Below are 144,179 nucleotides of genomic sequence, written 5' to 3' on the forward strand. Positions count from 1 at the left end.
AGTGATATATCTCCTTTCTTTATAAGCACATCTTCCATTCTGAGGCCATTATCTAAGATTTTGTTGAATGAAGGGTACACTTGCATTTGGATATTGTATTTCAATTTAAGGATCTAGTTATTGACAAAGATGTCCATCATCTCAGAATCTAGGATAGGTCGTGAATATATAGAGAACATCTTTCTCCAATGTTGAAGGAAAGTGAGAGAAGGTTCTCCTATTTTCTGTTTGGTATTGCAAAGTTTGATCATGGTGATTGGATGATGAATGTTATAGGAGTATTGTTGGAGAAACAATTCTACTAATTCCTCAAAAGACTTAATTCCCATAGGTAGGCTCAAAAACCATTCCATAGCTTGTCCTCCTAGACTCCTTGGTAAAAGGCGCATGAGCTACGTCTGTTTATGCATGAACTCCATACATAAAGCACAAAATTCTCTGACATGGTCTTGAGGATTGCGGTACCATCATATTTGTCGAACTTAGGAATTTCCACTCTTGAAGGAAATGGAGGCATGTAAAGGTTTTTGTCAAATGGGAACGAACATATCGTGTCCAAAGAATATTGCTTGGATGATTTATCCTTATTTTTCATTTCTTTGATTTCAATTTCTAATGCTTGCAATTGTTTTTTTACCAATTCTAGTGGTGTCTTTTCCTCTTTAGTGATGAGAGTTTCAATGTTATAATCAATTGGAAGTTTAGCACCTTGCTTAGATAGCTCTAAAAAATGCTCTTCTTTTTCTCTAGCCATGATGATTTTCATCATTTTTCTGAAATCTTTTTCATTTTGACAACTATTTATAACAACTTCTATAGGTTCAAAAGCTTCAGACTCGCTAGATGAGGAATGACTACCATTAGCATGGGTGTTGATATTGTCATGGGTATCATATTTAGCAGCTTCTCTTTCTTGCCTTTTTCCAAACATGGTGGGAGATAAGGGTTGATAAAAAATTGGTATGCTTGACAACGAAGGTTTGTTAGAGACGGGGTCTTCTACAACGAATGGATTATTGTGTAATGAAAAGGATGATCCTTTACCTTTGGTAGCTTTCTTGTGAGAACTTATGGTTTGAATAGGCATTTATGAGCAATGTGACTGAGAGCTAGAAGTGATGTAGATATCAAGATCAAATTTAAGGTAGTTTTTCATTTGACATAGTGATTTGAGAGAAGTGACGAAGACTCAGTCTGGTTTCAGGAATGATTTATATCCTGTATAAGACGTGATCTAAGTAACTTAGTCTGATTTGAGACAAGTGACTAAGACTCAGTCTGGTTTTAGGAATGATCTATCCTATATAAGACATGATCTAAGTAACTTAATTTGATTTGAGAGAAGTGATTAAGACTTAGTTTGGTTTCAGGAACAATCTATCCTTTATAAGATGTGATCTAAGTAACTTAAGTTGATTAAGTAGCTAATTGAACTAGCTAAAAGATGATCGAAAAATTGTACAACATAACAACCTAGATACACAATCAAGATTGTTTATGCTCAGAATTATTATGAACAAATATATGCTCATTGTAGACTAATTAGGCAAGTATAACAGTTCTGGAAAAGTGTGCAAACAGACAAGTTTCTGGACTGACAAAATCAAGAAGTCGTACGACAGAGTATTCAAACCCAGATGATAATTTAGCAGGTCCCAGACGACACAGGCAGTTTCTCATACGAGTTGCTTCCTATACTTGCATGACAATTTAAGGTTCTCTAGATGATAATCTATGAGGATAATGATTACTTGTATGACAGTGTTTCACAGGTCAGACGATAATTTTGAGGACTAGGACGATAATTCTGACAGAACCGAATGACAAACTGACATGATGAATTTAGACTCATATGACAACAGGTCTATAGCTGAATGATAAAATAAAAGACTCGTACGATAACATTAACATATATATATATATATATATATATATATATATATATATATAACCAAATGATAATTCAGTAGACTTGCATGATAGAGGACTGGAAAAAGACTAGTTTCTGATATATATATATATATATATAACCAAATGATAATTCAGTAGACTTGCATGATAGAGGACTGGAAAAAGACTAGTTTCTGACATGGACAAAGTTTTGATCGTTGAGTTTTTGATGTTGTTGATTGTTTTCTCTAGTTTTAGTATTTTAGTTTCAGTTTCAAGGATGAAAACATAGTAAACACTCAAGATGTATAATGAATTCAAGCACAACACGCTAACCATACATAAGTTGGCTTAGAGAAGATGACCTTTGCTTGTAGACTCAGGTACACACCCAATAGCTAATCAGAATACGATTGCTAAGTCTCATGCAATGGATTCTCAATGCCGTATTAGCCGACTCCAAATGCTAATGAGGGCATGAAATGGCAAGTATCTCACGAGAGTTACTATCTCTCTTGCACAAAGATTATCCCCCTTTTGGAGGTGAATCGAGTAGCCTCTATCTTATAGTTCTTAGTAAGGAATTCTGTTCGAAATTACCCCTTGAAGTCAAGCAAGCATGATTGAGGTCTATAGATTGACAAGGTACCAAAACAAGCTATAGTCATGTAAATGTGATTGAGACCAGGAGGCCCTACAAAATGCTTGATATGAGAGATCTCAAAGAAAACTCAATTAATCCCATCCTCGGAGACTTTAATCACTAGAGGCCTATTTATTATAGTGAGTTAGAATGCTCAGGTCTAGTTTTACTCACTTGGGTCATTTTCACAGGGTGATTACATTTTCCCACTGTGATAGGCCCGCTAAAGGTACACAAATCTAAAACTTAGAAAAAGCTTCGAGGGTTTGGATTTTTGATTGTTTGTGCAGTCAAGAGCATACTTTCCTACCTCTTAAATTTTTCTTAAAACATAAAAGACAGATTTGTTCATTAACCAAATAGCAATTTAAGTGCCAAAAAATGAATTTAAAGAATACATGATATTTACTTGAATCTCCTCAGGCAACCTGCAAAAACAACGAATCAGTAGTCATATTGTTTTTGTGCAATAGGTGTGTTCTTTGACAAACGTTCTGCAAAAATGGGTTAGGCTATAAAAAAATCTCTTAAGAAAACAGAAAACAAGCCAGGGTTAGCATTAGTAACATCAAAATTCAATCAGAAAAACCCTAAAAATGCAATATGTTTTAATACCCAAAACCAAAAAATCGTATGATAATTCTCACCCAACCATATGATAATTCGAAACAGACCGTACGAGAACTGTAGATTGTCGTTCGGGCCTCTATTAAAACTTGTATGAGTTTTTGCAGTAATTGTACGGAAAAAAAATCTGATAAATAAATATGAGCTGATCTGTAAGGTTGAAAGATGAAGTCTTCTGCCCCACAGAGGGTGCCAAAAATGTGTGTGTGAAAATTGGAATAAAGTCTATAAGCTATAAGACACAACACTTCAATTAAGTCATTGCATGTATGGCTAAATAGATATAGTCATGAATATAAAAACCATAACAAATCAACCTATTGCCTTCTAAAAGATGCGAGTATAGACTTGATCTCAAATTTGTCTAAGCAACACGAGTGACTAGACTACACCAAGATGAAGGATCTAATCTATATGTGCACAAGATTAAGCTAAATGGATGTAAGATTAAGCTATATGAATGAATATTAAGCTAGACGAATGAATATTAAGCTAAATGAATGAATATTAAACTAAATGAATTCAAGCAGTCATGATTAAACTAAAATGCAATAATATCAAAACATAATATGTTCAATGACTCCAGAGAAAAAACTGCACAATAATATAAATCTCCAGGGTGTTTTGAATGAGAGATGAAGACTGAATTTATAGAGACTCAAAAGAGAGAGCAACGATCAAGATTGATTAACAATGAGTGGTTGAGATTTCACAAGAAAAAACATAATTGAAATAATTGAGAGATCAGATTAAGTTAATGTTGAGATAGATTCCAATTATAGCTTGATTGAATGCATTTAGATTATAAGTCGAAGTTTGCATTGGAGATAAATTTAGTTGATTCCATGCACTTGAGATAAAAATAGGTGATTCCATGCACATTTATTTAATTTTCTCAAGATTTTTACTTAGAAAAAGCCTTTTCAATGCAACCAAACCTCTTTCCTCAAGAAAATCTTTCAGTTTTAATTTTAGAGAAAATGATTATTTCAATTTAATTGCTTTTCTGATTTCTCAAGTTATCTCAATTTTAGAAAAATAAATATCTTAAGTTTGACTTCTTCTATTTCCTTTTGTAGATTAATTCCTCTTTTTGTGATAAATCTCCTTTCTTAATTAATTCCTCTTTTTCTTTAAATTAATTCATTTTTTTGTGATTTAAATGTCAATTGATTTATTAATTAAATATGCTAGGATATTTAATTAAATAAATAGGATAATTGATCAAAATGATTTACTTGGAATGATTAATTAATTAAATAGATATTTAATTAATATAAAGTGATTTATTTTCCATGTAACATTAATGATTGAAGAATTAATTAATTAGGTGCTCAAGGTTGATTTAATTACCTTTGGTTAGGACCTTGGTGATGTTGTTGAGATTAGGGGCCCATGGTTTAGGTGACCATTTATAGGGTATTACAGTTACGAGATCCTTATTTGCAAGATCATGTTGCGAGTGGTGGAAGAAAGGGAGGCCAACTTTTGGCACTGCTATGTACACTTTTGCCAAGCAGCTGCAATTTGTTAAGTCTCAACTTAAATTGTGGAATCATTATTGTTTCAGTAATATTTTTCATGTTAAGACAACTGCTCAATTAGAGTTGAATGACATTTCTAGAGAAATAAGAGATCATGGATATTCAGAAGCCTTGCTTAGGGAGGAAGATAGGGTAGCCAAGGATTTAGAGGAGTGGGAGATTAGGGAGGAAATATACTGGAAACAAAGAGTTCGTATTGATTGGCTTCAAGTAGGGGATAAGAATACTGCATTCTTTTTCAATTCAATGAAAGAAAGAAGACATGGCAATTCCATCACTGTTATGGTTAATGATAGAGGTGAGCAGTGTTTATCCTTACAGGAGATTTCTAGAGAGTCTATGCACTATTTCCGATCCCTTTTTAGTGAGGATTCTCAGTGGGAATCGGAAGAGGAAAATTAGGTTCTTGCTTGTATTCCTTCTCTAGTTACTAGGGAGATGAATGAGTAGCTTATGGGTCCTATTTTGTTGGACAAGCTTGAGAGGATTGTTTTCCACATGAAGAAGGGGAAAACTCCTAGACCGGATGGATTTCTGATTTAGTTCTATCAAGAATTTTGGGATATTATCAAATTGGACTTATTGGAGGTGGTCCAAGAGTCCCAAAGGAATAAGTTGATGCTTCAGGATTTGAATACAACTTTCATTGCGCTCATCCTCGAGTGTGATGGGGCTGATTGGTTAGGCCAGTTCCATCCTATTTCTCTCTATAATGTGATTTATAAGATTATTTCTAGGTTGATAGTAGCGGAAAGGTTGAAGAATTGGCTTGGGGGTGTCATTTCTGAAGAGCAGAGTGGGTTTGTGGAGGTTTGTGAAATCTTGGATGGAGTGGTCATTGCTATTGAGAACATTCATTCTATAGCTGCTTCCAAGGAAAAAGCTATGTTTATCAAGCTAGACATGGCAAAGGCTTATGATAGAGCCCGTTGGTCCTTTTTCCAGAAGATTCTTAGGGCCTTTGGTTTTGCTGATGAATGGATCAAATGGGAAATGAGTTGTGTTTTGTCTACCTCATTCTCTATGCTAATTAATGGAGATCATACTAAGTTGCTTGGTGCATCCAGGGGTCTTCATCAAGGGGACCCTCTTTCCCCGTACTTATTTATTCTTCTGGCTGAGGGTCTGGGGAGATTGATTAAGTATAATATGGGACTGGGTATTATTCATGGTTGAAGTTGGGGTAATGACATACCTCTTTAGTCATATTTGAAGTTTGTGGATGATACGACCCTTATGGGATTAGCTAGGATCAGAGAAGCTATAAATCTGCGTAAAGACTTGGATGTCTATCTTGCTACTTCTGGACAGATGATTAATGCAGATAAATCATCCATTATCTTCTTCAACACACCTAAAAATATTTAGTTGAGGATTACTCATATCTTGATATTCCAGGTTGGTTGTCTTCCCTTGACTTACTTGGGTATTCCTATCTCTGCTAGTAATCCTCCTAGGGACTCTTGGTAGGGTATCCTAGACAAATTTTGCATGAAGGTTGAACATTGAAATTATAGATGGTTATCCTTTGCTGGGTGGGTTCAACTGATCTAGTCGGTGGTTCATGCTCTTCTGATTTATAGGTGTATGCTCCAAGTGGCCTCAAAGTGGTTTGTGAAGGAATTGGATTCTTTGGCAAGGCAATTCTTATGGGCAGGCAACCTGTCCTCCTATAAATGTAGTCTTGTCAAATGGGACTTGGTGTGCCACCTAAAATAGTTGGGTCCCTATTGGCTTAAGGTAGTCTACTTTACTTGGGGAGGCTTTGTTGGAAAAATTGTACTGGAGGTGGTGTGTTGAATAGGATCAAGGCTGGGCTAGGATTCTATCTTATAAGTATATGTAGAGGATCCCAAAGGAGGAAATCCCAAGATATCTGCTTGCGAGAAAAGGCTCTACGATTTGGAGTACTCTTAAGAAAGGGGCTGCACTGATAAAAGAAGGACTTTTTTGGATCTGTAAGAGAGGGGAAGAGGTTCTTTTTTGGTTTGATTCTTGGGATGGATACCCCCTAATTATCGATCAAGTTCCTAATTTAGTGAATCTTTACCAAAGGTCCCTGGAGGTAGGGTGGTCTAGAGTGAGTGACTTTAAGTTTGTTTATAGGTGTGGGCAATAGGAGATGGTGTGATGGAAGGTTCCTAATCAATGGTTGGTTATTGGTATGGAAGAAGACTACGCTGAGCTTTATGGCATTTTGGCTAATAGACACTGTAGTTTCCTTAAGGATAGGGATAAACTTGCTTGGTCCTAGAATCTTAAGGGTGTTTTTACTGTTGCCAGTGGGTACCAAGAGTTGTTATCCCATAGATTAGAGGGGAGGGAGGTGCACTAGTGGAAATATGTTTGGAAAAATTTCTCTTGGCCGAAGTGTAACTGTTTTGCTTGGACTTTAGCTTTGAATAGATGTCTAACTTGGGACAATATTCACAAGCGTGGATTCCATAGGCCTTCCATCTGAGTTTTGTGTGCTAATGGGGGGGAGGATTCTTCACAACTATTCTTTAGATGCCTTTTCTTTTTGCTAATCTAGCATTACTGGTGGGGGGTGTGGAAGACCCCTTATGTTCACATGGATTCTTTGGTGGAGTTTTGGAGCAGTTTGGGCAAGCCTCCTATTTTGTCCTTGTTACCAAAATTTTGCACATGCCAAATTTGGTGCCCTAATGAAGCCTTGCATTCATTTTGAAAAGGTCCAAATCATGAGCAAGAAATTAGAAATACACTTTTTTCTCTAACTTGTTTGCTTCATGTGCAGATACATGAAAGTAAGACAACATGTGGGTTAAAATGTGGCTCCCACGAGGGTTGAGCTCGAGATGCTGTAGATCACAAAGACATCTATGCTCTATTGTAGATGAAATGGCATGGCTGATGTAAGGCCAAAAGAAACTCAAAGAAAATGCAATCGACCTGTGTAAAGTTTTTTACTTGGGTGCCAAAGAGGGTTTTAAAAGGCCCTAGAGTTTCCAAGCGGTTTCAGTCACTAGGTAAGAGGACCTTTTATCCCACATTGGCCGTGCGGAGGGAGTTTATCACATTTAAATTTAAAGTCACATATAAATATCATGTCAAAGCTTATGGGCTTCTGGCAAGAAGAGGCAGCTTGTGGCCTAGTGGACCCTGCGTGCGCGCACATCTCAAGGCAACCCAAATTATGCATCAGACTGAAAAGACCAAGAGTAAAGATCGAGAAGATTGATCACATCCAACGGTCAGGCAAAAGATTAGATGGTGGTCACTAAGGCGCTATGGAAAGATGAAAACCCAGGTATCGTCATGACTTGGCGACAAAGAACATGCGGAAAAGGTGAGTCCCCAGGTGAGATAAGGATCATGCAAGTTTGGAAGATCCAATGGTTGTTGCTATGTCATGATGCAGATCAAGGGAGATTGGACGATGGAGTGACATTTCAGGGCTATCCATGACTATCGCTATACCATGGTTGTGAAGTGCCTAGAATGAATACCCTCGCGATAGGTGGTGCCAAGGTGGGCTCTGAGAAAATCACAAGGTGACACGTCTTGACATGCGACAAGATAGGTGGTGGTCTAGTGGCTGGTGACATGGCATGGATGGGTGACATCAAGCAGACCTTGGCCATGATGAGTCCCGAATAGGTTTCATTGAAGGTTCAGTTTCATTGACATAATAATATCAATGAAACAATAGGTTCGATGAGACTGATAAATGGCTTGCCGACGGAGTAGTTTGGCGGAAAGAAGGACATCTGATAGAGCAAGACGTGTGGCAAGCCCGACAAGAAGGTGGTGCCTAGATGAATTTCCAGAGCCAATCAAGGGGTGACACATGTTGACATGCGGCATAAGAGAGATGATCAGCCAGGGTTAAAGGTGGATCAAATTAAGAGAAGATCAACGGTAGTCCAAAAGATCTAAGGGCTATCGCTATACCGCTATAGAAAGAATCTTGTCGGTTATCTCCGCGACTTGGAGACAAAGAACATGTGGAAAAGGTGAATGGATAAGAAGTTAAAGATCGAGCAGTTTGAGGATAGATCAATGGTCATCGCTATACCACATGATGAAGATGCTCATTGGTTATCTCACGCGACATGGTGACTAATGACCTGGCAGTTAAGATGGCAGTCTAGATGGCAAACAAGGTGGACCTACGAACAAATCAGAGGTTGACACATGGCAAAAGTCTATAGACGAGCGGATGTTTATATCTTTTAAGTCAACTTTGAACTTGAACTTTGAACCAGTTCAAAGTGGTTCAATGCTTCAAAGTTCATTATCATCGCTCCTTCCCATGGGCCTAGGTTGAAGAAAGCAAACAAGCAGAGATAAAAGCAAATGGTGGGTCCCACTAGAAAGTAAATGAAAAGTTAATGCAAGAAGCCATGGTTCATGTACGTGATCCAGTGGCTGGCAATAAAAAATTGTGTGGTAGACTCAGAACTGGTTGTTTGAACAGTGAAAAGCCCGCCAAGCAAGGAGATGAATTTCTGCATGAAAGATTAATGGAGATGCTTATTGATTGTCTGAACATACAAGTGTTACATACCATTGGAAAGCTCGTGAAACAAAGAGATGCATTTTTCAACCATTTTTAACAGAAGGTTCAACACAGAGAGCAGTTTCCAGGGAGTGCATAAGATTTTTTTTAGTGGGATTTCTTTTCTATACAATTACAGTTCAGTTCATCATGCAACTTTCACATGGGGATAGCTATTTTTTGCATTTAGATATGCAGATTTTTAAACAGGAGGTTCTTTTTTTTCAATGGAGCTATTCAAGGTGAGATTGACAATTCCATATTCAGTAATGAGGGTTTCTCTTCATGCAAGATCAGTGGCAGTCCTTTTGAGCAGTAAAGATTATTATTTTACAATATTATGCATGAGTTTTTATGCCATTTTGGGGCAGATTCACCCAAGGCTTTTCTCATGCAGTCTTTTTAGGGTTTGGAAGGGGATTCATCATGAATTCTATATATTTCTTCTATCCTTCTTTTTTCCCTTTGGTTCTTTCCTTTTGCATACACATTTTTGCAAAAAAGCATTGTAGCTCAACAGTACTTGAGTTTTTGTAACAACAACACTCCTTAATTGTCAATAATATAACAACAGATTTCCTTCTTGGTACTTCTTGTATTATCTAGTGAATGAATGATTTGATAATTTACTGTGATTTTTATCCTCTAATTTATCTCATTCAGTCAATTTGTGGTGCAAGGAGATACGTGTTACTTGCAGGTTCTAGTTTGTGTTAGTTTATTTTAATTGCTTGAAGCTATGAAAACTTGTTGTTTTCCTTCATGCATGCATTAAATTCATCCCTTTCTAGGAAATGTTTATGCACCTACATGTTCAGTTGAGTTGTGAAACAATCAAGGTTATTTGTTGAAGGTTTTGTGAGTTAGGCAAGTTGCAGATCTCAGATAAGATATTTGGTGCATCACCTTCATTAGAATAGATTTTTACTACATACAAGCTTTCTATCCCTTTTCTTATCAATAATATTTACAAGAGATTCATCAAACAGGAACCCGACTTGATCTCCGGAGATTCACCTTCACTTTGAGAAACCCACAGGCTCGAAGGTGTTTCCATGTTTCACAGGATTGCTTGTTTTCAAACTTAGCATCATGGGTGCAATCCTCAGTGACAACAATCCTCTTTTCTCCAGACTGTCTGGCACATTGGGCCCATTTTCATTCTTTGGAAGATCTATCTAGAGAGGAATAGGAGGATCTTTAGGGAAGTCAGACTGTTAGTTCAACAAGTGTGGAATAAAATCACTGGAATGATCTAGGAGATGGTGGAAGCTAAATGTGAGGTGAATTTTCCTCTGGATAGAGGAGAGGTTGATATTGTGAGTAGGTTGGGTTTGCAGGAGATGTCTCTTGTCTTAGCTTGTGTTAGGAGAGGTAGACATGCTATGAAGAAGGTTCATATGGTTGGAAGATGGTTGGTCCCTCATGATGAATCCATTAATATTAACACCGATGGCTCCTCTCGGGGTAATCTGGGTCCTACTTAGATTGGTGGTTTTGGTAGGGATCATATGGGGATGTGGTTTTCTTCTTTTCAGTGCGTAAAGGGCATCAACCTAATAATTTTATGGAGGGATTAACAATTTTCTATTCTCTGGAGTGTGTATATGAGTTGGGGTGGCGTAAGGTTATCTGTGAATCAGATTCACAGATTATTGTTAATCTGCTGATTGAGCAGAAGGTGAGTGGGATTAATTGGCAGCTGACAAGGATTATTCACTAGATTTTTCAAATTAGTGCTATGATGGAGAAGGTGTCTTTTGTAATGCCCCACCAGGAAACCCTGAAGGGATAAAGCTAAAACATACAAATGGAGTGCAATAATTTTTTTTTAAAGATAAACACAACATTAAGATACAACAAGATATCAAAATTTAGATTACATAGCAGAAGCCATCAACTAACACCTACAGGGTTTTCCAATGAGATTACTTAATTCCACATTTCACTTAACTCACACTAATAAATCCAATAAGCTGATTATCTTATAATGAGATAATTCTTAAACAAGGATAATTTCTTTCAAAAGATGAAAATATAATTCACAAAATAAAGTTCATCCATTAAGATTTATCTATACCCTTCGTTCAAACTTTTCATTAAAATATAAGCCATGCATCTAATATTCTAACAAACAAGAATTTCATCATAAACTTATGAGATTTTTCCATGCATACTTAATTTCATTAACCATAACTAAATGCATTCCATTATACTAAGCTACATTCATTCATGATCCAATTTACTACATCTAAGAGAGGACTGCATACATGCATTTAATTAATTTTATTTGTATCCACTTATACATTCTATCAAAATGTCATTCATACATGCTAACACTAAACATGAAACATAAGAATAAAAGCATCACATAACACCAAGATGATCTTGGAGTTCATCCCTAAAGGGCTACATCTCTGGGTTTGCTCAACTGCAAGACCCCTTTGATAATTAATAAAGTTAAGAATACAAGAGGTTCTCATTATTTACAATTCTGTCATCAAGGCAAAACATAACCAATATACAAACGACCACATCGGTCAATAAATACATAAACAATCCCTGAAACGGAAAGGATCCAGTTGAACATAATCGAAGCTCATACAAAGGTCCATTAGAGAATCCACAAAACTGAGTCATCGTAACCCTAGGTCTAGCATGAAATTAGGTTCTCACAAGGGCATAAGCAATAGGATGACTCCACAAAAGTGCTCCTATCAAGACAATACAACAACACACTAGCGAACGTAGGGGACAAGTGTCATCACACAATCTAGTATGGTTACCATGGCAGGTCTTCATAGGTTCCGTCCCCATTGGGTTACCCTGACAACCTAATCTGAACCTCTGGCCTATCCAAGCCTCATGTGAACCCACACATACTCTCGTGAAGACAAGGATGATGGTTTGCCATTTCAGGCCTTCTCTCAGCTTGTCGAGTCTATGTTAGCACTCGTCCCATGTGTGAGGCACAATTATCTTACTTAGAGATTAACATTCTAATCTACTATTAGGTTATCACTTTATTAGACTCACTTTCAATGGGTTACCCAGTAGCCACTTTGGGCTCGACCCCCAATCGAAAGCCAATTTCCCATACGCCACTAGACTATACTCAGACGAACTCAAAAATCAAGGAATACTCATGGTCAAGCAAACAGAGTTCAAAATGGAGAAAACAACCATTTGGTCAAACATGACTCATATGAGGTGCACTAACAAATGGTACTCTAACTAGAGACTTGACCAAGTATGGTCAACCACAAATCATCATTCGACACCCACATAAAGGATATGACCAATAAAACAACACAATAAAATAATAGTCAACTTGAGACCGAGGACAAGAAAAAGTACCCAAATCAACCGTACGATAGGGTCCAATCAAACAAAGCAAGGCTTGCCATTACTCAAGTAAAAGCGAATACAGAAATTAAATTCGCATAGGCAATAACCAACAGATACAATCTTTTCTGAATTGATTTAAACATTAAATGTTGATCAAGTTTTCTAAATGATCTAAGTTAGATTGTAGTTATCTACCTCATCTAGGTACAAATTGTTCTTGGTTTTCTAATTCTCTAAGGTTCAATTGCATCGAACATACAAAAATGCATCATTATGAGTCTTAAACCCAATTCACATAAATAAGATAAATAAACCTTAACCAACTAAATATGATGTTTATTCTTCAAATAAAACATCATTCCCATACTAGCTCAAAAACAATCTCTCCGATTTCATCTTTTCCAAGCCCAGTCACACTATACGGATCGGGTAAACATAAACACAAGGAATCCAATTAAAGATAGTCCATTCCTAACTTAACAATTATTTCCTTACGCATATAGAAAAATGCCAGAATTAACTATTAATTAATATACACATTTATTAATCCATGATTAATAAAATATAACAAATTAATAATTAATAACATTATTAACAAATCAAGTAATTAATTAGAAAAAAAAATGCATTAATAATAAAATAGGATTTGAACATTAATTAATGTATATTTAACATTATACAATTAATTAATAACAAATTAACCATTAATTATTAATTAATGCCAAATTTAATCATAATTAAAACTTTATTAAAAATACATTTATTATAATATTAAATTAACATATATATATATATTTTTTGATAAATAAAAAAAATATTAAAAAAACAATTTTAAAACATACAAAAAAAGAAGGGGGGCGGCGAGGGTGGCTGGGGCCACCTCCCTTATGCAGGGGTTGGCGGCCGTGCCCTAGTCGCAGCGGCGCCACCGCGGTGGATGCAGGTCTCGCAGCGCCCACACGGCCACCGCAGGGGTCGCAGCTAGCTGTGGTCACCGCTGGTTGCAGACCCGCGTAGGGGGAGGAGGCGGCAGGTTGAGCCTCTGCTCCCCGCTCCTCCAAACCCCAATAAATATAATTTTTTTTTTAAAAGACATTTTGATTTAACATTTAAAATTCGATTGTTGATAATATATTTGTTTTATATTTTTCTTTTTCAAAAACACAAACCCCCATTTTGTTTAAAACAGTTTCATAAAGAGACTTAAAATAAAAATTTCCAGCATGATAGAGGTTTTCAAAATTGTAGAATTTGTTGGAATAACCATCCAAATAAATAATCTTTTTGGGCATAAGGAAGCTCATTTTTCATACAAGATACAAGCAATCAACCAATCTTAACTAATTTCCACAATAGTTCTTAATCTTGGGGCAATCAATGGAGAATTTGAAACCAAAATTGCATGAAGAACATTCAAGCCCATTTAAAAAAAAATTTAAACAATAACTAAATTGATAAACAAAATTTCTACCTCAATAAGCATTCCTAGAAAGGATCTGATGGAGAGCCTCAACCTGCAGCTCAAGAAATCCTTCTCCTTCCAAAATCCCCAAATTTTCCATCCAAAATATTTTCCAAAAATATTTTCCAACAAAAAAAATAAATCCCTCATATTTTCCAAAAGTCTAGGTTAAATGGGAGAAGTTTGACCAAATTTTTTATTTTTGGAATTAAAATATTTTATTTAAAATAATTCCTCAAAAATCATTGTTTTCCAGCTATATCAATAAATTAAGTTGCTTTTCAATTTAAAATTGATTTTTTTTTCCAAATAACTGAATTTAACCTTTCTATTTCCAAAATGCCAAGAAGATAAAATTAATTCTATTTCAATTAAATTTAAATCTTTCTTTTCCAACAACATAAACATAATAAATTTAATCATTAAAATTAACCATTTAATTGAACTTGCTCCCAATTTAAATTGAGCAATTCAAATTAACGATAATCGCATAAAGAAACCCTGTTTAATTTAGTCCCTTAATCTTTAATGCACAAACACATATTTAATCAAATTAAATAATAAGGACTAATTACTCAATTTAACCATACACACAAAACATGCAACCCAAGAAGCCAAACGGACAAACGACCCACAAACCCAACTAAAGGGAATACCGATGACAACTGACGACACTCACTTGAGCACGACTATGGTCAAACGAGGGTCTTACGATCACCTAATCCAACTCTAAGGATTAAAGAGGTACACTCAAACCTGCGAATTTAGGTGATGATGAACCTCGCACCCATGTGGCATTGTAGTTGAAATCTCCTGCAACCAAGAGTCATACATGCATACATATATAAATTTAATGAAAGCGTTAGCCTGAGATAATAACACGAAATATGAAAACTAATTAGCTTGCATACAAACTGGTGCAAAAACCACAATAACAGGTATGCACTAAAATCAAAACATCTGACTATAACACTATAATATGTTAAACTAACTCAGGTCAAACTGAGATTAGAAATTGATTAGGGTAGGGGTACTACATCTTTCATCCACATTCATCATGAATATAATAGAGAAGTGGATTGTTTGGCTAAGTGGGCTTCAAAACATGGTGATGATTGGAAAGTTGAGGGTTGGGAGCATCTTTCCCTGGATTACTTTTAGAACTTGCATAAGATCTTTGCTGAGGATATGGATAGTTATGAAGCTCGATGATAACTGGATGGGTTTGTTGTTCTCTTCTGAAGCTTTGAGGCTCTGGTTTTCTAATGTAATTCTTGTTTGTGATTATTAATAAAGTTTTTACCCCTTTATTTAAAAAAAAAAATCTAGTGTTGATTTTTTTTTTGGTTGCCATGTCATCTGATATGAGGATATTCAATATTCTCTATTTATATTCTTCTTGGGGCTTTATATTTCTCCCACCTCCCCGATTCTCTATTATTTGTTTTTCTACCTTGTGCTGGGAGGAGAGCTCTACCCATGCGGTAAGAGGCCTCTACCCACGTGTGGGGAGGTTCTCTCCCACTAGCGTGGGGAAGCCTCAACCCACGTATGGAAGGGATCTCTCCCAGCAATGTGGGGAAGCCTCTACACACGTTGAGGGGAGCTTTCCACCCATGCGGTGGGGGTGGCACCCACACAATCCACATTCCCTTCTGTTAGGAAGTGATTCAAAATTTTGTTACCAACCAATAAAAAATTGGTAATTAGGAGTCATTTTTGGGATATTATAATGTTTGTTTATTATGTTTGAGTATGAAATTAACATTTAGGGTTTTTGGCCATGTACATTATTTGATTTGTTAAACCTTGGGTTACAGTGTAGCTTTTTATAATTCATAGTTTAAGGCTTCAGATATTAAGTTTTTAGAGTTCTATCAAGTACAACTATCAAGTACAATTGTAAAAGGGATCCTTTGAGGAGAAGAGATATTTTCTCAAAATACATCTACCTCCAAGAGGAGCTATCTTGAGAAAAACATAACATCCTCTATCCAAAAGAAAGTAAGGAGAACAAGAATTCATACTTTCCTCCTATTGATATGTGAAAGGGATTCTTGATGAAGGATGATATACTTTTGACCCAATGTGGGGTAAGTGTATGATAGATATACATTTGTAGATAGGAATCTGGAAATCATCAAAGCAAATAGATATTAAACTAGTTCAATCACAAAACCAGATTGCAATGATAACAAAACCTACAAACATTCAATAAAGATATGGAAATAAAACATTCAAATCAAATGCAAACCATCGCAAACATGAATGTCTCCTCCATAATTCTCCATTGTCCTTCTTTCTCCTTCAAATGGCTTTGTTTTGTGGATCTCACCTACAAGTGCATAAGCATAATATGAAAGCAAGATTGACAAGACAAGATGACAGCGTAAGGATACTAGAAGCGTGATTGATTCGGCCTTTTGATTGAAGAAATTCATCCAATTTATAGAATTTGGAGAGAGATGAGATAAGAATCCGACGAATGAGATCGATTCAATCTGACGGTCGACATCGCATGCAAAGGGGAGTCTCTTGGGAAATTGCCATTTTGATGGCAAGTGGAAGATGAGTTAGAAGGACAATTCCATTTTCGACACTTGGTTGAAAATGGAAACTTTGCCTTTGAGAGAGGAGACAAGTGATTCACTTTTTAGAAAGTGAATCACTTAAGTGAAGACATTTGAGTGAGGTGGAAATTAATAATTAATAATTAATAATTATTAATTATTAATTATTAATTTCACTCATAAAATCAAATTAGCGAATTAATATTAAAAAAATATTAATTGTGACATGGACAAAAATATGGTGAATAAATAAATATATATTTATTTATTCAAAAAGGGACATGTTAGTAAGAAAGGGGATTAATCAATTATTTAATTAATTAACCTAGGGGAAATGATTTGAATAAATTAAGATAGCAACCCTAATGATGAATTAAGTCCTAATAGTGATGATTGATTGGCTAATAATTGATGAAAATTTAATGACAATTGACTGAATTTGACTACAAAATAGGACAAAGGATCGAAAAAGACCCAAAATTGATAATGATTTTGATAAGAGACTGATAAGATTGATTGATAATGACTTGATAATATTAATTGATATTGAGGTTGATAATTAATGACTGATTAATTATCAACAAAGAGGGAATTAAGTCTAATTGTCAAGATGATACCAATTCGAATGATTTAAGACCAAATGTGATTGAACGAGATTGATGAGGGTTGGATTTGAAATGAATTGACACCAAAGGAATGACACAATGCCAACATATGATGAAAATCAAATGTGACATAAAAGACATGCTAAGAATTAGGTTAGCAATGTAAGAGTGATGACCAATTTTGAGTGACTACAACATTTCCAAGTTAAGAAGAGGTTGTATCCAAGGACTTACACCTCTTGTATAAGATATAATCCTTGAGAAAACAATAACTTCACACAAGGAATGACAGCAAATCATGAAACAAACACCACTCCACAAAGGTAAAGTAGATCCATTGAGAGAAGAGAGGAGGAGAAATAAATAATTGCCCTACAAGTGTAAGGACAATGAGAATAATTACACAATCTTCGAAGGAGAGATTAAGCATAAGGAAATGCACAATATATTCACATGAATGAATATCCAATGCAAGAAAAGACATTAGTAACATTCCAAACATTTTATTTTTATTTTTGTGTAAAGTGGAAAATTGGAGGCTTAGCAAATTCGCCACATGGAAGGGGGAAATCACTAATCCTATTTTCACATTGGGAAACTTTATATTCAAAAGAGGGGGATGAATGTACTAGATCCAATCCTAAATGATACAAGGACTGAATACTAAGAAGATTGGTTGTATTTGAAATGTGTTTAACCCTATTTTGTAAGTTGAATAAGTAAAGTGCTGAAATTGAAGACAAAGTAAGCGAAAACAATGAGATACAGATTCGGGATTTCGTCATGCACTTGGATCTAATAAGTTTGAGATGATTTGAATCTTCTTTGCAAAATCTACCAAAAGTAGTAGGGATCGTGTGTCCGGACAAAGGCGCCCTCCAATCAGTCCTCTGAACTTTCTGCACATCGAAAAGGGTTTTTCCGTCTTTGCAAATAAAGGTTAATTCCTGAAGAACAGTTGCACAATTGCTTCATGCACATAGAAAGAAGAAGAAATGGGTTATGAATAGGCTTTTTCCTAAGTCAAACCCTGGTTTAGAATCAACCATGAAATGACATACTGCAAATGCTTTGAATAAATGATGGAAAGGTATACCTTCATATCTGCAATAGATGATGATGATGCTTTTCTTTTGAGATGTAATCACATATGTTGTATGAAATGGCATGAACATGAAAAAAAACTAACACACACACATGCTTACAAATGAATGATGCAATGTTGCTGCAATGGATAGACGAAGACTATGTAACCTTGAGGAATGCTAGATGATGAATGCTTGAATTTTCGATGGTTGAACGCTTGAGATCCAATTCGGCCTTCATGAATGTATGATGATATATATCAAAATGAGAGGGGATGACCTCCTTATATAAATTCTTGTTGCAAACATTCAGTTTTCCAACATAGGCTGACATGGGGGATTTATTTCCTTCTCAAATTTGAGATAGGGCCTAGGGGCCAAAATAGGTCCTAATTAGGGAAGACCAGGGCATGGCACGCTGGTCCTACCCTAATTTAGGCTAGGATCAAGAGCTATGCAAGTTATAATATGCAAATATGAGGTTTTGCTTGCATAAGGGAGGCATAAACGGGTCTCGATCAATCATGAGGATGTGACCGATAAGGTGAGGGCCCAAAATACAATCAAAATTACAAGGGCTGCAATTTTAGGACGCTACATTTTGAAAATTTGACATTAAGTAAAATATAGCAAATTATATGTCAACACTCATCTCTCAGCCCTCTCAATCACATTCATGAGGTTATTTTCACCATTTGAGGCTATTAGTAAAAGTTGACCTTCAAAACCCCTTTTAACCTACAATTTTAGACACACAAAAACTCAAAAGTAACATACATTATAAAGATTGATCACCTCGGGTTCAACAAAATGAATGCATGAAAATTTTATAAACGAAATATGCATATAAGATAATCTTATTCAAACAAGAACATGCAAACCTCAAAATGAAAGTAGCTTGATATATTAATGATTTGTTGGAGATGTGGTTTCTCATTGATTGAGCAACATGATGGAATGACAAGGATGATTGAGTGATGAAATGGATAACATAATGATAGCACATGAAGGGGTGGTTAAAATGAGAGAAGAGGCATCAATTTATAAATTTTCAAATTTGGAATGGATGGTGGAGATCAAAAAATGATGAAGGGCTAGGATTAAATGTGAGAGGAGAGGACAAGTGGGAGAGCTAAGGGATTTATCCATAAAGGTAATTTCTTGTCTCCACACTCCTCAAGAACATGGGGAAGAGGAACAAAGGACTTTGGGAAGAGGAATAAGGCATTAAAAATTCCTTGGGAAGGACAAAGGGAATTAAAAATTCCTTGAAAATAGGAAGTCTTGGAAGAATAAAGGATAAAACGAATTAAAAATTCCTTGGGAAGAGGGGGCATGGGGAGATTCAAAGAATTCAAAACTCCTTGTATAGACAAAAGTGGGTGGCATTTAAGACTGGGAGGTGAGATGAGAAAGTTGTTTATGACATGTTGTTGAATCATTCCTAATCTTGGATATTAGGAATGTGCAAATGATTAGTGAGGGGATTCGGTGAGGTAATGAGGGATTATGGTGCAAGTGGGAAAGTTAGGAGGATGTGACATGAGGAGAGAAAATAATTGAAGGGATTTAATAATAGGGAAAATTGTAAGAGGGCTCATTAGGTTAAATCAATTATTTAAGTAGGTATTAACTAATTGATCTAGTAGGAGGATTTGTAGGACAAGGTTATACATAATTAAATAAATATAAATTTATTTAATTAATGTTGAAGGTTAAACTTAATTAAATAAATATAAATTTATTTAATTAAGGGTGAAGGATAAAGTTAATTAAATAAATACAAATTTATCTAATTAAGGGTTAAGGCTAAATTAAATAAATATAAATTTATTTAATTAAAGGTGGCAGTTTAAGATAAAGGATTAATTAAATAAATAATAAATATTTATTTAATTGGCTAGAATGAGATAAATTCAAGTGTGTTTGGGTGTGGAAAAATTTAATTGTCTACATTTTGCCCCTCTTTTATATAGCATCATGAAGTGATGTTATATCAAAGAAGAATAAAACATAGTGGATAGAAAAGGATAAGGACTAGTAGTGTGATGCCCCAACCATAGGTGGGTTAGGAAGGATGACGAGGAGATAGTGGTATGCCCGCTCGAGAGGACAAGTGGGGTCCAAGAACATAGGTGTTCTCTTGAAATGGACAAGATTACAGGATTAAAGGTGGAAGGGGAAAGGGGATATCATAAGGATGATGAAGGGAAGGATAAAAAGGAAAATGGAGGGGATTCATGCTATAGTGGTATGAGAAACCTAGATTTGATATTGTACTTGACGTTATGCACCAAGGTATGAGGAACTAGGATGACAATGTGCCAAGTATATGATTAGAAAGGTCAAATGCAAACATATGCCTTATGACACCATGATATGGAATACCATGATGTCTTTGTGGCAATGGGATGAAAAGACAATGATAAATAAAAACAATGATAACACAAACAAGCAACAAGCAAGTATGCACAACAAACCAAAAGAAAACCAAAATTTTGCCCCTAGTCAAGCTGAAAACCAATTGATTGATGATTGATTGATTGATTAAGAGGATAGCAATATTAATGATAAGTACAGTCTACCCAAAGGATTGGGAAGGATACATCCCATTACGATGATTAGATTAAAGATTTATTAATGGATTATTAGTTTATTTGGATCAAGATGATGGATTGATTAAGGATGATGGAATAGATTGCAATATTGGATTGCACGGATTAGGATTGAATGCAATTGATTGGACTTATTTGGGATTTTTCGACTATAGGGATAAAAGAAAATAAATGGATTGGATAGGATGGGAAGAAGATAAATGGATGGGATATGATGGGATTGAATGGTGGATAAATTTATTAGATAGGAAAATGAATGGAAACCAATGGCAAGGGAGAGCAAATACTTGGTAAAAGGATGGAATGGATGCAGAGATTGCTTGGATAGGAGATGGGGTGATTAAGTGGATTGATAGTGACAAGAAATTGAAAACTAAAGGAGGAAGGATAGGTGGATGAGGCTCCAAGGACTATGTTGCAAATGAGTGAAATGCCCCACACTAGAGGTAGTGGAATTAAGGATGGAAGGATGGTTGATAAAGATGTATTAGATGGAAGGCTAATGTGTAATGGATATGGATGGAGGGGGAATTAAGGCTTGTATTTTCAAGAGAATGCATGGATATTATTTAGTCTCTTTCGTGATCAAGATCAAAGGTATGAATGAAGGATAGATTTGGATATGGAGAGGGATAGGAGATGGAGAATATGGATAGGAAAGGAGGATGAATTTAGATAGGATGTGGATAGAGGATAAGGGATATGGATGATGTTAATGGTAGGATGGCTTGGATGAATATTTCCCCCAAGTGTAGAGTGTGAAAGAGGATGGGTATTACACATGATGCTTGTTGACCAAGTTTTCATCATGGTACTTATCCAAGGTGCCACAAGAATTGGTTTTCACCATTGGATGGATTTTTTCTCTTTAATTTTTTTTTTCCTTTTTTTTCATTGTTTGGGAATAGTTTGGATGGGTAAGGATGAGGATAAGTGGATGAGAACAAGTAGATTTATGAAAGGGAGATGGAGGGAGTACTCAAGCATCTAGTTCCATGGATAGTATCCCTTAAAGATGTGCTATATTGAACCAACTTAACTGGAGGTATGCTCATAGATGTTTGTAGAAATAGATGGGGAGATGGAATGCATGGAAGATGGAAGGGGATAAGTATTTATGCAAAAGCTTGAATTATATCCATAAAACAAAAAGTTTCAAAAATAAAAAAATCGTACATGGTCTAAAATGACTGTACTAGTGACCTGATGGGGAGAATTTTTCTCAGCACTGGGCCAACTGCTTAGATTTTGGTGAATGAATTGGTGATCTATACAAATTTGGCCCTTATAATCATGATGGTAGGGTCAGAATTTGCTAAAAGTGGATGAAAACTATAGGAGCATTCCAGATCTTGCCATGAAATAACAAACTTCAAATGGCGATAAATTTGGCCTCCGAAGTTCAACTTGAGTGAAGAAAAACATGATTTTTAATGAAAGCAACCTTCTAGATGCAATGGTGGCCTTAGATTTTGCCTAGAAAGCTCCTTTTTTTTTCTCTTTTGTACACCATGAATCCAAGAAAACACCAACCTCAAATTGCACCAAAATCTTTCAAATGGAAAACCAAGGACACTCTAATAGCCATGATACCATGTAAGAATTGGCTATAAGGTAGCCACCCAAGATCTAGAGACCAAATGGAAAACACAACCAATAAGAGATAATAAATTTAAGAAGAAAAAAATGTATTCCTATCAGTGATGCAACATAATAGAATCAACTAGAATCCATACAATAGATTGATATGCAATGAATTAACATTACATAGGAGATCCTTTATTTATATAGCTAAGGTGAGAACATAGGAGTGCATATGATTATGATAAGTGTCATAAACCTATGACATGAGACAAAAAATGACAACCTATCATCCCACTTAAAGTGGAAAAGTGATCACATGATAACACCACTAAAGGTGGATCACGCACCAAAGGTGGAAAAGTGCAACCACAAAAGGCAAATATGATAGTGTGATAAAGACACTAAAGGTGGAGACACCAAATAAAGTGGAAATGATAACATGATAATACCACCTAAAGTGGAGATGCTCCAACTACTCTTGTCTATTTCCCTAAGCGAGCTTAAGTGAGGTGTAATTAGGACCCAAGTGGAAAATAACTGAGGTAAAATGCCTAAATACACTAAGTTAAACTACAACCCAATAGACTGTGCATTCTTAGTCATCATATTCACTTCTCAAAATATTTAATACTACATTCTTAATCATAAGACTAAACTTGTAGCAAATATTGACCCTCTCAAATATATCCTACACAAAGTAACTCTTATAGGGAGGTTAGCCAAATGGGTAATGAATCTTAGTGAGTTTGACATAGAATATGTTGATAGAAAATAAATAAATGTACAAGTGATATCAAACTAACTCACAAATTCCCTAGTTCTAATAGAGCACCCTATCTTAATAGAATTTGTGAATGATTCAATCTTCACAATGATCACATCATCCCAATGGAAGTTGTATTTTGCTGGATCTTACACTCAACATGGAGAAAGAGCAGGTATCATATTTATCACACCCAATGGGTACTATTTTAAAGTCCTACAGATTCACATTTTCTTGTACCAACAATATAGTAGAGTATTAAGCTAATATAACTGGTCTTGGAATAATCATCCAATAAAAAATAAAAGATATTCATGTCTATGGTCACTCTTGACTTGTGGTCAAATAGGTCAATGATGATTACCTCACAAAATATTATAAACTCCTACCTTACAAGCGTATGGTAGATGACTTAAAGAAATAATTTGACCTTATTGTTTTTGAACAAATTATAAGGATTTAGAACAAAGAAGTTGATGTAATGGCCACCATAGGATCTTTGCTTGATAATGCCTAACAATATAACACACTTTGAGTTCTTGGTGAAATAACTAACGATCCGCATGTTCAATATTCCCTAGTTTGAGTTTGTCTATGAGATCATTGGTCCCAATTATCTTTGATACAAGGATTTTTATACCTATCTCCACGACCAATACCTTTCTCCTTACTTCTAAAAAATACAATAAAAAATCCTTATTTGACAAGGTGCCAAATATGTTATCATCGCCCATTCATTCTATGTAAAAGTCTCAATGGAACTCTATTTAGATGTCTCAACTATATAGATGCGTAAACAAATTTATGGGAGTTACACGATGGTATTCGTGGTGCCTATTCTAAGGTTCTAGCCCTAACAAGGAATCTCATGAGGACTAGATATTATTAGCCAACAATGGAAGATGATTCCTATAATTTTGTTCAAAGATGTTGCCAATGCCAGATACACAAGGACTTAATACATGCACCCACTCAAGAATTGCAACCAATAACATCTCCATGGCCATTCTCTCAATGGGGACTCAACCTCATTGGGAAAATTAACCCAACTTCTTCCATTGGACACAAGTTTATCATCACTACCATTGAGTAATTTATTTGTTGGATTGTTGGCATAGACAAAAACGGTCAATCTAGAGAACCAATATATGTGCTAAGGTTTGTCATTGATGTCCAACACTTACTGATGAAGACACTAACTGGTGAAGTGGTATAGGTATAGTGGTGTTTCTTTTTAGTAAGCAAAAGTGATGACATATAATATATGGGGACAACATTGGTATTAAATGATCAAAGGTTCATTCAGCTCAAGGAAAAGTAAATTAAGTCAACAGGTCTATCATTCAAGAAGATCAGTCACTTTGGTGATGATGAATTCACAAAAGGTGACTCGGACAAGAAAAAATGTTGTTATAACAAACCAACAACTCATTGGTAAACAGGGGAAGAGACTTTATGCTAGCAAAACAAACCACCAATCAAAGGATGAGCCAGTAATATAGAAGTGCTATGGCATATTGGTACACTGGTATGACAGAAGGAAGACATGAGATCACCATAAATCTCAAAGCGGTGATTGGTTATTCAATTGCGGTGGCAAAGGATGACTTGGTGAGCTTGTGTCTATGCCAAATCATATGTTGGTAAGGTCAACTTTCAGTTATCATGCAGTCAAGCATGTTTACATGCAGATTTTCTGGTTTGCACTTATTTGGCTGAACACAACTCAAAAGATTCTATCTTTGGGAGATGTAGTGGCATAATTAGGTGAACACGGCGAAATTGTTGTAAGGTGTGTAGAGAAAGAGTGGGAGATTTTAAATTTGAAATATTCTGAAATCCATGATTGGTTTGATTGAGGGAATGCCTGAAGGTGTCGACAAAAAATGTATAAGGTGTTCATGAAGTTCATTCAGAAAGTTTTGATCGTGAAACTTGCAACAAGGAGAATTTGTTGAAGGCAATCCAAAGTGAAGAGTAGAGAGAGGGGAAGTGCTAAAAGGTATTAGCATAGTAGAGTGCGTTTGAGGTAGATTGACTAAGTGAAGAGTTTGCAATTAGTTGACTTGTGAGTTTTACTCACTATGGTTTTTCCCATTTGGGTTTCCACGTCAAAATATCTTGTGTTATGGTGATTGTGCTTCTGTGGGTAAATGCTTTATTTCCTACTTGGCTTATCTGTGTTTTAACCGGTTTTTTGTTTAAATTACTATACTGGTCTGCAATAAAATTGCTTAAGAGTTTGGTTAAGTTTTTGGGCATACTAATTCACTCCCCTTCTTAGTATTCATCAATTGGTATCAGAGCCAACCTTTCTCTAAGTCTAACCACTTGAAAGGAGATATGGGGGAATACAACATGAGGGAACTCACTCACCGTTTGGTTGAATCTAAGAGAGCCTATGATGAACTTAAGATCAAGTATAAAGCCTCTTTAGCCAAAAGAAGAGAGCTTGCTGAGCAAGTGATGGAAATTACTTAGAATAGCTCTTTTGATGAAGTAAACATGGATGTCCTAGTCCAAGAAGTGGAGAAACTGAATGAGTGTAAAACTAACCTAAGGAGGGAGCTAGAAGGACTGACTATCAGAATGAGTCAGGAGCTAGAAAACATAAGAAAAGTTGAAGATCTAGTGAAGGACAAGGAGAATGAGATCTTTAAGTTAAACCAAGAAATTGGTACCATTATCTCTTATCTGCAAGAGGGCAAGGAAGAGAAAGAAGAAATACAAGAAGAACTCAATACAACCATTTCTCAGAATGAAACCTCAATGAAGATCAATGATTCTCTTTCCAAGGAACTTGCTGAGACAAAGGATATACTTGTAAAGTTCAACCAGAGTGCTGGGAAGTTGGACCAAAAGCTAGAATCAATGAAGCCATCAAAGGATACCTCTGGACTTTTTTTCTCTATATATGAGGAAGGTGAATCCTCTGGAACCAAGACTGATGTACTAAAAGAGAAATTGATACCTAAGAACAAAAGTAAAAGAAAAGGTAAGCCAAATTTGGAACCTATATGCTTTAATTGTCATAAGGAAGGACATACTGCCAATGTGTGTAGGAGTAAGACTTACAATAATTTTCCTTACATGCAAAACAATGTGTACAACCACAATGCTAGAACTAGTAAATTTAATGGCCATTGTTATGCATGAAACAAGTTTTGACATAGATCTTTTGAGTGCAGATAAGTTATGAACAACCCTAGAATTTATGCACCAAGATCTAAAGGAGTTGTCTTGGAACCTCCTATGAATCGGAACCCAAACTGGTATAGAACTTATGACTACTAGTCAAATGGTTATGAAGCAGAAAACAGTTGGAGAGCAACCTATTTGATCTATCATGGTAGTGGTCACACTGCTGCAACATGCAAGAGGAAGAATGAAAATGTGAACACTAGACCATGGAGAGCACTTGGTATGGTATGCTATCATTGTCACAAACTGAGACATATTTCCAAAACATGCATACTGAAAAAGAATCCACTGGAAGATAGACCGGTTGACCTTGAGGGTAAAAGGAAGGTCGATGTTGAAACCACATGGGCTGATATGAACAAAACTTGGAAGAAGAAGTTTGAAGAGATGCCACAAGATGTACTCATTTCTGTATCCAGTGTGGAGACCTCTGAACCGGCAAATTAAGCTTCGAAAAGCTTAAGGGGGAATATATCGGTAACAATGTTTTAGACCCCCAGTGTATATCAGTAAAGTGTTTATCAGTATCGGTTACCTATCAACTGATAAAAGAAATGAAGTGGTAAAGTTAGGGTTTGTACCCTATCAGAGATGCATTTATTAAGGTTGGTAGGAGTATGTTTAAACATGACTCTTGTCATCATTTTTACTTACCTATTTTTCCAAGAAGAATTTTTCTAGATTGAGTAGGGAAACAAGAGCGATTCATCTTGCGTTCGAAAGAATCCGGAAAGAAATCTTGCATAAGATTTTGTAGCCATTTCAAGTTATCAGTGTGGAAGTCAGATCAGTAAAGTAAGCTCTTGGAGAATTGTGTTGTACTCGACATCGACGAACCTTGGTTTAGAGTGAAAAGGTATTTTCCGTCGAATCACTCTCATCATTAAAAATTATTTAGACATGGCTTCTATATCCAAAGCCTCTTCTAGCTCTTCCACATCCAAGGAGTCATCTGAATCCCTTAGGAAGAAGGTGAAATACAATACCCTATCTCAAATTCCCGTCAGAGTCATTTTCGAATGGGATGTTTCTGGTTATATTGATTGCAGGCTAGAAGACCTAGGGTCTCTAGTGATTCACTCCCAGTTAAGTTTGTTCTGTGGGAAAGACAGGAAGAATAAACTAGAATATAGTGTGACCGAGAAGAAGAAATTTCACAAGGCAGTGTATTTTCTCAAAGAATTCACAGATGACCACATAAGAATCATTCTCAACAGGGGTCATGGTGACAAAATATATCTTGAACGAACTCATGATATCAGACTTGAGGCAATCTATGTTGTGACCGGTTTTTGCAATGTTGGAGAAATCCCTATTCTTTGCAAGGTCACAAAAACCAAAGTGACAGAGCTCATCAGTTCTGTGAGTGACAAGAGGGCAATGCCTATTAATACCATTAGAGATGATTTGGTGAAGTATGCATGCATGGTAATTGGGTATAGAGTATTATATGCTAGCAAAATGAACTCTGTTCCTACAGCTGTAGTGCATGCCGCTTATCAGATGATCAAGGAGAATGGAAAGTATGACTTGTGTACCTGTATGCAAAAAAAAACTCATGGAGAATCTGAAGTCCATAAAAGAGGACAAGTCTCTGAGGTTCAAAGTCAATCAGCTACTTGCTGGTTTGTTTTTCTATTTTCAAGGGTATTTTCCAGGAGTCGGTGATGTTCAATGGTCAAGTGACCTACCTGTCATAAGACAAATCAAGGAGAGTCTGCAAGCAGTAGGATCTACTTATCCAGAGACTCTGAACAGGTATTTTGATAAGTTCAAATTGAAGATGAACTAGAGAACAAGAATATCAGGTGACCTGGTTAAGAAGTATTAAGATGATATCTATTTCACAATCAAAGTGGATCATCGCATAATGGAAGTGGTTGAGCCTAGACAAGATGAAGTTGAGCCTATGGGATATGAAGTGGTGAATAATGTACTTACTGGATATGCCTCTACCCTACTTGCTTCACCGCTTGATCCAAAGAAGAAGAGGACTGATACCTACTCTGAGAGGGTTAATCCTATTGTAGTACCGAAGTAGAAGAAGAGGAAAGCTGTTCCATTGACATCAACACTGGTTACATCTACTGCCAGTCCTAAAGTGACCAAGAGGTCACCAGCCAAGAAGAAACCAAAGGCTATTCCGCCAAAGGTATTTGAGAGGAAGAAGAGAAACAAGAACAAAGCACAGGATTCAATAGACACTAAATCAGGAGAAGAAATAAATAAGGTGAGGTGATCGAGTAGGAAGACCAAGCCAACCGATAATGTACCTGCAACCTCTACACCAATAAATATACATTGTCCTTCTTACAAGCCTATGACACATTATCAAAGGATTATGAAGAACATTAGAAGGAAAATTATTGATGATCTAAAATATTATTTTGATGATCTTAGCTATATTGAAAAACAGGAGGTAGAGCAAGAAATTATTAAGTATCTATGTGATAATGATCGGTCTCCTATTGATATTAAACCTGTTGTTCCTAATTCTTTGTATAATTATTTGGATAATAAATGGTGCATTGTCATTGAAAAGGAGCAAGATTCTCAATATTTTCTAGATGCTTCTAATTCATAATTATTTGAGCTTCTTAATCAGTACAAAGCCATCTTCTTCATGTGAAAGAGAAGACTTCAGTTACTTGGAAGTAAAGTCTTTGAGGTGGAAAAAGACACCCATCTGCATGCTAAAACAATTATCAAGATGCAAAAGGTATCTGAAGCAAATCGACAGGATGAGCAAGAGCCTGACCTATCTACATCTAAACTAGATGAAACCTTCAATGATCAGGGAGAAAGAGTTGATAGTTTTGATACTAAATATGATTAGTACAGATGCCAAGATAACAATATGAGAGGGGGGGGGGGTGAATCATTCAAACTTAATCTTCAATAAAAACAACAGATTCAACCTCAGTAACCTTATCAGAAAAATAGTAATGCATGCAGACCCATAAATAAATAAGATCACAAACATATAACACCAGATTTAATGTGGAAACCGAAATAGGGAAAAACCACTGTGGGATTTCGGACCCACTAAAAAATATACTCTTCTAGAGTATTCTCGGTAAAAAACAAATCCTGTTAAAGATTACTAACACATTGCTAGATGTGACCCGGTTAAGGGATTTCCCTCAGATTTGTTAGGATCTTCACCTTGTTAGAAGTGACCTTGTTAAAGGATTTCAAACACTCAATAAGAATGTCACCTTGCTAGAGGATTTTACAAATAAGACTGTTAAGTCCACTCGGTTAAGAGATTTTCTGCTACTTCTCAAAATAACAGTAATAAAAATATGTCTGCAACTTCACATCTAAAAATGCTGAAGCAGGTTCTTATTTGCTCAATACAATCAATTCATAGGACTTATCTTGTCCCTCTACTGGGCTCTATACTCTGTTATCAAACCAGGTCTTCAAGCTTCTGTGCTCGGTAATCACTATGTAGCATCCCCTATGCATACACTTGCCCGCATACATTGTTTATCAATACTTTCCTATTTATAAACAATCTTCCAACCGCTTAATCTCCTTGATCACATTTCCCATGATCAATCATAGCCATTAGATCTTCAATCTTGTCCAGGTTCAATGTATCCTTCGATCTGAAAATGTTTTACCCCACCTTGGAACTTGCATTTTCACCTTGGAACTTGTGTTAGGGTATTGCTGTAGATCTTCCTGCCGATCTTTCTTTACCATAGATTATTTAACAATCTTCATACATGGCTTACCAATCATTTAATCCGCTCCAGCTCATTAGCTTCCTTCATTAAATATCACATGTAAACATTTAATGCATTCTGTTATAGCTCGGTTGTAACTTGGTAAATACTAAACTTCACTCGGTAGACATTCTGCCTTCATTAACCGATAACGATAACCTTAGGGTTTACCGACTAGGTTCCTTAGGGTTTACTGACTAGGTTCTTTGCTCGGTAACATAGTATAGTATTAACCTTTCAAACAATAGCATATGTAGGATATCAAAACAATCTAAACATCATGATCTCATCATTGTCTAACTCGGTAATAGTTGCCCATTGAATAACTTATCCCCTTATTCATCATATTCTTTCTGTGTCTTTTACCGACATCTTTATACTCATCAAATCATACTTCTTAAGATATGGCAACATCATACTGAATTAGAAAATCAATTTCTTGACATCAATGACAAAATAATAATATCAAGATAGTAAAACATCTTTAATCAGTTATAACCATAATCATCAACAACCTTCTCAATATCCTTATTGAAATGCCAACAATCTCTCATTGTAATTGGAATGCCAACCTTCTTCTTATCTGTTATAATGCCAACAAGAGTAACTGAGCAGAATGACCCTATTGATGTGGATGCACTAGATGCTGAAGGTACTCAACTGAAGGAAGAAGATAAGGAGAAAATGGAGAAAGAAAAAGCAGAGAAAGAGAAACAAGAGGAAGTGAAAGTGGAGAAGAAGAAGGAAGAGAAGGAGAAACTGTATACACCTAAAAATGGCCTGAAGATAATTAATTAAATAAGAAATTATTTAATTAATCCCCTTTCCCAATTTAATTGAATTCACTAAGTAATTAGATTAAATTCCCCCTTTCATCTACTTATTAATAAATCTAAGGATTTATTTAATAGGTTCATTTTCATAATCACCTTTGATTAATTAATTCTCCCCCCATCTTCAATTAATTCTTCTAATCTTCTAATTAATTAAAACAAATCAATTTATGAGATGTTGAGAATTAATTAGTCTTATTTGAATTTTAAATTTAAATTACCCACATGCATCCTAACCTCCTATGGTGTGGATACTCTCCCCTTGAGACACATGGCATTCTTGGGCTACATGTCCCCTCTCGTGGAAGCCTCTTGATACTTGTCACCATAGAGATGACAAATGTTCCCTTTCATCCAACCTCGCTAGAAGCTTCTTGACACTTGTCATCATAGAGATGGCAAATGTTCCCTTTCATCCAACCTCTTTTCCAACCTCCTCCGATTTCACCATTGATATCTTTCGACTTAATCTTGACCGTTGATTCCTGCCACCTCACCCCTAGCCTTGGAAATCCTATAAATAGACTCCATTTTGGATCAATAATCATCCCATCTCATTTTCATTTTGAGCATTGTTACTATAGGCATCTTAATCTTAGCATATCATTTGAGCATTGTTATTATAGGCAATTGCATTCTTAGTTCTAGATTATTTTCTAGCATAATTGTTGAATCATGTAGCTTAATCGTTCTCTTTTCTAGCTTAAATGCATCATTATCATCTTAAATCCTCCATCTAGATGTAGTCAAGTCACTGGAACTTGCTTATCCAGATTTGAGAGAAAATCTACACTCACATTTATTAGGAGGCAATAGATCGATTAGCCATGGTTTTATCTTTATTTGTTTTAAATTTGCTAACCATGCTTGTAATGATCTATTGAGTGTTTTGTGTTGCAACTGCAGGTATACACTTCATAGAAATGATATTTTGGCACCCACCATGGGGATGGAATTATCATTTTTGGCCTCTTAAGCTTCATCAACATTTATCTCTGCCCCAATTTGGTTCAGAAACTCGTACGAGCTCCTTTGCTAGCTCGTACAAACTTATTTGTGAGTTGGCACGATAATCATTCTCTACTCATATAAGCTCATTTCTGGGTCATACAAGCCTATTTCTGCTTTCGCACTAGATCTAAATTTATGTCGTACGAGCTGGTAAAGCATGTCATACGACTTTCTGCTTCTATTTTTTTTAAATAAACTGCATTTTAGGGTTTTCAAGTTTTAATCCAATCATTATTAATGCTAACCCTGATTTGTTTATGAGCTTTTTGGCAGCCTAACTAGTTTTGCAGGGTGATTGTCGAAGATATGATAGCCAAAGACTTATTTCAACCAAACACATCATGATTACTAATGGATCTATTTTGTAGGTTTCCTAAAAGAATTCAGCAAAACTTTGTGTATTTCTTAAATCTTTCTAGGCACACTTATCTTTTGCTAAAGGAATGTACAATCATGTATTTTGTGTTTTTGATGATAGGCAAGTATGCTCTCGCCTTTCTTAGGTGATCAGAAAGCTAGACTCATCTTTTACTTTCATTAGTGCATATCTTTAGCGGCCCTACCCTACCGAGGAGCTAATAACTCTTAGCCATTAAGGCCGGTGAGAGGGGAACGACCTAAGTGGGAATGACTAATGCCAAGTAATCCAACCCACAATAAAATAAATGTGATTTGATGAAAATCAGGTCAATGACAGTGCTCGGGAATAGCTCTCCTTCGTACCTTCGGGTATAGAAAACCTTGGTTTTTAAGGTTGGGAGTCCTCTTAATTGAGTATTATACCCTGACGCGCTGAACGGATCCCTTACTAGTTTTGGTTAAATTAGAAGCTACCCGATTCACCTCTGAAAGGGTGATAATCTTTATACAAGAGAGATAGTAACTCTTCCAAGATACTTTCCATATCGTGCCCCCATTAGCATTTGGAGTTGGATAATACAGAGTTGAGAATCCCTTGCGTGAGAGTCAGCGGCCGTATTCTGATTAGCTATTGGGTGTGTACCTAAGTTTGCAAGAAAAGGTTTTCTCTCCTCAGCCAACTTCCTTAAGGTTTAGTATGCTTGAGGTCAATTAACTTATCACATGTTTGCTATGTATTCATCACTAAATTGAAAAATCAGACATCTAAAACTGGAAAAAAAATGCAAGACATCAGAATTCATTGATCAAAATTCGACCAAACAAACACATTTACCTCTATTCTGTTATTTGTCATATGAAACATTTATGTTGTCGTATGGTTCAGAAAAGTTTGTCGTACTTACTGGTCATTTGTCGTATGAGATTAATCTTTAGTCGTATGGTTCAAAAAAGTTTGTCGTACGAGCCTGTTCTTTTTCACATGAAAATCCTAGTTTGTCGTATGGTCTTGTATCTTTTGTCATTTGGGGCTGTATAGTTTGTCGTACGAGTCTCTATTTGTGCTAGTCCAGAGCTATGTCCTGCATGCCTTTTTTGGATTTGTCATTTCTGCTTGATCAATTTGCAGTGAGGATAAACACCTATTCTCTGTCATTTTGTGCTTGGATTGTCTCCTTTGTCCACTTGATCAAGTTATCATCCATCGAAATCAGACTTTAGAACATAAACACCTCAATATTTTCAAGTGCTCACCCTCAGCAAGTTCAAGATCTAAACATTTCGAAGCGCATTATCACCCTCTTTGGTAAACTGATCACTCAAACATAGTTTCTCATTAGGATCTATCATCCTTTATCACAAAATTGAAATGTTTGGTCAGGATAATCTTGTCCCACATTGTAGGATATATTATTCCTACTGGACTTGGTTTTTATCAAATCATCGTCATTGCACTCCTAAACCAAAGATTGAAAAACTTACAAACTTATAAACACTTGAATCATCTTTTTGTGTCATACCATGCTATCATATTTACATTGACAATTGATCACTTACCAAAATAACTTCTGGACAATCGAATTCTAGCACAATATCAAACACACATGTATGCCCGCTCTAACTAGAGCTCAGAGATGAAGAATCATAGAGATGGAAATCGAAACATTGGAAACAACTGAAGAGCATATAACCATGGAACATGAAGATGAAATGCAAGTTGAAGGAGAAATAACAGAACAAAATATCAGAGACATCAAAAAGGATCCTCAATTCGATAAATTTATGCAAAAATGATTGGAAAGGGAAACAGAAAAATATTTTCTATTGTTAGCAAAATCCAGTGCTACACTCCCCCAAGATTTTGATGTAAACAAATTGACACAAAAGCAAAGTGACCCTCCCCTTAATAATGAACAATTCAAAGATATTTTTGGTCTCCACATGAATGACACATCAATTCCCAATAATAACAGAACCAATGAAGAAACTTACATACCCAAAAGAGATGAAGTGGAAATTCTTAATAACATTCAATTCAATGAAGATACAAGAAGGACTAGAGATGGCACTAGAAGAGATCCAGATACTCGTAGAATACAAAATCATGGTCATGCAAGAACAAATCATGTTGATAATCCTATCACAACTCTTACACAACAAATACAAACAATGCAAACACAAATTCAAGATACAAAGAGAGGAAATGTTAGAAGATACTCACTTCAAGAAATTTGTCCTTATCCATTTGATAGAAACCTAAACATGATCCCATTTCCTATAGGTTTTGAAACTCCTAGATACAAAAAATATGATGGAAGCACTGATTCTCAAGATCATATATGAGAATTTTTCATAATGAGTATTGAGTTTGCACATGAGGATACCTACTTGATGAGATTATTTCCAAAAAGCTTAACTAGACTAGCTATGGAATGGTTCTCCAAACTTCCACCTGGGATCAGATCATTCTTAGAGTTGGTGGATAAGTTTGTTTCACAATACTCTTATAACATACAACATGAAATAACAATGCTAGACCTATGTAATTCCAAACAAAAAAGTGGAGAATCTTTCATGACATTTTTACAGTGATGGAGATAGTTAGCTTCGCGGTATCCTCGTACGGTGCCAAAGTACAAAAAAATGGACATATTCATTGACAACTTGATCGATCAAATGAGTTATTATTTAAAAATGCAAGGAAATCAAAGTTTCAGAAAGATGATCGATAATGGAATCAGAGTGGAGAAAGCCATGATAAAGAAAGGTGAGTTAAAAATATACAAAGATGGAGTTCATCCTCCTAATAACAACACAAATAACAACAATCACAATGATAAGCCAAAGTTTTGGAATAGAAATCCAAATGTCATCAAGGACGGAATAGTTGATAACAACAATGTGAGACCAAAGAAACCAGTCTTTAGTTTATCCACTCACTCAGCAAAACAACCATCACCAAAAAGAAACTATTAAAAATTTCTTTCGAAGACAATTTACAAACATTGGTGAACCCCTTGGGTCAGCACTAAAGAAACTTCTCACAAACAAATTGATTACTTTTCCAGAAGAAAGAAACTACGAACCTCAAATAAAACCACCTTGGTGGAATGATAACCATTATTGCGATTTCCATCGAAACAAGGGACATCACACAAATAATTGTCAACGGTTGAAACATTTTATCCAAGATTTGATTGATAATGGAGTAATAATTATGGATGGCTATACAACGAATTAATCTCATACAACTTTTAAAACTCCGGTTCCAAACTATGAGAAAGGTGAATCATCAACAACAAAGGTAAAGTGAAGGTAAACTACACTCATACATATGTGTAGTGTCCTAAAATTGCGACACTTGCAATTTCGACTGCATTTCGGTCTTCACGATGGCGACGCAACACGCAACCTGAATGGAGACCCCGAAACCTGATTATGACACTGAAAACTGCATTTTCTTGCACCCTGGCCTGAACCTCCTTTGCACCCTGTTGTCCCGGGAGGTGGGACCAGAGCGCCCAGCGCCTTGGTCCTTGGGTCCTATTTTGGGCCCGGTCTCTTTTGGACTTCGGGTCTTTATGTTTGCAAATTGGAAAATTATCTTTCTTGGTCAGCCTAAAGTTGGGAAAATCAGTCTATCAGCCCTAAATGACAAGTATATAAACTACATTTTCCTCTCCCATTTAGGTAAGAAGGTCATATGTGTACAAGCGTGGAAACTATACTCAAGCATTCAAGCATTCAAGCATTCCTTCAAGCAATTGATCATTTCAAGTCTCCATTCAAGGCTAAGTGTTGCATTCAAGACAAGGATTCAACCATTGAAGAGGAGATCACTTACAACATACTACTACAACATACAACATACAACATCTATACCTTCGCACATAAGGATACAAACATCCTTACAACAAGGTATTAGTACTTGTTTTACATTACAGATATTTACATTTACAGCATTGCTCATTTCTTGGTTAATTCCAAAACCGGGGTTTGACCTAAAGGCAAACCCCTAATCCCTAACCCCCCAATCGTCTTCGCTTTTCTGTGTGTAGGTTGCAGGTATGTGGTTGAAATTGAAGATCTGGAATCCTTGTGCAGAGACGACCAGATCCCCTTTCGTTTCGCGGATTTTTCGGAGGACAGTGGCGCTCAGGCGCCATCATCCCGGCAACTTTCGCTCAAATTTGCAGGACAGCGCCGTATCGACATTTTACTGCTAATTTTAGGTCCGCAGCTTCATACTGTATTCCTATCTCAGTTTATAAGCGAATCTTTTTCACTTTCTATGCATTCCTAGCTTAATTCTTCTATGCACATTCTTTACAAAAGAGGGTAGCCTTGCTATCATAACCCTTGAAACTCATTTAGCATCCAATCTTGCATTGCGTGGGATTGGACCTTGTGGGTTTCAACCCCTCTTTTGAATGTAAAGTCTCCCAAGTGAAAACCATCAACCCTAGCGACCTCCCTTCTCTCTCCTTGGAGTTGGAAGAGGGGAGAGCAACTAGGGTTCGATCGTGATTTTTTCCGCTTTACATTTTGGTGAACCCGACGTGAACATCCTTTCTGATTATTCATGGTTAGATCTGAAAATTGGATTCCTTGATTACATTTCCATGTTTGATCTTTTGCAAATTTTAGAGGTTGATTGCATAAAAACCCTAAATTTTCTTTTTAGTAATTGAACTTGTGAAATGTCTAAATGTTAATGCTTGTTTCAGATCTGCACTTCTATTACAAATTATCAATTCATATCTATGCTTTAATTTTGAAAATTAAGTGGTTAAGTGTCAAAACCCTAATTTTTAAAACCCTCTTGATTCAACCTTTGCCCGATAATTTCACTGATCAAAACATCTCCAAATCAGCTGTAACTTTGGATTCCGCAATAAAATCACAATATCTTTCATCCCTGAAAATTTGGAAAAAAATTGCGAGGACCGTGTGCACTCCGAGCGCCATCGTCCGTGACATTTTTTCCGAAATTTCGGGAGCTAGATCTTACTGTATTTTCCTGCTAAAATCTAGAATTTTGGCTGATTTTATAAAATCTAACACTTTCAAAATTACAGTCAAAGTTGGTCTTGTGATTGCTTGGATTAAGGCTTCTAAACATTCAAAAATCATTGAAATTGAAATTTTGTGTCAAAATTGTGTTCTTACTGTCCTAAATCTGAAAAGTGTGTTTGCATTCATTCAAAATTTCAGTGCTTTATTCAAATTCTTACAATTTGTGACTTTTGAAATTAAGTGCTTAATTACAACAACTTTAATTTCCGCTTTCAAAATTGAATTTTGCGTGAAATTGAGTCAATTTTTAAATTTCAAAATTTGCATTGCTCTTGACATTCCCTCTAAAATCATAAAATTCAAAATTTCAGTTTCCCTCTCTTTTTCAAAATTCAAATTTTTGCATTTTTCGACAATCTTGGTAGGGTTCAATTTCGAGATTGCAACTTTAATTTGGCCTATCTACAGATCGTAAAACCACTCAATTTTTTCAGATTAGCTCTAAAATCATCATAACTTTCATCCCTGCAAATTTTGAAAAAAGTTGCCAGGACCGTGTGCACTCCGAAGCGCCACGGTCCTTGACATTTTTTCTGAAATTTCGGGAGATTGTCTTGATTGTATTTAACAGCTTAAATCCAGAAGATTGGCTGATTTTACTGAAAATTGTTACCTCTAAAATCAAAATTTTCTCTCCCTCTCTAGTGCATGAGTTTTACAACAATAAGCCCTACTTACACTATTTCCGTTAGACGAAGCCGTAGAATTAAGTCTTTCCGAGGTTTAATTACCGAGGATATGGAACCTAATTTGAATAGCCTTTTTAACGAGGACATGGGTAATTCCTCTAATCCTCCTAATGATGAAGAAGCTCTCCATGAGGTTTCTGAAGAACAAATTTCAAAATTGGATAACCAATTTGACGATTTTCGACAATGGATGTCTCAAGAATACCCCGATAGTCAAGCTCTTCCTTTAATTGAGGGTCTAAAACATATGCTTCAAAGTGATAAGAATGGAATTGATATTTTGTGTGGTATTGCACACATTGTGGATTCAAATGTGATGCCTATGAAGAGTTGTGCTGAAAATTTGGGTTATACACAACCTCCTACTCAAGTCAATCATTCTATTCCTTTGATGACTTCTATTGCTAGCATACCTACCTTTACATCAAACATAATGGCTACTTCTACACAAGACATTCCTCCTGTGATCACCAGTCAGGGGGGCAATCCTTCCTTTTCAATTAACCCTCTTCTTTCATTCAATCCGATTTCTTCATTCACTCCTTCAATGAGTGTCCCTATTATATCTCCACAAATGAACATGACGCAAGGGGGCAATTCATTCAATCATTCCATTCCTCCTTGTAGTGTTCCTCCTGTCCAATCATCTCCTATGACTAATTATCATAGGGTCCCACCACCTTACTCTTTACCTTCTTTCAATAACATAACACCTCCATCTCAATCTAACACATCTAATATGAACTCTTCGACTGAAGTGACCATTAACAATCTTGCACAAACTGTCTCTTCTTTACAGCAACAAATTGCCTCTATGAATCAATCTAAGTTTAGTGTGCCCACATTTGATGTGGCGAGCCCACTTTCTCTTGACATTGTTCGAGCTATCCTTCCTAAACATGTTGAAATCCCGCATTTGGAGCTTTATAATGGTAAAGGTGATCCTCTAACACATGTTAAGACTTTTCAAACAATATGTACTGATTTTGCTTATGACCAAAGGTTGCTTGCAAAACTGTTCACTAGAGCATTAAGAGACAAAGCCCTACAATGGTATTGCTCGTTGCCTTCCTATTCTATTACTTCTTTCGAACAACTTGCAAATGCTTTCATTCAACAATTTCAAAACAATATAAGTCCTAAAGTTACTTTGATTGATTTAATGCATTGTAAACAAGGTGTTAAAGAAAAAGTGACTGATTTCATTGGTAGATATAAGCATTTTTATGCTCAAATTTCTTTTCCAGTGCCTGACAATGATATTCAAAGAATCTTTATTTCTAATTTACAAAAAGATATTCGAGACAAACTTCTATTTTCTGAGTTTACTTCTTTCCAACAGTTGTGTGCAACTCTTCACAATTATCAACTGACTGTGAGTCAAATGGAACAATCACATCCTATGGCTCCGAGTGATAAGGGTGATAGCAGTCAACAACCATTTGGGAAGTTTAACCCAAACAGAGATTCCATCAAATTCAATGAAAACATCATCAACAACAATGTGAATGCAGCATCAGGTGTGCCTCCTATTTCTAAATTTTTCAAGAAAGAAAGTATACTCCTTTGAATGAATCATTGCATAGTATTATGAATAAGTTATTGGAACAAAATGTGCTTACTCTTCCTCCTATAAGACAAATTGATCTTGCAAAGATTACTTCACCTTATTTTGATAACAAATCTTTTTGTCAATTTCATCGTCAGCCTGGGCATGATACTGAAAAATGTTTTTCTTTAAAGGGTAAAATTCAAGATTTGATTGATAATAATACTATTTCTGTTTCTGGAGTGAATGATAAAGGCAATACATCTGTAGCTCCTCCTAATCAAAATCGTCAGATTTTCATTGATCCATTACCTTCTCATACCTCTAATGCGATTGAGACTAATGATTCCTCTCTTTCATCTGATGGTCTTGTGTCTATGACTCCAAATGTGATTAACTTTGTAGAGCAGCAAGAAAACCCTAAAGAACCTTCCATCACATTTGATTCCAGTGAAACCATTAGGGCACCTGATGGTCCTTTATACATAGTTGCAAAAGTCAAGAATACACCTTGCCGTGGAGTGCTTATTGATCCTTTGTGCATGGTTAATGTTATTACTAAAGAATTTCTTTTTACTTTGCAATTGAATCAAGTGATATATAACAAAACAGATGTGATTGTGAAACTATTTGATGCATTTTCTTCTCTTGCAATTGGTTCTATTACATTGCCTATTGAGGTCCATAACAAATCCCTTGATGTGAACTTTGCTATTATTCCATCTTCCGAACAATTTCGTGTGAAGCTTGGCTATCCTTGGCTATCTTCCATGAAAGCTATTGCTTCTCCTATTCACAAGTGTTTGAAATTTCCCCATAATGGTGAAGTTGTTACTGTCAATCATAGTCTCTTTAAACCAGCTGAAAGAACTTCTAGCGTTCCTATTGATTACTTTTGGCCTAAACAATTCCAATCTCTTCCTCCGCGAAGTGATCATCTTTTCAAATCTTATCAAAAGTGGAAAACAGATATGATCCTATCTCTAAGTGAACCTATAACACCCAAACTTGACTTTCCTATCATTCTTGAGAAGGAAGTTCTTCCTTTGAAAGATAAAACTAATGTCTTTCCTCAAGAAGATTCCCAACCCATCCCTATGGATGTGACTATGTCTATATCTAATAAACTTCCTAAAAGTAGACCTATCCCTCCACGTCATGATGGACTTGGTCTCCTTCCTAAACCAAATATTCCTCCCTTATATGGAGCAGTTCCTCCTCCTTTCTTCTATAGAGAGAAGAGACCTTCTTCTTCTCCTATTATCCAGCCTAAGAAACCACAACCTAAACACCCAAGTGATAAGGATGAGAACATTCCTCCTCCTCAATCTTCTCAACTTCCTACTAAGACTAGACGAAATCATTCTGCACGTGAACGCCGACGAAAGCGTCGTCTTAGAGCTCAAGCAGCTGCTTCTCAAACTTTGCAATCTCCAAAAACACCTTCAACAAGCATTATTCCATTTTTTCCAAAATCTCCTAAACATAAGATGCATGATGGTCTTGATCCTGTGCGAATTAAAGACCCTATTTTTATAAATCTTGATGATGATATAGATGAAAATGTTATTCATGATGAAAATGCTACTTCTCCTGTTCATTCTGATAGTGAATATGAACTTGTTGATATTGATAACCATTTATCTAACGAATTTTCTAAAGCACTTATCCTAGCTCCTAGACAAGAACAACGTGGCTTGGAACATGAACATAGCCCTTGTTTGGATCTTGTGATAGCTCCATCTGCTGTGTTGGATGTTCCTCCTCTAGCGTGTTCCCTGCCTTCCCGAAACATTGATCAGCAAGATCGGGGGGTAGATGACGTGCTAGACTAGTTTCATTAGCATAGCAGATTCTCTCCTCCTCTCTTTTATTACTTCTACTATATGTTATTCTCATTCTTCTATTTGTTGTCCTTAGTGTTGTCTACTTGAGGATGATGCAAAGCATTGAGATCTCTCGATCTCTCTCATGTTGACTCAAAAGACACATGTGTTCCCTTCTTCTAGGTGACCTTCCTTGATTGGGGAATGAAGAACAATTATGCATACATACATATGATATACATGAATTATCATACAACATACTAACCCTGGGGAAAGCGAAGTCACCTCGTGCTTTGTGTTTTGTGTCTATTATCCTTGGGCTTATCTCACACTTGGGGGATAAATCCTTGTGATAACATGCTCCTTTCCCTTCTCATTCCTTATATGTATCACTACCTTAAAGCAATCACCCCTGGTGAGGCATGTGCGATCGCTTTAACGTAGGGGGGCATACATCCCGTTCATATCTTTTCAAGATACTTGAGAATTTCTTGGCAAATTTAGCCTTGCCTTGAAAATTTTTGATATCTTTCTTGCATGACTCATAGTGAGGGAACCTTACTACTGACAGTCATGGTTCTCCCTCGTGATCTTCCCTTTTACTTTGTCAATCGAAGTCGTAAGATCCTTAGTCCACTGGGGGCTTGGTGTATCTTGCCTCCTTGATGTGGTGAAAGTCTTTCAATATTGTTTCCTTGTACTTTACCGGAAGTATGAGCATACATACTCCCGCTAAAGTGGGGGCTAAATGTAGCATCCTAAAATTGTGACACTTGCAATTTCGACTGCATTTCGGTCTTCACGATGGTGACGCAGCACGCAACCTAAATGGAGACCCCGAAACCTGATTATGACACTGAAAACTGCATTTTCTTGTACCCTGGCTTGAACCTCCTTTGCACCCTGCTGTCCTGGGAGGTGGGACCAGAGCGCCCAGCGCCCTGGTCCTTCAGGACCAGGGCACCCAGTGCCCTGGTCCTCCAGGACCATGGCGCCCAGCACCCTGGTCCCTGGGTCCTATTTTGGGCCCGGTCTCTTTTGGACTTCGGGTCTTTATGTTTGCAAATTGGAAAATTATCTTTCCTGGTCGGCCTAAGGTTGGGAAAATCAGTCTATCAGCCCTAAATGACAATTATATAAACTACATTTTCCTCTCCCATTTAGGTAAGAAGGTCATATGTGTACAAGCGTGGAAACTATACTCAAGCATTCAAGCATTCAAGCATTCCTTCAAGCAATTGATCATTTCAAGTCTCCATTCAAGGCTAAGTGTTGCATTCAAGACAAGGATTCAACCATTGAAGAGGAGATCACTTACAACATACTACTACAACATAAAACATACAACATCTATACCTTCGCACATAAGGATACAAACATCCTTACAACAAGGTATTAGTACTTGTTTTACATTACAGACATTTACATTTACAGCATTGCTCATTTCTTGGTTAATTCCAAAACCAGGGTTTGACCTAAAGGCAAACCCCTAATCCCTAACCCCCCAATCATCTTCACTTTTCTGTGTGTAGGTTGCAGGTACGCGGCTGAAATTGAATATCTGGAATCCTTGTGCAGAGACGAACAGATCCCCCTTCGTTTCGCGGATTTTTCGGAGGACCGTGGCGCTCGGGCGCCATCGTCCCGGAAACTTTCACTTAAATTTGTAGGATAGCACCGTATCGACATTTTACTGCTAATTCTAGGTCCGCAGCTTCATACTGTATTCCTATCTCAGTTTATAAGCGAATCTTTCTCACTTTCTATGCATTCCTAGCTTAATTCTTCTATGCACATTCTTTACAAAAGAGGGTAGCCTTGCTGTCATAACCCTTGAAACTCATTTAGCATCCAATCTTGCATTGCGTGGGATTGGATCTTGTGGGTTTCAACCCCTCTTTTGAATGTAAAGTCTCCCAAGTGAAAACCATCAACCCTAGCGACCTCCCTTCTCTCTCCTTGGAGTTGGAAGAGGGGAGAGCAACTAGGGTTCGATCGCGATTTTTTCCGCTTTACAATATGATAATGTGGTAAATGTGATTGTAGGTAAAGAAAAGAAAAATCAAGAACTTTCTCATGCTATCACATGAAGCAAAGCCAAAGTTGTTTTACCATGTCCTACGACAAACACGTCATCCACTACCAAACAATATAATCTAGTGGAGCAATTATGGAAAACACCCCCACAAATATCCATCTTAAAATTTTTAAAGCTTTCACTTGCACACAAAGAAATTCTTGAATGAGCATTAGTAGATACAACAGTGTCCAAATATCTTGATATTGATCAATTCCAAACCATGGTTGGACACCTCACAACCCCTCACTGCTTATCATTCACCAAAGAAGATGACATGTCCTTGCAACATTCCCATAATTCTCCCTTTCATATCAAAGTCATCATTTATAAGATGCAAGTTAAACGTGTCCTAATAGATGGAGGAGCTGGCTTAAACATCTTCTCTTTGAGTCTTGTCCATGCTCTAGGTTATTCAGAAGATGCAATTGATCCCCCAAAAAAGATCACCATTAAAGCCTATGATGAAGAAGAATGTTCTTCTAAAGGAATTGTGATCTTACCCATCAGAGTGGGACCTTTGCAGAAAGACACAACATGCCAAGTTCTAGATTTAGATTTATCATACAACATACTCTTGGGAAGACCATGGATAGATGACATACAAGTTGTTCCATCAACATACCACCAGTGCTTAAAGTTTCCCTATAGTGGGCAGGAAATCATGATCTCAACAGATTCAAATCCATTTCAATATTGTAATAATATTAAACCAATTCAAGAAGTCATTATTCCTCATAATAGGGAGGCATCAACTTTGAACACACAATCCAAGGAACAATCATTTGCCTCTATCTTGTCAAGTATGGAAAAACAAATGCAGCTAAAAGATCAAGGGAACAAAGAATATTCAATATCAAAATTACCACTTTCTCCTAAATCCTTTGGAAAATCATCAAACTCTAAACAACAACCAATTGTAAAACATGTTCCAATATTTGATGGAGCATTTGTTAGTGCTAGAACCTTATCAGAGGAAATAGAAGACAAAGATTGTGCTACAGTGGCTATACAAGGATGCAGAATTTCAAAAAAAGATCAACAATGTCCACATACCTACAGAAAAGTATGGAAAATGATTTAACATTCTCAGAAAAATGGGATACACTAGAATAGGTCTTATAGGAGAAAGAAAAGAATGTATCTCAGAACCTATTCAACCTTACACTCAGCTGACTATAGACAAAATATGCTTAGGGCTTTGACAAGTTACTTTACCAGAAGACACATCCTTTAGTCAACAACAAGAGGAATATGAAAATAGACAAGAACAACTAGAAATTGAAAGAGAAGAAACATCAGCTAAGCAACAAACACCATCAAACATGAAATGGGAAAAGAAGCAAGATTCAAATCAACAAGAGAAACAAACTAATGGTACCTCTCAAGAAACATTATATCTCAATCAAAAAAAAAAAGAAGCTAATATTAATCAAGGAGAGCTCATAGAAAGATTGACAAAACTCAATCTTAGTCCTGAAGAGGTTGAATATGAAAGAAGAAAAGATATAGCCAGAAAAGAAGAAGAAATGCTATATGACCAAATTTGTAGATTCCAAGCTGCAAGTGATACAAATTATAATGAATGGGAATGGGATTCCTATCACTCTGAAGAATCAGCTGAAGAAAATTTCTTTGAAGGAGATGTAGGAGTCAATGTAGTTCACACGTATGCAGGACAAACGTCAGGAACTAGTTCACTTGAATTAGAATCACATTCGATTGACTTGGACTTAACTGAGGACGATCAAGAGTTTCTTATGCGAGGTCATTCTAATGAGAGTACCATTCTAGACATCGACATACATATTGAAAAATTTGATACATCTATCATGACCCTTGGTACCCTCGAAACATCCCAACCTGAAGACCTCTTACCTCTAATCCACCCTGAGCTTATTGATTGAGAAAATGAAGGAAATACCACCATTGATACCTTTCCAAATGACAATGCCATATCTATATATCTTAATGCAATCAAACATGTAACAAATTTCACCGAGAATCTCAGCAATGCATCTTCTATTCAAATGGGTGTCAAATCTCCTAGTCGCAAAAGTGAAAATAATGAAAATGATATCAAGTCTAATGCTGAAAACCATTTCTTGGCAACATTAGATCAGGAAAAAGTAAAAAGAAAGGATGCATCTAACGGTAAAAACCTCCTTCAGGCATCGAAATATGGGAGATTTGACACTTTACCTGAGCATTATCAAGAAAGGTCATCCATTTTGATGGAACCAACATAGGCAGTTAACATTGGCACAATATAGCAACCAAATATTCTTCATCCAGTGACTTCTCTATCTGAGAAAGAAATGAAACAATGTATGAAATTCTTCAAACGATGGCAAATCAATTTTTCCTAGTCATATGTAGACATGACAGGGTTAGATCCAGAGCTTATTATTCATCTATTAAATGTTAGTCCAGGAGCCAAACTAGTCAAATAGAAGTTAAGGAAAATGCATCCTCATATTGCTCTTCTAGTCAAAGAAGTTTTAAAAAAATTATTGGATGTCGGATTCATCAAAACTATAGTCTATCCTCAATGGGTATCCAACATTGTTCCTATTTCGAAACCAGATAAAAGCATCAAAATATGCATAGACTTCAGAGATCTTAATAATGCATATCCAAATGATGACTTTCCTTTGCCTAACATCGACATCATTGTAGATTTAATGACTGGACACTCCATGTTCTCTTTAATGGATGGTTTCTCTAGATACAATCAGATTAAAATAGCACCCGAAGATCAAGAAAAACCAACTTTCACATGTCCATGGGGTACTTTCTATTGGAATGTTATACGTTTTGGATTAAAGAACGTAGGTGCTACATATCGGAGAGCTATGACAACTATATTTCATGACATGATGCATACATGTTAGGTCCCACAGACAACTAAGAGGGGGGTGGGGGTGAATCAGTTGTCTAATAAATTCAAACCAAAAAAACTTATCCAAACTTAATGCTTAGTACCGGTAAACCAAACTTAATGCCGATAGACAGTTTATCAGTTAATTACAATACCGGTAAAGATTAATGCATGAAACAAAAAGACAATAACATCCACAACACATAACACTAATATTTGTACATGGAAACCGTGTAAGGGGAAATACCATGGTGGGAAACCTTACCCATAATTAGATGATACTACTACAGATAGTATGTGTATACAACAGGGGGTCTGCACATGCAGAAAGGCCAAGCACTTAGAGCTCACTACTCAAACAAAAATGGGAGTCACATTGACTAGAATTGGATGGTTAAATCCAATAATGATGTACTTCTCAAAATATCATCTTCATATGCTGGATTCAGTACCAGTGTATTTCTAATTGCCTTCACAAAAACCTTCCTTCAACCTTCAAATGATGTCTACCTATATAGCTCTGCTTATTTTTGCATATACCTTATTACAAATCTTTTTCCCAATCGCATATCGATCTTACAATTAAGATCTTATATATATACCAAAGCGTAGGACTAAAATGTATAGGTCAGCTTTACAAAAGATATAACAATAAAACAATTTAAAAGTAAATTAATAATTGATGCAATATCTGATTCAACATGTCATCTTAATGCATTTACAACATTAATAAATAATCTCCATAGTGTGTCGTGCTGATCTGGAATAGATAAGCTTGCCGGTGTTTATCTTGGACCTATTTGTCGGTAACACCAAATATGCAAACACGAATATACCAATGAATAAGTATTCAAGACAAAGTGTCAAAACAATGTCTTCGACATAACAAAGTGTTTTCCATGTTATTCCAAGTGCTGGTGAACAATATATCCTACCGTAAACAAGATATCGGTGACTGTGCATAAGTCGCTTGCTAGTGAACACTGCCAATTTTCCAAGTGCTAGAGTTGATAAGTGTTAATAGGTCTTGACATCAATGAGAAAACCATATCATCATATCCAAAATACCAACAATCTCCCCCTTTGGCATTGATGGCAACACAAGATTGAAAAACCATCAAAGTGCCAAAATAGAAATGCTAAATACCAAAAACCAACAATCTCCCAAAAGAGATCATAACCAGAAATCAAAATTCAGATACAAAGAGTAATCAATCTCACCCAAAATAACAATCTCTCCCCCTAAAAGTAACATGTGTTTTTCCATATGAATCTCTCCCGCTTTGACATCAAATTCGAAAGCTAATACAAAAACCAAAATACATTATACCAACTTGTTCAGTATACCAACTACTCCTCCTGAGAAGTAGCTCTCCTCATCAAGGCCAGAATAAAAGATTTCTTTGTTAATTCTGCCGGTTGATGACAAACATCAACTGTCTAAGTTTCTACCGGTGGGGGTATGACCCCAAGCTGATCTCTGAGATATTCAAAAGTCTCCTTAGGCAAAGGTTTAGTGAAAATATCTGCAATTTGCTCTTTAGTATTCACATAAACCAGTTTTACTTCTTTTGCTTCAACATTCTCTTTTAGAAAATTCAGTTTGATAGAAACATGTTTAGTTTTAGAATGTAGTACCAGATTCTTAGATATATCAATTGCTGTAATGTTATCACGATAGATAATTATAGGTTCCTTGCATTTTATCTTTATGTCCTTCAACATTTGCTTAAGCCATAATACCTATGTACAGTTAGTTGTTGCTGCAACATATTCTAATTCTGTTGTTGATAAAGATGTGCAACTTTATTTCTTACTCAACCAACAAATTAATCTACTTCGAAGAAAAAATGCTCCGCCGGTGGTGCTTTTTCTGTCATCCACATCTCCTGCCCAATTTGCATCTGTGTATGCACATAATTCAAAGTTTTCATCTCTAGGATACCATAAACCAAGATTTGTAGTGCCTTGTATGTACCGAAAAATCCTTTTTACTACTGATTCATGATTTTCTTTAGGATTACTCTGAAATCTTGAAATGATATATACTACATTCATGATAACAGGTCTTGTTTGTGTCAAATATTGTAGGCCTCCTATCATAGATTTGTACCTAGTCGGATTAACATGTGTAGATTCATCCCTTAGTGATAATTTGTCATTTGTAGTCATAGGTGTGCTTACCGGTTTAGAGTTCTCCATCTCAAATTTATTTAGTAACTCCTTCAAGTACTTAGATTGACTCAAGAATATACCTTTATCAGTCTGTGAGATCTGCAATCCTAAAAACAATTTTATCTCTCCAATCATAGACATTTCAAATTCTTGCTGCATTTCAATAGAAAAGTCTTTACATAATCCATCTTCTCCTCCGAAGATTATATCATCAACAAAAAATTCTATAACCAAGATGTCATCATTAGTCACTTTTTAGTATAAATTGCTGTCAGCATTACCTTTAGAAAAACCAATCTTCAAAAGGTATTTATCCAATCTAGCATACCAAGCTCTTGGAGCTTGCTTCAACCCATACAAATCTTTCCTTAGCCTGCAAACCATATCTTTGTTATCTGTCAAAGAAAATCCATCAGGTTGCTCAATGTAAACTTCTTCTTCAAGATCTCCATTCAGAAATGCATATTTAATATCCATTTGATATACTTTGTAGTTCTTGTGTGCTGCAAAAGCCAAGATCAATCTGATTGCCTCAATTCTAGCTACTGGTGCAAAGGTTTCATTGTAATCAATTCCTTCTTTCTGTGAATATCCCTTACACACTAGTCTTTCTTTATTTCTGATTACCTTACCATCTTCATTAAGTTTGTTTTTGAATACCCATTTTGTTCCAATTACATTTTTGTATTTAGGTCAGGGAACTAATGTCCATGTGTTATTCTTCTCAATTTGTTCTAATTCTTCTTCCATAGCTTTAATCCAGTGTTTATCTTTACATGCCTCATTAATTGATGCTAGTTCAATTTGAGAAATAAGACATACCTCTTCATTTGCCAATCTTCTTCTTGTCATAACTCCTTGATATTTGTTCCCAATTATCCGATCTTCAGAGTGGTTCAATCTTACATACCAGGGTGTCTTTGTTTGCCACAGTTCATCAGTTACAGTGGAATTTTTAGATGATACCGGTGTAACTAGATCTTCATTCTATAATAGTGTGAGATCATTTGTCAGTATCTCTGTTACTGGTTCAGAGTCTATATACCTTGAAATTCCTCTAAATTGTTCATCAATTTTCACATTTGTACTCTCAATAGTTTTCTGCAATCTCTTGTTAGAACATCTATATGCGTTGCTCTTAGAAGAATAACTAGGATCAAATTTGCCAATATACTCATCTCTCCTAATATAGCATTTACTTCCAAATATTCTAAAATATTTAAGAGTAGGAGTAATGCCAAACCATAGTTCATGAGGGGTCTTATCAGTTTTACCTTTGATGTGAACTTTGTTGAATGTGTAGACTGTTGTGCTTACTGCCTCTCTCCAATATCCATGTGGTAGATTTTCTTTTGATAACATACTTCTAGCTACATCCAAGATAGTTCTATTTTTTCTTTCTACGACTCCATTTTGCTGTGGTGTCTGGGGTGCTGATAACTATCTTCTGATTCCATTTACTTCACAGAATGTATTAAATTCCTTAGATGTAAATTCACCTCCTTGATATGATATCAGACACTTGATTTTCTTACCGGTTTCATTTTCTACCACCACCTTGAATAGTTTGAATTTCCCAAGTGCTTCTGATTTTTCTCTAAGAAAGGTAACCCAACACATTCTAGAATAGTCATCAATGATTAGCATGAAATATCTATCACCTTGTAAGATTTTAGTTCTAGCTGGTCCACATAAATCAGTATGAATTAAGTCAAGAGCATTATTGGATTTTTCTAGAATACTTTTAAAAGATGCTCTAACTTGTTTTCCAAATTGACATTCCTTACATACCGGATTGTGGGGTTTAACAATCTTAGGTAAATCTCTAACTGCTTTAGTTGTACTGATTTTCACAATGCAATCAAAGTTTACATGACAGAGTCTCTTATGCCATAGCCAATTTTCATCAATATGTGCAATTAAGCATGTCTTTTTACTATTATTCAAATGAAAGATATTACCTCTAGTTTGATTACCAGTTGCAATTTCCAAACTAGTTCTATTCATACTTTTGCATTTCCCATTCTTGAATTGTAGCTGAAATCCTTTTTCAACTAATTGACCAACACTAAAAAGATTATGCTTTAAACCTTCAACATAGTAAACATTGTCAGTATTATGCTTACCATCAACAGATAGTGCCTTTACCTTTGATCAAATAAGCTTTATCATCTCCAAATCTTCCTAGACCTCCATTATATTCCTGAAAAGTCAAGAATTTACTTTCGTCACCAGTCATATGATGTGAACATCCTGAATCAATGATCCATTCATCCTTAACTTCAATTTTAGCTGCTAGGGCCTGCTCTATCGGTTGAAAAATAGGTGTCAGTTGATCTTCTATTATAGCAACAAAAACCCATCCATTGTCTATCGGATCCTCATCAGAATCATCAGTTACTCCTTCATCAGCAAGATAACAAGACTTGTCTTTATTCTTCTTAAATCTATATCTCTGATATTCAGGGTTAGGCTTGTATGTTCTTCTAGCTTCTTCTTTTAATCTTGCATGTCTATCAGGGCATCTTGAAGCAATATGACCAATCTTATTACAGTTAAAACATTTAGAGGATGCTTTACTTTCATACTTACTTCCAACTGGACCTTTAGGCATTTTCCTTGCAAATAGTGCTTCAAGTTCTTCAAGTTCTTCATTTTCTCTCTTGCTTTCTTCAAGTTCTCTTGCATAAAAGGCTTTCCAATAAGATTTGTCAAATGATGATGTAGATGATGTTGATGCCTTAAAAGCTAAATCTGTCTTTATAGTAGCAAGAAGACCAAATTCCTCAATTTCAAAAACTGAAAGTTTTCCAATGAATGTATCTTTAGTTACTGATGTATTAGGCATTGTTCTTAACTCATTTATAGCAGTAACTTTCATTTTGTATGCTGGTGGCAATCTTCTTAAAACTTTTGAAACAATTTCATCTTCACTTAAGGTTCCTCCACAACATTTAATACCCAAAACAATTTCATTTACTCTTTCCATAAAAGCAGAAATACTTTCACCTTCTTCCATTTTTCAGATTTTCATACTTGACCCGAAAGCTTTCAAGTTTTGCAATTTTGACTGTGGAATCTCCTTCATTCAATGTTTCCAAATGGTCCCAAATATCTTTAGCAGTAGATCTATCTAATAATCCCATGATTTTCTGAGCTGATAATGCACTCAAAAGTGCTTCTCTTGCTTTGCAATCATTTTCCTCATCTTTAGCCAAGTTAGGTGGATTGGGATGACCTTGAGTAGGAGTAGTATAGCCATTCTTTGTAACTTACCAGATTTACTTTCCAATGCAATTTAGATGTGTCTCCATCCTGATCTTCCATATGCCATAGTTGGTTCCATCAAGTTTAGGATTGTCCTTCATGAAATATTTAGAAGACATTGGATCTCCTCAAGCTATTAAACTTCTACAAAAAGAGAAATAGGCTCTGATACCAATTGTTAGGTCCCAGAGACAACTGAGAGGGGGGGGGGGGTGAATCAGTTAATTATAGTACTGGTAAACCAAACTTAATGCAATTTAATGCCGATTGACAATTTATTAGTTAATTATAGTATTGGTAAAGATTAATGCATGAAACAAAAAGACAATAACATCCAAAACACATAACATGAATATTTGTACGCAGAAACCCTGTAAGGGGAAAAACCATGGTGGGAAACCTTACCCACAATTAGATGATACTACTATAGATAGTATGTGTATACAACAAGGGGTCTGGACATGCAGAAAGGCCAAGCACCTAGAGCTCACTGCTCAAACACAAATGGGAGTCACACTGACTACAATTGGATGGTTAAATCCAATAATGGTGTACTGCTCAACATACCATCTTCATATGCTGAATTAATTACCCGTTTAGTTCTGACTGCCTTCACAAAAACCTTCCTTCAACCTTCAAATGATGTTTGCATGTATAGCTCTTCTTATTTTCACATATACCTTATTACAAATATTTTTCCCAGTCGCATATCGATCTTACAATTAAGATCTTACATATATACCAAATCCTAGGACCAAAATGTGTAGGCTGGCTTTACAAAAGATATAAAAATAAAACGATTTATAATTAAATCAATAACCGATGCAATATCTGATTCAACATGTTGGATTAATGCATTTACAACATTAATAAATCATCTCCATAGCGTGCCATGTTGATCTGGAATAGATAAGCCTACCGATGTTTATCCTGGACCTATTTGCCGGTAACAACAAATATGCAAACATGAATATACCAATGAATAAATATTCAAGACAAAGTGTCCAAACGATGTCTTCAAGATAACCAAGTGTTTTCAATGTTATTCCAAGTGCCGGTGAACAATATATCCTATCGGTGAAAAAAATATCGATGACTGTGCATAAGTCACTTGCTTGCTGGTGGACATTGCCGATTTTCCAAGTGCCAGAGTTGATAAGTGTTAATAGGTGTTGACATCAAAGATAAAACCATATCATCATATCCAAAATACCAACAATACATTCATGGAAGACTATGTGGATGACATATTAGCTAAATCATACAACATAGAAGAACATATAGGGATACTAGAAAAGATCTTTGATCGGTTAGAACAATACAAGCTATAGTTAAATCCTAAGAAATGTGCCTTTGGTGTTACTTTAGGAAAGCTATTGGGATACATTGTTTCAGCTAGAGGTATCAAAGTGGATCTAGCTAAGGTTAAAGCAATCTTTGAAATGGCATCTCCCAAGAATATAAGTCAACTAAGATCACTCCAAGGAAGACTCTAGTCAATCAGAAGATTTGTTGCTCAACTAGTGCAGATAAATGTCAACCATTTACTCATCTATTGCACAACAATGTTCATTTCAAGTGGGACCATCAATGTGAGGATGCATTCAACAAGATCAAGGTATATCTCATACAAACACCCATCTTAATGTCACCAATTCCAGGAAAACCATTGTTACTTTATATATCGACCACCAAAGCATCATTAGGACTTTGGCTTGCACAAGAAGATAATGAAGAAAAAGAATGAGCTATCTACTACATCAGTAGAACACTAGTAGGATACGAGATCAACTATTCACCAATATAAAAAGCATGCTTGGAAGTAGTTTTTGCTTCTCAAAAATTACGACACTATCTACTATCTCACTCCATCAAGTTGATTGCTAAAATCGATCCTCAAAAATATTTACTTAGCAAAGCAACTTTAACAAGACGACTAGCAAAAAGGATCATGATTCTAAGCAATTTTGATATTGAGTATGTTGATAAAAAATATAAAAGGACAAGTCATTGCAGACCAACTAGCAGAGGCACCACTTCAAGATGATCATCCTTTACAAATTGAATTTCCTGAAGCTGATATCCTAGTAGTCACCACAAAGACATGGCAATTATACTTTGATGGTTCATATACACAACACGGATGAGGAGCAGGCATTCTATTCATCACACCACAAGGTCATACAATCCCAAAAGCATACAAATTAAGCTTTCCATGCACAAACAACACCGTAGAATATGAAGCTTTGGTTACAGGTATCAAAATGGCTATAGAATGGAACATTACACAACTTCAAGTCTTTGGAGACTCTCAGTTCATCATTAATCATATTAATGATGACTATCAAACAAAGGATGAAAAATTAATGCCTTATAAAAAGATGGTTGATGATATCAAGAAATACTTTGTAGAAATAACTTTTCAGTAGATTCCAAGGAATGACAACAAAGTAGAAGATGCCATGGCTACACTTTCTTCTCTCCTTCAGACACAAGAAATTCAAAAGCGTTATGAATTCCTGGTGGAAGAGTTGTTTTACCCTACTCATAATGAACCTGATTCCCAAACTATCTGTCACCTTGTGGGGCATGATTCCTCTCGTTACGACCAAACTTACACATACCTGAAAGATAATACCTTACCTCCCAAATTATCAAAGAACCAAAAGAGAAACTTTATTTGCCAATCCTCTCATTTTACTCTCATCGCAGATACCATGTTTAAAGGAGGTCTAGATAGTACTATTTTAAGATGTCTTAAACAAAAAGAATCTGAGAAGGCCTTACACGAAGTCCATAATGGCATTTGTGGCACTCATTCAAGTGGTCTTATCCTTTAGAAAAAACTCATACGCATGGGCTATTATTGGCCAACTATGGAACGCGATTCTTTTCAAATAGCTAGAACATGCAAATAATGTCAGATCCATGGGAATTTGATTCATGCACCAGTACAAGAACTTCATGCTTTAGCAACATCTTGGCATTTTTGTCAATGGGGTATTGATCTAGTAGGAAAGATAAATCATTCTTCATCTAATGGTCATAAATTCATCCTTGTAGCTACAAAATATTTCACAAAATGGATTGAGGAAGTACCTCTCACAAACATCACATGAAAACAAATTGCTGCATTTATCTTGAACTACATTATCTGTCACTATGGAATACCAATGACCATTATCACTGATAATGAGCAACCATTCAAGAATCAGGATGTACAAGAGCTATGTGAGAAATTCAAGATCCAACACATATTCTCCACACCCTACTATCCATAGGGAAATGGACAAGCATAAGCATCAAACAAAACTATTATGAAAATCCTCAAAAAGACAGTGAATGATGCTGGAAAAGTTTGGCATATTCAATTAAACCCTACTCTATGGGCCTACCGTACCAGTATCTGCATGCCAATAGGGGCCACACATTTCTCTCTTGTTTATGGATTAGAAGCAATACTACCAATAGAAGTAGAGATACCTTCTCTACGAGTATCATTCAAAGGTCTCACCCCAGATGAAGAACAATGAGTATCTAGATTACAAGAGTTAGAATTGATCCATGAATGAAGACAAAATTCCCTTGATCATTTAAAGATATATCAACAAAGAATGTGCAGGAGTTATAATCACAGGGTCAAACCATGAATCTTCCAAGTAGGGGAACTAGTACTAAGAGAAAATCCACACAACTAGGCAGATCGAGAAAAGAAAGGGAAATTTTAACCAAATTGGTTAGGTCCGTTTGTGGTCATAACAATATTTGAATTAGGAGCATATCAACTATCAACACATGATGAAGATCAGCTCGAAGAACCCATCAATAACATGCATCTAAAGAAGTTTTATGTCTTAAAAAGCAAAAAAAAAAAAAAGAATCAAATATGCAAAAAAGTGCAATAAAAATAGATGGTGAAAACCTGGCAAACAAACACTATCTATCTGCTCACTCTTCCATCTATTAGTTCATGCATCTTTTTGCTTGCATTCATTTTTCTATTAGCGCTATCCTTATCCATCATGAATCCTTTGTACATATGCACACATCCCAGCTAATCTCTCGCCATGGTTTGGATTATTGAGTATATCATAGCGACTTTGTTTCTAGGCTTGGGGCAAAATCTTGCACTTAGCTGGGGGCAAACTTCTTGATCATTTTGAGCTTAATCAAACAGGTGAAACAAACAGTTCAAAAACCCATATCAAGTGAAAACTGAGACATATCCAATGATGAACACAAGATCAAATTATCAACCATCAAACTATCACAAAGTCAGTCTATGCACATTCACACACTTTTCAATAGATGATATCTTTTGGATAATGATTTTAACATGCTTGTTCAACTTTTCTATCTTGATTTTCGCTATCATGATTTCTGAATAACACCAAGATGTCTTTGACTAGAGGAAAAAGGAAGGAACATTATATTTTTCTTGTCTGCTATTTGAAAATTAATCATCAATATGTGCAAATTTATCTCAGGACATGATCATTAGAGTATCATTGAAGACAATTCCAATTTGTGTATTGAAATGATTAATACTGCCTGTTTTATGCAAGCAACACTCAGGTCATCTTGGTTCAATTATACTTCGATGCTTGTGCTAACTTATCATATCAAAATACAGGAAATAAGTGCTCAGGTCATCATGGTTTAATTATACCATCGATGTTTGCACTCACTTCCCACATTTCAAAATCTCAATGATGACAAAATGCAATAATCCAGTGACTGGTCCGGTCGTAGCTTTGCATTTTAGCTTGCATTTCATTCTTGCATAGGATCCTGCATGCTCCTTTTATCCAAGGTTAAATCTATCGCAGGAATCATCAAGGTATCATCACAAGTGTATACACAATCAGACTAATGACCAACATCAACATTTCTAAATCTTTCTGCAACTTGATATCAACAAACTGTCAGTTCTTTATCTAATCAATATTATCAATTCTATCAATCCATCTAATCAATTCTATCATTTCTTATACAGGATATATCTTTCCTGACCAGACATTATGATCATGTCTTATATAGGATATATCATTCCTGAATCTAAAAGCTTCTATCATCTTTGTCTTATACAGGAGGTGTTATTCCTGAAACCAAACTGAATCTTGATCTTATCAATATAACCAATCAAGCTTTATCAATAATCGAGAACCACATCTCCGTGATTGTAGAACTCACACTTTCATCAACCACAGTTGTAGAAATCAAATCATTTTTAATTGGGATATCAATTTTGCAAAAATTCGCAAAACTTTGAAGATCAATTATCTCAATTGATCTCTCGAGGGGGCATCATCGTACCACAATTTATCAATTAAGAGCTAGGGCATCTTATCAAACCAATATCATCACACCTCGCTTCAAAGAGGGGCAAAATGTATACACCTAAAAATGGTCTGAAAATAATTAATTAAATAAGCAATTATTTAATTAACCCCCTTTCCCAATTTAATTGAATTCACTAAGTAATTTGATTAATTCCCCCTTTCATCTAACTATTAATAAATCAAATGATTTATTTAATAGGTTCATTTCCATAATCCCCTTCGATTAATTAATTCAAATTAATTAAGTCTCCCCCCATCTTCAATTAATTCTTCTAATCTTCTAATTAATTAAAACAAATCAATTTATGAGTTGTTGAGAATTAATTAGTCTTATTTGAATTTTAAATTTAAATTACCCACATGCATCCTAACCTCCTATGGTGTGGATACTCTCCCCTTGAGACACATGGCATTCTTGGGCTACATGTCCCCTCTCTTGGAAGCCTCTTGACACTTGTCACCATAGAGATGACAAATGTTCCCTTTCATCCACCCTATCTAGAAGCTTCTTGACACTTGTCACCATAGAGATGGCAAAAGTTCCCTTTCATCCAACCTCTTTTCCGACCTCCTCCAATTTCACCATTGATATCTTCAGACTTAATCTTTACTATTGATTCCTGCCACCTCACCCCTGGCCTTGGAAATCCTATAAATAGACACCATTTTGGAGCAATAATCATCCCATCTCATTTTCATTTTGAGCATTGTTACTATAGGCATATTAATCTTAGCATATCATTTGAGAATTGTTATTATAGACAATTGCATTCTTAGATCTAGCTTATTTTCTAGTATAATTATTGAATCATGTAGCTTAATTGTTCTCTTTTCTAGCTTAAATGCATCATTATCATCTTAAATCCTCCATCTAGATGTAGTCAAGTCACTGGAATTTGCTTATCCAGATCTGAGAGCAAATCTACACTCGCATTTATTAGGAGGCAATAGATCGATTAGCCATGGTTTTATCTTTATTTATTTTAAATTTGCTAACCATGCTTGTAATGATCTATTGAGTGTTTTGTGTTGCAGCTGTAGGCATACACTTCACAAGCACAACATAAATAGGAAAAAGAGAAAGTGGAGAAGGAAAAGGTTGAGAAGGAGAAAGGTGAAGAGAAGAGAGCGAAAAAATAAAAAGCTGAGAAAGAAGCAAAAGAGAAAGCTGACAAAGAGAAAGTGGAGAAAGAGAAAATGGAGAAAGAGAAAGCGGAAAAGGAAAAACTTGAGAAAGAAAAAATGGAGAAGGAGAAGGCAGAGAGAGAGGAGGAGGTAAAATAGGAAAAGGAGAAAGAAGAGAAGGAGAAACAACAGAAAGAGGAGAAGGAGAAACAACAGAAAGAGGAGGCCAAGGAGAAAGAAGAGAAGGAAAATAGGAGACAAGAGGAGCTCAAGGCAAAAGAAAGAGGACAGACTCGCAAGGCAACCAAAGAGAAAAATTAGACTAAACAGGTTGATCCCATCGGTCGCAGTGAATTGACTCTTGCCTATTTCACCAGGTTAGAAGATGAAAATGAGCTACTCCGAAGCATTCAACTGGCTCAAGAATGACTGGAGGAACTGAGGAAGAAAGAAAAGGATATTATCCAATTTTTTGTTGATACTCTCTCAAGCTTATTCCTTGATTCCACTCTTCCCAGTACCGATCCTTCAATGACCCAACTAAAACTCCTCTACACTATAGTAGGTGATCAAGTGCAATCTTTAGAAGATGTTGCCTAGGTTTCTGAAGAGAAGCATGAAAAAGCTCTGAAAGTTGCATTAGTAAAGCAAATGGATGAAGACAAAGCAAAATTGATTAAAGAGAAAGATGATATAAATTTAGCTATGGGTGAAGGAAACATACTCTTGAGCAAAATCTGCCAACCTCACCTATTTTGTGATGATGCTCTGAAAAAGAAAGGTCAACTCCAATCAGAACTGAAGAAGTATGTGGAGACCTTCAAAGTTCCTTATGATTCCTTCACTATGTATGGGCAGACAATTAAGACTTTTAGTCAATAGATAGCCAGGATTGACTCCGAGATCTACAAACAGAATCATGATCTGCAGGAGTTATAGATGCTGCTATCGAAGTTGCAGATTCTTTAGAAGTGCTTTCTGAACATGGAAGCTATCATTGTTACTCAGGAGATGAGTACTATGGATGCCATGGAGGATCTAGCCTTTTAGATGAAGACGTAGAGTGAAATTGCGACCTCACTCCTAGACACCTGGTTTATAGACATGAAGGCATTCCTGAAAGACTTCGAATTTATTTTTGAGAAGTTTTATTCCTTATTGTCATAACCTTATACTCTGTTTTCATGCTAATCTAATATGATTTTGCATTACTTTGCAATTGTTGGAAAAGGGGGAGTAGTATGAAATTTTTTATGGGGAATGGTATTGAGTTTGCACATGCTTATAATTTTTGGCAAAGGGAGTAGTGTATATGCTTAGGGGGAGTAATTTTGATTATGACATCTATTTTTGTTTTGGAAGCACTTAGATGTACAAATTTTCGTAAGTGTTGCCATCAATGCCAAAGGGGGAGATTTTTGGCATTTTGATAATGTTTGTACTTAGTTGAGGTGGTTGTTGGCATGTTTAGTTGTGATTGTCATTGATGGACACAGACTTATTTTATGTATGAGTTATTCTCCACTGGTAATATGGGTTGTATTGTTCACACTGGTATTATATGCCATTGTATGTATAGTCTTTGTTTATAGAAGACTATCGGTGTTTTGCAGGAGAAGCTTACCGGTCAAAGCATGTATGAAGACCTCAAGTGGAACGAGGACCCCTAGCGACAGTTAATCTTTTTGATCAGAACACTGTTCCAGTTTACCAGTCTTTGTTTGTTAACCGGTAAACTTGTAAAGTGTGATGAGTTATCATCCATCGACACTTTGGCGGTGTTTTTGTGTCATGTTAACAAATGTGTCTAGATGCTTTGAACCTAGAAAATTGTAATCCAATCTCATTGGACTGACATGAAATCAACTTCCTATTTAAGGACATCATGTCTAGGGTTTTAGTGTGTATATGAGTGTTGAAGAGTGAAGTTGTTATAAAAGAATCATGCGATAGAGATTGAACATGCAAAGGATAGAAGACTGAAGTAATGTTGTAATGCATTAACATAGAGTAGTCAAGGATGTAATCAAGCATTCTGTGCTACTTTCTAGATCATTCACTTGTTGATTACTAATCTATTCGATTAGTCTGAAACCCTTAACCGGGTAGGCCCAGTCAAGCCTATTGTAAATCCTCTAACAAGGTGGTTTACAGTTGTGGATCTGAAATCCTTTAATAGGGTAGTCTTTAATAAGACTTATCTCCTAACAAAGATCTGGATTCCTAACAGGATCTCTTCTGGTGAAGAACATTGTAAGGCCTTAACCGGTTTGGTTACTATTCAACAGATAGTTGACTTGTGAGTTTTACTCACAGTGGTTTTTCCCATTTAGGTTTTCACATCAAAATATCTTGTGTTATGGTGATTGTGATTCTGTGGGTGAATGTTTTATTTGCTACTTGGCTTATCTATGTTTTAACTAGTTTGTTATTTAAACTACTATACCAGTCTACAATAAAATTACTTAAGAGTTTGGTTAAGTTTTTGGGCATACTAATTCACCCCCCCTCTTAGTATTCATCAAGAAGAATTGGAGAAAATAGAGTAAAATGATACATGGACTCTAGTGCCTAGACTGGAAAATAAAAATGTAATAGGCACCAAATGGGTGTTCATAAATAAAATGGATGAAACTGGTAAGGTGATAAGAAACAAGGCAAGATTGGTCTGTAAGGGCTATGCTCAAGAAGAAGGTTTGAACTATGGAGAAACTTTCACACCAATTGGTAGGATGGAAGGGGTCAGAATTTTGTTGGCCTATGCTTCTTATAAAAAGTTTAAAGTTTACTAAATGGATGTCAAATCAACATTTTTAAATGGGGTATTAGAAGAAGAAGTATACATAGAACAAACATAAGGGTTTGCATCTAAAGATGGGAGGAATATGGTATGCAAGTTGCAGAAGGCTATGCATGTGTTGAAACAAGCACTAAGAGATTTGTATGAGAGGGTACACTCATATCTACAAATCATAGAGTTCAAAAGAACTAGTGATAATGGTAACCTGTATCTGAAGAATGGAGCTGAAGGAAAATACCTAATTGCTGAGATCTTTATAGATGACATCATCTTTGGGGAGATGATGAGATGAGCAGAAGCTTTGCAAAAGAAATGCAACAAGAATTTGAGATGTCAATGATTGGAGAGATAAAGTTCTTTATTGGCTCGCAAGTCTCTCAATTAAAGAATGACATCTTCATCAGTCAGACTACTTACATAAGATAAATTCTAAAAACTTTTGGAATAGAAGATTGCAAACCTGTTGGAACTCCAATGGTTACAAAGTTGTAAGCTATCTAAACATGATGAGGCAGAAGAAGTAAATGAGACACTTTACCAATCCATGATCGGTAAGTTACAGTATGCAGACCATAGCAGACCAAACATAGTACAAGCTGTTGGCTTGGTTGCCAGATTTTCTACGAACCCGAAAGAGACTCACATGATGGCAGTCAAAATAATATTCAGATACCTAAAGGGGACTGATGAGTATGGTCTTTGGTATCCATACAAGGGAGAGTTTAGTTTACATATCATCATTGAGTCAAATTGGGCTGGAAACATTGATGACAGGAAGAGCACCAATGGAGGTGCATTTTTTCTCAGAAACAAGATTGTATCTTAGACAAGTAAGAAACAAAACTGCATTTCTCAATCCACAGCTAAAGCTGAGTATGTAGCTGCTGCAATCAAGTGCACACAGATAGTTTGCATCAAGAAACTACTAGAAGGAATACAAGAAAAAGTGGTTGGACCGGTAGTGATTCATTGTGACAATACCAGTGCCATTGACATATCCAAGAACCTGGTGATACACTCCAAAATGAAGCATATATCCATCAAATATCACTATCAAAGGGAATAAGTTCAAGAAAAGGAAGTGATGTTGTAGTACATACCAACAAAAGAGCAGGTGATTGATATCTTCACCAAGCCACTAAAGGACACCTTTGACTATCTGAGAGGTAAGTTGAGGGTTATGCCCCTCCATTCAGTAAAGTAAGCAAACCGGGTTCTACATCAATTTGGTATGATTTCAAGTTTTTTTTTTTTAAACAACTAGATTGATGAGTGTGGACTACTCCGATTAGGGGGAGCAGTCTTGTAAGTGTTGAGAAAGGACTCTTTGACATTGTTGTCAAAGGGGGAGATATGTTTAGAGTGCTTGATCATTGGCAGATATCAGTGACAGGTGGAGTTATTCATCACTTAGGGCATAATGACTGGACTGGTACATAGATGAAGAAACATGCATCTATTTAGCCAGAGTTTGAAGTGTTTTCCATCAATGCCAAAGGGGGAGATTATTGGATTGTTGGCATTGACAAAACCAGTCAATCTAGAGAACTGATATATGTGCTAAGGTTTAATACTGATGTCCAACACTTAATGATGAAGACACTAACCGGTGAAGTGGTATAGGTAGAGTGGTGTTGCTTTTTAGAAAGAAAAAGTGATGACTTATAATACATGGGAACAACATTGGTATTGAATGATCAAAGGTTCATTCATCTCAAGGAAAGGTGAATTAAGTCAACTTGTCTATCATTCAGGAAGATCAGACACTTTGGTGATGACGAAGTCACAAAAGGTGACTTAGGAAAGAAAACTTGTTTGTTCTAACAAACCGGTAACTCATTGGTAAACAGGGGAAGAGACTTGGTGCTAGCACAACACACCAGCAATCAAAGGAAAAATCGGTAATATAGAAGTGCAGTGGCATACCGGTACATTGGTATGATAGAAGGAAGATAGGTGATTGCCATAAATCTCAGAGCAGTGATTGGTTATTCAGTTGTGGTGGCAAAGGATGATTTGGTGAGTTTGTGTCTATGCCAAATCATATATTGGTAAGGTCAACTTTTAGTTATCGTGCAATCAAGTATGATTACATGCGAATTTTCTAGTTCACAATTATTTTGCTGAACGTGACTTAGAAGTTTCTATCTTTTTGAGATGCGGTGGCAGAATTGGGTGAACACTTGGCGAAATTGTTGTAAGGCGCACAGAGAAAGAGTGGGAGATTTTGAATTTGAAATCTTCCAAAATCCATGATTGGTTTGATTGAGGGAATGCTTGAAGGTGTCAGTAGAAATTGTATAAAGTGTTCTTGAAGTTCATTCCGAAAGTTTTGATCGTGAAACTTGCAACAAGGAGAATTTGTTGAAGGCAATCCAAAGTGAAGAGAAGAGAGAGAGGAAGTGATAAAAGGTATTAGCACATTAGAGTGTGTTTGAGGTAGATTGAGTAAGTGTAGAGTTGAGAGATAGTGAACCAACAGAGTGTAGAGCCGAAGGTCAAGGGACGGATAAAGTACAGAGCGGAAGGTCTGAGGATTGGTAGAGTGCAGAGGTGAGGGATAGGTGATCAAGTGAGTGAAGAGATGAAGGTGTAAGAAGGAAACCGATGTTGTGTAGAGAAGACACAACCAATGTATTTTGAGTGTGATGCATATTGAGATCTGATCAAGCTATCATTAGTTAATTCAACACATCATCCATCTATTGCTTTCTAACAATTGCAACATAAATCCCTTAACCTGGTTGACATTAACATGTCCCTATTGTAAAATCCCTTAACTGGGTGACATCTTAACTGATGTTCTAATTCCTCTAACCAGGCTCCTTTAATAGGGTAGAGACACTAACCGACCTTGTTCAAAATCCCTTAACTGAGTGGCACAAAACAATGTCTTTGTAATCTCCTAATAGGGATGGCTCTTAACCAAGCGTATTCCAGAAGAGTACAAATTTTGTGAGTTCCTACTCACACCGTGGTTTTCTCCCTATTGGTTTTCCACTAGATAACTCCTCGGTGTCACTATCAACATTTCATGCTTGCTTATGTTACTTCAGTGGTAAGATCCTTAGTCCATTGGGGGCTTGGTGTATCTTGCCTCCTTGACGTGGTGAAAGTCTTTCAACGTTGTTTCCTTGTACTTTACCGGAAGTATGAGCATACATACTCCCGCTAAAGTGGGGGCTAAATGTAGCGTCCTAAAATTGCGACACTTGCAATTTCGACTGCATTTCGGTCTTCACGATGGTGATGCAACACGCAACCTGAATGGAGACCCCAAAACTTTCTCACGACACTGAAAACTGCATTTTTCAAGCACCATTGGCCTGAACCTCCTTGCACCCCGCTGTCCTGGAGGTGGGACCAGAGCGCCCAGCGCCCTGGTCCCTGGTCCTCCAGGACCATGGCGCCCAGCGCCCTGGTCCCTGGGTCCTATTTTGGGCCCGGTTTCCTAAGTGATATCGGGTCTTTTTGATGGCAATTTGGAAATATACTTCCCTGGTCGGCCTAAGGTCGGGAAAATCAGTCTATCAGCCCTAATTGACAAGTATATAAACTACATTTTTCTCTCTCATAGAGAGATAGAGAATAGAAGACATACATGACGGAAAAAAGCGTGGAAACTATACTCAAGCATTCAAGCATTCAAGCAATTGATCATTCCAAGTCTCCATTCAAGGCTAAGTGTTGCATTCAAGTCAAGGATTCAACCATTGAAGAGGAGATCACTTATTACATGCTACATACTACAACATACAACATCTAAACCTTTGCACATAAGGATACAAACATCCTTAGAACAAGGTATTAGTACTTGTTTTACATTACAGTCATTTACATTTACAGCACTTGCTCATTTCTTGGTTAATTCCAAAATGTCTTCGCTTTTCTATGTGTAGGTTGCAGGTACGCGGCTGAGATTGAAGATCTGGAATCCTTGTGCAGTGACGAACAGATTCCCCTTCGTTTCGCGGATTTTTCGGAGGACCGTGGCGTCGGGCGCCATCGTCCTGGCAACTTTTTCTCAAATTTGCAGGACAGCGCCGTATCGACATTCTACTGCTAATTCCAGGTCCGCTGCTTCATCCTATAACCTAAACTCAGTTTATAAGCGAATCTTTATGACTTTCTATGCATCCTTAGCTTAATTTCCTTAATCAACATTCTTTACAAAAGAGGGTAGCTTTGCTTTCCAAACCCTTGAAATTCATTTAGCATCCAATCTTACATTGTGTGGGATTGAATCTTATGAGTTTCAACCCCTCTTTTGAATGTAAAGTCTTCCCCCTAAGTGAAAACCCATCGAATCCTAGCGAACCTCCCTTCTCTCTCCTCGGAGTTAGAAGAGGGGAGACCAACTAGGGTTCGACCGCGATTTTCCGCTTTACATTTTGGTGAACCCGACGTGAACATCCTTTCTGATTATTCATGATTAGATCTGAAAATTGATTCCTTGATTACATTTCCATGTTTGATCTTTTGCAAAATTTTAGAGGTGATTGCATAAAAACCCTAAATTTTCTTTTTTTGAACATTGAACTTGCGAAATGTTTAATTATTAATGCTTGCTTCAGATCTGCTTTTCTATTATAAATTATCAATTCATATCTGTACCTTAATTTTGAAAATTAAGTGGTTAAATGTCAAAACCCTAATTTTTGAAACCCTCTTAATTCAACCTTTATCTGACAATTTGACCGATCAAAACATCTCCAAATCAGCTGTAACTTTGGATTCTGCAATAAAATCACAATATCTTTCATCCCTGAAAATTTGGAAAAAAGTTGCGAGGACCGTCTTGCACTCCGAGCGCCATCGTCCCCGACATTTTTTTCAAAATTTCGGGAGCGAGATTTTGCTGTATTTTCCTGCTAAAATCCAGAATTTTGGCTGATTTTGTCAATTATAACACTTTCAAAATTACGGTCAAAGTTGGTCTTGTGATTGCTTGGTTTAAGGCTCCTAATCATTCAAAAATTGTTGAAATTGAAATTTTGTGTCAAAATTGTGTTCTTACTGTCCTAAATCTGAAAATTGTGTTTGCATTCATTCAAAATTTCAGTGCTTTATTCAAATTCTTGCATTTTGTGACTTTTGAAATTAAGTGCCTAATTACAACAACTTTGATTTCCACTTTCAAAATTGAATTTTGCGTGAAATTGAGTCAATTTTTGAATTTCAAAATTTGCATTGCTTTTGACATTCCCTCTAAAATCATAAAATTCAAAATTTCAGTTTCCCTCTCTCTTTCAAAATTCAAATTTTGCATTTTTCGACAATCTTGATAGGGTTCAATTTTGAGATTGCAACTTTAATTTGGCCTATCTACAGATTGTAAAATCCCTCAATTTTTTTCAGATTAGCTCTAAAATCATCATACCTTTCATCCCTGCAAATTTCAAAAAAAGTTGCAAGGACTGTGTTGCACTCCGAGCGCCACGGTCCTGAACATTTTTTCCGAAATTTCGGGAGACTGTCGTGATTGCATTTAACAGCTTAAATCTGGAAGATTGGCTGGTTTTACTGAAAATTGCTACCTCTAAAATCAAAATCTTTTCTCTCTCTCTAGTGCATGAGTTTTACAACAACAAGCCCTACTTACACTATTCCCGTTAGACGAAGCTGTAGAATTAAGTGTTTCCGAGGTTTAACTACCGAGGAGATGGAACCTAATTTGAATAGCCTTTTTAACGAGGACATGGGAAATTCCTCTAATCCTCCTAATGATGAAGAAGCTCTCCATGAGGTTTCTGTTGAACAACTTTCGAAATTGGATAACCAATTTGACGATTTTCACCAATGGATGTCTCATGAGTATCCCGATAGTCAAGCTCTTCCTTTAATTGAGGGTCTAAAACGTATGCTTCAAAGTGATAAGAATGGAATTCATATTTTGCGTGGTATTTCACACATTGTGAATTCGAACGTGATGCCTATGAAGAGTTGTGCTGAATCTTTAGGTTATACACAACCTCCTACACAAGTCAATCATTCTATTCCTTTGACCACTTCTATTGCTAGTTTACCTACCTTTACATCAAACATCATGGCTACCTCTATACAAGGCATTCCTCCTGTGATCACTAGTCATGGGGGCAATCCTCCTTCTTCAATTAACCCTATTCCTTCATTCAATCTGACTTCTTCATTCATTCCTTCAATAAGTGTTCCTATTACATCTTCACAAATGAACATGACGCAATGGGGCAATTCATTTAACCATTCCATTCCTCCTTGTAGTGTTCCTCCTATCCAATCATCTCCTATGGTTGACTATCATAGGGTCCCACCACCTTACTCTTTACCTTCTTTCAATAACATCACACCTCCATCTCAATCTAACACACCTAATATGAACTCTTCGACTGAAGCTACCATTAATAATCTTGCACAAACTGTCTCTTCTTTACAGCAACAAATTGCCTCTATGAATCAATCTAAGTTTAGTGTGCCCACATTTGATGTTGCGAGCCCACTTTCTCTTGACATTGTTCAAGCTATTCCTCCTAAACATGTTGAAATCCCGCATTTTGAGCTTTATAATGGTAAAGGAGATCCTCTAACACATGTTAAGACTTTTCAAACAATATGTACTGATTTTTCTTATGACCAAAGGTTCCTTGCAAAACTATTCACCAGAACATTAAGAGACAAAGCCCTACAATGGTATTGCTCGTTGCCTTCTTATTCTATTACTTCTTTCGAACAACTTGAAAATGCTTTCATTCAACAATTTCAAAACAATATAAGTCCTAAAGTTACTTTGATTGATTTAATGCATTGTAAACAAGGTGTTAAAGAAAAAGTGACTGATTTCATTAGTAGATATAAGCATTTGTATGCTCAAATTTCTTTTCCAGTGCCTGATAATGATATGCAAAGAATCTTTATTTCTAATTTGCAAAAAGATATTCGAGACAAACTTCTGTTTTCTGAGTTTACTTCTTTCCAACAGTTGTGTGCCACTCTTCACAATTATCAACTGACTGTGAGTCAAATGGAACAATCACATCCTATGGCTCCGAGTGATAAGGGTGATAGCAGTCAACAACCATTTGGGAAGTTTAAACCGAACAGAGATTCCATCAAATTCAATGAAAACATCATCAACAACAATGTGAATGCAGCATCAGGTGTGCCTCCTATTTCTAAATTTTTCAGGAAAGAAAGAAAGTATACTCCTTTGAATGAATCATTGCATGATATTATGAATAAGTTATTGGAACAAAATGTGCTTACTCTTCCTCCTATAAGACAAATTGATCCTGCAAAGATTACTTCACCTTATTTTGATCACAAATCTTTTTGTCACTTTCATCGTCAGCCTGGGCATGATACTGAAAAATGTTTTTCTTTAAAGGGTAAAATTCAAGATTTGATTGATAATAATACTATTTCTGTTTCTGGAGTGAATGATAAAGGCAACACATCTGTAGCTCCTCCTAATCAAAATCTTCAGATTTTCACTGATCCATTGCCTTCTCATACCTCTAATGCAATTCAGGCTAATGATTCCTCTCTCTCATCTGATGGTCTTGTGTCTATGACTCCGAATGTGATTAACTTTGTAGAGCAGCAAGAAATCCCTGAAGAACCTTCCATCACATTTGATTCTAGCGAAACCATTAGAGCACCTGATGGTCCTTTATACGTAGTTGCAAAAGTCAAAAATACACCTTGCCGTGGAGTGCTTATTGATCCTTCGTGCATGGTGAATGTTATTACTGAAGAATTTCTTTTTACTTTGCAATTGAATCAAGTGATCTATGACAAAACAGATGTGATTGTGAAACTATTTGATGCATTTTCTTCTCCTGCAATTGGTTCTACTACATTGCCTATTGAGGTCCATAACAAATCCCTTGGTGTGAACTTTGCTATTATCCCTTCATCCGAACAATTTTGTGTGAAGCTTGGCTATCCTTGGCTATCTTCCATGAAAGCTATTGCTTCTCCTATTCATAAGTGTTTAAAATTTCCCCATAATGGTGAAGTTGTTACTGTCAATCATAGTCTCTTTAAACCAGCCGAAAGAACCTCTAGTGTTCCTATTGATTACTTTTGGCCCAAACAATTCCAATCTCTTCCTCCGCGAAGTGATCATCTTTTCAAATCTTATCAAAAGTGGAAAACAGATATGATCCTATCTCTAAGTGAACCTAGAACACCTAAACTTGACATTCCTATCATTCTTTAGAAGGAAATTCTTCCTTTGAAAGACAAAACTAATGTCTTTCCCCAAGAAGATTCCCAACCCGTCCCCATGGATGTGACTATGTCTATGCCTAATAAATCTTCTAAAAATAGACCTATACCTCCTTGTCATGATGGACTTGGTCTTCTTCCTAAAACAAAAATTCTTCCCTTATATGGAGCAGTTCCTCCTCCTTCTTTTTATAGAGAGAAGAGACCTTCTTCTTCTCCTATTATCCAGCCTAAGAGACCACAACCTAAACATCCAAGTGATAAGGATGAGAACATTCCTCCTCCTCTATCTTCTACACTTCCTACTAAGACTAGACGTAATCGTTCTGCACGGGAACGCCGACGAAAGCGTCGTCTTAGGGCTCAAGCAGCTGCTTCTCAAACTTTACAATCTCCAAAAACACCTTCAACAAGCATTATTCCATTTTCTCCTCAGCCGGATATTGAGCCTAAATTTCCTAAACATAAGATGCATGATGGTCTTGATCCTGTGCGAGTTAAAGATCCTATTTTTATAAATCTTGATGATGATATAGATGAAAATGTTATGCATGATGAAAATGTTACTCCTCTTGCTTCTGATAGCGAATATGAACTTGTTGATGTTGATAACCATTTATCTAATGAATTTTCTAAAGCACTTATCCTAGCTCCTAGACAAGAACAATGTGGCTTGGAACATGAACATAGCCCTTGTTTGGATCTTGTGATAGCTCCATCTGTTGTGTTGAATGTTCCTCCTCTAGCGTGTTCCCTGCCTTCCTGAAACATTGATCAGCAAGATCGGGGGGTAGATGACATGCTAGACTAGTTACATTGGCATGGCAGATTCTCTCCCCCTCCCTTTTGTTGCTTCTTCTATATGTTATTCTCATTCTTCTATTTGTCATCCTTAGTGTTGTCTACTTGAGGACGATGCAAAGCATTGAGATCTCTTTGGTCTCTCTCATGTTGACTCAAAAGACACATGTGTTCCCTTCTTCTAGGTGACCTTCCTTGATTGGGGAATGAAGAACAATCATGCATACATACATATGATATATATACATGACTTATCATACAGCATACTGACCCCGAGGAAAGCGAAGTCACCTCGTGCTTTGTGTTTTGTGTCTATTATCCTTGGGTTTATCTCACACTTGGGGGCTAAATCTTTGCGATAACGTGCTCCTTTTCCTTTCTCATTTCTTATGTGTATCACTACGTTAAAACAATCACCCCCGTTGAGGCGTGTGCGATCGTTTTAACGTAGGGGGGCATACACCCTGTCTATCCTTTCAAAGATACTTGAAAATTTCTTGGCAAACTTAGCTTTGTCTTGAAGATTTTTGGTATTTCTTTTGCATGACTCATAGTGAGGGAACCTTACTACTGACAGTCATGGTTCTTCCTCGTGATCTTCCCTTTTACTTTGTCAATCGAAGTCGTAAGATCCTTAGTCCACTGGGGGCTTGGTGTATCTTGCCTCCTTGACGTGGTGAAAGTCTTTCAACGTTGTTTCCTTGTACTTTACCGGAAGTATGAGCATACATACTCCCGCTAAAGTGGGGGCTAAATGTAGCATCCTAAAATTGTGACACTTGCAATTTCGACTGCATTTCGGTCTTCATGATGGCGACGCAACACGCAACCTGAATGGAGACCCCAAAACTTGCTCACGACACTGAAAACTACATTTTTCAAGCACCATTGGCCTGAACCTCCTTGCACCCCGCTGTCCCGGAGGTGGGACCAGAGCGCCCAGCGCCCTGGTCCCTCAGGACCAGGGTGCCTAGCGCCCTGGTCCTCCAGGACCATGGCGCCCAGCGCCCTGGTCCCTGGGTCCTATTTTGGGCCCGGTTTCCTAAGTGATATCGGGTCTTTTTGATGGCAATTTGGAAATATACTTCCCTGGTCGGCCTAAGGTTGGGAAAATCAGTCTATCAGCCCTAATTGACAAGTATATAAACTACATTTTTCTCTCTCATAGAGAGATAGAGAATAGAAGACATACATGACGGAAAAAAGCATGGAAACTATACTCAAGCATTCAAGCATTCAAGCAATTGATCATTCCAAGTCTCCATTCAAGGCTAAGTGTTGCATTCAAGTCAAGGATTCAACCATTGAAGAGGAGATCACTTATTACATGCTACATACTACAACATACAACATCTAAACCTTTGCACATAAGGATACAAACATCCTTAGAACAAGGTATTAGTACTTGTTTTACATTACAGTCATTTACATTTACAGCACTTACTCATTTCTTGGTTAATTCCAAAACTGGGGTTTGACCTAAAGGCAAACCCCTAATCCCTAACCCCCCAATCGTCTTCGCTTTTCTGTGTGTAGGTTGCAGGTACGCGGCTGAGATTGAAGATCTGGAATCCTTGTGCAGAGACGAACAGATCCCCCTTCATTTCGCGGATTTTTCGGAGGACCGTGGCGCCGGGCGCCATCGTCCCGACAACTTTTTCTCAAATTTGCAGGACAACGCCGTATCGACATTCTACTGCTAATTCCAGGTCCGCAGCTTCATCCTATAACCTAAACTCAGTTTATAAGCGAATCTTTATGACTTTCTATGCATCCTTAGCTTAATTTCCTTAATCAACATTCTTTACAAAAGAGGGTAGCTTTGCTTTCCAAACCCTTGAAATTCATTTAGCATCCAATCTTACATTGTGTGGGATTGAATCTTATGAGTTTCAACCCCTCTTTTGAATGTAAAGTCTTCCCCCGAAGTGAAAACCCATCAAATCCTAGCGAACCTCCCTTCTCTCTCCTCGGAGTTAGAAGAGGGGAGACCAACTAGGGTTCGACCGCGATTTTCCGCTTTACAATAATAAGTCATGCCATCTCCCTATTCCCACAATACATGGTCCTAGGAATGACTGGGGGCAAAATCCTACGTCATAATCTAAAAAAACTCTAAAAATTAGAAATTGTCATTAAAAAATACATAAAATTTGGAAAATGTTCTAAAAAATACCTAACAATTAAAAAATGTCCTTAAAAATCCTAAAAACTTAAAAAATTCCTAAAAATCATAAATTGTCCTCCAAATATTCTAAAAATAAAAAAAATTCCTCAATAATTTTGAAAATAAAAAAATGCCCTCAAAAAATCCTAAAAGTTTAAAAATGTCTTGAAGAATCCTAAAAATTGAAAAATGTCATGAAAAAATCCTAAAAATTGAAAAATTTCCTAAGGAAAAGAATGAAAAATCTAAAAAAGCAATCAAAACCCTAAAACAATCCATCAAGCACAATCCATAATAAACTAGATCCCATTGTGATAACAAGATGCGTGAGCAAACACAAACACAAAATAGATCAAATCCCTAAACTTAACAAAGTGCATATCAATAAACAACATATAAACCAAGTTTGTAATCTAATCAATCAATCCCTTTAAATCAACTATCATTTGTCTATATAGAAGATTGTACACTCGAAAACAAACAGCATGATCATCACACAAACAATGAAACAATGACAAAGTTTAGTATGTTGTCATCTCGTTTGGTTTAGTAAGTCTTACCTTTGTTGATTTTTGTTAGATTATATTCCTCTGCTACTCAAGGGTGCCCACAAGTGAATAGAGGAGCCAGGATGGTTCATTATCTTGCTGTTCTTTTGTTTTTAGTTTGTGGTTTGCTTTGATAACATTATGGGGTTGTCAGTGTTTTAAGTGTTTGTGTTGGCACATTCATTTGACAAAGGTCCTTTGCAAAAAAATATATTCATGGATCATTATGCTCATGACTATCGCACATACCTCGACCTTTAGCACACAAGTCCTAGGAAGGATGGAAACCTTCCTTGTCTGCAATCTATCTGTTCATGCAATAGGAATGTATAAACACCTCGATATATATACCTTCATTTTCTATATAATAAGGCTTAGTGATGATATTGTTGTACACCAATAAAAGCACAATACAAATAGAAAATTGAATCATAAATTTTTTTATGGTTATCAATCATCCCTCTCAAAACCTAATTATTCCTCACTTCTCACTAATCCATTCTTCTACCTGATTATTCTTTCATCAGTCCATATAGTCATTCTAGGACAATACTCTAGCATGCAAAAAAAAGTACATCCTACATCCATAAATTTTTTAGAATATAGGAATTCCATAGCATATAATCACATCACGTCCATACAATCATCATTAATATGCATTTAAAAATAGAAAAAGATAGTTCATGTCATTATGTATCCATATGTATATTAGAACCATAGTATAACACATATGCATTAGAAAACCACATAATAGCATAATAACACAATAACCTAAGCCATTGTAGTGCCCATGTGGCAAACCATATTATTATCATATATACAACACATTATAAGAATCCATATAAATAAAATAATGTGCATCCATATATATAGGTAACCACCTGCATCTCATATAGGATCATAATCGCCATGTACATATATCCTAAAAACATGCATCCATAATAAACATTCATCATCAATACATACATCATAAGATATCACATAAGCATCGTAATACATAAATCATTACATATAATATCAAATAGGAGGTACATATGCACATAGAACATGTGTACATCATAATGCATCAAACACATAGAACAAATATAGAATCATCACCAAAATTGCATCTCATTATATATCTCAAATAATTTGTCAGTGTTCAAAAATAAGGCTCCCAGGCTTGGTCATAAATGTATAAAGTGTCTATGGGGTACAACAATCAACTAGTTCTCCCTCTACCTTTTGAATCAGCAAGCCTGACATGTTTTCCTATCAAAGTACTTGCCTCACCTTTCCATGTAGATGGTGGCGTAGGTGGTCTCTGTGGAGGACCCATGACACCTCTACTATTCACTATGTCCCTAGACTATGCATGGCTCTATGACTAGTTGGCTCTATAACTTGGTGCCATCTGATCAGTAGGTACAGAACTCTCATAAGGATACCTATAATAGGAAATCTCTACCCTATTATTCACCTATTGCTTGTATATACCCCTAACTCTTAGATCTTGTAAGACAACAATGAAACTTTAATAAGAATCCTCAAACCACTATGCCCTAGCAATGACAACATCCCTCTCTGGTTTGGACCTGCCTCTCTCAATAATAAGAATACTATGCTCTAATATCCAAGCCTCATGTTCCTTTAGCATATTAGCCATGCCTTTTATTATCCCCACCTTCAACTCAGCCACATGTCCTTGTAGCTTACAAATAAGACCTCTCTCAATTTCAATCTGTGCTCTCAATGCCTAAAAATTGGGGATCTCCTCCACCTCCTACCACATAGAAACATATTGCATCTCAACATCATCCTCATCCCCACCACCATTCATCTCATAACTAGGGCCATTAGAATCCACACCCTCTAAATTAGAATTTGGCAGACACCGACATTGGAGTATCCAGGGTTACATCGATACCGGCACCAACATTAATTACTTCAAGGAAGCTGACATCAAGCAAGATTTATTTAGAAAATCATTTTGTAATTATTGTCAAGGCCAACATTGAATATCTATTGTAATGTATTAGAAGTTGACATAAGGCATATTGTTTGTAATGGGTACATAGGTCAGTCTTCTAGGTCACATAGGAGAATAATAGCATAACTATTGATGCAAAGAATGTGTATGTAGATCATTTGAATGCTAATATTATATCATGCAATGATCTTAAATGTTTTATAAGACATTCTTGGAGGGAAGGTGATACCAATAGTAGTGTTCAGGGCTTATGAACTGGTACAGAGTAGAGCTAGAACCAGAACTCTATTTGGCATAGCAGATGCATTTAGTGAGTTTATTTTCATTGTTTTACTTAAGTAGAAGCTTGTAGTCAGCGTGACTCTTTAGTGATGAGCAGTGTGCTCTAGGTAGTGTTCCTTCCTACATGTGTAGGCCCCAATTATATGTGGTCTTTTCATATGGCTAGTGAACTTATATTGTGGGTCACAAATCCCATCGTGGTTTTTCCTCTTTGAGGTTTTCCATGTATAAACTCTATGGGTTATGGTGTTCATTCATGTGGATGGTTTATTTTCTTCAAGTTATATGTTTTTTTGTTTACCACTTTATATGTGTATGGTATAAAAGGATAAAATCTTATCTTACTAACAAAACACTAATTCACCCCACCCTCTTAGTGTTCTTGGGTGCCAACAATGCCATGTTGGCTTTAGAGAAAAACAACATTAACCAATCCATAAATTATCCCGGTAATGTGTAGAGAACACATTAACATGATACCGATCCATAACCTGGATAGGGACCAGACCTAATTTGGGTCCACCATGCCAAAGCGATGTCTCTAATCAGTCAAGGAACAATCAAGGATCACCTGATGCATCTTGAATTCCATCTAGAAGCCGCACCAACGCCACTTATGCATCTTGTCAAAAATTCTCAATAAAAGCTTTGTTGGTAAAACCTTAAACCCTTACTAGTAACACTAGTTTGTCTACCAGTAACCAAAACCTGTTTGCCGGTAACCAGTCATAATAGCTAGTGTTGACATCAATGACAAAACATTAATGCAAAACAATCAATTCCGTCATATTGCCAACAAGCTTAACTGCATCCTATGGATTCTATAAGTCTAGTGGTTATATCAGGCATTAATAGGTGAATCTTTTGGTGCAATGGGAACCATACTTCTAACAATAGAGCATGGCTAATACACATGGCCCCCAAGCATACACCCTGTCATAAAATATTATGCCCTGCAATACACGTCCCCTTCCTACTAGAAATCCATGGCTGCGTCTATCAGGAGCTGACAAACCAACAATGAGGGCACTGAGAACAAGAATATACCTATCATATTAATCTATCTTCATGCCTCATCAGATCTCATGATATTAATTAATGCCCAACTCAACCTCATTACACTTAGACAATATGCATAGACTTTTAATGCCTGGTCAATGCTCATGAGTCACCCTCTCACCATGTATTGGGATATGAAGAATGCACCAAACATCCTCAAGAAGCATGGAAGCCTCCCTAGTTGGCAGGTGGAATGAAAATGTCTGAGTGCCATTGCTTGACAAGTGTAGTAATCAAGCCTTTGTTCAACCAAAAATTGACCATAAAAAATGAAACAATCCAAGTTCATGAAGATAATTGGACTTCAGGCCATGCAAATGATGTCATAAAGATACGAACTTAGGCCTCATCTTATAAATACCTAATTTAGGTAAGACCAACTAGGTCCACAACATACATTACATTAGAGCATAATAATTTTATGAGCCTAATTGACCTGTTAGCATACATTTTTCCTAGTGGAATTATCATTTCAAACCCTAAAATGCAAATGCAACAAATTTAAACTCAAATAGGAAATTGTTAAGTCAAATGTGAAACTTAAATTAAAAACACAAAAATCAAACATAATATGCATAATGATTACCTAATTTGCAATTTGATAGAGAAATGTGAAATAGATAAATCAAATGTAAAACATATTATTCATATGCAACACACTTATTACAAATGTGTAACAATAGTCGAATGCGGTAATCAAATGGTGAATGCACCAAAGAAATTGTGTATGCATTAAATGCATATATGTATGTGGTGTGCTTAATTATTTGACATCCTAGGACCTAATAAAAAACATTCAATAAATGTGACAAAATGACAAGTTGAGGTGAGGTACTTACCTCACCGCCTATGCTAGTTTCCCTTTCAAACATCCAAACTTTATCCATGCAATGCAACTCTCACTTGGTGCCTAATATATCTCCACAACAGTCTCACAATAGTTCTCCACTCTCTCCAAATCTTCCAAGATGACAATGCTCAAATGAAGCCCTAATATCCTATTTATAGGTTATATTTTCCCTAATTAGGGTTTCCTACTTAACTCGTGGCACTCCCTTTTACCTTTTGAACCATATGAGTTGACTGTGCGAACCCGTTTTTTTTAGTAGAACATGTTTTTGGATTCTTGATCACATTGTCATCAAATTTTGAATAAATTCACAATTTTTCACCCAGTTTCCCAAGGGGGCATCACATTACCCTATCGCCACTAGAACATACTGGGACAAAGATTTATCAATTTTTCTTTGAAATAATTCTCAAAATATCATTTTCTCTAAGAGGGGAAAACTGTAGACATCTAAAATTGTCCCACATTTGCAAATGCTAATTTTCTAATTATTCCTCTTTACTAATTAAATGATTTTAATTATTGAATTAATTTGAATTTATTCTTTTCAATTAATATTATTCTTCTATTTCAAAGTCAAAATTCAAATTTCCCTCCAACTCTATCATGAAATGATTTTTAATTATTTAATTAGAGCCAATCTTCCTCTAATATTAATTAAATAGTCTTATTATTTAATTAATCACCTTTAGTTACTTTATTATTTAATTAAATCAATTTCCATTTATATTCTCAAAATTAAATAATTACACCAAATTATTTAATTAACTAATAATGTCCTCCCAATTAAATAAATTTCTTAGTTTATTTAATTTCTCCCACGTTTTGAAAACCAAATCTTTCCAAATTAATTGAAATTCTAATTCTAGAATCTTTGATACAACTAGATTGGGTCGAGCTTTGATTAGACTTAAGTTATGGGTCTACAACCTTCTTCTTTATTTAAACTCCGAGTGGGCAACATTTGACCTTGAAACTCCAAAGGGATCTCTTCCCAATTATGTAATGTGGCAAACTTTCATTCCTTCCTCGAAGAAGACATTGTTGTATGTGTTAGATTTTGGCAAGCTTACACATAGGGTTTTCATGCCCTCCTTAAAGGTTTCTCGGGTTAGGAAAACCTTCGAAATGGAACATTCCATGTGATTGTGGAGTACTAGAGCGATCAAGGAAGAAGACTTCCTAGAATTCTCGCCACCACACCGCAAGGCCAAGGTGGTGATGGAGTGTGTTGCAAGCTCTATTGTTAGCAAACAAGCCACTTGTCAAAAGGATAAGATTTCTAGGGATTTTAGGTCCATTTAAGGGAAAACTATGTAATTGATCTAAAAAGGTGTTAGAAAATAAACATATCTCAACTTAACTAACAAAAAAAGGTACAAAAAAATAAAAAATAGAAGAATCAATGCCATAATAATCTCAATCAAGGTCATGGTCAATTTAGGTGGCAATCACACTAGGCACATGCAATTAAAGGCAATGATTCAGGATCTTTACTGTAGAGGTAGTTGTAATGGTCTCCATGATAAGATAAAAATACAATGAATATGCAAAGGATATTTGAATTGCAAAAATAGTTCATAGTTAAGGAAAGGAACTCTTTAAAATCCCATGGGCATTCGTATAATAGAGAGATTTTCCCCCATCAAAATCACTTTGTAATCAAGTGGTGCAGGAGCACCTAGGACATAGGCTAGTAGTGATTTCTCAATTTTCACTTGTACTAACCCTAGCCAAGTCAGTTAGTGAAAAAGGACTCCAGGAGGGTCCAAAAGTTAGTGTTTAGAGTCAATGTAGGCCTAGGTTGAGTTCATTCTTCTTAGGTTCTCATTTTTTGCTAAATAGTGGTTTGAGTGGGTAGTTGACCTTCTTGATGGTCCAAAGTGTCAAAAATTGGTATAGGCATTAGTGAGGGTTAAATTAGTATTAGAAATATTTTAAAAGTCATGTTTGATGACTTAGAATAGGCCTCATAGGCTGAGAAGGCCAAAACATGAAAAATTGCAAAGTTGCAAAAGTTGTCATGACAACTTTTGAAAGTTGTCATGACAACTTTTGTCCTAATTTGATTAGCGACGGAGTTAGGGATTGTATAAATCCCTAGAAAGACTCCACACATGGGAAATTATATAAGAACCCTCTCTTGTATGGTTACCAAGGTTGTAGACTTGGTTTTGTAAGTTCAACAATCTGAACCTACTCATTTTGAGACTAGTTGGCAGCATTTTGGCTTGTTTTGTTCAATTTTGTAAATGCAAATGGATTGAATAAATTAATTGAGAAATGGATTGAGTTTCTTTGGTGTGTTATAGATTTGTTAGTTCCATTTCAAGCTTTGTAGATAGTTTAGATTTGTGCTTTCTTATTTTGGTTTGCACACAACCAATTTTGGCTTGTATATAGCAGTTCTATGTAAAATGGTTGCCCCATGAATTCCACACGTGCTACCATCATGGCCTATTAGGACATGAAGGGAAACCACTTTTATAGTGTATATATGCAGGGACAAATGCTGGAGATGATTTTCACTATGGCTATCACCTTGTTCTAGGCGAGTCCAGGAGCAACCCAGCTCGAGGAAACAAGGTGAAATTGAAGTGCAAAGTGCAGGGGTGAATGCCAAACCACCATCTAAACTTTTTGAGGTGTCCGTGAAGTTGGGACAGAGTTTCCAATGCAAGGAGAAGCCTTGAAAAAATAATTTTATGCCTAAACACCAACTTGACCAGTCACTGCCGGCTAGAAGGCTTAGAAACCCTTCAAAACCCTCATTTTGGGGTTAGCATATTGTATGGTGGAAAAAGGAGCCAAAACAAAAAAAAAAACTTGAGGCTAAGTGTATCTTTGAAGTAAATCCAAACTTGCTAGGGGGTCTTTTGGACCATTTTCCTCCAAGCCCTAGAAAATTGGATTTTGGAGGCCTAATAGGGCTAATTCCTTATAGCCCTTTTCTAGGCAAAATGGTGAAATCGGTAAGGAGGGAAAATATTGCAAACCTTAAATGGACCCAAAAGGCATTCAAAACATGTTAGTAGCCACCTCCAAACTTGTGCATCAACTCACAATTTTAAGCCAAGAAAGAAATAATTGAGCACATGGGAAGCATTGTAACTTGGTAGGGTTCCTAGCTAAAAAACTTGAAGCAAACTCCTTGGAATGGTTTAGAAGAAATCCCTAGAAGAGATTGAGAAGGATTTGGAGGTCTAGAATGCAGTTAGGCCTGGAGAGTTGGTGGAATTGAGCAAGACCAACTAGGTGAAGTGTTTGCAAACTAGGTGAACCCCTATCAAATTGGTGTCAGAGCCTATAAGATTTGGGCTAGGTGAGTAGATATCCTCATTGGAATCTATAGGAGATAATATCATGGTGACAAATGCAGAGTTGGAAAAGAAAGTGGAATCAGGAGGAAGAGAATAGACTCCTAAAGGAGATGGTGCTAGAATTTGAGAGTAAGCATGGTGAGGTAGAAATCAAGGCAGATGCAGTGTTGGTTAAGGTTGAAGGAGTAGAAGGAAAGGGTAAAGAAGTGTCAGAGATAGACAAAGTACCTGAACTTGATCCTATCTTAGAACAAAAACATTTCCTGAAGGCATTGAAGGCCTTAGGTGGTAAATCACTAGAAGTATTGTCATTGTTCACTAGTAAGATGGAGGCAGAAGTGGTCCTGGAATGGATAGAAGGCATGGAGAATAATTTTGAATGTGAAGGCATAATTGAATCCCAAAGACTCAAAGTAGCCAAGTCAAGGATGAGAGGAGCTACTCTCACATAATGGAAATTTGTGCAAGATGAGAGGAAGAAAATGGGCAAAGCACCCATCTCTTGTTGGAAAGGGATGTTAGTCAAACTCAAAGAAGTATATCTCCCTGATGACTATGAAGTGAAAATTCATAGGATGAGGTAAAACTTAAGACAAAAAGACCTTGATGTCAGCATCTATACAAAGGAGTTTCACAAACTTAGCCTTAAATATCATGTGGTGGAAGAAGAGAGTCCCAAGGTTGCTAGGTACTTAAATGGTCTACGGTGGAACATCCAAGAAGAAATCAGTTTAGTGAGTCAAAAAATAGTCCATCAAACCTATCAACTTGCCCTTAAAGTGGAGGAAAAACTGAAAAGAAGACATGACTCAAGCAACAATAGGGGCAGGGGTAGAGGAAAAGACAATAGAGGCCATAGGGGAGGCTTTGGAGGAAGATGTTTTGAACAAAGAACACAAGGAGAGTCTAAAATCATTGAGAAGAAAGAGAGTGGCACTAGTAAAGGAGGATTAAATAGAGTAAGGGGATCCAACAGTGGTTTCAGAGGAAGATCTAGTGGCCAAGGTAGAGGTTCCTCTTATTTTGCAACAATGAAGTGTTACCATTGTAACCAACATGGCCATCTAGCATATAGGTGTCCAGAGAAGGGAACATCATCACATGGTAGTGATAGAAGAGTGAACTATCTTCAAGAAGAGTCTTCAAGCAGAAAGACTTTAGAGGTTTCCTTAGAGTTTGAGGTAGGTGACAACTTGATGATAAGGAGAACTTTGATCAAAGAACCAGTTAGAGAAAAGCCGAGCCAAAAAGGGTCCTTATTTAGGATCAAATGCAAGATTATGGATAAATTTTGCAAAGTACTCATTGATTTAGGGTCTACAGACAACATTGTGTCAGAAGAGGTAGTGAGTAAGCTCAAATCGCAAAGGATACCTCACAACAATCCTTATAGAGTCACTTGGTTTAATAAAGGCCAACATGTCCTAGTCAATGAGCAAGCATGGGTGGATTTTACCATTGGGAGGTATAAGGACAAGGTGTTATGTGATGTCCTACCCATGGATGCATGCCATATTCTATTAGGAAGACCATGGAAATTTGATAGAAAAGATATCCATGATGGAGCCAAGAATACATACTCATTCAAGAAAGATGGAGTCACATTCAAGATTCAGTCTATCCTTGAGGAAGGTGAAAAGAGAGAAATAGGTCCTAATTCTCTTTTGTTAAGTGAAAAATAGTTCTTGAAGATACTTGAGGAAGGTGAAGGTATAGGGATTGCAATATAAATGAAGCATAAAGAGGAAGACAAGAAATAGCAACCAGATTTGCCAATAGAGATTCAAGACTTGTTGAAAAAATTCAAAGGCATAGTAAGTGATGGACAACCAACCACCTTACCTCCTAAAAGAACCTTAAACCAGCAAATAGACTTCATTCTCGGAGCATCCTTTCCTAATAAGGCAGCTCATAAAATGACTCCCCAACAAAATGTTGAGATTGCCAACAAATCCAAGAGCTCTTAGACCAAGGCCTAATTAGGAAAAGCATTAACCCTTGTGTTGTCCCTACCGTGTTAGCCCCAAAGAAAGGTGGTACTAGGCAATTGTGTACTGATTCTAGAGCTATAAATAGGATCACCATCAGATACAGGTTCCCAATTCCTAGAATAGAAGACCTAATGGATTGTTTAGGGGAAGCCAAGTACTTTACCAAGATTGACCTTAAAAGTGGATATCTCCAATGCTCCAAGAACCTTCATGAGACTCATGAATGAGGTGATGAAGGACTTAATAGGTAAATTTGTGGTGGTATACCTAGATGATATTCTCATTTTCAGTAAGGATAGGGCAGATCATATTAGTCATTTACAAGATGTATTACAACGATTGTATGATGAAAAGCTAACCATGAACTTGGACAAGTGTGAATTTGTTAAGATGGATTTGGTTTATCTTGGATTTGTGTTGTCTCAAGGAAACCTCAAGATGGATCCCAACAAGGTTGAAGCCATTGTAAATTGGTCTACTCCTAAGTCAACAATAGAGGGGAGAAGCTTCGATGGACTAGATCAGTACTACAGGAAGTTCATTAGGTAATTCAGTGCTATATGTGCACCAATTTTAGACACCATTAGAGGTGGAATAAAGACAACGTTTCAGTGGAGTGAACAAGCAAACAAAGGTTTTGAAACTTTGAAGGAGAAGATAGCTACTCAACTGGTGCTAGTGTTGCGTAGTTTTGAGAAACTTTTCATACTGGAATGTGATGCAACCAATGTTACAGTAGGTGCTATCCTAAGCCAAGAAGAAACACCAGTAGCCTTCCATAGTGAGAAGCTAAGTGATGCCAAGAGGAAATACTCCTCTTATGATATTGAGTTATATGCTTTAGTGTAGGCTTTTAGGAAGTGGAGACACTATCTCTTTCCTAAGGAATTTATAGTATATAAAGACAACCAAGCATGGAGTTTTCTAAATTCACAAGAAAAACTCAGTCATAAACACATGAAATGGGTGGAGTACATGTAGGCCTACACATTCACCATCAAGCACAAGAAAGGGTAGTTAAACCGGGTTGCTGATGCATTAAGCAAGAGACTTATGATAGTCCAAGAAATCCAATTGAGGAGCATAGGTGTTGACAGTTTTACAAACTTATACCTAGAGGATGAAGACTTTTCAAATGCCTACAAGGTGTGTAAGGAGTATCAAAATCACTTCCATAGTAAGTATTCTGATTTTACGTTGCAAAATAGACTATTGTTTAGAGGTGGGCAACTTTGTGTGCCTAGAGGCTTAATGAAAGAAAATCTCATTCAAGAGAAGCATAATGGCAGGCTTAGAGGACATTTTGGAGTCAATAAGACTCAAGAGTTGGTTCAGAGGTACTACTATTGGCCAAGGATGAATCAAGATGTGAAAAAGTATGTGGAGACTTGCATAGTTTTCCAAAAGGCCAAAGGTGCTTCTTCAAATGCCGGTTTATACCAACCTCTTCCCATACCAGGTAGACCTTGGGAATGCATTAGTATGGACTTTGTAGTAGGTTTACCAAGGACAAAGCAAGGATATGACAACATTTATGTCATTGTGGATAGATTTAGCAAAATGGCTCACTTTGTGCCTTGCAAGACTACTCATGATGCATGCCAAATAGCTCATTTATTCTTCAAAGAGGTAGTGAGGATACATAGTTTACCCATGAGAATTGTTTCAGATAGGGAATCAAAGTTCATGAGTCATTTTTTGATGACACTTTGGCAAAATCTTGGCACCAACCTCTCTTTTGGATTAGCCTACCATCCTAAAACAGATGGGCAGACTGAAGTGGTGAATAGAAGCTTGGGAAACTTATTGAGGTGCCTTACCAAAGAATATGGTCAGACATGGGATTGAGTACTCTCACAAACTGAATATGCTTATAATGACACCATGAATAGGACTACCAGTAAGAGTCCTTTTGAAGTGGTCTATGGTGTGCACCCAAGTGGTATTTTGGAGTTGTGAGACTTAGGAAGTGCAGCAGCAAGAAGTGGATATGCAGAAGACTTTGCTCAATCAATGAAGGAGGTCCTTGAATTAGTCAAGCAAGCATTTATAGAAAACACAAGAAAACTCAAACAAAAAGTTGATGAAAGAAGGATGAACCTACAATTTCAAGTGGGAGATCTTGTCATGGTGCACCTAAAAAAAGCAAGGATATAGCAAGGAGTGCCTAACAATTTGCAAATGAGAAGGATAGGTCCATGTGCCATTCCAGCCAAGTATGGAGAAAATGCATACAAGGTGAATCTACCTAGTGACATAGGATTGTCACCAGTTTTCAACATAGCAGACTTAGTTGCCTACAAGGGACCAATTCAAGGTTCAGATTGTAGTCACTCAGAGGTATCAAATAATGTGAACAACCTTCAGTTACCAGCCAAACCAAATCCAAAGGCCGAGAAGGTGTTGAGTTCAAGGATTGCCAAGAAGACAAGGCATCAAGATTATTGGGAGAACCTAATCAAATGGAAGGGTATGGATGATGATGAAGCTATATGGGTGCTTGAGACAAAGTTTAATAAACTAGGAATTGATCAGAATCTGATTCCCAAGGAGGTGACATAATTTTCTTTTGTTTGGGAGAATGGTGCAGGAGCACCTATGACTTAGGCTAGTATTGATTTCTCAATTTTGGCTTGTACTGACCCTAGCCAAGTTAGTTAGTGAATAAGGACTCCAAGAGGGTCCAAGAGTTAGTATTTAGAAGTCAATGTAGGCCTAGGTTGATTTCATTCTTCCTAGGTTTGCATTTTGTGCTAAATAGTGGTTTGAGTGGGTAGTTGAGCTTCTTGATGGTCAAAAGTGTGAAAAATTGGTATAGGAATTAGTGAGGGATAAATTAGTCTTCGACATATATAAGAACCCTCTCTGGCATGGTTACCAAGGTTGTAGACTTGGTTTTGTAAGTTCAACAATCTGAAACTACTCATTTTCAGACTAGTTGGCCCCATGAATTCCACACGTGCTACCATCACAACCTGTTCGGAAATGAAGGGAAACCACTTGTACAATGTACATATGTAGGGACAAATGCTGGAGATGATTTTCACTATGGCTGTCACCTTGTTCTAGGTCAGTCTAGGAGCAACCCGGCTAGAGGAAACAAGGTGAAATTGAAGTGCAAAGTGCAGGGGTGAATGCCAAACCACCATCTAAATTTTTTGAGGGGTCCATGAAGTTGGGACAGAGTTTCCAATGCAAGGAGAATCCTTGAAAAAATAATTTTATGCCCAAACACCAACTTGACCAGTCACTGCCAACTAGAAGGCCTAGAAACCCTTCAAAACCCTCATTTTGGGGTTAGCATATTGTACGATGGAGCAAGGAGTCAAAACCATAAAAATCACTTGAGGCTAGGTGTATATTTGAAGAAAATCAAAACTTTCTAGGGGGTCTTTTGGACCGTTTTCCTCCAAGCCCTAGAAAACCGGATTTTGGAAGCCTAATAGGGCTAATTCCTTGTAGCCCTTTTCTAGGTAAAATAGTGAAATCAGTAAGGAGGGAAAAGATTGCAAACCTCGAATGGACCCAAAAGGCATTAAAAACATGTTAGTAGCCACCTCCACACCTCTGCATCAACTCACAACAATAGGAGGTCAATTTGACAAGTTGAAGCCAAGAAAGCCATAATTGAGCACATGGGAAGCATTGTAACTTGTTAGTGTTCCTAGCTAAAACACTTGAAGAAAACACCTTAGAATGGTTTAGAAGAAATAACTAGAAGAGATTGAGAAGGACTTGGAGGTGTAGAATGTAGTTAGGTCTGGAGAGTTGGTGGAATTGATAAAAACCAACTAGGTGAAGTGTTGAGCAAAGTAGGCGAACCCCTATCATCAATGATTTTGTAATCACTTGTCTTATGAAGAATAAAAAATATTGTTCCCAAGTTTCATAATTTGCATCTATGATCTGACGTTAGCATGTTTGTTCTTGGTGAAGGAACACAAACAATCCACTGAGAGGTGGGGTGAATAGGTGGATATAAAACTTTAATTTTTTAAACTTTTAAAACACTAAAGTCAGAGATCAAGAGTATTAATGCAATAGAAAATATAAATACACATGCATACAAAAATCAACACATAACACCACATATACAAGGAAAACCCATTGTGGGGAAAAACCTCAATCAGAAAAAGTTGCTAGAGTCTACTAGTCTAATCTAGCCTCATAGTGTAAAAGTCTTGATTACAAATTTATGGACAACATCCCGAAGGAAAACTAATCCTTGATTTTATGGGCACCAATGTAAAGGAGCTACAACCTCTATTTTTAGCACCAACCCAGATGAGATACAATGAGGATGAATTTTAGTTACATTTAAAGTACCTTGTTACAAATGATATTTTGTAACTCTCTATATTGTCCTGTACTTAAGAATATAATTATGTTATCTACTTCTGATATTTCAAACCCTTTTTCTCTTCTCTATACTACCTTCATATATTGTCTCTCCATGTCTTCATACACACATAGTCCTCTCAGCTATTCTTACTCATTCTATCTACATCTCATTTGTTTTACCATTCATCATAATAATGGTCTCTCTTGCTTGCTCAAGAAACTCCCACCATAATTGAGCAATTTCTCTTCTTGAGCCCCAAAAATATTTGATCTTCCACCTACCTTGCAAATTGGTAGCCACCAATATTAAATGAATCCTTTCCTTCTTTTGTTTCAAATATCCATGTTTAGATTCGGTGAAACATCCAATGACATTTTTTAGTAGTTTAACTATGCCATGTATTCGTTTATTCAATACTGCATTTTGTGGGAAAGGAAAAAAATAGGGATATAAATAAAATATCTTTGTGCAGTGTAGAGTCCCTTCATCAAATGCTTGAACAGACCAAAACAAAAACTCTCCTCAACAAGTAACTTTCACATCGATGGTCACTTTTTACACCACCATGCTTAACATGTCAGCAAATCCAACTTGGTCAATTGTTCTACATCCTTTCAGGTAATTATTGAGTCTCCAAATAAATCTTGTGGATGCTCCCATATCTCTTCGATGATGGTCACTTTCTACCTCTTCTAATTAGTAAGACATATAGGATGTCTCATCGACATATCAATCTACTCAATGCCTCACTTATCGAATGGTCTTCATGTGGTTAGTGTGACATTGAACTAGTGTCTTCGACACACCAATGTCACTTTGATAATAGTCCACAAGTCCCCCATATGTACACTTCCTTGAGAGATCGGTGAGACACATGATATGTCTCATCGGTATAGACATGTCACCATGAATTCTGCTTCACACTCTACCCTTTCTTCATGATCGGTGTAACTTTAACATATCGAAGGGACGGATTTGAACTTTCATCGAAATAGCTAACTCCTAGTGATAACACCCTTACCTTTCTACCCGATGACATGGATATATTGATACATCCATTTATAATTGGTGTTAGAAGTGGTCAGCCATTTCACCCTACTCAGGAGAATTACAAAACCATCTACTTCTTCAATAAGATCACTTCGTGGAAAAATCTTCACCAAATTGGCAATTGTTGGCCTCGAGGTCTTCAAGAAGTTGTCATTCATGTTCCTCCTACATTTGTCAAAATTCCTATCATAGTAGGCTTGAGCTGATTGTATGGTAATATCTAAGTACTTTTCAATATCAGGACACTTAAAGATAGTGTTGAAGAAATCTTCATCCAATCTGATCAACTTCTTACCAATGGTGTCCTTTACACTCTTGCTAATAGGATAAAACTAACTTGCTACTGTAGTGACAAATTTAGGATCTTGAGAAGACATGGGAAAAGATGCAACTAAATGAATACCACTATTGATAATGGACTCCATTTTGTAGTATGAAGTAGGTTGCTCAATTCTCTTGACAAACTTTGTTAGGTCAACATGACCTATCTTAGTGTCCCTGATCTGGTCTATATTTGACGAGACTAATGAAAGTGGGAAGATTGGATGTGGGTCTTTCTTCTTGAACTTCATGGCCTTCTTGTTTGGAGATGCTTCTATCTTTTTCACAATAACAATACTATAACATGGGGAAAACTATTCGTATTATAGAAGTGCAATCAACCAACCATTTTGTTCATTTTGAATTGAACAAGCTCCTGAATGAGATGCATTTGATGTTAATAGGGTTTTAAAAGCCCTCCTTGTATCATGAATATTTTAAAGTAAATCAGGCCTATGAACCCTATTTACATGTGCATGTTTGACGTAATTCGGGTCCATAGGCTTGAATTACATTTTTTAGGCAAAGTGTGGTTGATAAGTATAATTCGGGTTGATAGCCCCAAATTGTACCTTATGAAAAACAAGGATAGGTGTGGGTTGGACCTATAGGTTCAATATGCACCTAGATAAGTAAATCAAAGTGTAAGATGGGTTCATAAACCTGCCATACACTGGAGAAGGGGAAAAATCAAGACAAGGTGTAAGGCAGGTTCATAAACATGCTATACATTGGTAACAAAAGATGATGTAAGGTGAGTTCATAAATCCACCATACACTTAAGTTATGGAAACAAAGGTTCATAAGGTGTAGGGAGAGGTCTTATATCCACCATGCACCAAGGTTTTTGGTGCATGGCGGGCCTATGGCCTTTTCATGCACCTCCCTCACAAAAAATGGTAAGAGAGGTGAGTGCGGGCTGGTGAACTCAAACTCCACCAAAGTTTGGTGTAGTTCAAGTTTAGAAACCTGAACTCCACCTACAATAGGGAAATGAAAAGAATAAAAAGAGTGTAAGATGAAGTGTAAGGCGGGGTTGCCGACCCACCATGCTCCAAATTCACCTAAGGTGCATGACAGGACTATGGCCCTACCATGCACAATAGAGACAATAATGGTAAAGGGGAAAGGTGAAGAATAGGCTAATGAACCTGAACTCCACCAAAATTGGATGTAGTTTAGGTACATGAACCCAAAATCTACCTCAATATTGGTGTTCAAAATATAGTGAAAACAAATAGTGGGCAATAATGGGTGTCTCTCGGGTATATCGACCTAAGCAACACCACAAACGTGATATTGTTTGGGCTGATAAACACAAATGGCACCATGAAATGGATACTGATTGAATAAAAAGAAATGTATTTGGATTATAATATTTAGAAATAAAAATGATCAAGAATCAAGGGTTTCAAAACCCAATACAATGCATCAAAAGAAAGAACAAAAGGTAAGAAACTTACCAAAAAATTATGGTAAAAAACTCTATAAAATCTGGACTGAATTCTCTCCTCCACGATCTCAACTTGGCTTAAAATGGGAAAAATGAAGTGAAAATGCAAAGGAAATGAATTTAAAACCAAGTGAAATATTCCTAATCGAATTGTACAAGGGCATAATTAATAACTCAAAGTGCCATAAATACATACAAATCAGATTTGTAAACTCGATTTGCACTTGCCAAGGTGCATTTAGGGTTTACAAACCCGATTTGCACCTTGGGGAAAAAGGTGTAAAGAGGTATAAATCAATTTATCAACTCGATTTGCACCTATAATTCATACTTGGTGTAAGTTGGGTTTATGAACCCAATTTACACCTAGAATTCATAGTGTGTAATATGGGAAAACCAAGTGACAATCACGCTTGTGATGACGAAGACATCTTGTAAAATGTGCATAGGGGAAAAATCCACAAATAGGTCAAAAATTTGTGGGCTTACCTCAATTTTACCCAATGTTAAAATTGAGGATAACATGTTTCTAAAAATAAAGAAAGAAATATTTGGATTCTAAAGATCCTATTCGTATTGTCAATATCAGAAATCCTCCTAAGGGATTTGTAATTTGGAACTTCATCCTTGATTGCATGGATATATCACTAAGCATATCACATGGGATGTAAGAAATGGGCAGAGGGCACACTTTTGGGACAACTCTTGGGATGGCCACCCAGAGCTATGGAGAATGTTGGATTTGGAGGATATCAAAAGGGAAATGATAAATGTTTGGGGAGGGAAAGTAAGTGATTATGGGCACATTATATGGAACAACAATATCCCAAAGTGGGAGTGGAAGTCTTTAGATGAAGTGAATGTTCCACAGAACCAAAAAGATAAATTGAAAGAAATCTTAGGCTCATGATACATTAATGTCTTAGAACAAGAGGATACCATAAAATGGTGTGCTTCAAGAGATGGGGAGTATAAAGTCAAGATTGGCTACAAAGTGAAGGAAGCTGCATTATTGGATAATCAGTGGCCCAAGAACCTGCTATGGGGAGAGTATTGTCTTTTGAAGGTAGGAGTCTTCTCTTGGTTGACAATTCAAAATAGAATTCTAACTCAGGATAGGTTGATCAAGTTGGGCATTCCTCGCCCTAGGAGATGTCAATTATGCAAGAGCCAAAATGAAAATGTTGATCATATACTACTCTCATGCCCTTATGCAAAAGGTTTCTAGAAACATTTCACCACAATCCTTAATCTACAATTCCCTATACTTGTCAATTTGGCAAACGGGTTTGGCATGTGGCCTAAACGGAAAGAAAAAGGTCTTTTTGGATGTTTGTGGCAAATAATCCCTTCATCAATTATCTGGGAACTATGGAAGGAGCACAACAGGAGAATATGCAAGGACCAGACTATGGATAGAAAAATCCTAATAAAGAATATGGAGACACTCATTGTGGAATTGGCAAATTCAACAGTAAAAACCAAAACATTAAAAGGTAATTGCTTTACTAGCTGGGATGAGAAAATGATCAAGCTTCTTAGTGGAATATCTAGACCACCCTTGATTGGGAATAATTCAGATAATACAGCTAAATCTTGACAGAATGTAAGATGGATGCCACCAGAACTTGCGTGGATCAAAATAAACTTTGATGGTGCTTCTAAGGGAAACTTGGATCTGGGTGGGATTAGATGTGTTGCTCGAGATGCAAAGGGAGTTATATTAGTAGAAAAATCAAAAGCAATTGGGGTTACCACAAATAATTTGGTTGAATTCAAGGCAATTCTAAGAGCACTAGAAGTGGGCAAGGAACTTGGCATTCAAAACATCTAGCTTGAAGGCGATTCACTCATTATTGTGAATGCCATCAGACAAAATTATACTCCAAATTGGAAACTAGACAAATGGTTGGTATCAATTAAAAGGTTGATTGGGAGTTTCTCAAACATAAAATTTTCCATGTGTATAGAGAGGCGAATAATTTGGCAGATGAATTGGGGAAAAAAGTCTCAGAAGTTAACACTCCCTAATAATTTTAAGTGATTAAAAATCATTAATTAACATGAGCATTGGAAATATAGAACATCATTAACTAATACATCAATTATGGGAGGATCCAATGAAGTAAATTCGACATGAATGTGGCTAGTGGTATGATGAATAAAGGATGGGACGACAACACTCAACCCTACTCGAGAATGAGAAACTCTGGAGTCATCGAGAAACATCTATTTGGATAATAAAAGATGATGAATAGTTCATGTTTGGGTCATATTCGAGATAGTGGAAAAATTTCAGAGAAAATTTGGAGGTTAGTGTTTGGTAACATGGATACGCTAGTTCTACTCAGGTCCACAAAAAGGCAAATGACATTCATCAGAGAAGTCATAGACAAATGGCTTCTCATTATGCTAAGGATGACACATCTTCTGGTGCTTCATGTGGTCAAGGAAATTCTGGGTGATTAATTCATATGCACATATCATTGACATAGGGTAAGCACGAACATTACCACTATGTTCCTTGCTTTACTATTGTTTTTTGATGAGAAAAAAGGAAAAGACAATTTTTTTTCTATGTCCTCTTCCAACATGAATTCTTGGATGACATTGATGGATTCCTAGATAATGTAGTTGGGCATACTTCGATTCCCCTACCTCAGAATTACTACACGATGAGGGATGAGGACAAGGAAATTCACAAATTTTCCCTCATAAGGACTCTATAAAAGGCAAAATTTGAATAGTGATGGGATACTATTAGAAGGAATATTGGGTTTCTTGTAAACCTTACCTAAGTCAAGGATCATGGAGATGCTGGTTTGGTTTGTATCTAAAAGAGGAAGGCCTTCTTGAGAAGAAGCAAGGTGATGACATGGCAACTGGCAGTGCTGAAGAGGTTACTTCTAACTGCGCCTACATGGAGGACGACCTAAAGTCTTTTATGGTCAAGGCGTGGGAGCTTGTTCATTCTGACTATGGCCAAGAATGTCATATCCTATAACATTTTGCAATGGATCAACAACAACCCTGGGAGACAAATTAGGTGATGTAGAAATAGAGCTAGAAGAGTTTGAAGACGGGTCAAGATGATTTTATATATATATATATATATATATATATATGTTTTATCCATATTTATAGTTTAATATAGTAGTTTATATCTGTATTCTCATTTTATATTTAGGGAATACACATAAGACATAGATAGTGTAGTTTAAAGGATATTTTGAAGAAAATATCATTTCCTGTAGAAGATATGCAGATATATCATCTCTCGTAGGAAGATATGTAGTTATAGATATGGGATCTAGATTTGCGGAGGTATAGTACTAGATAGTTGGGGTTTGGATGTATATGACAAATATAAGAATATTATGTAAGTTTGAATATTTTAATATAATGGGAGTTGGCCCTCTCCAACTATTTACCTATAAAAATATATTTAAAAAAATAAAAAATACATAAAGTAAAATAGAATTTAATCTAATTTAGAATCAAATATCCATTTATAACTAAGAATGGACTATCATCTGCTATCTACCTAATTTGGGAATGGTAGAGATCTTACACGATGAATATAACTCAAATTATCAAAGGAGGAATGGCTTGATATTCCATGTAGTTTTTCACACAAAGGTTTAAAGAAATCTTTTTGTTTCTAAGCGCAAAACTAGCATTTCTTAATATTCTTTGTTTGAACATACATGTAGCTATCCAAAATATGTCCTAATCTTGTTTTAAAATTAAACCAAGATTTTAGCAAGAAGAGGGAGATGGAGGGAGAGATTTTCCAAGAGAGGAAAAATATAATGAAAACAAGTACCACATAGTGGTGTGTACTTGCCTTTATTGTAATAAAAATGTTTGTTGAAATTCTTAATTATTATAATTTTAAATTATTGTTATTTTTAAATTATATTATTTTAATTATATTTTTGTAATATTATCTATAAATATCACTTCAATAAAATAATATTAATAATTATAATATAATATAAACACTATAGTGAAAATATATATTTTTCTTAAGAATATTATCCTAATTTAATTATAAAATATATATAATTAAAAGTATAATAATAAAATTAATCTTCCCTCGTTAATGGGGCAGGGAAGGTTGGTCTTCCTGCTAACCTAAGAATTGGCGTTCAGTGGACAACTCCCTAACTAGGATGGATAAAATTTAACTTAAATGGAGTTTCAATGGGCAATTTAGGACCAAGTGGCATAGGTTATGTGGCTAGAGACCATGAAGGAAGAATATTGGGGGAGAAGTCTAAATCATTAGGAGTGGGTACCAATAATCTGGTAGAATTTTGGGAGGCTCTTCTCAGTATTGAATTGAGCCTACTGCTAAATGTAGAGAAACTGCATCTAGAGGGCGATTCCTTAATCACCATCAACACCATCTACCAAAACATCACCCCAAATTAGAAACTCAATATATGATTGGTGAAAATCAAAACATTAATAAGAAGGTTTATGGATTTCAAGATCATGCATGTGTATAGAGAAGGGAACATATGTTGGTAGGTTGCAAATAGGCTACAAGGGGTAGCATCAAGAGGATGAAAATGGAAGAGAGATTAGCAAGTGACTTTATAATGTGATGCAAGAAATCATGAATGAGAGTGCCTTGATAAATGTTAGGATGAAGGATTTAAGGCAAGTACAGTGGAACGTATGACAAGTAATAGGAGTAAAAACATGGCAAACAATCTGGTATCAGATTGTTTGCCACCATTACCGATAATACAAAATTGAGAGGAATTGTGTGGGATATCTTGGTTGCAGATCTCCTAAGGTTTGTGTTAGATTAGGAAAGATCACTCCAGATAGTGGATATAATTAATTTGAAATGCCTTGAGTTATCATGATGATGACATAAGGTAGATGATGATAAAAGGGTAGGGGTGGCAACATTTGTGTCATCTTGGTGTGCCATTTTTTACAAGTGAAAAAAAGAGGAAATGGAAACGTCGATGTTGCTTGAGTGGAGGTGACTGATAAAATATTAATGGCTATACTCACCATAGACCATCCTCTGGTTATTCATGTAGTGAAGGTCATCTTGGGGAAGGAATTCCTATCGCTCTTCCATCATCATAGGGTAAACACTGATGTGTTTTCCATGTTTTAGGTGGTGGTGCTAACTCCAAGTGAGCCAAAGGTTGGGCCAAGGTGTTGTGTAAGAAGGTGTTCAAGCATGCCTTCCTGGGAGAGATTGATGTGGTTTTGGATAAGATGGATGAAAATATGTGTAATGCCCCGCTAGGAAACCCCGGAGGGATAAGCCAAAATACAAGAATAGAGTGCAATAATTTTTTTTTTTTTTTAAAGTTACACCACATTAAGATACAACAAGATAACAAAGATTCAGATTACATAGCGGAAGACATCAACTAACACCTAAAGAGTTTCCCAATGAGATTACTTAAATTTCACAATTCACTTAACTCACAAAATTAATCCAATAAGCTGATTATCTTAATAACGAGATAATTCTTAATTAGGATAATTTCTTTCAAAAGATGGAAATATAAATCACAAGCAAAGATTCATCCATTAAGATCTATTCATAATCTTCATTCAAGCTTTTCCTTAAAAATACAAGCCATACATCTAATATTCTAACACACTAGAATTTCATCATAAACATATGAGATCTTTTCAAGCATACTTAATTTCCTTAACAACAACTAAATATATTCCATTACTCTAAGTTACATTCTTTCATATTCCCATTTATTGCATTAGAAAAGACGATTGCATACATGCATCTACGATAAATCTCATCTAAACCACTTATGCATTTGATCAGAATGGCATTCAAGAAAGTACTGCATATAAACATTTAAAGTTAATTCCATCTTACCCACTTATACATTCTAACATAAGCTGATCATACATGATAAAGCTGAATAAAGGAAACATAAGAGAATAACATCACATAACACCATAATGATCTCAGAGTTCACCCCTAAAGGGCTACATCTCCGGGTCTGCTCAACTGCAAGACCCCTCTGATAAATAATAAAGTTAAGAATACAAGAGGTTACACCATTACAATCCGGCCATCAAGGTGAAACATAAACAATACACAAGCGACCGCATCGGTCAATAATACATAAACGATCCTTGAAAAGAAAATGATCCAGCTGAACATAAATCAAGCTAAAACAAAAGTCCATTGGAGCATCCACGAAACGGAGTCATCACCACCCAAGGTCTAACATGAAAATGATACTCACAAGGGCATAGACAAAAGGACTACCCACAAAGGTACTCCTAATAGGACAAAACGACAACACACTAGCGAACGTAGGGACAAGTGTCATCACACAACCTGGTATGGTTACCACGGAAGGTCTTCATAGGTCTCGATCCCATACACTGGGTTACCCTAGCAACCTAATCCGAGCCTCCAGCCCATCCAAGCCTCATGTGGACCCACACATCCTCTCGTGAAGACAAGGATGATGGTTTGCCATTTAAGGCCTTCTCACAGCATGTCGGGTCTATGTTAGCACTCGTCCCATGTGTGAGGCAAATTTTATCTTGCTTAGAGATTACATTCTAATCTACTGATAGGTTATCACTTATTAGACTCACTTTCGACAGGTTACCCAGCAGCCACTTTGGGCGCGGCCCCCAATCGAAAGCCACTTTCCCATACGACACTAGACTAAACTCAGATGAACTCAAAAACCAAGGAATACACATGGTCAGACGAACGGAGTTCAAGAAGGAGGGAACAACCATATGGTCAAACATGAATCATCATTCGACACCCACAGAAAGGATATGACCAAATACGACACTACCACAAAACAATAGTCAACTCGGAACCGAGGACTGATACAGGTACCCCAAGTCAACCCATACAATAGGGACCTATCAAACAAAGCACGACTTGCCATTTCATAATCAAAAGTGAATACAGAAATTAAACTCGCAAAGGCAATAATCGGAAAAGACAATATTTTCTCATATTGATTTAAGCATAAAAGTTGATCCAATTCTCTGATTGATCTAAGTTTTCAAAATGCATTGACGGAAAATCACCATTACCAGGTGAGTACCATACCACAATTTACAATAGTACCATTGTCTATTTCTCAAACAAAGGAAAAATATAAATTAACCATTCATTTTACTAAATGAGAATATCAGTAACCAACAATTTCCCAAATGATACTAAATTAAATTCCCAAAAGCACATCGTTTAAATTCAAATATCCAACGATAAAATATTTCAATTACTTCTCAATTACACAAATGATATGTTCTTGAATAATATTTAACATCATCAATTAGTAATTATATCATATTTCAACAATTTTCCATTAACATAATATTCTATTTTATTTTTAAACAATACTTCCTCAATTAGCCAAATACTCTATTCAGCTAGGAGGTAGGATATAAATTTATTAATCCAAGATTAGTCCAAAATATAACCAATTAATATTCAATGGCGAAATTAGCAATTCTAGAATTTAATTAGAAAATATGCACTAATCATAAAATGAAATTGACTATTAATTAACATATAAATTCCACTATACAATTAATTAATATCAAATTATCATTAACTATGATTATGCCACATTAATCATAATTAAAAATCTAATTAAAACTTAACATTAAACAATATTAAAATATTGTATGTATATATATTTTTTTTAATAATAAAAAAAAATACATAAATTTTTTTTTAAAAAAAAAACTAAAAAAAACATTTATAAGGGACGGCGAAGGCTGGGCCCACCTCCCATCGCGGATGGCTGGGCGCCCAAACCCTAGCCGCAGGAGAGACCCACACGGGCGGCACCACTGTGGTGCCCGCAGGTTCCGCGACGCCCTGCGGCCACCGCAGTGAGCCCGCGGCCACTGCGAGCGGTGAACGAGCGGGGGAGGGGAGGAGGAGGCGGGTTGAGCTCCACTCCCCGCCCTCCAAACCCCAAACTAAGTAAAAATTCATTTTAAAAAAATCGCACAGTTCGGTATAATAAAAAAAAATCCCAACTCAAATTTGTTTTTATAAATTCGATTTACAATATGAGCAGGTTCAAATGAAATATGCTTTGGTATCATATTATTTTTGATGGGTGTTCATTTCTTCAAACACAAATGGGTTTCAACACCCAAAATAGATTGAGGAACATCAAAACTCCAATAAATTTATTTTTATTTTACAAAAAACTAGACATGGCAAAAAGAACCATTTTTTTTTGTTTTTAAACACAATGATTCAACTATTTTGCAAGAACACCAGTCATGCATAGTTTTTAAACCCACAAATCCAAAATTAAATCTAAAATCAATTTAAGAAGATTGGATTTTTAGCAACAAGCATTTTCATTCAACAACAGACTATTTCCATGGCAACAAGGAAGAACAGTTAAGGTAATTCCTACTTCATACGCATTCCTGGAAGAGCTGAAGGAGAGCCCACCTGCCAGATCTAGAAGAACTCCTTCCTCCCAAAACCCCCCAAATTTCATCCCAAAAATATTTTCCAACAAAACATTTTTTTTTCCAAAAACATCCATCCTCAAAATTTCCCAAAATTTTAGGTTATAAGGAAGAGTTGACCAAAATTCCATTTTTGGAATTAAAATTTTTATTTTAAAAATAATTCTCAAAAATAATTCTTTTCTAACTATAACAACAAATTAATTTTTTTTTCAATTCCAAATTGATTTCCTCATTTAATTCAATTTAACCTTTCTAATTTCAAAAGCCAATAGAATACAATTAAATCTATTGCAATTAAATACAAAACTTTCTTTTTCAACAACATATACAAAATGCATTTAATATTCAAAATCAACCATTTAATTGAACTTGCTCCCAATTTAAAACGAGCCATCCAATATCAACGATAATCGCATAACGAAATCCCGATTAATCTAGTCCATTAATCTTTAATGCACAAACACATATTTAATCAAATTAAATACTAAAGACTAATTAATCAATTTAACCATACACACCAAGCACGCAAACCAAGAAAGTCAACCAGACAGACGACTCACAAACCCAAACAAAAAGGGAATACCGACGACGACTGACGATGCTCACCTGAGCACGACTATGGTCAACTAGGGTCTTACGACCACCTAATCCAACTCTAAGGATTAAAGAGGTACACTCAAACCTGCAAATCTAGGTGAAGGCGAACCTCGCACTCATGTGGCGTTGTACCTGAAATCTCCTGCAACCAAGAGTCATACATGCATACATATATAAACTTAGTGAAAGCATTAGCCCGATATTAATACCACGAAATAGGAACACTAAACAACTTGCATGCGACTAGTGCGAAAACCACATCAACAACTATGCATTAAATCAAACATTTGACTATAACCTTATATTAAGATAAACTAACCAAGATTAAACCCAGATTAGAAATTTATTAGGGTAGGGGTACTACAATATGCATATTCTACTATTACAAAAATATTACATTCAAAAAGATAAGGGTGGTTAGGTGAGGAAATTCCCCCTTATACAAACCTTAGAGCTAGATATTCTAGTTGAACGTGGAGAGGAGATTGGTAAGAGCATTGTATTTCTATAGAGGTTGATTGGGATGTTGATGATCACAAAGGAGAGGGTTTACTGAAAGAGGATGAATCAAAACCAAACATGGATCTGGACTTTGGGACTCTTATCTAGGAAGAAGATTGGGAAGAGAATGACATGCGTGACCCCCTAGAGATGGCGAACATTGCAATCCATGATGCATGCAAGCCAAGATGCCCTATGGTGGCTAGAGCCTTGGCAATTAAAAAGGCAAGAGAAGATAAATAGCAGGGTGAGCCATGTGAAACTAAATTTTGGCAACTTCTTCCCCCAATTTTTGTTATCAATTTTTGTATAGCTTAATACTGTTATAAGTTAGGTTGAAGATAATGTCACCGTTTTGTTTGCGATGATTGGTAATAGAAATAGATATCTATTTGCCTCCAATTTGTGGTGTGGAGGCTGACTATGACAGAATGCTTAGATATTAACATGTATAGGAGGAATAGGAGTTGATACCCCTTAGTAGTGATTTACCTACCACAAACAATAATAATAAAATTAATCTTAAACTTAATTATTCATTATTAGCTTAAGATTATATATTATTTTAATTATATTTATGTAACATTAATTATAATTGACCTTAATAAAATAAGTATTAATAATTATAAAATTATATAATATAAACAATAGAGTGAAAATAGGTAATTTTTAATGACTAAATGAAAAATATTTAAATTTATTTTTAAATGTTATCAAATTATATTGTATATATTAAAATGATTAAAATGAATTATAATTTTAAATAAGTATTGATAAAAAAATAGAATGATTTCAAAAATAATTATACAAAATTATACTTATAAAATATACATACTTGGGTTTTTTTTCTAATAGTAATATTTGTTGTGTAATGCATGTAATGAAATAGTTTAATTATTTATTTAAATTTTTAGTTTATTTAATTTATATGGCGTGAATCAAATTCCTATACAAATAATATGAAAATATGACATTTTGATGAAAATAAGGTAAAGGTTTTTCGATCTGCTAGGGTTTTAGGTTGTGTATTCCTTCAGACCGCATTTACTGCGAGACTTTTGAGTTTATTATGGCTCCAACCAACTTTAGCCCAACAATTGATGTTGGTGCTAGAGTTGTTGCGACGGACCCTCATGGCACCTCAGAACAAGCACCCTCACAAATTTGTTTTGAAAGTGTTTCATGAGGTATGTCCACGCTTGATGTTGTGCTTCCTATTTAAGATTTTGATAATGCCCGAGTGGCTTGAAAAATGCACTTTGTTAGGTTATTTTGTGGGTAGTATCCCTCCTGAAAGCATTCTTTGTGAGTGGGTCACCAAAGCTTGGTCTCATCATGGAGACTGACTTTATGGCGTCCAAAGCCTCACCAAGGGCTTCTTTTTGTTTCTCTTTTCAAACCCTTCCTATGTTGAGGCTATCCTCTCTCATGGGTCATGGACTATTCGGTCTTCCCTTCTGGTTTTTGAGTGTTGGTCTCGAGACTTTTCTGTCTCAGATGACAAAAATTTGCAAGTCCCGGTTTGGGTTGAGTTCGTTGGTCTTCCTCTGCCTTGTTGTCCTTTCATGCAAACTATTGTTCAGTCTGTTGGCAAAGTTTTTTGTCTTGAACTAGACCATTTTTTTAATGCTTTCCCTCAAAAGAGGGTCTGCGTTGAGGTTGACCTTTCTCACAACCTGAAAGAAACTATTGATATTCAAGTGGGAGGCAATACCTTCACCCAGAAGGTGCTTTAGTTGAGCCTTCCCAACACTTGCTATCAGTGCTTGCCGACAGGACACAAAATCAAGGATTCTCCCTTGGCTATTCTAAAAATAAAACCCCCTGTTAAGGAGACCAGTTCTCAACTTGTGGAGGGAGCTAAGAAGGATGAATGGACTATTTTAGTTCACAAAGGAAAAAAATTTGTGGCTTTAGCCCAAAAGCTACCCATCAAATCAAGTTAGTCAACAACGAAGCCTCCTACACAGACACTATCTGCCTAGGCGGTTTCTATGCCGTCCACTTCAGTTTCAAACCTTGGCCAGCAGGGGTAATATTCTTCTAAGGGTGTCGCTTGACCCCCTTGGGTTCGCACTCCTCAGGTTGTGTCTATGATTTCTGTTGTACACTCTTTGTGCCGATCTCACAACCCTTCTAGGCGTGCTGAGATTGCGAATGGTGGTACAAAAAAAAGAAGAGTTATTTCTGGTGGGATTCTCTTCCCGGTCTCAATTCATATTTTTTGCACAATGACTTCTTCTCTCTTGGGGATGAGGATGATATGCAATATTTTTCATGAATTGCATCTCATGGAATTTTCGAGGTCTCACAGACCTCACCAGAAATTTTTTTGTTAGAGATGTTCATCAAAATGTTTTAGGCTTGGATGTTCTCTACCTCCAGGAAGTTAAACTGTTGGTTTCATGCTTACTACTGCATGCCGATTTATTGGGCTAGATAGCCTTATTTTTGCTTCCCAACATGAAGTTGGTCGAGGTGGAGTTGCTACTCTCATTTCATCTTATTGGCTTTCTGCGGTTATTTCTCATGGTTTTGATCCCATGCAGCACGTTGTATGGGTTTTATTGTCAATTGATAATCATTCCATTAGGATTGTTAATGTTTATGCTCCCAATGATGTGGTTGATAGATCACATCTATGGTGCTGAATTGCTGACAATCTGCCACCTGCAACTTGGGTCATGTGTGGTGACTTCAATATGGTTGAGGTGGCGACCGATAAGGACAAAATTTTTGCCTTTTCAATGGGCAGCTGGCAAGAGGGAAGCCTGGTACTATATGTGTAATAAGTTAGGTCTTTTCGATGCCAACACCAAATGCCACCACTTAGGTGGGGTCTGGCGTACTTGGTCTAATTTCAGAGCTGGCTCAGACATAATATTAAAAAGGCTCGATTGTGCTATGATAACTGCGCAATATTTTTTTTCTTTTTCTGAAGATCAAGATCTGCCCGTCACTCTTCTTGTTGATGTGACATTGTCCGATCACTTCCCCATAAAGTTTAGCATTGAATGGCAGCCAGCTAGTCCACATCCTTCCAAGACATAGTTTTAACTTAACACGTCTCTCCTGCATCATCAAGCCATGATGGCCCACATTCAAAGGGTTTGGAATTTAGAACCCAGGCCTCATAATCACACTGGTTGGATTGCATGGTGGAATGATGCCATTTCCTACTCTGTGAGATTTCTGTGCATTTATAGTAGACAACTTGCCATGTACCACAGGTGCTTATATGACGTGACCACCAAATATATCTGTGCTACCACTAAAGATCTAGCCTTTAATCCTTTTGATTCTAACCTGCAACTTCGATAAGCGTAGCTTTGTCATCAGAAACAAGTTGTAGATAACTACTCTGCCAGAGGAGCTCAAATTATATCAGCTCAAGGTGGGTGGCAGGGCCTCCAAAGAATTTTTCTTGGCTTTGCGTGCCCGTCATACCTCTATAGGGATTAAGAAAATCAAATAAGGGAATGTTGTTCTCATCGAGCTACCTGATATTCTGCAAGCATTTGTCCATCATTATGAGAAGGTGTTCACATCGTAGGGAAACTTTCCGGTCACAGCCCAAGCTTTGCAACATTTCTTAGCTGTTGTTCCCAAAAGGCTTTCTAAGTCTCAATAGACCTTTTGTGATCTCTTAGTGACCACTGATGATCTCAAGGAAGCCATTTTTTCTATGGCGGATGATAAAGCCCCTAGGTGTGATGGTTTCCCTTGAAATTTCTACAAAGCCCTTTTTCCTTGTGTTGGTCTTGACCTACATAAGGTCTACCTTGAATCTTTTCACTCCCAGTCCTTAGGAAATATGCTTAACCAGGGTAACATCAAATTTATCCCCAAGGTTGGGAATCTAGAGGATATTTGCAAGTGGAGGCCTATTACCTTGCTCAATGTCTCATATAAGATCATTACCAAAGCCTTGCCTCTCAAGATTCATCATCTCCTTCCCTTGATTGTTCGTTTGGAGCAGACTGGATTTATCAAGTCAAGTTTATTCTTGATAATATCATTATTGTTTGGGAAGGGATGGATTGGGCCTGATCCTCAAAACAATGGGAAATCTTCTTTAATATTAACTTCACTAAAGCGTATGATTGCATTGAGTGGTTATTTATTTTATCTATGCTCAAAGCTCTTGGCTTTGGCCCTAGATTCATTTAGTCTATCTAGATATTATTCAGAGATGCCTCAGCCTACATCACAATCAATGATCGTCAGTCTAAGGATTTTGGTCTTTTCAGATCCATTTGCTAGGGTTGTCCTCTGGCTCCTACTTTATATGTTCTTGTGGTGGAGGGTTTTGGTTACTTACTTGCTAATGCTATCTCTGTTGGGCGTGTCCATGGTATCCCCCTACCTGAGTCACACTCTCAACTTGTCAATGGCCATTTTGTGGATGACTCCTTTCTTACTCTCATTGAGGAAGAATATAATGTTCAGGTTGCTCTTCAATGTCTAGACACCTTTTGCCTGGCTTTTGGTTGAACCCTTCAATGGCACAAGACACAATGTTATAGGCAGTCTTTTCTTCCCACCTTACCTTGGATTCTTCAATATGGCTGGAAATGGTTGCATCATGGTGGAGTTTTTTTCTTTCTGGGCATTCCTTTTTCCTTTCAAGCTTTGCCTATAGATCTTTGGAATGCTATTTTAGCCAGGATTGAGAAAACGCTGGCCTATTGGATAGCCAAGCCTCTCTCTAGCTGGTAAATTTCAAATTGATTCGAAGGTTTTGGCTACCACTCATGTCTATTACTCTTCATGTTGGGCTCCTTCTAAGGCCTCTTACATGAAATTGGAAATAATTCTATGGGATTTTCTTTGGGCCTCTGGTTTTGACTATCAAGGTTTTCATAGAGTCACTTGGGAGTATTGTTGCCTTCCCAAGGAGTCTGGAGGGCTCGACCTTATTTCTACCTAGAAACAAGGGCTTGAATTATGTGCTAAATAGATCATCAGTGCCTTATTTGGTGATGAGGCTTGGAAAATCCTTCTTCGGTATTACATTTCCTCAGGATTTCCTGCCAATAGACTGGCTTGGAAGGGGATTGGTTTTCAAACCTTACTCATTATGAAAGACCCTATTAAGATCCAGGGTAATTTTATTGTTAAAAGCATCTGACGTGCTTGGGAAGCTATTAAGCCTTGGCTTCGGTGGGTGGGTGATCATTTTTGTGATGGGATCTCCAGCAATCAACACAACCTTTGGTGGTCACCTCTTTTTCAGGTGCAAGGGTTACTGCTAGCCAAAATCCAGGGTATTAGTGCTTTGCATTTTCACAAACACGATATTCGAACACCCAAGGATCTGTTTTCTAGAGTTTCGATGAGTCTTCATTCATGGGATGACCTCCAAGTCTGACTTATGACCTCCTGGTTTTGGCCTTACCCTCACATTTGTTACATAAGCTTGGCATTCAGTCTGTCAGACCTTGGTGGAAGGATTGGAAGTGGTACCCTTGGAATCCTTTCACTAACTACAAACCCAAATTGGATTATCTCTGGTTAGTTCCTAATTTTCTTATGGTCCATATTCTTAACCAACGGTGGCACTTGCAGTCTTCTCAGAAATTTTGGAGACTCAGGTTTCTTTTTGTTTCATCTGCCAGCATTGAACACAAGATTGCACACTTTTCTTGGTGTGCGCTTTTTCAGGGGTTGCCTTTGGGTTCCAAACTTAAGCATTTGGGGGTTCCTAATCCCTAGTGCCGTTTTTGTGGTCACCCAAAAAATTTTATGCACATTTTTGGGTTCTGTAGAAGAACTCAATAGTATTGGAGCTGGATCTATGATTTTTTTTGGCCTTTTCGGCCTAAGCCCTTTTCTTGGCATATGGGTCTTCTAGGAGATTCGCCTGGAATCCCCTTCAAGTTTTCCCAGATATGGCATGCTTTCAGAATGGAGATCCTATTTACTCTTTGGAAAGATAGAAATGCAGTTCTTTTTACTCATAGCTCTTTGGATATTAATGTCTCGCTTTATGCTAAAGCTTGCATTACTAATAATGTATTAATGCAGATTCAGGTACAAGTAGATAAAGTGGCTCTTGAGGTGGGCCACTTATAGGAGCTCCTTCAGAATTAGGGCAATGCCCCTTATGCGGTTGCTAGAGTGCCGCTGGATTCTATATTTTCTGATCGCACTCTGCCTCATGGCCACCGTCATAGCCAATGTTTCTTTGCCTGACACTTTTAGACCCTGCAGTCCTTGTCTCCTCATTGCTCCTATGGTGGGAGAGACGACGCATGGAGGCATCTCTCGGTTTCTCCTCCGCATCATGGCTCTTCCTTGGGGTAGCCTTCTATTGCTCATGTTACTTTGGCTCCTGCTGCTGGTGATGGCTCTAGGTGGCCTACTGCCACCTCCTCCAAGTTTCCTCGCCTGACTCTGGCTATTTCACCTCCCAGGTGGGAGGAAGGAGAAGAAGAAAAAGACCCTGAATATGGTTGGTCTGTGTCAGACCTGAATCCTGGCCTCATTGATGTATGGGGCAAGAAAGATGATCTAGATCCTCCCCCCTTAACTGCCTCTACTTTGATTGCTTGAGGAAGTTTTTTAAGGAATATCTTTGTTTTTTAATTCTAAATTCTTGCAGTGTGACTCTCGCGGGGTGATCTTGTATCCCCCGCCTTTTTTGTGAATATGTACTTTAATATTTTTATATAATAGAGAAGGCCTATTCATCAAAAAATTCCTATACAATAGTTAATTAATTTTATTACCTATAATTTAAAAAAAAAATATTAAAATTTATATATATTTATTTAAAAAACACTTTATTTACAAGATTATCAATAAAAAATTTAAAAAGTTATGTAAAATAGATATTTATTTTTTTAATATAAAGAAATCTAAATAAAGCCTATAAAATCTATCATTCCTATAAATTTGCTCCTATAACACCAATTTTTTTTCATCCAATCATATTGTAAATTTAATAGTTTAAAAATATAAATCTGAACTTTATAAAAATTAAGTTTATTTTGAAAACAAAAATAATAATAACTTTTGATTGATGCAAAAAATCAATTAATTAGGCATAAGTGAATGCAATAGTATTGCCTACTGCAAGTACTAATAATGAGCTTACTTTACTTTCATTCCAATTCCTTTAAAAAATACTCCAATGCTCTTTTTGACTTTTATTTTATTTTTCACTCTAGAGTAAAGCACAAGTGCTATTTTCAAATTAAATATTATAGCATAGATATTTAGAATCAATTATCCATTTAAAAAACTAAGACAAGACTACCATAAGCTATCTACTAATGTAGATATGGTATAAAACTTACACATTAAGCATAATTCAAATTATAAAAGGATGAATACTTTGACTATCATATAAATTTCAAACTAGGGTTTTAAAAATCTTTTTGCTCCTACACACAAAACTAATATTTCTTAATATTCTTTGTTCATACATGTAGCAATCTAAAAGTGTTTGTAATCTTATTTTCAAATTAAACTGAGATTTCAACAAGAAGAGGGGATGAAGAGAGAGATTTTTGAAGAAGGAAAAATACAATGAAAATAATAAGCTTTATTTCTTCTCATTCTAATTCTTTTTAAAAATACCCAATGCTCTTTTTGTCTTTTATTTCATTTTCCATTCTAGAGTAAATCGTAAGTGGTATATTCAAATTAAATATTTTTAATGTACAAATATGTTAATCCCAACCGGTGCTGAGAGGGGAGGGGTGAATCAACACTTAATCGAATTTTCACAATTTAACTTTTATCTTAAAACTGCATTCATCTAAAATCCAACAATATACTTAATCACTGAAGTAAAATATGCAAGCATGAAAAGTTGATAGTGACACCAAGGAGTTATCTCGTGGAAACCGAAAAGGCAGAAAATCATGGTGTGAGTAGAAACTCAAAAAATTTGTAATCTTCTGAGTATGCCCTGTTAGGAGCCATCCGTGTTAGGAGATTACAAAGACACTATTAGGTGCCACCCGGTTCAGGGATTTTGATCAAGGTCGGTTAGTGTCTTTACCCTATTAAAGAGAGCCTAGTTAGAGGACTTAGAACATCAGTTAAGATGTCACTCAGTTAAGGGATTTTACAATAGGGACCTGTTAAAGTCCACCCAGTTAAGGGATTTAAGTTGCAGTTGTTAGAAAGAAACAGATGGATGATCTACTGAATTAGCTACTAATAGCTTGATCAGATCTTAATATACATCACACTCAATACACATCAATTGTGTCTTTTCTGCACATCACTGGTTTCCTTCTTACACCTTTGACTCTTCACTCAGTCGGTCACCTATCTCTCGACCCTGCACTCTATCGATCCTCAAACCTTTGGCTTTGCACTCTGTCGGTCCCTTGACCTTCGGCCTTGCACTCTGTCGGTCCTCTAATCTTCAGCTCTGCACTCTGTCGATTTACTATCTCTCAACTCTACACTTAGGCGGTCTACCTCAAACACACTCTACTATGCTAATACCTTTTAGCACTTCCTCTCTCTCTTCTTTTCACTTTGGATCATCTTCAACATATTCTCCTTATTGCAAGTTTCACAATGAAAACTTTGTGAATGAACTTCAAGAACACTTTATACATTTTTTGCGAACACCTTAAGGCATTCTCTCAATCAAATCATTCATGGATTTTAGAAGATTTCAAATTCAAAATCTCCCACTCTTTCTTTGGGCACCTTACAATAATTTTGCCAAGTGTTCACCCATTTATATCACTGCATCTCCCAAAGATAGAAACTTTTGAGTCGTGTTCAGCCAAATAAGTGCGAACCTAAAAATCCGCATGTAATCATGCTTGACTGCATGATAACTAAAAGTTGACCTTACCAACAAATGGTTTGGCATAGACACAAGCTCACCAAGTCATCCTTTGCCACCGCAACTGAATAACCGATCACCGCTTTGATATTTATGGTGATCACATGTCTTCCTTTTGTCATATTGGTGTACCGGTATGCCACTGCATTTCTATATTACTGGTTCGTCCTTTGATTGTTGGTTTGTTGTGTTGTCACCAAGTCTCTTCCCCTATTTACCTTACTGGTTTGCATACAACTTCAAGTCTTCTTGCCTGAGTCACCTTTTGTGACTTCATTACCATCAATGTGACCGATCTTCCTAAATGATAGACCGGTTAGCTTAGTCTATTTTTCCTTGAGCTGATTGAACCTTTGATCATTCAATACTAATGTTGTTTCCATGTATTGTAATTCATCAATTTTTCTTATTGAAAAGCAACACCACTCTACCTATACCACTTCATCGGTTAGTGTCTTCATCGGTAAGTGTTAGACATCAATGACAAACCTTAGCACATATATCGGTTTTCTAGATTGACTGATTTTGTCAATGCCAACAATCCAATAGTCTTTCCCTTTGGCATTGATGGCAAATACTTCAAACTCTGGCTAATTAGATGCATGTTTCTTCATCTCTGTACCAGTCTAGTCATTCTTCCCTAAGTGATGAAAAACTCCCCCTGTCACTAATATCTGCCAATACTCAAGCACTCTATACATATCTCCCCCTTTGACAACAATACCAAAGAGTCCTTTCTGAACACTTACAAGACTGCTCCCACTAACTGGAGTAGTCCACACTCATCAATCGAGTTGTTTAAAAAAACTTGAAATTATACCAGATTGATGTAGAACCCTATTTGCTTACTTTACTGAATGGAGGGACATAACCCCCAACTTACCTCTAAGATAGTCAAAGGTGTACTTCTGTAGTGGCTTGGTGAAGATATCAACCGCCTTCTCTTTTGTTGGTATGTACTCCAAAATCACTTCCTTTTCTTGAACTTATTCCCTTATATAGTGATATTTGATGGCTATATGCTTCATTTTGGAGTGCATCATAGGGTTCTTGGATATGTCAATGGCACTGGTGTTGTCACAATGAATCACTACCAGTCCAACCACTTTTTCTTGTATTCCTTCTAGCAGTTGCTTGATCCAAACTATCTATGTGCAGTTGATTGGAGCAACTACATACTTAGCTTCAATTGTGGATTGAGAAATGCAGTTTTGTTTCTTACTTGTCCAAGATAAAATCTTGTCTTCGATAAAGAATGCACTTCCATTGGTGCTCTTCCTATCATCAATGTTTCCAACCCAATCTGAATCAGTGAAGACACTTAAACTAAAGTGTTCCTTGTGTAGATAGTAGAGACCATAGTCACTGGTCCCCTTTGGGTATTTGAATATTCTTTTGAATGCCATCATGTGAGTCTCTTTTGAGTTTGCAGAAAATATGGCAACCAAGCCAACAACTTGTGCTATGTCTGGTCTTCTATGTATTGCAAACTGTAACTTACTGATCATGGAGAGGTAAAGTGTCTCATTTGCTTCTTTGGCCTCATCATGTTTAGATAGGTTGCAACCTGTGACCATTGGAGTTCCAATAGGTTTGCAATCTTCCATTCCAAAGGTTTTCAGAATTTCCCTTACATACTTAGTCTGACTGATGAAGGTGACATTCTTTAATTGAGAGACTTGCAGGCCAATAAAGAACTTTATCTCCCCAATCACTGACATCTCAAATTCTTGTTGCATTTGTTCTACAAAGCTTCTGCTCATCTCATCATCTCCCCTAATGATGATGTCATCTACAAAGATCTCAGCAATTAGGTGTTTTCCTTTAGCTTCATTCTTCAGATCAAGGTTACTGTTATCACTGGTTCTTTTGAACTCTATGCTTAGCATATATGAGTGTAACCTCTCATACCAAGCTCTTGGTGCTTGTTTCAGCCCATACATGGCCTTCTACAACTTGCATACCATATTCCTCCCATATTCAGATGAAAACCCTTCTGGTTGTTTTATATATACTTCTTCTTTTAATACCCCTGTTGTTCACCAAAAGTGATAACCCAAGACACCTATAAATCTATCTATGAGATAGCCAATCTCAATCAATGAAACACTTCAGGGCTAGGAAAACATAACATAGGATCCTAATGATCCTCCTGCACTTCAGGTTCTGCTAGACCTAGGGGGGACACCCTTTTGATGCATTAAATACAACAATTACAGACACATAACTGCATCAACACTAAGCAGATAAATCATTTCACAAGCTCAACAGGTTAAGAAACATTACAAATTGGCTAGATTTGTACAAACAATAGGATGAAACAGAGCTTGGAAAGAATGGAACACAAACACCCCTAAACATGAAGGGAAATTAGATTTGTCGTTTAAAATATATATCTGAAAACATCCCCAAACTTGCAAGACCAGTGCCTTGTTCATTGGGCAACAAAGTCACAGACAAAACTACAAATATGACTCATAGATGCAAGTTTATTTTCCTTAAACAAAATATTCATGCACCAATACCTTATATTAGTGCACTATTTGATTCATTCACAAATTTATCAGATCTGGATACACATTTCATCATTCATGACTGACTACAGAATTTAAAACCTTCCTTGAAGGATACCTATAAACAGTCACACAATTTCCTTAAAATTGACAAATCTTCATCCTCCTTGAGGATTCAATTTATGATAATGAAATGCATACTTAGAGACAATACTGTGAGGAATTTACTCATGCCTGACACAAGCAAGACCTGCAACTAAAACCACATTTACAACAATACACTGCAATCTCTGTACCCTGAAACCAAACAGAAGCATTCACAAATATGGTTCATGATATTCAGAAAGTGGAAGCCATCAAATCTGGAGCATTTTCCAAATTTCTGGAACCCTTACAACTGAGAAGAATTCAGAATAAAAGAGGAGAGAAGAAAATCAAATCTGCAACTGAATTGCCAAGTGTCTCCTCTCTAACTGAATTTTGTTCCCGTGGAAACTGCTTCTAAAATATCCCACATTTGTCAAAATTAACTTCACAATCAGATTCCTCACTCCGAGAGCTTTCCGAAAACATATAACACTTTATACTTTGGCAAAAAATTGAGCCCTGGGCGAATTAATCCTCAACATGGACCCATCATTTAAATTTTTTGAATTTCTCTATAGTTTAAACTATATCATTTAATCATTTTAAATTTGATTTTTGCCTCCATTTGTGCTCTGACGCCTTGCCATGTGGCGGCCTCTGATTGGTCGATGGGGTTGATTGGATGCCACCTAGGATGACACCTCATCATCGCCACGTCATCTGCTTCGTCACTGCCACTTGGCCGCCATGTCATCGCCACTGGACTGCCACCTGTACGCCACCTCACCGGGACCCACTTGCTGGACTGCCACCTATCACGACACGTGGATGGCTCTCATTCACTTTCGCTATTTCGTGGGGTTTAAACGACGTGCATCTTCCCTTCACGAAATAGCGCGCACCGTTGATCTCTCTTGAACTTGCTCGCTCGTTAACCCGGCCTTCGTCTGCAAAATTTTGCCTGTTTGCCTCGAGAAGCATGCCTGCGTGGGGTCCACTTGGTTTTTGTCCAGTCAACTCCTCCATCGCCTCAGGAAGCGTGCTCACGCGTGGGCCCGCCTTGGGTGCCCATGGGCACCTTGTGTCAAAAGCCTTTATGGCTTAAACATTATAGTATGGTGTGGATTAGCATATAAATACCAAAATGGTCCACTTCCCAGCCAATGTGGGATTAAAACATTAAGCCTGGGACTGAATTTTAAAGCTTTTGCTTGAGCTTTTAATGGCGCTGCCCATACCCATCGCCTCGTTCAAACTAATTCCACCATGCAAGACATTGGAAAGGGTCTGCAACTACACTTCACACCTGCCAATTTGTAATTTGCTTGAAAATTTCTGCATTTGCCCTTTTACTTCACACAGGGGATGACTGGGCATTTCATTTTGCTTTGAAAGTTAATGTTTTTACCCTTGCCCATTGCATTGGTTGAATGTTTCTTAATGCCACTCCACATATTATTTGGAAGTTTATAAAATTGTTTAACGTTACCCCCCAGGAGGAAAAATGCTGGCAGAAGTTGTGGGATTTAAATTACACCAGCACATTGCTATTGTTTGGGGTTTTCACTTGCTGCCTCTCCCTAAACACTATGTTTTCTGCTACAAACCTGATAATTGCATTTGTTTGAAGCTTTTTAAAGCCATCCTCACCAGTCACGTGGGAGGCAAGGAGGAGGATTTACAAGGTTGTTGAGTTTTGGGCATACACCAACCAATAGCAGTTTGAATTAAACTTTTTTATTATCTTTACCAGCCGTCACATAGAGGATCACAACATTTTTGATTTGAAATTTCTATGCCTCCAACGCCACATTGCAAATTGTTGAAACTTCATTGAATGCCCCTCCATTTTCTACTGGCACGTGAAGGGAAGAACGGTTTGTAGTTGCTACTGGCTTTTGCATTACAATTTGAAGTTTTAATTCTTACCCATTTCACTCCAAATACAGCAAGGGGAGATGGGCAAAGGTTATAGAATTTGGGCTTTCAGCTGCTCCAGCCAAAAACAATGCAGAAGGAGAATGCTCGAAAGGTTGTGGAATTTGGCTTTCAACCTCCCAAATTACATCTGGTTGAAAGATTTAATGGCTTTTCACTTGCCAATATATTTGGTTTAAAACTTCAAATAGTCTTCTCAACACCACGGCTACCAGGTGCATTTGCATTAAAACATGCCAACTTTATTTAATTTGAAAATCTTTCAATTTTCCACATACCAATTTGCATTTGGTATTGGAGTTTCTCTTCTCTCTCAATGTCCAACTGGCGAATTCAAATCGATCCAATATGGATACACATATACTGCCAGGAGAAAAGAATATTTCACCATTAAAATTAAAGCACAGGCATGAGCCAGGTCGGGCCCCAAAGTGGGTCCGACTAATTTTTTTTTCGTTTTCATGCCACTGACCTCTGGAATGCTTCACGGACCTCAAACATACCTCTGGAAATGATCGGCATCATTTTCAGATCATTAATCTGCATTTTACAACCTTCAGGCAATTACGCCACAATTTTCGCATTTAATCGCAAAGACGTAATTTTCAATGTGGTCAAAACACCTTTCTGGAGCTCGCCGTCTGACAGGCATGTACTTTGATATACAAGGATAATATCTACCAAACGGTTTCTCAAGATGAGTCCCTAGCGAAGAGATATTAATTTCCGAAAACGGCCAACTGGCTTTGTCGACACTGCGGACCTGATGAAGTCAATGTTCTGGCAACACATGATACCTTTCTTAAAAATACCAAACGACCTCCGTAGGCCCTCAAATTTGAAACACAGGTACCTTTAAGTACATATTAAATCTTTGAATTCTCAATTCGATCACCAGACTGACAGGATGCAAACGGCGCGCTCACCAAAACGGCTACATTAACTGATCTAACACTGGAAGTGCGGATAACTGAATTTGATGGCAAAATGAGTCCTTTTGAAAACCGATCAAACGGATTGATAAAAGCTTGAAATTTGAAATGTAGCTCACCATTTATACCAACATTAGGTCGGAACAAACATTCTGACATGACGCTCACCAGGACATTTTTACACTTGTGCAAACATCACAAACTACAAACGGATTGAGCTTTGAAAACTGAGCAAACGGATTCATAAGGACTTGAAATTTTGCAAACTGACTCATATTTATGCATAGAATTGAATCCATTTTTAATTTCTCCATGACGATCAATAGGGCAAAATATGTAATCGCTCAAAATAGGCTACTTAATAAAATTTGCACTTGTGCCTAGAATGCACTTTCAGCTCACCCCTCAAAATGGGTACTTGATAAACTTCTCCGAACTGAATTCTGAAAGTTGCAGCACACTAAATAGGCCAAATGAAAGGTGTGGGACATGAATCCCGAGCCTTACCCTCTGAAAATCAACCGGCTCCATTTTACCCCCTTGCTAACTAGGCCATTCAAACTGACTTATTTGGGTGCCTTTCTAACATACAGAGCAAAAATTTGAAATAGGCCTACAAAATTTGACTCAATTTTAAATACTCCCAATAACCCCATTTAAGAATGCCGATTTGACATCCATTTGGTAAACTTTAAACTTTTTATAAGAAGCACAGTGCAACAAAATTCTGACCCCTTCCAGGCTGGCTACCGATGCAAAGGTTTCTCCATAGTCCAAACCTTCTTCTTGAGCATAGCCCTTATAGAATAGTCTTGCATTCTTTCTTATCACCTTATTGGTTTCACCCATCTTATTTCTGAACACCCACTTGGTGCCTATTACATTTTTATTTTCTGGTTTGGGCACTAGAGTCCATGTATCATTCTTCTCTATTTTCTCCAGTTCTTCTTGCGTGGCTTTGACCCAGTCATCATCTTTTAGATCCTCCTTTTCTATTTTGGGTTCAAAAATTGAGAGCATATACCCATTCTCTCTTTGTCTTCTTCTGTTCAGAACTCCTTCATCCTTGTCACCGATGATATTTTCTGCAGAGTGATTATTTCTGACATATTTAGCCAATACCAGTTCACTCCTCAGAGCTTCTTCTATTGGTTGTGTTGGTTCTACTTCACAAGCTTCTTCATGAGCCACTTCAACAGGATCTTCTTCAGTAGGTTCCATTAGTACATTATACTCAAACCTTTTATAGTCCTCCTGTTCACTCTTAGTCTCTTGTTCATTTTTCTCAGAGTACTCATCTACTCTGACATTTTCACTTTCTACAATCTTACCGGTCCTTTTTTTTTAACATTGGTATGCCTTTCTCTTTGTTGAGTAACCTAAGAAGGTTCCTTCATCACTCTTGGGATCAATTTTTCTAGTGTACTCATCCCTTTTGATATAGCACTTGCTTCCAAATACTTTGAAATAACAAACATTAGGTGAGTATCCACTCCGTAATTCATATGGGGTTTTGTGTGTCCCCTTCTTTACCTGTATCTAGTTCAAAGTGTATACAACAATGCTTATTGCTTCTCTCCAGAAGGTATATGGGATGTCCTTCCATATCATTAGATTCCTTTCACAATCAATAAGAGTTATGTTTCTTCTTTCAACAACTCCATTCTGCTGAGGTGTTCTAGGTGCAGACATTTGTCTCATGATTCCCTGTTCCTTGTAATACTTCATGAACTCTTGAGAGGTGAACTCTCCTCCTCTGTCTGATCTCAAGCTCTTCAGATTCTTATTGGTTCCTCTTTCTACTCGAGCCTTAAACACCTTAAACATGTGAAAGGCTTCAGATTTTTCCTTCAAGAATACAACCCACATCATTCTTGAAAAATCAACTACTAATAACATAAAATACTGCTCTCCATAGAAACTCTTGGTTCTCATGGGACCATATAGGTCTTTGTGACCTAAGTCCAACACATTTTCATATGAGAAAGTTTAACTACTGAAACTAGACCCGATCAACTTTCCTAGTTGACACTCTTTGCCCATAGCATTTTTCAGGTTTTATTATGTCATGCATACCTCTGACAGATTTTGCCTTACTGAGTTTAGCTATGCTATCAAAATTAACATGACATAATATTTTATGCCACAACCAGTTATCTTCTACCTTAGCCACTAGACAATTACCTTTGGTGATGTCTAGATGAAACAAATTCCCTCCTGACTGTTTACCTGTTGCAATCAGACTTCCAGATTTGTCATTTATTTTACATATCCCTTCATTGAACTCTAACCGGTATCCCTTATTGTTAAGTTGTGCAATACTTAACAAACTATACTTTAATCCTTCTACCCAATTAACATCATCACAATTTGTCTCACCATTCAAGTCTATAGACCCCTTACCTCTTACTGCACATGGGGCATGATTTCTAAACCTCACCATTCCTCCATTGCAATCCTCCATGCTGAGGAATTTGTTTTTGTCACTGGTCATGTGGTCAGTGCAGCCATTGTCTATCACCCATTCTCCATATCTGTTTGAGCTAGAAATCAATTCCATATCTCATTCCTCTATGTTGTCCTCTTTGACTACCACAAAAGAAATGTCATCTCCATCAGTGACTCCTTCTTTAGCAAGATAACATTCCTTCTTGCTATTGTCCCTGTAACTTCTGAAATTATCTTTCCTATCTCTATCATTATTAGGGCATCTTGAAGCAATATGACCTATCTTATTATAGGAGAAGCACTTTAAGGGTAGTTTACCTTTGTATTTACCTTTATCTCTTGGTAATCTTCTTTCCAGTAGAGCTTCAATTTCATCTTGCTCCTGTTCTTCAGAGCGAAGATTGTCACTCTCATGGGAATAACCGGTTCTAGTAGTAGAGCTACTACCGACTTCTTTCCTTCTCCTTGTTGGTGCATGCATCATGAATGGTTTCGAATCAACATCAATCTTTGGTACGTTGTTGTCATAATTGCTCAATTCAAAAGTAGTCAACTTACCGATCAGTGAGTCAAGAGTTAAATTGATTGTTCCCAAGTATCTGAGTTCCTAGATAGTAGAGACCCTTATGGGATATTGTGGTAGAAGAGTGCTCAATATTTATCTAATCACATCACCCTCCTCGAGCTTTCCTCCTGCACTTTCAATGGATTTTACTGCATCCTTTATCCTCTTACTATACTGCTCTATGTTTTTACTTTCCTACATTCTCATCTCATCATATTTTACTCTCAGGCTGTTTACTTTGGCCTTTTGAACATGGGGATATCCCCCATAGACTGTCTTCTTCTTATTCCATATTTGAAAAGCTGATTTGAAACCTTGTACCTCAACAAATTCATTATCTGAAAGAGTGCTAACAATAAGATCCATATCATCAGTATTGTCTTGCCTTTCCTTGATTTGGTCCAGAGTAAGAGTCCATGAAGGTTCATTGTACTCAGTGATCACATGATTCCAATAGTGTTCACCTAGGGATCTTAGATAGAGTTTCATTCTTCCACACCATAAGGTATAGTTCTTCTTAGAGAACTTAGTGTAATATCCTAAATATGGTCATCTAAACCACGGGCCCTTAATCTCGACAACGTCACCAAGGTCCTAACCAAAGGTAATTAAGTCAATCTTGAGCACACAATTAATTCTTTAATCATGAAATGTCACATGGAAAATTAATCAACCAATATTAATTAAATATTTATTTAATTAATCGATCATTCCAATTAAATCATTTTTAAACAATTAACCTATTTATTTTAATTAAATATCTTTTGCATATTTAATTAAATAAATCAATTTGCCATCAAATCAAGAAAGAGGAATTGAAAATTATGAGCACAAATCTTCAAAAAAGGAAATAAATCAAAAAAGGAATTAATTGACAAAAAATGAATTAAAAATTGAGAAAAGAAATCAATTGGAAATAATCTTGAAAAACAAATTAAAAATTGATAGATAATCTCAAAGAAAGCAATTAAAACAATTAAATCTTAAAATTGAATGAAATAGAGAATAAATTAGTTTTTCTTGATTTTATCTTAATTTTAGTTCAATTTCCTTTTAAACTGAGAAAAGCATCCAATCACATCAATTCACCTGGATTGTGCTTCCTCTTGGAAAATCTTGACCGCTCATCATAATTTGATCTCAGTCGTTGGTTTCTTTCTGAATTTTCTATAAATTCAGGCTCTCATCTCTCATTCAAAAGATCCCGGAGGCTGGAGAATACATCATTATTATATTGTTTTTGCTCTAGGATTCATTGATATATTGCATATTAATTATTTCATATGGATTTAATCATTTAGCTTAATATTGCAAAAATCTTGTTAGATTAATATTGCATCCATCTAGCATTCATCATGTTCATATAGATAAAATCCTTCTTCTTGATGTTGTCTAGTCATTGGTATTGCTTATAATCTGAGAACAATCATATACTCGCATCTTTTAGAAGGTAATGGGTCGATTTGTTATGGTTTATTAGTCATTGATTATATCTGATTAACCATGCAATGACTTGATTGAAGTGTTGTGCATATAGATACAGGTCCACTTTTCACACACACATTTTTGGCACCCACCGTGGGGCAGAAAACTACTTTTTCGGCCTCAAAATCATTTTTTTAATCCTCCAGGTTTCGTTCGTACAACCTCTACGAAATATCATACGATTAGTTTCACTGCATTGTACGATATTATATTGACGCCTGCAGTTTATCATACGAAACAAGATCATATCCTTTAAATTGTTGTACGAATTGGAATGTGGACTCATACAACATACTGATTTTGTTATAGTTTGTCGTTCTATACTGATTCCTAATGCATATGACATACTACATATGCTATCTTTTTGTCGTTCTATGCTAGTTTCTAGCTCGTACGATAAAACTGTTATGTCATTCTATTTTATGAATATTGTCGTACGATTATGTTTTATGATAGATTAAAAATAGATTACATTTGAGGATTTTTGCTCAAATTTTGATGATGCTAACGCTGACCCTGGATTGTCTTCTGTCTGCCTAAGATTTTTTATAGCCTGACCAATTTCTTGTAGGACGCTTGTCAAAGAATCTATCAAATCAAACATACACTTGTCAAAGAATAAAAACAACATGACTACTGATGCGTTGTTTTTGCCAGTTGCCTAAAGAAAATCGACCAAATATCGTGTATTCTTTAAGTTCATTTTTTTAGGCACCTAACTTGCTATCTGGTTAATAAACAAATTTGTCTTTTGTGTTTTCAAAAAAATCTGAGAGATAGGAGAGTATGCTATTGTCTTTTATAGACAATCAGAAATCTAGACCCTCGAGGCTTTTTTCTAAGTTTTGAGATTTGTGTACCTTTAGTGGGCCTGTCATAGTGGGAAAAAGTAATCACCTTGTGAGAACGACCCAAGTGAGTACAGCTGGACCTGAGCATTCCAACTCACTATAATAAATAGGTCTCTAGTGATTAAAGTATCAGAGGATGGGATTATTTGAGTTTTCTCTTTGAGATCTCTTATATCGAGCATTTTGTAGGACCTCACGGTCTCAATCGTGTTTATGTGACTACAACTTGTTTTGGTACCTTGTCGGGCTATAGGCCTCAATCATGCTTGCATGACTTTAGGGGGTAATTTCAAATGGAATTCCTGACTAAGAACTATAAAATAGAATCTACCCGGTTCACCTCCAAAAGGTTGATAATCTTTGTGCAAGAGAGATAATAACTCTCCCAAGACACTTGCCATTTCGTACCCCCATTAGCATTTGGAGTTGGATAATACGACATTGAGAATCCATTATGTGAGACTCAACGGCCATATTCTGATTAGTTATTGGGTGTGTACCTAAGTTAGCAAGCAAAGGTTTTCTTCTCTAAGCCAACTTCCATAGGGTTAGCATGCTGTGCTTGAAGTATTACATATCTCGCGTGTTTTTTGTGTTTTCATCCCTTGAACTAAGAATGAAATACTGAAACTAGAGAAAACAAATCAAACAATACCAAAACAACTTAGTGATAAACTCTGTCTATGTCACAAACTAGTCCATCCTGGGTAGAAATCAATCCACCCCATAATTGGTTATACTCAGATATCGTAGTCAGCCATTGAAAAACTCAAAATTTTTAGTCTCTGCTTTGTGAACAGTTGTACGAGTCTGCTAAATTGTCGTCTTGTATCCAATCTTGTGTCATACAAAACCAAATAGTCTATCATTCTACTAAATCCTATGTCATACGAAACAGAACCAAACATAATCATTTGTCATCCGGGACTTACCCATTTGTCGTACGGTACTAGGTAGCAACTCGTATGAAACAGAATTGTTGTCGTCCTTAACTTGTTGAACTGTCGTATGGTCTCAAAAATATAGTCATATGAGTCTTTGATTTTGCTAGTCCAAAATAGTTAAACCTTTCCAAAATAGTCTACAGCAAGCCTAAAACTGGTTATCATCCTCATAAGCATAAACAACCTTGATAGTGTACCTCTGTAGTAGCGTTGCACGATTTTGTCAATCATCTCTAAGCTAGTTCAAATAAACATCTTATCAAACCTAAGTTAACTTGGATAACATCTTACACATGATAGATCATTCCTGAAACCAGACCAGATCTTAAGTTACTTCTCTTAGTTACTACGTTAAATGAACTACTAGCTACATTTTGATCTTGACTTCTGCAACACATCTCGCTTTGGTCCTGTCAGTTAGAAATGCCTGTTCAAACCAGAAATTCTCGTAGCAAAAGAGAAAAAGAAAAAGAAATGCCTTTTTCAAAAGAAAATCCATTCTTCAAAGAAAACCCCTTTTACAATAAACCGTCCTCGTCATAGATACCAGTTTACGATATACCAATCTTTGGTCAGCCCTTATCTCCCACCATGTCTAGAGAAAGGCAAGAAAGAGAAGCTAGTAAACAAAACACTCACGAAGATTTCAGCAATCACGCCACTGACAGTGATTCATCAACTGAATATGAGCTTCCTGAATGTCCTGAAGATGAAGTACATAGATGTGAGAATGATAAAGAATTCCGAAAAATGATGAAGGTCATCATGGCTAGGGAAAAAGAAGACTATTTCCTAGAATTAGCAAAACAAGGTGCCAAACTCCCTACTGGTTATAATGTGGAGCCCTCGTTGCTAAAGAGGAAGAGACACCATGAGTAAAAATGAACAAGAAAATGCAAGCATTACAAACTGCGGTCACAAAAATAGAAAACAAAGACAAAGAAACAAAACAATATTCTTTAGATACAATATGCCCATTCCCATTTGAGAAAAATCTTTATAGGTCTCCATTTCCTTCATGAGTTGAGATACCAAAATTTGACAAGTATGATGGTACCTCAGATCCTCAAGATCATGTCAGAGAGTTTTGCATTGCTTGTATGGAATTCATGCATAATCAAACATACCTAATGCTCCTTTTCCCAAGGAGTTTAGGAGGTCAAGCAATGGAATGGTTCGCAAGCCTACCCAAAGGAATAAAAATGTTTGAAGAACTAATGAAACTATTTTTACAACAATAGTCATACAACATTCGTCACCCAGTCACTATGATAGAGTATTGCAATACTAGACACAAGACAAGAGAACCCTTTCTCACTTTCCTCCAATGATGGAGAAAGATGTTCTCTAGATATTCACGAACCATCCCAGATCTTGAGAAAATGGATATCTTTATCAACAACTTGGTCCCCGAATTGAAATATAGTGTCCAGATGCAAGTACACCCTTCATTCAACAAAATGGTAGATAACGCCCTTAGAATGGAAGATGTGCTTATCAAAAAGGGAAATATATCACTTTGGAAAGAAACATCGCAAGGTTCTAGCTCTAAAGAAAAGAGAAAATACTAGAAGTATGGCAAAGACAACCACAAGAATGTCGTTAGTGATGGAGTGGTAGATACTATCCAAGAAAAAACAAAATCCACAATATTTAACTTGGCCAGTGGTACACATGCACTCAAGGTAGCTAAAACTACAACGAAAAATCCTCCAAAGAAAAAAAGAGAGTGGTTTAAAGACAAGCCTTGGGTCTCAAAGCCTAAATGTGATTTTACTCCTCTAGATGATGATAACTCAATGATGAACTGATAGTACTAACCCGATACTAAGAGGGGGGGTGAATCAGTACAGACAAAAATACAGTCCTAAACTGGTCTAACAGCAGACACTTCAAATGACTTGCAAACAGTGATACCGGTTTGAAACATAGTACTACCGGTAAAGCTAAGAATGATTGAGACAAGCATTAACTAGTTACTCACTTATTTTTTCACTCAACTCAAGACTACCCTACCATTTCTCCCTTATGCATAAATAGGTAATCTATCATCAGATCATAATAATAACTAGTTCAACATGTTTTATTGATAGGCATAAAACACAAAACCATCATATGCTTGACAGATAATAGGAAAGCATCACACATGACACACATATTTTTCACATGGAAATCCAACTAGGAAAAACCACGGTGGGGATGAATACCCACAAGCTATTTTTGAACTCTTTAGAAGTCCACTCTGGTAGGAGCCTTGTCTGGTTAGAGACATTACAATAGGTTCTGCTAGGAACCGATCCTATTAGAGATCACCCGGTAAAGGGATGGCTACAATACTCGGTTAAGGGTTAAACCTTGTTAAAGGTTACCTTGTAAGAGGATTTCAAGAACTCAATAGCTAAAGGATTTCAAACTCAATAGCTTTGAATTACCCTGTTAAAGGATTTATAGCAAGTCGGTTAAGGCTACCCTGTTAAGGGATTTTCCAACTATTGAGGTGGTTAGAGATCAATAGGTATTACAATGATCTGGTAACAACACTTAATGCCAATGCAGATCCCCTTAAGCTCCTCTTCACCTTCTGCACTTACACTCTGTAGGTATCACTTCTCTCCTTTTGGTCTGGCAAGAATCATGTATCCCTTCTCTTGGATACACACACACAACTTTTGGCAACAAACTCAGAAAGAGACACAACATCAACCTTATATGAAAATAGATAGGTCGGTAGCATAAACCCTAAACCCTGAACCTGTTAGGTTAAGGAATTCAAACGGTTCAATCCTGACTGTTGAGAACACTGCATTAATTGCAACAGTCTTGATCCAATCTCAAGACATTCTCCATCGTCCATTTTCACCGATTTCATGGCGACTGATAGCCCATCACATGTTATCACCATTTTACAGACTTCACACATTCTCGAGGTAGATAGGAATAATCTCCTTCATGCAAGATGCTTCATTCGCACAAGGCTGACGTGGCGACATGATCTGTTCTTTGTTACAATTCTAACTCATCACACAATGTCACCGGTTGAGCCACATAGGCTTGAAGCACTTCAATTGGAAACCTTGAAGTTGAGACTACCAACTGGTATTTATACAATGCTTCCATGTGCCAGTTCCCATAACCATATGCCTGTTCACCTTGAACAAGCACACCACTTCACTTTGGCACAAATGTTGGTTCACAGTGTTATACCTGTTCTCCCATATGCCGGTTCTCACCTCTTCAACATATTGACATCAATGACAACATACAATGTCATTATGTCCTCATACTGGTTGACATAATGCCAACAATCTCCCCCTTTGGCATTGATGGCAATATACAAAGATATCTCTCCGCTTTACATCTTCTCCCCCAATTTCTGTAGATATCTTCTCCACTTCACATCTTCTCCCCCTTTGACAACAATGCTAAAGTGGAGGCACAAGCTTCCTTGTTCCATTGTGTTTCTCCCCTTGAGGAGTAGCATCCTTCAACACATCAATCCAAAATAATTTTGACTATGCAATACCTGACTGATGTGGAACATATGCTTTTAGTTTACCTCCTGAAGGGGCAGTACCCCTAATTCACCTCCTATGTACATAAATGTAGTCTTTGGGAGAGGCTTGGTGAATATTTCTGCTAACTACTCCCTACTGGAAACATGCTCCAGTGCAATCTCTTTGTTTTGAACCTTTTCCCTCAAGAAAATATACTTACTGGTTCAGATATAGGAAGTTTGAAGCCATTCAATACATGCTTCATCCAAATTGTCTGAGTGCAGTTCATGAAAGCTGCAACATACTCTACTTCCGCTGTAGACTGAGAGATACAACTCTGCTTCTTACTCATCCATGAGACCAGTCTACCACTGAGGAAGAATGCACCACTGGTTGTGCTCTTTCGGTCATCTACATTGTTGGTATTTTGGTATGGTTTTGTCATTGATGTCAACACCTACTAAAAACAAGCACTTTGGAGATCCAGCAACATTCACCAGCAAGCAAGTAACTATTGCACAGTTATTGGTATATGGTTCACCGACAGGATATAATGTTCACCAGTACCTAGAATGATATGGAAGACACTTGGTAATGTCAAAGACATTGTGTGGACACTTTGTTTTGAAGAATTGATCATTGGTATATTCATATTTGCATATTTGCTTTTATCGGCAAATAGGTCTAGGGTTATCTAGGGTTACACCGACAGGTTTATCTTTTCCAGATCAGCATGGCACGCTATGGAGATGATTTATTATTGATGTAAATGCATTAAGCCGACATGTTTAATCGGTTAATTGCATCAGATATTATATTGTATGTAAAATGTTTATTGTAATATCTTGTAGAGCCGACCTACTAAAATTGGTCTTAGGTTATGGTATAAATGTAAGATCTTATTTGTAAGATCAAGTGTGGAATGCGAAAAAGAATTGAGTGAAGGTATATGCGAGATCAAGTAGAGGTATACATGAAGATATCATTTAAAGGAGAAGCTAGGTTTTTTTATAAGCATATCAACATTACACCGGTACTGAATCCAGCATATGAAGATGTTATTTTGTGCAATACATTCTTATTGGATTTAACCATCCAACTGTAGTTAGTGTGACTCCCATTTTGTGATTGAGCAGTGAGCTCTAGACTGTTGGCCTTTCTGCATGTGCAGACCCCATTTATGTACACTTACTATCTGTAGTAGTATCATTTGATTGTGGGTAAGGTTTCCCACCGAAAAATAGGTTTTCCATGTACAAATATTTGTGTTATGTGTTGTGGATGACCTTATGTTTATGTTTCATGCATTAATCTTTACTGGTATAGCAATTTACTATTAACACTGTCTACCGGCATACTCAACTGGTTTACCGATATTTTGGTTAATTGGTTTTTGGTTTGAATTTATTTGACAACTGATTCACCCCCCCCTCTCAGTTGTCTCCGGGACCTAACATACATTACCAGCCAATCAGCATCTGTGAATACTTTCAAGTTGAAATCCTTGCTATATGGATACCACAATCCATAGTCAACAGTTCCCTTCAGATACCTAACAATCCACTTGACTGCAACCAAGTGGGATTCTCTTGGACTTTTCTGGAACCTTGCAGTAATGCCAATTGCATGTGCAATATCCAGTTTGATATGCACTACATAATGCAATTTACCAATCATTGATCGGTATTCCTTCTCATCAACCAATCCTGAGCCATCCTCTTTGGATAGTTTACAACTGGTCACCATCGGAGTACCAACCGGTTTGCTATCTTCCATGCCAAAGGTCTTCATCACCTCTTTGACATACTTGGATTGAGTGATAAAGATTCCATCCTTGATCTGTTGGATCTGCAGTCCAATGAATAATTTAATCTCCCCTATGAGTGACATTTCAAATTCTTTCTTCATCTCATCTGCAAACTCATGACTCATCTTGTCATCTCCACCAAAGATAATATCATCAACAAATACCTCACAGATCAGGATCTAATCTCCTTCAAACTTCAAGTAGATATTACTATCTTCACTTGTTCTCTCAAATCCAATCTTCACAAGATGGGAATGTAGACGTTCATACCATGCCCTAGGTGCCTGCTTTAGTCCATATAAGGCTTTATGTAGGCTACATACCATGTCACTATCTACAGATAGGGAAAAACCATCTGGTTGCTCAATATACACCTCCTCTTCAAGTACACCATTTAGGAATGCAGATTTTACATCCATTTGATATACTTTGAAACCTTTAAAAGCTGCATATGCAAGAAGCATACAGACCCCTTCCAATCTGGCTACAAGAGCAAAGGTTTCTCCATAGTCTTCTCCTTCTTCTTGAGCATATCCTTTGCATACCAATCTGGCTTTGTTTCTAATCATTGTGTCATCCTCATTCAGCTTATTTTTGAAGACCCATTTGGTACCAATGACATTTTTATGCTCCGGTCTGGGTACCAAAGACCATGTACCATTTTTCTCTATTTGGTCAAGTTCCTCTTCCATTGCCTTGATCCAGTCTTCATCTTTATGTACCTCTTTGAATGTTTTAGGCTCAAATTCAGAGATCATACACGAGTTTTCTCTGACCTTTCTTCTTGTAAGGATTCCTGCATCCTTATCTCCTATGATCTGCTCAGGATCATGATTCAGCTTGACATATCAAGGAAGTGTCTTGATAGATTCCTCTTGATTTTCTTCTTCATCCTTATCTCCATCAGTATCAGCATCTACATTTGCTGGTGTAGGAAAATTGTTACTGGTACTTGGTTGGTTGTCAACCAGTTCCTAGAAGGTTGCAACCAGTTCGTTTACCGCTTGCTCACTACCAGTTTCCTTAGTTTTCTCAAAGGTTTAATCAACTCTTACATTGATGCTTTCCATAATTCTCTGAGTCCTATTGTTGAAACACTTGAGAGATTTTCTCTTGGTGGAATATCCTAGGAATATTCCCTCATCACATTTCACATCAAATTTTCTTTGGTGTTCACTCCTCTTGATGTAACATTTGCTACCAAACACTCTAAAGTCGCTAACCATAGGTGTCTTACCAGTCCAATACTCATAAGGAGTTTTATCCTTACCTTTCTTGATGAGTACCTGGTTCATTGTGTAGACTGCAGTGCTCACCCCTTCTCTCCAAAAGGTGTGAGCTACCTTTCCTTGAATCAACATGGTTCTAGCTGCTTCAACCACAGTCTGGTTATTCCTTTCTGCTAGGCCATTCTACTGTGGAGTCCGAGGGGCAGACAATTGCCTCTTGATGCCATGTTCTTCACAGTACTTGTTGAATTCAATGGAATTGAATTCCCCTCCTTGATCAGTCCTCAGACACTTGATCCTTTTACCACTTTCCTTCTGCACTAATGCTTTGAAAGCTTTGAACCTTATAAAGGCTTTAGACTTGTCTTTCAAGAATGTGACCCACATCATTCTTGAGCAGTCACCAGTGAGAATCATGAAGTACCTATCACCCTGCACACTTTTAGTTTTCATAGGACCACATAAATCAGTATGCACAAGATCAAGCAAGTTGTCAGTAGTGAAAGATTTACCTTTAAAGGTTGAAGAAGACATTTTCCCTAATTGACACTCTCTGCACAAGGTATTATCCAGTTTGCTTAACACCGACAACCCTCTAACTGCCTTGATCTTACTAGCCTTCACAATGTTATCAAAATTTACATGGTAGAGTCTCCTATGCCGTATCTAGCTATCATAAAATTTAGCCATAAGACATGAACTTATATTTGCATTCAGATGAAATAGGTCTCCTTTGGTCTGCATGCCGATGGCCACCAATTCACCATTCTTTCCTTTGATTCTGCAAACTCCATTCTTGAATTCCAAAGTGAGGCCACTGTCATTCAGCTGGGCAACACTCAGAAGGTTGTGTCTAAGACCATCAACCCAATACACATTGTCAGCACTAGTCTTTCCATTCAGAGAGATGGACCCTCTGCCTTTGACCATGCATGGTGCATCATTGCCAAAGTGAACCACACCACCATCATAGTCCTCCAAGGATAGAAACTTGCTCCGGTCACCAATCATATGGTGAGAACAACCACTGTCAATGATCCACTCATTGGAATTATCAAACCGAGAGACAAGAGCATTCTTATCTGACACATCTTCCTTGACAGCAACAAACACAATATCTTCATTTCCTTCATCCTCTAATTCTTCATTTGTGACACCTTCATCAACTGCCATAAAGCAGTTTCTCCGGTTTCCTCCTTTGAATTTCTTGAACCTTTTCAGTTTGTCCTTGTTGTCGCCATTATGACAGTTTACAACAATATGTCCTATCTGGTTTCAAGAAAAGCATTTCAAAGTTATCTTACCTCTGTATTTGCCAGTTCCTTTAGGAAGGTTCCTGGAAAGGAGATCCTCAAATGCCATCAGAATCTCCTCATCATCCATTTCTCTGCCTTGTCTTGGTTCACCACTAGTGCTAGCTTCTTTTCCTTTTCTGGATGGTATTGCAGAAGCTTTAAAATTTGATTCAGTCTTTTGAACACTACCATCGAAACTATTTAGCTCATAGGTTGTCAACTTTGCTATGATGGAGTCCAGGGATACCTTAGTCTTGTCTATTGATCTTAGCTCCTGAATAGCAGCAACCCTTATTGCATAGACCAACAATAGGGATCTTAGGACTTTTCTTACCACAGTGGCATCTTCTATTTTACCACCTGCACTCTTGATATCTCCAATAATGGTTTTGATTCTTATTACATACTATTGAATGGTCTCACTTTCAACCATCCACATATCTTCAAACTTCCCTCTAAGGCTTTCTTCCTTAGCTTGTTTTACATGCTCATCACCACCATAGATATTTTCAATAGTATCCCATACTTATTTGGGATTTACCTTATCCTGAACATCAATAAACTAAATGTTAGATAAAATACTAATTAGGGCTTCCTTGAGTGTGCATTCTCTTGCATCTCTCTCTTTTGGTCATCAGTAAGGGTACCAGTAGGAGCAACATAGGCAGTCTCAACATAGTTGCAGTGTTGAGCACCCATGCTTCTGATGTATATCTCCATTCTATCTTTCCATATATTGAAATTTTCTCTGTTAAACTTTGGACCTTCCCTCTTCATCATTAGACTGGGATCTTTACCTCAAGCGGTTAAGCTTATAGCACAGAGCACCTGGAGGATGCTCTGATACCAATTGATAACTCAATGATGAACTGATAGTACTAACCCGGTACTGAGAGGGGGGGTGAATCAGTACAGACAAAAATACGGTCCTAAACCAGTCTGACAATAGACACTTCAAATGACTGGCAAACAGTGACACTGATTTGAAATTGAGTGCAACCGGTAAAGCTAAGAATGACTGAGACAAGCATTAACTGGTTACTCACTTAGTTTTTCACTCAACTCAAGACTACCCTACCATTTCTCCCTTATGCATAAATAGGTAATCTATCATCAGATCATAATAACAGCTAGTTCAACATGTTTTATTGACAAGCATAAAACATAGAACCATCATATGCTTGGAAGACAATAGGAAAGCATGACAAGATAAAAGCATCACACATGACACACATATTTTTCACATGGAAACCCAACTGGGAAAAACCATGGTGGGGATGAATACCCACAAGCTATTTTTGAACTCTTTAGAAGTCCACTCTGTTAGGAGCCTTGTCTGGTTAGAGACATTACAATAGGTTCTGCTAGGAACCGATCCTATTAGAGATCACTTGGTTAAGGGTTAAACCCTATTAATGGTTACCTTGTTAGAGGATTTCAAGAACTCAATAGCTTTGAATTACCATGTTAAAGGATTTACAGCAAGTCGGTTAAGGCTACCCTGTTAAGGGATTTTCCAACTGTTGAGGTGGTTAGAGATCAACAGGTATTACAATGATTTGGTAACAACACTTAATGCCAATGCAGATCCGCTTAAGCTCCTCTTCACCTTCTGCACTTACACTCTGCAAGTATCACTTCTCTCCTTTTGGTCTGGCAAGAATCACGTATCCCTTCTCTTGGATACACACACACAACTTTTGCCAACAACCTCAGGAAGAGACACAACATCGACCTTATAGGAAAACAGATAGGTCGATAGCATAAACCCTAAACCCTAAACCTGTTAGGTTAAGGAATTCAAATGGTTCAATCTTGACCATTGAGAACACTGCATTAATTGCAACAGTCTTGATCCAATCTCAAGACATTTTCCATTGTCCATTTTCACCGATTTCATGGCGACTGATAGCCCATCACACATTATCATCCTTTTACAGACTTCACACATTTTCAAGGTAGATAGGAACAATATCCTTCATGCAAGATCCTTCATGCGCACAAGGCTGATGTGGCAACATAATCTATTCTTCGTTACAATGCTAACTCATCACACAATGTCACCAATTGAGCCACACATGCTTGAAGCACTTCGACAAGAAACCCTGAAGTTGAGACTACCAACCGGTAGTCATACAACGCTTCCATGTGCTGGTTCCCATAACCATATGCCAGTTCACCTTGAACAAGCACACCGCTTCACTTTGGCACAAATGTCGGTTCACAGTGTGATACCGGTTCTCCCATATGTCGGTTCTTACCTCTTCAACATATTGACATCAATGACAACATACAATGTCATTATGTCCTCATACTAGTTCACATAATGCCAACAGATGAGTCATATGAATCGGCTTTTAAAACTTTATTGGCAAATAATCTGATAACATTGCCAGACAATTCCAAACCATATGACCTAGAAATTAGATGCAGATGGTGGAGAGAAGATGAATACTGAGACTATCATCGGAACAAGGGACACAACATAAACAACTGCATGAAACTCCGCCATGAAATCCAAGATCTCATTGATGTAGGCAAGATCATTGTCGAAAGTGTTGGTATTTTGGTATGGTTTTGTCATTGATGTCAACACCTGCTGAATACACCTACTTTGGAGATCTAGCAACATTCACCGACAAGCAAGTAAACTGTGCAATAGTTACTGGTATATGGTTCACCGACAGGATATATTATTCACCGGTACCTGGAATGATATGGAAGACACTTGGTAATGTCGAAGACATCGTGTGGACACCTTTTTTTGAGGAAATAATCATTGGTACATTCATATTTGCATATTTACTTTTACGGGCAAATAGGTCCAGGTTATCTAGGGTTACACTGGCAGGTTTATCTTTTCCAGATCAGCATGGCACGCTATGGAGATGACTTATTATTTTTGTAAATGCATTAAGCTGAGATGTTTAATCGGTTATTACATCGGGTATTATATTGTATGTAAAATGTTTTTATCTTAATATCTTGTAGAGACGACCTACTAAAATTGGTCTTAGAGTATGGTATAAATGTAAGATCAATTGTAGAATGCGAAAAAGAATTAAGTGAAGGTATATGCGAGATCAAATAGGGATATACATGAAGACATCATTTGAAGGTGAAGTTAGGTTTTTGTTGAGACATATCAGCATTACACTAGTACTGAATCCAACATATGAAGATGCTATTTTGTGCAGTATATTCTTATTGGATTTAACCATCCAACTGTAGTCAGTGTGACTCCCATTTTGTGACTGAGCAATGAGCTCTAGGCTATTGCCCTTTCTGCATGTGCATACCCCATTTATGTACACTTACTATCTGCAGTAGTATCATCTGATTGTGGTTAAGGTTTCCCACCATGGTTTTTCCCCTTACAGGGTTTCCACGTATGAATATTGGTGTCATGTGTTGTGGATGACTTTATGTTTATGTTTCATGCATTAATCCTTACCAGTATAGCAATTTACTGTTAACATTGTCTACCGACATACTTAACTGGTTTACCGGTATTAAGCATTAAGTTGGTTAATAAGTTTTTGGTTTGAATTTATTAGACAAATGAGTCACCCCCCCCCTCCCCCCCTCTTAGTTGTCTCCGGGACCTAACAATTGGTATCAGAGCTTAGTCCTCTTTTGCAAAAGTTTAACAAGTTGAGGAGATCCAATGTCTACTAGTTATTTCAGGAAGGATAGTCCTAAACTTGATGGAACCAACTATGGGATATGGAAGATCAGAATGGAGACACATCTAAATTGCATTGGTAAAGACATCTGAGAAGTTACTAAGAATGGTTATACTGCTGCTGTAGATGGTCAGACTGCTCCAACTACTTTAGCCAAAGATGAAGAGAATGATTGCAAAGCAAGAGAAGCACTTTTGAGCACATTATCAGATCAACAAATCATCCGATTATTAGATAGGTCTACTGCTAAAGCTATTTGGGATCACTTGGAAACACTGAATGAAGGAGATTCCATAGTCAAAATTGCAAAACTTGAAAGCTTCTGGGTTAGGTATGAACATCTAAAAATGGAAGAAGATAAAAGGATTTCTGCTTTTATGGAAAGAGTAAATGAAATTGTTTTGGGTATTAAATGTTATCGAGGAACCTTGAGTGAGGATGAAATTGTTTCAAAAATCTTAAGAGGTTTACCACCGGCATATAAAATGAAGGTTATTGCTATAAATGAGTTAAGAACAATGCCTAATACATCAGTAACTAGGGATACATTGATTGGAAAACTTCTAACCTTTGAAATTGAGGTATTTGGTCCTGTTGATACTATAGAGACTGATTTGGCCTTTAAAGAATCAACATCATCTGCTCCATCATTTGAAAAATCAGACTGGAGAGCCTTTTATGCAAGAGAACTTGAAGAATCCAGAAAGGAGAATGAAGAGCTTGAAGAACTTGAAGCACTATTTGCAAGGAAAATGCCAAAAGGTCCAATTGGAAGTAAGTATGAAGGTAAAGCACCCTTTAAATTTTTTAACTGCAATAAGATTGGTCATATGGCTTCAAGATGCCCTGATAGACATGCTAGACTAAGAGAAGAAGCTAGAAGAACATACAAGCCTAATCCTGAATATCAGAGATACATATTTAAGAACAACAAAGATAAATCTTGTTACATTACTGATGAAGGTGTGACTGATGATTCTGATGAGGATCCAGTAGACAATGGATGGGTTTTTGTTGCTATAACAAAAGATCAACTGGCACCTACTACTCAACCAGTAGAACAAGCCCTAGCAGCTAAAGTTGAATCAAAGGATGAATGGATTATTGACTCAGGATGCTCACATCATATGATTGGAGACAAAGATAAATTCTTGAACTTTCAAGAATACAATGGAGGTTTAGTAAGATTTGGAGATGAAAAAGCCTGTTCAATCAAAGGTAAGGGTTCAATATCTCTTGATGGTAAACATAACACTGACAATGTCTACTATGTTGAAGGATTAAAGCATAATCTTTTAAGTGTTGGTCAATTAGTTGAGAAGGGATTTCAGTTACAATTTAAAAATGGAAAATTAAAAATCATGAATAGAACTGGTTTGGAAATTGCAACCGGTAATCAGACTAGAGGCAATATCTTTCATTTGAATAACAGTGAAAAGGCATGCTTAATTGCACATATAGATGAAAGTTGGTTATGGCATAAGAGACTATGTCATGTAAATTTTGATTGCATGGTAAAAATTAGTACTTCTAAGGCAGTTAGAGATCTACCTACAATTGTGAAACCTTAGAATATAGTTTGTAAGGAATGTCAATTTGGAAAACAAGTTAGAGCTAGTTTCAAAAGTATTCCAAAAAAATCCAATAATGCTCTTGATTTAATTCACTGTGATTTATGTGGTCCAGCTAGAACTAGAAGCTTACAAGGTGATAGATATTTCATGCTAATTATTGATGATTATTCTACAATGTGTTGGGTTACTATTCTCAGAGAGAAATCTGAAGCACTTGGAAAGTTCAAACTATTCAAAGCAATGGTTGAAAATGAAACCGGTGAGAAAATCAAATGTTTAAGATCAAATCAAGGATGAGAATTCACATCTAAGGACTTTAATACATTCTGTGAAGTGAATGGAATCAAAAGATAGTTATCAGCACCTCGGACACCATAGTAGAATGGAGTTGTTGAAAGGAAAAACATAACTATCTTGGATGCAGCTAGAAGTATGTTATCTGAAGCAAATCTACCACATGTGTATTGGAGAGAGGTAGTTACCACTGCTATCTATACATTCAACAAAGTTCACATCAAAGGTGAAACCGGTAAGACCCCTCATGAACTATGGTTTGGTAATACTCCTACTCTTAAGTATTTCAGAATTTTTGGAAGTAAATGTTATATTAGAAGAGATGAGTATATTGGCAAATTTGATCCTAGAAGTGATGAAGGAATATTTCTTGGTTATTCATCTAAGAGCAAGGCATATAGATGTTTTAATAAAAGATTGCAGAAAATTGTTGAAAGTACAAATGTAAAGATTGATGAACAATTTAGAGGAACTTCAAGGTATATAGACTCTGAACTGGCAATAGAAATTGTGATAAATGAACCTATACTGAATCCACCGGTACAGAATGAAGATCTAGTTACCCCGGTATCATCAGAAGATTCCACAATAATTGAAGAACAACAACAAACTAAGACACCCCGATTTGTAAGATTGAATCATTCTGAAGATCAGATAATTGGAAACAAATTCAAAGGAGTTATGACAAGAGGAAGATTGGCAAATGAAGAGGTATGTCTTATTTCTCAAATTGAACCATCATCTATCAATGAGGCATGTGAAGATAAATTTTGGATTAAAGCTATGGAAGAAGAATTAGGACAAATTGAGAAGAATAATACTTGGACATTAGTTCCCTGGCCTAAAGATAAAAATGTAATTGGAACTAAATGGGTATTTAGAAATAAACTTAATGAAGATGGTAAGGTTGTCAGAAATAAAGCAAGACTAGTGTGTAAGGGATATTTTCAGGTAGAAGGAGTTGATTACAATGAAACCTTTGCACCGGTAGCCAGAATTGAGGCAGCTAGATTATTCTTGGCTTTTGCAGCTCGCAAGGACTACAAAGTTTATCAAATGGATATTAAACGTGCATTTTTGAATGGAGATATTGAAGAAGAAGTATATATTGAACAACCTAATGAATTTTATTTGACAGATGACAATAATATGGTTTGCAGGTTAAGAAAAGCTCTGTATGGATTGAAACAAGCCCCAAGAGCTTGGTATGCAAGGTTGGATAAGTATCTTTTGAAGATTGGTTTTACTAAAGGAAATGCAGATAGCAACTTATGCTACAAAGTAACTAATGATGACATCTTGATTATTGAGGTATTTGTTGATGATATAATCTTTGGAGGAGAAGATGGATTATGTAAGGAATTTTCTCTTGAAATGCAGCAAGAATTTGAAATGTCTATGATTGGAGAAATAAAATTCTTTTTAGGTTTGCAAATATTCCAAACTGATAAAGGTATATTTTTGAGTCAATCCAAGTACTTGAAAGAATTACTAAAGAAATTTGGGATGGAGAACTCTAAACCGGTAAGCACACCTATGACTACAAATGACAAATTATCTCAAAGAGATGAATCTACACTTGTTAATCCAACTAGATACAAATCTATGATAGGAGGTTTACTGTATTTGACACAAATTAGGCTTGATATTATGAATGCATTATGTATTGTTTCTAGATTTCAGAGTAATCCTAGGGAAAATCATGAATTAGCAGTGAAAAGGATTTTCCAGTACCTACAAGGCACAACAAATCTTGGATTATGGTATCCTAGAGATGAAAACTTTGATCTATGTGCATACACAGATGGAAATTGGGCAGGAGATATAGATGATAGAAAGAGCACCACCGGAGGAGCATTATTTCTTGGAAAGAGATTAGTTTCTTGGTTGAGTAAGAAACAGAGTTGTACATCTTTATCAACAGCAGAATTAGAATATGTTGCAGCAACAACAAACTATACACAGGTATTATGGCTTAAGTAAATGTTGAAAGACATAAAGGTAAAATGCAAGGAACCTATTACTATATATTGTGATAACATTACAACAATTGATATATCTAAGAATCCGGTATTACATTCTAAAACAAAACATGTTTCTATCAAACTGAATTTTCTAAGGGAAAAATTTGAAGAAAAGGAGATAAAACTGGTTTATGTGAATACTAAAGAATAGCTTGCAGATATTTTTACAAAACCTTTGCCTAAGGAGACTTTTGAGTATCTTAGAGATCAGCTTGGAGTCATACCACCACCGGTAGAGACTTAGATAGTTGATGATTTTCATCAACCGATAGAATTAAAAAGACATCTTTTATTCTGGTATTTGATGAGGAAGCTACTTCTCAGGGGGAGTAGTTGGTATATTGAATTGGTTGGTATTTTGTATGAACTTGACTTTTTGTGACTTTGGCATTTGATGTCAAAGGGGGAGAGATATCTATGGAAAAACACATTATGTTTTTGGTGAGAGATTTTAGGGGAGAGATTTTGAAAAACACACTTGAGGAGAAATTGGTATTGGTATTGTTTCTCCCAGGGGGAGAAATGGAGATTGTTGGTTTTTGTATTTGGCATTTTTGTTTTGGCACTTTGATGGTTTTTCCATCTTATGTTGCCATCAATGAAAAAGGGGGAGATTGTTGGTATTTTGGTATGGTTTTGTCATTGATGTCAACACCTACTGAATACACCTACTTTGGAGATCCAGCAACATTCACCGGCAAGCAAGTAAACTGTGCAATAGTTACTGGTATATGGTTCACCGACATGATATATTGTTCACTGGTACCTGGAATGATATGGAAGACACTTGGTAATGTCAAAGACATCATGTGGACACCTTGTTTTGAAGAAATAATCATTGGTACATTCATATTTGCATATTTGCTTTTACCGACAAATAGGTCCAGGTTATCTAGGGTTACACCCGCAGGTTTATCTTTTCCAGATCAGCATGGCATGCTATGAAGATGACTTATTATTGTTGTAAATGCATTAAGCCGACATGTTTAATTGGTTATTGCATCGGATATTATATTGTATATAAAATGTTTTTATTGTAATATCTTGTAGAGCCGACCTACTAAAATTGGTCTTAGGGTATGGTATAAATGTAAGATCTTATTTGTAAGATCAAGTGTGGAATGCGAAAAAGAATTAAGTGAAGGTATATGCGAGATCAAATAGGGATATACATGAAGACATCATTTGAAGGTGAAGTTAGGTTTTTGTAGAAGCATATCAGCATTACACCGGTACTGAATCCAACATATGAAGATGCTATTTTGTGCAGTACATTCTTATTGGATTTAACCATCCAACTGTAGTCAGTGTGACTCCCATTTTGTGATTGAGTAGTGAGCTCTAGGCTGTTGCCCTTTCTGCATGTGCAGACCCCATTTATGTACACTTACTATCTGTAGTAGTATCATCTGATTGTGGGTAAGGTTTCCCACTATGGTTTTTCCCCTTACAGGGTTTCCACGTACAAATATTGGTGTCATGTGTTGTGGATGACTTTATGTTTATGTTTCATGCATTAATCCTTACTGGTATAGCAATTTACTATTAACATTGTCTACCGACATACTTAACTGGTTTACCAGTATTAAGCATTAAGTTGGTTAATAAGTTTTTGGTTTGAATTTATTAGACAACTGATTCACACCCCCCCCTCTCAGTTGTCTCTGGGACCTAATAGGAGGTCACACGACTAATGCTCATCAGAAGGCTTTTAAAGATCCCTTACCCAATTATGAACAAGGAGAATCCTCAAAATTCAAGGGAGGAGCTAGAGTCAATTATACTTACACTAACCTCGATAATGTGATCAGCATGATTGAATCTATTCATCCTGAGTATTGCAATGTGATCATAGTCTAGAATCATCAAAGTCAAGCACAGACTGCTAATGCCATGACTCACGCTCAAAGGAAAATTTCTCTCCCAGGAACTAGTCCCCCAACTTTTGATCAAACAACATCAAAACTGCCAAATAGACAAATAGACACAATCATGGATAAATCGAAACAACCAGCTTCATCGTCTTCTCCTGGTTATAGTATTGTCAAACAATTGAAGAGGACCAATGCTCAAATCTCCATTTTAGAACTGCTTAAGATCTCTTCTGCTCATAAAGTGGTCATGGACAAGGCTCTACTTACCACTAGTGTCCCTAAATATTTAAACATAGATCGGTTTCAATCTATGGTGGGTCACCTGACCTCACCCCATCATCTCACATTCTCTAAAGAAGATGATAACTCACCGAGTCATCCACATAACCAGCCATTACACATTGAAGCCCTGATCCACAAACACCATGTTAAACATGTTTTGATAGATGGAGGTGCTGGGTTGAATATTTGTACTTATAGTCTATTAACACAGCTGGGATTCTTTGAAAATTTTATTGATCCAACAAAGAAGATAACAATCAAGGCTTATGATGAAGAAAGTACTTCTAAGGGACTGGTATCATTACTAGTCAGAGTAGGACTTGTGGAGAGAGATGTCATTTTTCAAGTCCTAGATTTCATCTTTTATACAACATCTTACTGGGAAGGCCATGGATTCATGAATTGAAAGCAGTACCATCTACATATCATCAATGCCTAAAATTTCCCTATAATGGTGTTGAAGTCAGTATTCTTACCAATACAAGCTATACCTGCAATGCATTAACACAGGGTGCTGATGATTTTGTTCCTAATAATAGAGCAGCTTTTGCAGCTAAAAGTTCAGAATCTTTGCTGAAAGATTTTTAAAAGAAACTGAAAATCACAAACACTGGCATGGATGGTTACAAGATAGAGCCTATACTCTCACTAACATCTCTTTCTCCATCACCAAGATAGTTAGGAAAACCATCAGAGGGTATGAGGCCACAAACTTCAACTCCAAAAGTCATTTATGATGGCACCTTTATATAGTCCTCTACTTCTCTTGCATGTGAAATAGAAGGGGATGATGTCCTTAAATCACTCTTCAAAGAAGACAGTGCAAATAAAGAAATATGACATTGTGAGATTTCTTGGACACAATATGGTACAGGCTATAAGATTCTTCAATACATGGGATATTCAGGTACTGGTCCTCTTGGAAAATGTCAAAAAGGTATTGTTGAACCTATTTAGTTACAAACTAAGTCGACCAATGATAAAGTTGGACTGGGATATGATCCAACAAAGTCATCAGATCAGAAGCACACATCTCACCATCAATGTAAGTGGAAGAAAAAGGTATTACCTTTAATAGCACAAGAAATTGATACTCAACAAACTCAGGAGGAATATGATGGTGAACAAAAAGAATTGCCCACCTAGGGAGAGGAAACAAATGGTAATCAAGTTCCAGTAATATCAGCTATAATACCATAGGAAGTAGGCACCCCAGAGGATATGAGAGACGAAATATATAGAATCAAAGAATTTTTTGCACCGCTGAACATTTCGGTCACATATACTGGTAGACAACAAGTAGATGACTCATAAACTGATTCAAATGAGTATGAATGGGGTACAAATCACATCTCAGATACATCTACTATAGAAATGCTTGAAGAACTCAGGGATACCACAAATGATGCACAAGAGCTGATACGCCTAAGAATGCAAAAGGAAATAGAAGAAATCAGATTAAAATGACAAGAAGACTATGATCGACATCGGGAGAGAGAAAGGACACAAATAAGTCCTTCACCTACAAATCCTCCTAATGAGATAAGACAAATCAAGTACAGAATCACACAAGAAGAACTAGAAGCTACAACAAGAGAACCAGTCATCAGTCCAGAAGAAACTGAATGGAACAGACGATAGGGGTTAACAAAACCGTCAAGGTCATATCCACAAGTGTGTCAAATGCAAGCAATCAATGAACCAAATCATGAAGGAACTTGGAGCATCAAGGATGTGGGTGTTGATACTATATATGCCTTCACTAAGCCACTTGAAGATGAGTCAACGACTTCATCCTATGACTTTGATGACTCAGACAGGAGCTCTATTTATGATAACAACTATTCAATAATGCATTATGACAATTGTGTCATGAATGATGAGATATTGTCTACTGTTACACCATGGTATGTAGTCCAGTCTAAAGTAGGTGACGATGCTAGAAGTAGGTTCGTTGAGTTGGGTCCAATAAATACTAACATGAATTTCAATAATCATGTCATAACTCTTCCTAGTCTCGAGACACATACGTAAGGTAGTCTTCTGGAACTCGACTGGTCGATTCAAAGCCATGATGATAGTACCATGAACTCCCTTGAGCGTATTCCAACCTTATCCTTAATACATCCAGAATTGATTGATTGCACCCTTTATAACCAACCCTTGAATGTACCTACTTTTGCCAATGACTATACACTAGCCTACTATCTCAATGCAGTTGAACCCATGTACTCTTCCATCAGCTAACAGAATGAAAACATGACTGAAGTAGATATCAGGTATCTTAGTCGCAAAAACAAGAAAAATAAGAATAAAAGATTTGATGGTGAAAACCACATTGTGATGGTGTCAAACTCTAAAAAAGAGAAAATAAAGGACGTACCTAAAGGTGAAAACCCCTCTGAGGCGCCTGGAGGTGAGATACTTGATATACTGCCAAGTCACTTCCAGGAGAGATCTTCCATATTGATCAAGCCAACTCAGCCAGTAAACATTGGGAGTCAAGAGACACCACACATCATTCATTTAGCTCAATCACTATCAGCAGAAGAGTTAAAGGATTTCAGCAACCTTTTTCTAGAAAATAAGATCAACTTTGCATGGACATACTTAGATATGCCGAGACTAGATCCTGCTCTCATCATGCATCACCTCTCTATTATGTCAGGAGTTAAACCAGTCAAACAATAACTCCGAAAGATGCATCCTCATGTTGCATTGCTAGTCAAAGCTGAACTAGAGAAATTGCTAAAAGTTGGATTTATCTGAGCTATAGACTACACAGAATGGATATCAAATATAGTACCTGTATCAAAAGAAGACAAATCTATTAGAGTTTGCACAGATTTCAGGGATCTCAACAAGGCATGTCCAAAAGATGATTTTCCATTTCCCAACATTGACATGATAGTAGATATGACTGCTGGATATAAGATGTATTCATTAATGGATGGATTCTTTGGTTACAATCAGATCAAGATAACACCTGAAGATCAAGAGAAGACAACTTTCACATGTGCATGGGGAACCTTCTGCTAGAATGCTATGCCGTTTGGTCTAAAGAACGCAGGAGCAACTTACCAAAGAGCGGTAACCACTATTTTTCATGATATGATGCATAAAAACATGGAAGATTATGTTGATGACACCCTGGTAAAGACTATGAAGAGATCTACACACATTCAAGAGATATGCCTCATATTAGATCGAATGGAAAGATTCAAGCTCCGCTTAAATGCAAAGAAATGTGCATTTGGGGTAACATGAGGAAAATTGCTTAGGTACATAATATCCAGAAAAGGAATTGAGGTTGACCCTGAAAAGGTCCAAGCTATAATGGAAATGCCTTCACCCAAGAATATCAGTCAGATGAGAAGTTTACAAGGCCATCTCCAGTCAATAAGGCATTTCATATCTCAGCTAGCAGACAAAGCTCAACCCTGCACGAATGTATTAAGGAAAGGGATTCACTACAACTGGGATAAAGATTGTGAATGACATTTACAACAAATAAAAGACTATCTTTCTAATCCACCCATATTAATACCATCGATTCAAGGTAAACCACTGATCCTGTACATATCAGCTACATATACTTCACTAGGGGCACTTCTGGCATAATAGGATGATAATAAAAAAGAACAAGCTATTTATTACATCAGTAGAACATTGGTGTCATATGAAATGAACTATACTATAATAGAGAAGGCATGCTTAGCTTTGGTCTTTGCATCACAAAAATTAAGGCACTATATGTTGGCACACTCTATTAAGCTGGTAGCCAAGATTGATCCACTCAAGTATCTTCTTAGTAAAGTAACGCTTATTGGAAGACTGTCCAAATGTGTCATGGTCCTTATAGAATTTGACATTGAATATGTGGAACATACAACCATCAAAGGATAGGTTATTGCAGACCAACTTATCGATGCTCCACTTGAAGATAGTCAACCTCTACATATAGAATTCCCAGATGAATCAATCATGCACCTTACTGAACAATCATGGAAGATTTTCTTTGATGGGTCTTTCACTCAACATGGTTTTGGTTCTATAATACTTTATTACTCCCCATAAATATTCAATTTCGAAAGCTTATAAGATTCTCTTCCCTTGCACAAACAACATTGCAAAATATGAAGCTTTGGTAAATGGGATCAAATTGGCCATCGAGTGGAAGATCGTGGAATTACACATCTATGGAGATTCTCAACTCATTATCAACCAGATCAATGACCTATATCAGATGTGAGATGAGAAACTGATGCCTTACAAGAGGATGGTGGATGACCTCAAGAAATATTTTACCTCCGTATCATTTCAGCAGATCCCCAGAACAACAAATAGAGTAGCAGATGCAATGGTCACTTTGGCATCTATACCACTACTACAGGAGTCTAATTTTTGCTTTGAATTCCTGGTGGAAGAGTTACATTACCCTGCCTATGATTCTCCCGAGTCCCAGATGGTATGTTCTATTATTGGAAATGACTCATCTCGTTATAGCCACATTTATTCTTACCTATGTGACCAAGTCATCCCCGATAATCTTATCTGAAATGAAAAAAAGGAACCTAATCTGAAATGCGTCACAGTACGTCATCATTGCTAGCGACCTATTCAGGTGAGGTTTAGATAATACTTTGCTTAGATGTCTAGAAACTGAGGAGTCCCAATGCACATTATCCGAAGTTCATGAAGGTGTTTGGGGATCCCATTCAAACAGTCTAACTTTAGCATGAAAACTACTAAGGGCTGGCTACTACTGGCTAGACATGGAGAAGGAAGCTATAAATTTGCTAAAACCTATGAAAAGTGTCAGCTGCATGGACACCTTATAAACACTCCAGCAAGGTATCTCATCCCCTTTGTGACACACTAGCCCTTCCAACAGTGGGAGTTTGATTTGATAGGCCAAATTTATCCTACTTCATCTAATGGACATAAATTTGTTATCATTGGCACTGAGTACTTCACTAAGTGGGTAGAAGCGGTTCTGCTTATCAAGGCAACCAGAAAATAGGTAGCTCTATTTATTCTTAACTATATCATCCGGAGGTATGGTATACCTTCATCAATTATAACAGACAATAGAGGACAGTTTAAGAACAAAGATCTAGATGAACTCTGTGAGAAGTTTAAAATAAAACAACACTGGTCCTCGGTATATTACGCTCAAGGTAATGGACAAGCAGAGGCATCTAACAAAAACCTACTGACTATCTTGCACAAAACAATGAACAAATCCAGGAAGGATTGGCATCTGCAGCTCAATCTTGCGCTGTGGGCTTATAGAACAAGTATCATAACACTTACTGGGGCTACACCTTTTTCTTTGGTGTATGGGTCTGAAGCAGTATTACCTATTGAAATAGAAATACAATCTCTAATAATTTCCTTGCAAGGTCTTGTTAGTGATGAAGACTATAGAATATCTAGATTGCAAGAGCTCGAATTGCCGGATGAGCGTCGGCAAGTGGCGTTTGATCATCTCAGAGTGTATCAAAAGAGAATGTCCAGAGTATATAACAAGAAGGTTTGACATCAAGAATTTCAGGTTGGTGACCTAGTCCTGAGAAAAAATCCTAAAAATCAATAGTTTCGAGACAACAAAGGGAAGTTTGAACCCAACTGGCTGGGTCCCTATATTGTTACTACAGATTTTGGCTCTGGTGCCTATCAACTCTCAACATCAGAAGGAGAATAGTTCCACGAACCGATCAACACCATCCATCTGAAGAAATTCTTCACCTAAATATTCTTTGCTCCAGCAGCTTATATAGCGAAAAAGTCCTGAAGAAATCATAAAAATCAGAAAAAGTCTTGAAGAAATCATAAAAATGATAAAAAGTCCTGAAATAATCCTAAAAATTAGAAAAAGTCTTTAAAAAATCATAAAAATAAAAAAAAGTCCTGAAGAAATTCACAAAAAAAAAAAAAAAAAAAAGAGAAAAGAGAGAAAATGCCCTGGTGAAAACCTAGTAAACAAGCACCTTGGTAAAATAAAGAAAAGAATATGAATCTTTGCCAAGCAAGTGAAAACCTAGCGAATAAGCGCATCTTGTACTCAAGTGCTCCATCTATCAATGCAACATTGGCATTCCCTCTTTCATGCATATTTGATTTCGCTTGTACACATTTCAGTCACTTTGTGACATTTTGGTTCATTGGAACCCTCATGGCTTGAAACCGATCAATGTCCTAGTCTTAGGTTAATTGACAAGAGCACATTACATGTCCTGAGCAGTATCAACCAAGTCATCTTTCTGTCAGTGAAACTTAGGGGAATAATATTTTCTTGTTTTCTGCTTGTAGGAATGATCCCAATGATCTGGAAACATCTAAATTAGCTAGGTGTCTATGATAAGAGCCTTCACATCAAGGTGAAATCACCTCACATACCTCGACTCCGCTTATTTGAATGCTACAGGGAGGTTCCCATCATTTCTTTGTCTATTTTGAGGGAATTTCTTTATTATGCAATCTAGGTTCTTGCAAAATCTGTCCAAGGATATGAACGGAAAAAGGGTCATTGCGGACAAGATAATTAATATTGCACATAAAAAGAAATGAACTCTATTCTGCCTGCTATAATTGTAAAATGCTCAATGATGAAAATTAAGTTGTTCAAGTCTAGTGACTAGGTTTAGGTTGCATCTGATTTTTGTATCTCATTTTGCATTTCAATCTGCATTTTGTGAATTCAGAGTGATTTCGGTATAGTAACAATGCTTCCTCTATTTTCTAAATGAGAGTTGGAAGCTTCATCATTTCTTCGCTAAGTGGTCTCTTTTCATCATTTCTTCGATTGAGTACTTGTGTTTTGAGATGTTAGCTGCATACATAAACATGTCATATAGATTCATTCATTCACTATCATTAAGTTGCATTGATC

This window comes from Cryptomeria japonica, chromosome 4, assembly GCF_030272615.1.
Source record: "Cryptomeria japonica chromosome 4, Sugi_1.0, whole genome shotgun sequence".
NCBI lineage: Eukaryota > Viridiplantae > Streptophyta > Pinopsida > Cupressales > Cupressaceae > Cryptomeria > Cryptomeria japonica.